At 31.7% G+C, this 144,179-nt stretch overlaps 8 protein-coding genes and 2 pseudogenes across 12 annotated transcripts in view; 3 read left to right on the forward strand and 7 right to left on the reverse strand.

Moving 5' to 3' along the window:
* LOC118032022 (aquaporin SIP1-1) overlaps window positions 1-2,176 on the forward strand; it is a 2,967-nt gene extending 791 nt beyond the window's left edge. The window contains exon 2 of the mRNA XM_073407379.1: window positions 1-2,176. This exon is cut by the window's left edge and continues 434 nt beyond it. Coding sequence (XP_073263480.1) covers window positions 1,126-1,851 — 726 coding nt within the window. The 5' untranslated portion in view covers window positions 1-1,125 and the 3' untranslated portion in view covers window positions 1,852-2,176.
* A 44,225-nt stretch (window positions 2,177-46,401) lies between these two features.
* On the forward strand, window positions 46,402-54,913 carry LOC118031989 (cellulose synthase-like protein H1). Its single transcript, XM_035036552.2, has 9 exons — window positions 46,402-46,760; window positions 46,916-47,234; window positions 47,675-47,803; window positions 48,235-48,351; window positions 49,184-49,396; window positions 50,207-50,342; window positions 50,681-50,862; window positions 53,773-54,123; window positions 54,223-54,913. The coding sequence occupies exons 1-9, from the start codon at window positions 46,501-46,503 to the stop codon at window positions 54,766-54,768; spliced, it is 2,253 nt and encodes a 750-aa protein (XP_034892443.1). The 5' UTR covers window positions 46,402-46,500; the 3' UTR covers window positions 54,769-54,913.
* Window positions 54,914-59,347: 4,434 nt separating this feature from the next.
* LOC118031959 (uncharacterized) lies at window positions 59,348-63,572 on the reverse strand. 4 transcript variants are annotated; one of them, XM_035036509.2, is made up of 4 exons: window positions 63,127-63,570; window positions 61,926-62,816; window positions 61,771-61,856; window positions 59,348-59,794 (listed from the first exon to the last, which is right to left on the reverse strand). In XM_035036509.2, the coding sequence occupies exons 1-4, from the start codon at window positions 63,451-63,453 to the stop codon at window positions 59,611-59,613; spliced, it is 1,488 nt and encodes a 495-aa protein (XP_034892400.1). In that variant the 5' UTR covers window positions 63,454-63,570; the 3' UTR covers window positions 59,348-59,610. The 4 variants fall into 4 exon arrangements, with proteins under 4 accessions (XP_034892400.1, XP_034892399.1, XP_073263867.1 ...); XM_073407766.1 differs by lacking the exon at window positions 59,348-59,794 and adding an exon at window positions 61,588-61,665 and having other exon boundaries at window positions 63,127-63,572; XM_035036508.2 differs by having other exon boundaries at window positions 61,771-62,816; window positions 63,127-63,568.
* Window positions 63,573-71,073: 7,501 nt separating this feature from the next.
* LOC118031970 (uncharacterized) lies at window positions 71,074-75,129 on the forward strand. Its single transcript, XM_035036518.2, has 3 exons — window positions 71,074-71,535; window positions 73,062-73,088; window positions 74,498-75,129. Exons 1-3 carry the CDS (start codon window positions 71,337-71,339, stop codon window positions 74,815-74,817), a joined length of 546 nt encoding a protein of 181 aa, XP_034892409.1. The 5' UTR covers window positions 71,074-71,336; the 3' UTR covers window positions 74,818-75,129.
* A 2,368-nt stretch (window positions 75,130-77,497) lies between these two features.
* LOC118032013 (glycosyltransferase BC10-like) lies at window positions 77,498-80,927 on the reverse strand (annotated as a pseudogene).
* A 2,371-nt stretch (window positions 80,928-83,298) lies between these two features.
* Window positions 83,299-86,877, reverse strand: LOC118031986 (uncharacterized). Its single transcript, XM_035036548.2, has 5 exons — window positions 86,506-86,877; window positions 86,010-86,166; window positions 84,817-84,867; window positions 84,578-84,670; window positions 83,299-83,543 (listed from the first exon to the last, which is right to left on the reverse strand). Exons 1-5 carry the CDS (start codon window positions 86,649-86,651, stop codon window positions 83,484-83,486), a joined length of 507 nt encoding a protein of 168 aa, XP_034892439.1. The 5' UTR covers window positions 86,652-86,877; the 3' UTR covers window positions 83,299-83,483.
* A 3,067-nt stretch (window positions 86,878-89,944) lies between these two features.
* Window positions 89,945-95,624, reverse strand: LOC118031974 (CSC1-like protein At3g21620). The gene is made up of 12 exons (XM_035036521.2): window positions 95,144-95,624; window positions 94,362-94,738; window positions 93,895-94,041; window positions 93,516-93,651; window positions 93,230-93,331; window positions 92,957-93,076; window positions 92,700-92,780; window positions 92,248-92,588; window positions 91,901-92,146; window positions 91,179-91,503; window positions 90,804-91,037; window positions 89,945-90,534 (listed from the first exon to the last, which is right to left on the reverse strand). The coding sequence occupies exons 2-12, from the start codon at window positions 94,673-94,675 to the stop codon at window positions 90,277-90,279; spliced, it is 2,304 nt and encodes a 767-aa protein (XP_034892412.1). The 5' UTR covers window positions 94,676-94,738; window positions 95,144-95,624; the 3' UTR covers window positions 89,945-90,276.
* A 4,849-nt stretch (window positions 95,625-100,473) lies between these two features.
* Window positions 100,474-103,070, reverse strand: LOC118031999 (uncharacterized; annotated as a pseudogene).
* Window positions 103,071-107,693: 4,623 nt separating this feature from the next.
* LOC118031994 (ribonuclease 3-like protein 3) lies at window positions 107,694-109,608 on the reverse strand. Its single transcript, XM_035036556.2, has 3 exons — window positions 108,973-109,608; window positions 108,153-108,299; window positions 107,694-108,054 (listed from the first exon to the last, which is right to left on the reverse strand). The coding sequence occupies exons 1-3, from the start codon at window positions 109,429-109,431 to the stop codon at window positions 107,749-107,751; spliced, it is 912 nt and encodes a 303-aa protein (XP_034892447.1). The 5' UTR covers window positions 109,432-109,608; the 3' UTR covers window positions 107,694-107,748.
* Window positions 109,609-125,382: 15,774 nt separating this feature from the next.
* On the reverse strand, window positions 125,383-134,621 carry LOC118031955 (lysM domain receptor-like kinase 3). 2 transcript variants are annotated; one of them, XM_073407639.1, is made up of 11 exons: window positions 133,633-134,621; window positions 133,358-133,391; window positions 132,986-133,050; window positions 132,494-132,681; window positions 131,184-131,273; window positions 127,473-127,566; window positions 127,235-127,386; window positions 127,066-127,157; window positions 126,082-126,220; window positions 125,824-125,922; window positions 125,383-125,736 (listed from the first exon to the last, which is right to left on the reverse strand). In XM_073407639.1, exons 1-11 carry the CDS (start codon window positions 134,258-134,260, stop codon window positions 125,572-125,574), a joined length of 1,746 nt encoding a protein of 581 aa, XP_073263740.1. In that variant the 5' UTR covers window positions 134,261-134,621; the 3' UTR covers window positions 125,383-125,571. The 2 variants fall into 2 exon arrangements, with proteins under 2 accessions (XP_073263740.1, XP_034892384.1); XM_035036493.2 differs by lacking the exon at window positions 132,986-133,050 and adding an exon at window positions 133,068-133,132.
* Window positions 134,622-144,179: the final 9,558 nt, after the last annotated feature.

The raw sequence follows: 144,179 nt of genomic DNA on the forward strand, positions 1-144,179 counted from the left end.
CTCAGGGAGGATTGGATTTAGGGGTTTTTTAATAAATTCTAAAGGAAGATGGTTGATGAGTTTTATAGGTTATAGAAGTTTTGGTTCTAATCTACTTCCAGGACTACTAGCAATTAAATATGATTTATTTGTGACATGTTATAGAGATTTCAGAAAAGTCATATATAACTCTAATTCTACAAATATTATTTGATTGATTCATGATAATTTTAACAAATATCATTTATTCAAAGCTGTTATTTTTTACATCAAAGAACTCCTAACATGAAATTAAAAAAATTATCTGGTTCATACTTTGAGAGAAGCTAATTTATATGCTAACTATATAGCTAAGTTTACAGCTAAAAGTAACTTCTGATATATTTATTCTAAAGAACCCTCCTCTAAAAATTTATCCTTTTGTTATTAGCTAATTATCTGGGTTTAGAATAAAGGATCCTAATTTTTCTTTTTTCCTTCCACTGTACCAGAAAAAAAAGAAGAGAAATTTTTTTTTTTTCCCCTTCCACTACCATCACTAGTCTTTCTTGGATACGGGTCAAGGAGTTTGTTTGTATAACAAATTAGTATTATGGTTAGATGAGACGGCACTAACCCAAAAAATAATAAAAAAACAACTTTTTTGGAATAGAGGCGTCAACCGTCACTCTACCACATTGGTGGTCAAATGTCCACAAGGCGCCGACCATAAAAACAAAGGAGAAATCTCATTTTAACCCACGAATTTGAGAGAAAAATAAAAATTTATTATGATTTGATGTTAAAAATATCATGTAAAATAGGTTGAGGCTTGTTTTAGCATAGCGTAGGGGTGAAATTGTTTAGTATCCAAAGGTTTGGAATATATTAGTAGCTAATTTGAGGTTTTGTAAAATAAAGTAACCTTTTTAAAAATGGTAGCAATAGCTTCTCGAATCAGGAGTCAATTATTGCTGGTTTTTTTTTCCCTCGTTGCCTGGCCTATCTTTTGTCTCCTAACTTAGACCATACAGGAGAAAGACCAAGGCAGAGAGAGAGAGAGAGAGAGAGAGAGAGAGAGAGAGAGAGAGAGAGAGAGCCTCCAGGTGTTGCTTCTGGTGCTACGGGTTAGGTAGAGAGAAAAACCAAGGAGAAAACGAAAGAGAGATGGGAGCAATCAAGGGAGCCATAGTAGATGGGATTTTGACAGCCATGTGGGTATTCAGCGTTCCTTTGCTGGGTGTTTTCTCCTCCATCGTAGCAACATATGTTGGTGTTGAGGCCATGTCAATAGCAGGTCTTTTCATAACCATTAATGTCGCCGCTCTTTTTATGCTAACTTTCAGCTTGATAGGAGCCGTCTTCGGTGGTGCCAGTTTCAACCCTGCCACGACGATAACACTCTACATAGCTGGCCTAAAGCCTGATGCATCTCTCATGTCCATGGCTTTGCGTTTTCCTGTTCAGGCAGCTGGTGGAGTTGGTGGTGCCATGGCAATTAGGGGAGTGATGCCAGAACATTACAGGCATGTGCTCAAAGGAGGTCCTTCTTTGAGGGTGGACTTGCATACAGGGGCGATTGCTGAGGGGGTGTTGACTTTTCTGATCTGTCTTACTTTACATTTTCTTTTGCTCAAGGGCCCTAAAAATGTCGTGTTGAAGGTGTGGTTGCTAGCGGTGGCTACTGTTGGATTGGTCATGGCTGGAGGTAAGTACACCGGCCCTTCAATGAATCCTGCCAACGCTTATGGCTGGGCTTATTTGGGCAATAGGCATACCACCTGGGATTTCTTCTATGTCTATTGGATTTGCCCCTTTATAGGGGCAATTTTAGCTGCTTTTGTTTCTAAATTTCTTTTCAAGGCAGCTCCGATCAAGGAGAAAAAAGCCTGAAGAGTAGGGATAGATGCAGTATTAATTAAGATTAGTATTTAGTTTCCATCTTTAATGTCGTGTTTTCGCTTGCTTATGCCTACCTTCTCTTCATGAATTGATCTCTTTAATTGGGAGGATTAGCTAAATTACAGAGAGATATTTCAGCTTGAGCTCCATAATCTGTTCTTCATGTTATCAGCTACTTGTGGCTTCGTTGGGTTTTTGCAGACCCAAAATTTGAACATAGAGTGAGGGTATTATTGGGGCTTAAATCGGTTGGCATTGATGTAAAATCTCAAAACAAGACATCGAACAATTTCTCAATTTCTCCATTTCCCCTCTTTATTTCGTGTTAAGATGAGCTTTCAGCACGCACGTTTCTTGAAGTGTAAAAGTGGTAGGGAATGCCAGTTGCTTAATTATGAGTCTGAAATACACTTGTTCATCTCCCATTCTCACCGTTTCTCTCCCTAATCAAGGTTTTCTTTGGGTAAATAGATCCTATGATATCCTCGTCCGTTTGGGTGTCGTGGAATAAATTCTGGTCATTTCCGGTGATTAAAAACCAAGGTTTTAGTTTTTGGATTCCACAGCTTCATTTTTTACATGTTGTCACCAACAAATATTGGAGACATCTCATTAACTCTATTTTCATTTTCAAAACACTATTTAATTAGTTTAAAATTCAAAATTAATTCAAATAATTTTTTTTATTTGGATTTCAATATAATTTTCCGATATAGTTAAAGGCCAAAAGAAACTTTATTAAACTCTATTGTAAATGGAAGAGAACGATAAATGAGTTTGTCTTGTGTCAAAACACTAAAGGATAAAGAACTATATAACTATAAGAAGATGTTTAAAATATTCAATTTTTATTTTTTTATTTCTCTAGTAGCTAAAAAATCTATAAGGTAACGTCTGATTATTGTCTTATAACAGAAAGAATAAAGATACTTAAAAAAGAAATGTGTTGGTTGAAAAGACATAGACAGACAAAAATAATTGTTTTTAAAATAATTTGGAGTAAAATTTTATATTTTCAAAACAAAAGTACAAAGAAAACATGTCTTTAGAAACAATATTTATTATTTTTATTCCTAAAATATAATTGTCCACTTAAGACATCTATAAATAAAAATGATTATTATATGGGCCAAGACGCAAGTCACAAGTGAAGTTAACCATTGACCTAGGTCAACTTAAAAATAAAAATTATTATAATTTTAAAGCTCTACGTGAGAGTTGACCCAAGATAAAGCCTAAACCACGTATTAGAAGAATTAACTCAAGTTGGTCCAAGTCAAGATAAAATAAAAGTTGTTATTATCAAAGTTTTAAAATCCGACTCGAGAATTAACTCAAGGTAAGGTTCAAGTCACGTGTTAGAAGGATGAAACCGAGTTGACTTAAGTCAACATAAAATAAAAGTAGTTATTATCATAGTTTTAAAACTTGATTCTAGGATCAACTCGGGACAAGACTCAGGCCCCAAACCAGGGGATTCAACCTGGGTTAACCTGAATGAGTGTAAGAATAAAATTTGTTATTATCGTAATTTTAAAACCTAGCTTAGGGGTCAACCAGGGCAAGACCTAGGCCACAAGTAGAGAGGTCAATAAGGTTTGAACCAAGTCAATGTATGAATAAAAGTAATTATTAGTATAGTTTTAAAACTTAAATGAGGAGTCAACTTAAAACAAGGTTTAGGTCATGGGTTGGGAGGATCAACTTGGCTTACCCAAAAAAATTTTAAATTTTTTATCAAAAACTTCAACATGTTTTTAACTAGTGTTTTATCCCTAGTTAACTTGGATTTTTTATAGGATCAGGTCGAATAAATTCTTTCTCTATTTTTTTTTTAAACTCGAACCAGTTTAGACCTCATATTAACATGTCAAGTCAGTTCAGGTTTTATAACTAAGATTATTATAATATTATTAATTTCAATACTAGATATAAACTAAAGTAAAAAAAAATAAAATATCATTTTTTTAATATGTAAGTTTGATAACAATACATATTAAAGGTAAAATAGATTTTTTTCATATTTTATTTTGTTTTGTCCACCATAATCAAACACTATACAAATACAATCACTTTATTTTGCACATTACTACCAAACACAATTCTATCCCAGTCTCATTTTTTGCCTTGTCTTCTCTGTCTCTATCTCCTTAGTCTTGAGACAATCACTAAATGCTATCCAATAACATTTTCTATAGAAAATATTTGATAACCCTTATAATACTTAATGGAAAAAAAACTAGAAAAAAATATTTTCTTTAGATAGAAAAAAAAAACTAGAAAAACATCATAATAAAGAATAAGAAAATAAAAATATGATGGAATAAAATTAACTAACAAAAATATTTATTTTCTTAGTAAAGCTCCAACATTAGTCTCCCAGATTGGAAGTAACTCGTCATCGAGTTTAGTCTTCAGTTAGAAACTATATTCCACCAAGAACATCCTTTTATGTGCGGGCTATTCAATCGAGAGTTTTTAACATCTTTGTTTGTTTAATTCCATCATGAGTTCTTAACATAATATCTTTATGCAAGCTGTCCCATTTGAGGTCTCATCACCAAGATTTCAAATGAAAACAACTGGCCTAGACGAATGCAACACACTATTTCCTAGATGTTCATTTTTGAAGGGGAACCTCCTTATTCCCTCCTATATAAGCGCATATTTTTTAGTAATCTCTTTCAGCTATAGTTGTTCTGTTACACACAACAAAAAATTTTAACCACCTAGAATTGTTGAGATCTGATACCAATTGACACAGAAAAAAACGAATGATAAAGGAGTTTGTTACATGTCAAACCCTTAAAGGCTAAGATCAACATGATTATGAGAAGACACCTAAAATATTTATTTTTTATTCTTTTATGTCTCCACTTGTCAAAAGACTATTACAACCCTTTATATAAAAAAACTAGAAAAATCTTAATAATACTAAATAGAAAAAAAGGAAAAGTATTCACTTCAAATAGGAAAAAAAAAATGGTGAAGCATCATAATAAAAAAAAATGAAAAAAAGAAATAAAATTAACAAAGAAATACATCTATTTTTCTAAAAAAATCTCCTCCTTCAAACTTTCTTTTCTGACATGAACCCATTTACGTTAAGACTAATCTTTTTTATGGTTGGAATATGTTGATTCAAAGCTTTCTCTCTTTCATTTTCTATTGACTTACTCGCTCATCTCTTGCTTCAAATAAACCAAAACATGAGGAAAATAAAGTTTAAAACCGAAACACAAACATCGAAAACCACTTGGACCAAATAATGAAAAATTCTAAAAATTCAAGGACCAAAATATAGCATAAAAAAGTACAGTTGTTCCTTAAACAACGACGTCCATAGTAGAATTGAGTCTTACGTTACCGTAATGAACAGTGGAACCTACTTTTGTTTCAGTTTATTACTTCAATTTAATAACAAGATGGATCAATAAGAAAAAAGAAGTAGAAGAAAAAGCTTAGTTCGAGTTGACACGACTGGAAATGTTTTAGAAGCTTGGATGCCTCTGTCAAGCAATCAAGGTTTTCTTTGTGGTGGTACAGCCATGAGAATATGCTAGTACCTTGAAGTTATTACCTGTGAGGATTTAGCATTCATGGATGTCTCTTTTCCTTCCTTGAAGAAATTAATAGAAGCAAGCAACCGCTCAAAGCCATAGTGGACGGCCCACAAAAGAGTCGATAAACAGAGCAGAATTAAATTCATATATATATATATATATATATATATATATATATATATATATTATTAACAAGAATATTTGGTTAGCTTATGCATAGCTCGACTAATCCTACGAATCCTAAAATTAATAATTATAGAAACTTTCAACGGCAATAAAATTTATAAAATTCAAATTAATAACCTCTAGAATATAAATTTAGAATGTGACTCAAGACAAGTGAGAGTAAAGGATAACCCAAGAAGTTTAAAGAAGAGTGGAGGCTCTTATCTTGTAATTGTGAACTGGAAGCAAAATAAAATTACAGGAACGTTAAATTCATTGATACATTTTGGCAAAAGTAGCGGCAATGTTAAAGAAGAAAATATTTTCAGCTACCACACTCCATCTTGGCTTTGGCTCTCCAATGTCTAACAGCGAAGTTCATTTTATGCTTTAAAAAAACTTGGTGTATGGATAGGACTGACTGCAACTCACGGTTGAATAGGAGGAAATCTGAAGTCTCAAAGGGGAACTCTTAACTCTCACCACAAACGCAAGAACACTGAATCTTTGTGAAGAATATCAACATGAAAGCAGTAAGCAGATCACTGACACTCACCTGCTCCCTGTTTTTGCTCTATGCACTCGACTCTAGTTCTTTGCAAGTGGATAAGTAACGGGTCTAAGCATGCTCTTAGGCATTGAAGCGAATTGACAAAAGCCAGCAGTGAATCAATATCCCTCTTCTCCGAGGAATATTTTACAGGCTTGGAGGCAGGGAAAATTGTGTAGTGATAATGCTCCAAAGCTGAATTTTCTGCTTTGGAAATGCCTTTTGGATACCATCGATCTACCCTGAAATTCCCAACCTTGACCTTAGCATTCACTGGCTTAGCTGCCAACTCTACATATGAATCTTCCATGGCTTATGGAGTTCAAAAATTGGAAAAGCGTTGTCCTAGTACTGATCAATGACTTGCAATAAGGTGAGGGTTATTTATGAAACAAACTTTTACCTGGAAAAAAAGACGCCAAGGTGCATCAAACACAACGAACCAAGGTTCAGTTCTGTTCTGTAACCTAGCAAAATTTTCTAACCCAGACCTGCTCAAAGAGATCAAGTTTTGGGAGTTGAAAACATAAGCAACTCGGTCTCCTCCATTTGTGAAGGGAGAAACTCCATGTATGTGCTCAATGGATAGTGCATCTTCAGATTCAATATTTCCCTTATATAGTCCACGCTCCTTCGCCTTGCCCTCCTCCCTCCAAGGCTCCCTTCCTTCTCATGCTGCCAGGGCAAGCCCGGTCTGGTGCATGGCTCTAGTACCTGGAGACTGATCTGTTCTTTGGCTGTGATCCAAGCACGATGACCCTTAAGGGCCCTTCAAAAACGTCTCTCCTCTGGTACTTGACAGCATTCTTGGTGCATGTATTCTATGTCAATGCCATAGTACTTCTCCACACCATCCAAAAGCTTGTAGGTTTCTTTCAACCTCGTTGTCTCCACCTCGAATATTGGGAGTGTCAGAAGACGCACACAGCTTCATTGCATACTTTTAAATACTGTGTTCTATTCATAATACTGACAAAGGCATTGTGATAAAATTTCCACGCCATTTTAAATACATCCACACTTGAACAATAAAGGTTCAATAATTCAACTGCCATCAATAATTCAATTGGAGAGGAGATTTTTGATGCTAAAAATATTACTTGGACAATGACACCGCGCACAATATATACAGAACTTTTCATCAATGCTGTTCTTTTTTTTTTTTTTCTTATAACGTGGGTGTCCGGGTCAGTTTACGCGCACCACGACTAATCTCACTGCCCACTGAACATCCTGCAAGCCCTAGTGAGGAGGTAAGGCACCGCGGGGGTGACAGGAATACCGCACAGGGAGGACCTAAGAGAAAGAAAAAGGGAGCAAACTCTCCAACCCCACTCCCACTGGGACTCGAACCTGAGTTCGAAGGAAGGAGAGCTGTCCCCTTCAACCACTTGAACCACGCACCTGTTGGTTTCATCAATGCTGTTCTTATTCAGAATTTGGAATCAGATCTCTCTATTAATTCATCACATTTTTCTATTCACATTATTTTATGTTAGAAGCGTAGCAATTGAGACTATTTTCACCTCTACAAAAAAAAAAAAAAAAAAAAAAAAAATTAAATTAACACTTTCCTTCTTGTTGAAATTGAAATAGAGTTTCAATTATATAACCGAATTAAGTTTTAGGGGGGTTTAGAATAGCAATAACGGTTAATTTTTAAAGTATTTTATATTTTTTAAAATTTATTTTTTATATTAAAAAAAATAAAAAAAATAATTTATTTGTTGTTTTCAAAGTTTTTTTATTAGGCATCTCCCGTGGCTGTAAATTGTGGGAGCTGAATGAAAAACCTAAAGAGAATAGAAAAGTTTCAAAAAGACAACACAGCAGCATCGTCTCTGAAGTGTTGAAAGCAAATAAAAATTCATAGCTAGATAATTTGATGATCATCATCATTACCCCTTCAAGAAAAGCTCAGGCTGCTCTTGCTCTTTTCTTTGTTTTTACTAGATTATTAACCCAAGTTGAATTTTACCTAATATTTTCTTGTCTCATTCTCAACATCTAGTAGCCATACATATTTTTAGCACTCCTGCTGCAAGGACCCACACATGTCATTGTTAGGTTTGCAGAAACTTTCGCCCCTGAGATTTTATGAATAATAGATTTTGAGAAGTTTACCTAGAACACTATGATTTTCTAATTCGTTCCTTGCGTACATGCTCATTATTGTTGCATACAAGCTACTCTTGAAGCCTTTTTTATAGTACTATGTCTACGTACGTAGTATAAAAGAGAGAGAGAGAAGACCTGTAGGTTTACAACCAAAGTCATGTTTTGATATAGAAACACAATCACATTAACAAATTAGTGTTTTTGTATATTTGTAAAGGAGGGCAAGTTTTGCCATAGAAATTAAATGAGAAAATTGTAGTGGGGAAATAATATATTTTTATTTCTAGCAAAATGAAAAAAAATATATTATAACTTTAAATGACTAAAATGACAAGCAAGAAAAAATAAAGTTTAAATCCCCCCATCTTCACCACCTAGCTTGGCCCCTGCAACAAATGCAAACCACCTTAGCCTTTGTCTAACCCTCTCCTTTATGAATACAAGTAGTTAGCTTTAAACACTCATGATATGATAAATAAACTCTTTTTGGGAAAGACATCAATATACTAAAAGCATCAATTCTTTTTTCGTTTTGTGGAATTAAAATATGTTCAACTAATTAATAAAATTAATTAATCAATCATACAAATCAGCACCCAAATTTTTTTACTTGAAAAACCTGATGTGAAAAAAAATCATGGTACCTTAATCTACTTCAAAACATCCAATATCAATAATTAATGAAATCACAAAGTATTGTTCCTTAGTTAACACTAAGCTTACAAAATATAAATGATCAAGAATAACCTATTATTAGAATACAATAAGAGTAAAGTTAAAGAGTTAAGAGAAGTCTTCACAAAATTAGCAGCTTTGTTTTATGACAAAACAACGAACCTAGGCCTCTAATCTTCAATCCAATAATACATAATGAAGAGCTATGTGTTTAGAACCTGTTGTAAGAATTTTATCTCGATTCAATGGTGAATGATATGTAAATTTGATATTAAAAATAAATTGCCCAAATTGCCCAAATTGCCTAAATACATAACAAAGTTCTCTTGGATTAAGCCAAATTCGTGTAAGAACTTGTTCATCCATAATAACTTTTTACCCCGTTTAGTAAGAGCACAATATTCAACCTTTATAGTGGATAATACAACATATTTTTGCAACCTTGTTTACCAAAGAACTTCTCCCTTTACAAAGGTCATTAGGTATCACAATAAGAACTTTGTAAAATCAACACCACCAACTATATTTGCATCTATATATCCATCTAGGACAAGTTTACCATTACCAAAACATAAACTAAAACTAAAAGTATCTTTGATATACTTGAGTATTCATTTCACTATTAACCATTGTTTTTTATTAGGATTGGAGAGAAACTAACAAACCACACCAATGACATATGTTATATCCATCCTTTTGTATACCATGACATACATCAAAATACTAATTATAGATGCATAAGAAACCTTCTTCTTCACATTTCTTTCTTTATCACTTTAAGGAAATTGTTTAGAATTTAGCTTAAAGTGACTTACTAATGGAGAACAAATAGATTTAGTTTTGCTTATGTTAAATCTCTCAAGTACCTTTTGAACATATCTCTCCTAGGATAGATAAAATTTCCTATTCCTCCTGTCACGAGTAATCTTTATGCAATAATTTGTTTTGCTGGTATTAAGTTTTTCATTACAAAACACTTTCTTTACTCTCACTTTAAACTCTAGATCTTCTTAGCATCATGACCAACCATCAATATATCATCCACATATAGCAAGAGAATAATGAAGTTACCATCTGAAAACCTTTTTTACGAACGCATAATGATCAATAGTATTTATACCATGAATGAATCAAACTTCTTATACCCCTGGATTGAAGCTTACTTCAACCCATACAAACTCCTTTTCAACTTGCAAACTAGCTGGTTTTATTTACTTCATATAGATCTCATCTAAGTTACCATGGGGGGAAATAGTTTTCACATCAATTTGTTCAACTTCAAGATTTAAACTAGCAGTTAAACCAAACACAACTCGGATTGAAGATATTTTGAATACAAGTGAAATTTTTTTTAAAAAAATAAATACCCCTTTTCTAACTGAAATTTCCTTATACTTTGGTTGTGAGTAATTTTTTTTTTTCAATTTTCAATCTAAACACCCATTTGTTATTGAGTGCTCTTTTTCTTTTAGGAAGCTTCGTTAACTTAAAAGTGTGGTCCTCGTAAAAAGCTTTTATCTCTTTTTGCATGGCTTTCAATCACTTATTTTTCTTCTCATGTGACATAGTTTCATTAAAGCATTTTTTTCTCCATTATTAGTGACTAATAAATACTCATAAAGAGAATATTTGGTGAAAGCTTGGTGAGGTTTAATGGATCTCCTTAACTATGGCTCATCTAGAGCTTTTAGAATAATTTGTTTAGAAATAACATCATCATCATCATCATTATTATCTGCTGGCTTAGGATCCTCAACTAATGACGCAAACGAGAAATCATCATTATCATCATTTTGCAAATCTCTCTTATGATTAAAAAGCATAAAAGGTAATTACGATGTAGGTTTTGAATCCAAATTAGTAGATTTTATTCTATTTTTGTTCCAAGTCTTCATTGGTTTGATCTTCAAATAAACTATATATCTACTTCTAACAATTATTTTTTTTCATTTTTGGATCTTATAACCTATAGTCAAACTCATCATCTTCAGAACCAAGAAAACACATTACTTTGTCTTACTATCAAGCTTAGACTTTTCATTTTTAGGAACATATACAAATTCCCTACAACAAAACACTATTAAGTATGCTTAAGAAACACCTTTTCCTTTTCATACTCTATCTAAAATGCCAAAGTTAAAAGGAAGTAATGGAAAAAGGTTGATTATGAAAATTGTGGTCTTCATTGCCTCATGATTAGTACTTAAAAGTGCATTTTTATCAAGGTTTGATATCATCATTTTGCACTTAAGTATCAATAACTCCTTAGCTAGAGCATGTTTTATAATAACATATCTAATAATTTAAGATACATTTAATTTATGGTAAAAGTTCATCTTAAATGCAGGTCTATCATATAAATCAAAGGATTGATTGATGAGTTTAACTATGAAAATTGAGAAGACAAAGAGAGGGTTAAGATTAGAAAAGAGATAACTCCTTAGCTAGAGCATGTTTTATAGTAACATATCTAATAATATAAGATATATTTAATTTATGGTAAAAGTTCATTAAATGCAGGCCTATCATATAAATCAAAGGATTGATTGATAAGTTTAATTACGGAAACTGAGAAGACAAAGAGAGGGTTAAGCTTAGAAAAGAGGTGTTGGTTTAGTCCAAATTGGAACACTGTTCAATCATTGGGTCATATTTGGAGTTGTAGATTTCAATGTGGTTTATATGGCTAGAAAGCTAAGACATAGGCCTAAAACATTTAAGGAGAGTGCAAGACCCAATTCTACTATTTGGAAGTACAAATCTTAGCAACAACGGAGAAGTCAAAATCTATCCTACAGCCCAGACATTGTTCAGTATTTAGCCCATATCTCAAGTTCTAGAAGTCCAAATGTATTGATTCTTTTTTTTGTTGGAAAGCTAAGACAATTTCCTAGACCTTTCATGATATAAATATGTTCAAATTATGACGCTAGCAATGATGTTTTGTTCAGACAAGAAAATAAGGATTGTCACCAAGTCAAGATGTGGCCACTCACTCAATAATTAGTCATCAAATCAATAGTTCTAAATTTTGGCCTATAAAAGGAGGCATTTGCCATGCATTTAGGCATCTTGGTTGTTCAAATCAAGATCTTGCTCTTGCTTTCTTTATTTCTATTTTGTAATGTTCAAGTTTTATTCCATGTTATATTTTCATTAATCTCTTGTTTATGCCTTTCATTTCCTTTACTATACTTATATAATTATGTTCTCCTCTTGTTTATTTATGTTTCTCTTCTTCATAATGTTTAGCTAAGTTTATTATGTGAAGGTGAAAAGGTTTCACTAATGGTGTTAGAATAAGTATAATATAAACTCAACATGAACTTCAATGTTTATATCCAAGAAAGTTTGCTATTAACATGTCTTATCTTTTTATCTTACTAATTCTTAATACCTTGCTTGTTAAATGGTTAATCTAGATTTGTGTTGTATAACACTTGGTACAACAAATGCTTGGCACTTTCATAGCCAACCGTATGGTATAACCTATACATGTGTTATGAAAGGAACTTGATTTGTTGTTAACATAAGTTAGCATCATGAATTCCTGACAATATTTAAAAGTTTGGTATTACTTAAATAAGATAATTAATATGATCATGTTAAAAATTTAGAATGAACTATTAAGGATAAATCATCATATTGGAACCTACTTTATGTGTGGTTTCTAGTTGATTAATAAAAAAGAGTTTATGTTATACTTGTTTCTAAAACTATTAGTGGATCCTTTAACCTTGATATTTATTTTTATCATTGTTGAATCCTCACATTAATCTTACATCTCAAAGTCCTCTTTAACTTATTATTATTATTATTAATTTATAATTTATATAGTTAACCTCCCTCTAGTTCGACCCCGGTTTTACCGGGTTATTTATTACTTTGACACTCTTGCACTTGGAAGAAGACATCAATCTTTTGGTTATGTCACCTCACCCAAAAAAGATTTAAACAACTTTACATGAGAGAACATACCACTAATTCTTTCACTAATGGTTTTGTTCATTCTCTTAGTCATTTAATTCTATTATAGAGTCTTTAGAATTGTCTTCTCCATCTTAATGTTATATTCCCTAACATATTTCTCAGAAGACCCTTCTCCATCTTAGAATTAAGCTTGAATATATTTAAGTTTTCTACCAGTTTTCCTTTTAACTTTGGCATGGAAATCCTTAAAGATATTAATCACTTGATCTTTGGATTTTAAACAAATAGCCTAAAATTTCCTAGAATTTTCATTACCCAATTATCTGGTTTTCCCCAAAATTATCCTTTTCTTTTAAAATTTAAAAAGAAAAAGAAAAAAAGACTACCAACGTGGCAAAAAACAGGCTAAGAATGATTACTAGATTAATCTACATAAAAAATTGAATGATTACTAGATGAATCTACATAAAAAATTAAGTCTAAAGAGTTAATTAGATTTTTCATAGGCCAATTTGATTTAATCATGGGCCAAATTAAAAAGTTTAATTAAGCTTAAGAATTAACTTTGATCAATTTACAACATTTAATTACGTGTAAGGATTTAATTATACTTTTAAAGGGTCAAACAAATTTTATCAAGGACTTAATTGGTGAAAAAATAAATTTGAAAGCCTAATTTGGGCTTAATTAAGAAGATTGAAATTTTAGAGGACCAAATTTAAGTTTTCTAAACTCAAATGGGTGAGATTAGGAACAAAATTACAAGAACATCAAAGTTAGAAGATCAATTAAGGGTCAAATTAAAGAAATTTATTACCAAAGACCTTTTTGCAAAATGCCTCAAATTCAGGGGCCAAATTGAATTGAAAACAGAGATGAAATTGAAGAAATTAAAAGTTTAAAGGTCAATTAGGAGCGAAGTTAAAAATACCCAAGACCAAGGACCAAGTTGAAAAACACACTTATATTAGTGGGTATTTTTGAAGCTTTGTAGGGGTGAGATTGAATTGATTCTTGAAATCAAAATTCAATTAAGAACTTAATTGATTAAATTAAAAGATTAGGTGTTAAAATAAAAAATGCGATTAATGACCTAATTCAAGTTAAAACATCAAAATGACACAACTTAATTTAAATAAAACAATGTGTTTTGACTACGTTTTGACCAAAATGACTTGTTTTGTTTCAAAAAAGCGTTGTTTTGGTTAATGCCAAGTTTTTTTTTTAAAAAAAGGGCCAAATGACACATTTGACTACTACTTATTATCTTCAGCCTTAAAAAAAAAATGACAGATTTGATGTCACATTTCAAGCCTTTCTTCTCTCTCATACCTTCACTATACAAGAAAAAAGATGCATCCCTCGTGACGTGCCATGGCACCTGAACCTAAGCAAAAATATTGTCCCTTAAAAGCTCTAAACGCATTGTAAGGTTAACCCAAAGAGGTTAACCTTACCAATCTTTGCAACTTGTAATGGTGACTTTTAGCTAATGGTTAGGATTCTTCCTGTTTGAATCAGGGGCCACGATTCATACCCAATAAAGACCATATATCCCTTTTTCTTCCTCTATATATAGGGGTGAATTTTATGAAATAATGGAGAAAAAATTTGATGGAAAAAGAGCAAAGAAACCAAGCCACTAACAACATCAAAGGTGCCACCATTGAACAATCAACAACCACCTCTTTCCCATGTAAGCTTCTTATTTCCCCATTTAGTTCACTGCATGATGTTTTTCATGGTTTAAAGTGAGAGTGCAACTCACTATTTTTGGCATTTTTCATGCCAAGAAAATTCTATCACCGGGCTCGGCTAGTGATAGAAGAAAGGGTTGGACCCTTATTTCAGCCAAACCCATATGGCTGGGCTAGGTATAGCCCCTTTCATAAAAAAAAAAAGAAAGAAAGAAAGAAAGAAAGAAAGAAAGAAAGTTTGTTGGTTCGTGGTTGTTGTCAAAACCACTAAAATTAATTCTGACTTCTATATGTTTTTAAAGACTTGATTTTTTTGGAGCATTGTAGTGAAAGCCAGATCAAACCCAAAGGAAATTATTTTAATTTTTCTTACAAGAAACTGAAATAAAGACTTAGGATTAATAAAAAGACTTAAAGAAAATTAAAATTCTAAAAAGAACATGAAAAGAAAATTAAGTGTTTATATGCTTGATTTATTGAGATTGTCCATTTAATAAATTAGATTGATCATCAAAGTAAAATAAGTATTCTTTTAATTCAAGCAAATACCAAAATTCCTTTAAGCAAGGAAGAAAAAAATTAAATTAATTACAAAAATTCCCTAATTAATTCCTTAACATCAATCATAACTCTATAGTAATTCCAATTCTGCTACAACTTATATTTTCTTTCTGATTTGGTTTCTTGCATTACTCGACCATCTCAGCTTTATCCTTTAATTCATGGCATTTTAGAGGCTTGATCTGCACCTTTTTTTGGATTCTAAGCCCACCATTTCTATTTTAGACTCTCGGCCTTTAGTGGCATACTCGACACCTTAAAATAGAAACATTCACGTTAATAGCAAATATTTTACGAAGTCCTTAAACTTTGTCAATTCTTCTACAATAATCTATAATATGCTTGTTTATGCTTAAAACATAATAGAAAAAACTTATCATAAAAGGAATAAAAATATATTTATTTTATGCTTATTTGGCCGCCTCAGCTCAACAAATCTAGTTGGGTTGGGATTGAGTCCAACCTATATACATAAGCTTGGGCTTCGGGCTCAACATGCACAACCATATGGCTGGGCTAAACCCAACCTACACTTAAGGGTGGGTTTAACCAGCCTTATTTTTTTTTAAGAAATAAGGTCTTGTTTGGGTCTTTAGGGCGTGTTTACAACCTAGGCCTTTTTCTTTAGTTTTAATTTGTCTTTATTTTAGAGTCTAACCAAACAGGCTCTTAAAAAAAATCAAAAAAAACATTCAGAGACTATTTTGAAATTATTTGTGGATCCCTTACATATTTTTTCAATAATTTTTTTTATAATATCGAAACTATAGACTTACACTATAAGATACAAAATTAATATTAAAAATACTTATTTTTCTCCAAATTTTTGAAAACATTTCAAAAATTCAAATTATCTCCGAAACATAAAAATATGTTTTTTTTTTTCATAAATTCAATTAATATGACTATAGAATTATACTATAAGATATAGACACAATATTAAAAATACCCAGTTTTTCTCCGATATTTCAAAAAAAATTTATAAAATTCATCATTTCAAAAACGCAAAAATAAGTTTTGTTTTCATGGATATGAGCAAAATTTGAAGGTTTTTCATGTATATTTTTCATGAAAACAAAATCGCATTTTTATCATGCAAAATTGATATTGCCCAAAAACACCTTTCAATTCCAAGAGGTAGCTCCACCATTCGATACCGTGCACATCATGACAGGATGATGACTCCACAGGGGACTTGTCTAGTCAGACTAAGCTTTGTTTGTTTGATTGTTTACTTATTAATTTTTGTTGGTCGGTGTAATTTAATTTTAAAATGTATTTTTATGTATTTTTTAACATGCTAATCATATGTAAGTACATCGGGTATGGATTAATGCCTTTTTGCATTTTAATTTTCAAATAAATCCAATTCTAGATTAGATGAGAAGTAGTGATCTGCTTCATGACTTTTAGTCGGGGTTCAGATTTGTTAAACATCCAACTATGAACTAAATGTTTACTCGGTAATGGCGGTCACACGATGCCCTAACCATTCCTTATAAACCCCTATACTACCTACATGAAAGGTGGTCACTAGGCAGATGATAAACCCTTTTGAGACTGGGTAGTAAGCCTACCCATCATTAGGTGGCTTAGAACCTACCTTTAGGATATGAACTCCTTAATAATTCATTTTACATCAAGGCAAACCTAATGAAAATCCTGAACTCTACAGAATTTAATAAGTTAAGACTATAACTTTAATGACTTTTTATGAGTACAGGCAAAAATCTAAGATGATGCAATTAGTTAAAGGGGATTGCCTAAGGACCAAAGTCAGGGAATTACTGTGCATGACAAAAGTACATTTCTCTATGGATAATATAGAGAAACTTGTATGAGTCTTGAGCTATATGGATAAGACCCTGTTCCAGGGAAGGTATGAAAGACTTTCCCATCAAGTAAGGCTTTTAATATAGATTTTTGTAGTCAAGGCCTTGATGTATTTATGGGATTCATGTTATAGATGTTTCACCTTTAAGGATGTTGACATGACCCCCACCTTTGAGAAGTATGCTCAGATCTTGAACTTTCCAAACTACCCTTATAAAGTGTACTTCAGAAAAAGGATTGGAGACATGACTAACAAGGTTACCAAATTATTGCACCTCATTGAGACGAGGGGTTCAAGTGGAAACTCATTGAGACTAAGCTAAAGGTAGATAAGGATAAGGGAAAGCTAAGAGAAAAGAGATAGTAAGCAATTGCTTTTGCTATCTATTGGTTAGTCTTGTTTCCTTCGGAAGCTGTTGAGATTATAAGTGTCAAAGTCGCCACTTCCTTTGTTGAACATAAATGTACAAGGAGTAACCCTTTTTCAGCTGTCTTGGCTGAAACTTTCTTCTTGCTAAATCACTATAGGATGCATAAAAAGAGAGTGATGTAATATTGCATTCCTTTATTGTTCATATGGATATTTAGTCATTTAAAGCTTATTTTGAGTAAAGATTGGAACAATTTAGATGAGAAGACATGGGTAGAAAAATACCAAGCACTCCTAAAGAGTAACTTTAAGTGGAAAGCCTCATGGGTAGATAATTCATCTTATCTTATGAGATGTGAAGATAAAGCATGGGTCCAATTGATTGGTTTAACTGGTTACAACAGTTACTCACCCTTATTAGTCGCCAGTCAGTTAGGAGGCATTCAACATGTGCTAATGACTTGGGGTTTAGCCTAGTATATAGGGTTATTTAAGGATTATGATTCTTTAGTTGAGTTAGAAGATATCAAAAATGACTAGGGGCAACTTGTATTAGTCTACAGAGGTGAATGGGAATGTGAATCCTTAGTTAGCCCTCATTACTTAGTATAGATAAGTGATGGATTATCCAGGGTACTTGGAAGTATGAGAATGCAAAACCAAATAATAGTTAGCAAAACGGGATCATTTGTCACTAGAGAACTCAAGAGAAAAAGGGTCAACAATGAACAATGTTGTGAGATGAGTTGGATAAGCTAAGAATTGAGCTAAGTAATAGTAGGAGTCAATATAAATTCTTAAAAAACTAGTTATTTAAAGAAGAAAAGATGAAGAACTTCTTAAACCAGTAGTTAAGAGAGAAGGATAAACAAATGGTCACACTAATATAATATTTAAAACGAGGAAAGAATGATGAAGAGATGGTTATGAAGTCTAAGGAAATTATGCATTGGATCTAAGAACAGTTGAAGAACAGGGTGGTTAGGTATGATGATCTAGTAAACAAGCATGTGATGTTAAAAAAGAAACTGGTAACTGTGAAAAGGGGTGTTAAAAACAAGATACATGTTAACAAGGGATTAATAGCTTTTTTAAAGAAAGAGAGGACTTATAACATAACAAGGTTAGAGACTAAAAAAGAGAAGAATAGATAGACTAATCTTAGTATTAAGGAAGAAAAAAGCTTAAGAGTGTAGTATAAGGCCCAAGTTGATGATGAAGCAAGAAGGGAAACCAAGTTAGACATGAAGGAGTATCAAAATAAAGCATATGCCTTAAAAGATCGAGTCTTTATATTCTAGTCTAAGCTAGAGTTTTGAGAGGAGAAGCTAAAGAAGCTGAAAGATCAATATAAAGAGTCTGAATGAGAGCTGAAGGAGTTGAGTTAGAAATTCGAGGAGTGGCAAGATCATATTATTCACTTCGATGTATAATTGATCACAAAGATAAATGAGCTCAACATTGAATGAGAAGAACTTCAAAGGGTCAGGGACCAGATTCAACATCTAGATAGGACAATTCAAATATTGAATAAGAATAAGTCGTTGGCTATAAGAAACGATGCGTTGCTTTAAGACAACACTTTATTCCTCTAAAAGATTGAGTAGAAAAACAAGTTAATTGATATGGTGGCATGAAAAGGAAAATGAGTTGCAAGTAAAGGTCTTTATGTTCTACAACAACGTTGGCAAGTATGAAGAGTATTTAAGTGAGGTTTCAACTTTTATCAGAAATGTAGCCAATAAAGGGGTGGTATTTGGGCATGAGTAGAGATGTATATGAGTCTTATTCTATAAAGTAAACTCTTTGTATAAACTAATTGATCTTTATGAATGAAAAGACCTTAAACCCACTATTTTATGATACTTTCTAATGTGTATGGAATTCAAATTCGAGGACGTGGGAAAGATCTTTTCAAATCTATTAGACCATGGATTTCGCCCGTGCTTAACAAGGAAATCATGGATTAGGTTTTCAAATATGTTAATCCATACCCAATGTGCGTATACGTGCATTTGTATTAATAAGCTTACATGCATTCATATCATAGAGTTTAGATATCATGTGTGCATTCTAGGTTAAAATATAGGTTTTTAGAAAGCCTCAATCTGCAAAGCTTACAACACTTAACTCTAATAGAGAAATATGGAAGATGAAGATGTGATTATTATGATGCCCACTTTCAAGAAGAGTCGGATTCCTTAAAGGTTAGCATGGCTTGTATCACTAGCTTACTAAAATAAACACTCATAAATACCTTTGGTGAAGGCCCATCCAATCAGCCTATCACTTCTGCTTAGACTCAAGCAATAATTTATCCTAAAGAAAGGATAGGTGAATAGGTTCAAGAACCTATTAGTATAATGCTGCATTTGAGTAGATGATAATATCGACACCAACCTGATTAGTATTTAAAAATACATCTTTATTAAGGTTTTATATCATCATTTTGCACTTGAAGTATCATTAACTCCTTAACTAAAGCATGTTTTATAATAACATATATAATAATTTATGATTCCTTTAATTTATGGTAAATATTCATCTTAAATACAGGTCTATCACATAAATCAAGGGATTAATTGATTAATGAGTCTAACTACTGAAATTGAGAAGACAAAGAGAGGCTTAGAAAAGAGATGTTGGTTTAGTCTAAACTGAAACACCATTTGGTTATTGGATCATAACTAGAGCTATAGAACTTGATTTAGATTAGCTTTATAAGGATGGAAAGCTAAGACATAGGTCTAAAACTTTCATGCGGGGTCCAAGATTTAAAAAGGCCATTTTCAAGTTCAAATTATAGCAACAACGGAGAAGTCCGAATCTGTCCTGCAGCCTAGACACTATTTAGTATTTAGCTCATATCTTGAGTTTTAGAAGTCCAAATGCACCGATTCTTTTTTGGTTGGAAATTTTAGACAATTCCTAGAACTTTCATGATAAAAATCTGTTCAAATTCTAACATTAGCAATGAGATTTTGTTCAGAAAAGAAGATAAGGATTATCACCAAGTCAAGATGTGGCCACCCACTAAACAATTAGTCATCAAATCAATAGTTTCAAATTTTGGCCTATAAAAGGAGACATTTACCATGAATTTAGGCATCTTGGTTTTTAGATCAAGATCATGCTTTTTTTTTTCTTTCTTTGTATTTCTGTAATGTTCAAGTTTTATTTCATGTTATATTTTCCTTAATCTCTTGTTTATGCTTTTCATGTCCTTTACTATACTTATATAATTATGTTCTTATCTTGTTTGTCTATATTTCTCTTCTTCATTATGTTTAACTAAGTTTATTATGTCAAAGTGAAAAGGTTTCATTAATGGTGTTAGGATAAGTATAATATAAACTCAATATGGACTTCAATGCTTATATCATAAACAACTTGTTATAAAGAAAGAAATAAAAAGCATGATCTTGATTTGAACAACCAAGATGCCTAAATGCATGGAAAATACCTCCTTTTATAGGCCAAAATTTAGAACTATTGATTTGATGACTAATTGTTCAGTGAGTAGCCACATCTTGACTTGGTGACAATCTTTATCTTCTTATCTGAACAAAACATCATTGATAACATCCGAATTTGAACCAACTATACCATGAAAGTTCTAGGAAATTGACTCATCTTTCCAGGAAAAAAAAATTAAGGTCATTTGGACTTCTAGAACTCGAGATATGGGCTAAACACTAAATAGTATCTGGGTTGCGGGATAGATTCAGACTTCTCCGTTGTTGCTATAATTTGGACTTGAAAATGGCCTTTTTAAATCTTGGACTCCACATGAAAGTTTTAGGCCTATGTTTTATCTTTCCATCCATATAAAGCACACCTAAATCCGAGATCTACAGCTCCAGATATGACCCAATTACCGAACAGTGTTCCAGTTTGGACTGAACCAACATCTCTTTTCTAAGTTTGACCCTCTCTTTGTCCTTTCAATTTCAGTACTTAAACTCATCAATCAATCATTTTATTTATGTGATATGCCTGCATTTAAGATGAACATTTACCATAAATTAAAGGTATCTTATATTATTAGATATGTTATTATAAAACATGCTTTAGTTAATGAGTTATTGATACTTCAAGTGCAAAATGATAATATAAAACCTTGATAAAAATGCACTTTTAAGTACTAATCACCTTTCATTTAAGAAAAGAGCAATAAGTTTCTAAAGTTGATAAAATACAGTGAATATAGTATTGTTGAGTAGCTTAAAAAGACTCTTCTTAGAATATCATTATTGTCATTAATTTCTACCTCCAAGCCATATATAGGAAGGCTCTATAAAATATGCTAAATGAAGCATATGTGTCTCAAGATATCAATTAGAAGACTATAAAGCACTTAATAGGGAGGATCGAGGCTTTGAATTATTTGTCTTCATTGATGACAAATTGGATCCTGATGGTATTGGGCATAACAAGCCATTATAAATCACAATGCAATGTAAAGATGTCGTGGTCTATAAAGTATTTGTTGATAATTGTTCTACATTGAATATGCTGGCCTAACATATGTTGAAAGGAATGTCCATTGATGGGTCATAAATGAAACTCAGTACCATGATGACGAAAGCATATGACAGCTCACTAAGGTAGATAATTGGAACCTTAGAAGTGGAATTGTATGTGGTGCCATAGATGTTCCTGATAACACTATAGGTGATGGATATCCATCCATTTTACAACATACTATTAGGAAGGCCATGGATTCATGTGGTCAGAGTAATAACCTTCTTATTACACCAATGCCTAAAATATAGTATGAATGAGATGATGATAACTATCAAGGTTGATAAGATAATTTCAGTAATCAAGAATGTGGTTATACCATTCATCAAGGCAGAAGATTGTAGGGACGAGAACATTCATGCTTTTGAAATAGGTTCCTCAGGGTGCAATGCTAAAAAAACTAAAACTTTTGAAAGCTGCAAGGATGGCTTCCAATTGCTTTTTGAAGCATGGGGTTCCTTTCTAGTATGATTCTAAAACCACTACCAGAAATTCGCTTAATACCAACGGAATCCCCGACGGACTATTTCTGTCGGTATTTTTCGGTCGAAATTACCGACAGAAAATTTCCGTTTGTAATTCTGTCAGTAATTACCGACGAAATTATTCTGTCGGTAATTACCGATCGAATTACGGGCAGAAATTTTCAGAATTAATGAAAAAGGGCGGGTAGCTGACGTGGAAGTTTTGGCAGGTGATTTTTGCGACAAAATCACTGACGCATTCAAAACGGGTGACCCATACGTGTGAAGGGACCGGTTCTCCATTCAACATACCGACGGAATTGAAATGGCAGATTCGTACGGCTGACGTGACCGATGCACCGTCAAAAATACCGACGGAATCACCGAGGGATTTGAAAAGTAGGTCCGTTCGGTGACGTGTCGATTTACGTTAGAATTACTGACGGATTCGCTGACGTAGTCACCGATGGTTTTATTCCTTCGGTGAGGCCGTCGGATATGGCCACTCTACAAACATGCTCCTCCCCCATATCTCCTTCTTCTTGCTAATCCTAACTCTCCTCATCTGCAAATAACCAACCCCCCCTCGCCCCCAAATAAAAATCTTGCTCATTTTAGCACAACAAGTTGTATTTCTTGAAGTTTTGTGGTCACAGCATCCATGTTCTGATTTACCAATGGATTTTATCAATTTTTATAAGTAATTCTATCTATTTAAATTTTAACATTTAAATGTCAATTTTATTGTTTTTTTAGTATATGTATTTTTGTTAGTAGATGTACGTGTTTTATTGTTATTTCTCAAACAAACTTGTAGTATATGAATGTATAATTTTATACATGTTATGGTTTGTTTTAGATTTTGTAAGATTGTATTTGTTTGTAAACGGTTAAAAACTTTGTGGAATTACCGAATTACATGTTCTGTTTTGAAATAATTAATAGCTTGCTTAATGAGTCCTTTTTAAGTTTTATCGATGGTATTGCAGAGTGGTAATTTCTACTAATTTATATATATTAATTTGTATGGAAGTTGATAAATGATAATGAATATTTAATATTTATGAGAAGTTGTGATTGGTTTGTTGGATAATCTCGAGGTAAAGTAATATTTTTGCAAGTTTATTTACCTAACTTAGTTAATTAATACATGATGTCATCATAATTTCATAGAGGTTCGATAGAAGTCATGGATGATCGTTCATGGATGTATCTAGATTCACCCCAAGGATTGCGGAGGATGGATTATTATAATGGGGTTCAAAGTTTGATTAATTTCGCAACATCTATCATCTTCTACACAAAGGGTTTATAGAGGATTACCAGTGTTGGTATGCACATGGAGAGGTATTTGTCAGTAATAGGAGAATGAGAGAAACGGTGGTTGGGTTAACTTCTATTGCTAGCAACGTGCATGAAGCAGCAAATGACAACACTAATCCTTACAGAAATATGGTTATGGATGCAATGAGAATGAATCAAGGTAATGTCAGTCAATGTCCAATCGTAGAAGAATAACCTAATGCAGAGGTAGCTAGGTTTTTTGATTTGCTGAAAGATTATGACGAACCATTATGGGATGGCTGCACAAACCACAGTAAATTGTCGGCCGTGGCACAGGTGTTCACCATCAAGTCAGATCACAGGCTGAGTGAGGCCGGGTATGACAAAATTATTGATTGGGTAAGAAGCATTTTACCTGAAGGGAACAAGCTGAAAGAGAACTTCTATGCTGTGAAGTCCATGATGAAACCCCTCGGTTTAGGATACCAAAAAATTGACATGTGCCCTAACTTCTGCATGTTATACTACCTTGAAAATGCTGAGATGACCGAGTGCATGACATGCGAGCATTCCCGTTACAAACCCAGAACTGGTAGGGGAAAGACTCTAGTGGCGTATAAAAAACATAGATATTTCCCGATCACACCTAGACTGTAGAGGTTATTTATGTCACGAAGGACTACTGAGCATATGACATGGCACCAAACACATGATGCGGTTGAGGGTGTGATGGTGCATCCTTCTGACGGTGAAGCGTGGAAACGCTTTAACAGTGTGCATCCTGACTTTTCAGCTGAATCAAGGAATGTCCGTCTTGGGTTGTGTACAGACGGATTCAACCCATTTGGGTCATTTGCTACTCCCTATTCTTGTTGGCCGGTCATACTCAAAGTTTACAACTTGCCACCGAGAATGTGTATGAGGCTGGAGTTCATGTTTTTATCTACTGTCATACCCGGTCCAAGCAGCCCGGGGCGGAATATAGATGTTTGTCTTCGACCGTTGATTGATGAGCTGACGCAGTTGTGGTCCTCCGAAGCTCTGAGTTATGATATATCAAGGAAACAAAATTTCCTTATGAAGGCGTCTTTGATGTGGACTATCAATGATTTTCCAGGTTATGGAATGCTTTCTGGTTGGAGCACACATGAGAAACTTGCATGTCCATACTGCATGGAAAATAACAAGGCATTCACGCTAGCAACCGGAGGTAAAGCTTCTTTTTTTAACTGTCACGGTCGCTTCTTGCCACTTAATCATAGGTTCAAAAATAACAAAAAAGATTTCTTTGTTGGCAGAGTTGAAAAAGATGTTGCATCCCCGTGTCTTTCTGGTGAAGAATTGCATCATGTTGTATCAGAGGACGGTGACATTATGTTTGGCCTTCAATCAGGTAAGCAAAAGTTTCCTGGTTTTGGTTTGATCCATAATTGGGTAAAGCGAAGTATCTTTTGGGAGCTTCCTTATTGGAAGACCAATCTTCTCCGCCATAACCTTGATGTCATGCACATCGAAAAGAATGTTTTTTAGAATACTTTCAACACTGTCATGGATGTGAATGGGAAGACAAAGGACAACATCAAGTCTAGATTGGATATAGCTTTATACTGTAACCGTAAAAATATGGAGTTGGTTTATGAGGAGTCACGGGTCGCAAAACCAAGGGCAAGCTTCGTGTTAGAGAAAATCGCACAGCTGCTAGTCTACAAATGGCTTAAGAGTCTGTGTTTTCCGGATGGACATGCATCGAACATATCAAGGCTTGTTAACATAGAGGACTGCAGATTGTATGGAATGAAGAGTCATGACTGCCACGTGTTTATGCAAACACTCATCCTATTAGCTTTTCGTGATTTGTTGCCAAAGGAAATATGGGATGCACTAGCGGAGATCAGTCATTTCTTCAGAGATATATGCTCTAGCAAATTGAATGTTGAGCACATTGAGAGGCTTCAAATGAATATCATCGAGACACTATGCAAACTTGAGATGATATTCCCTCCTTCATTTTTTGACTCAATGGAGCATCTCCCTATACATCTACCGTTCAAGGCAAAAGCTGGAGGACCGGTGCAGTATAGATGGATGTACCCATTCGAACGATTAGATATTACAGTTGCAATGGAATTCATATCTAAAAGTATTTTATATGTTTTTTTTAATTGGAAATACTTGAATTGTAATTCAATGCAGGTACTTGTTTAATCTCAAGAAAAAGGTTAAGAACAAGACGCATGTAGAGGCTTCGATATCTGATGCCTATATTGTTGAAGAGATCTTAACATTTATCTTGTACTATTTCGATCCTCATCTGAGAACTAGAATCAATCACGTTCCACGGCATGATGATGGCAGTGAAGTACCTTCCAGTGAGAACTTGTCAATATTCTCCAATATTGGACGACCCACACCTAAAAATGTCGTAAGAGGAAGATATTTGTCAGAAATAGAATTCAAACAAGCACACAACTATGTTCTATTTAACTGTGATGAGCTGAGACCATTTATTCAGTAAGTTTATATATGTGTAATACTAATTAAACTTTGTCAGTAATATATTGTTAATTATATATTGTGAAATCATACACTTATTATCACTTGCAGGCAACATCGATAATATTTGCTATCCAATAACTCGCAGCTGACCGACTCCCAGATTTTTCAATTACAAGATAAACAATTTGCCACATGGTTTAGAACACAAGTAAGCATTATCACAAACTCATTCTAACTTGGAAAATTATTGTACGTACCTATGCATGTCATTACGAGATTCTCGTTCATTTACCGTTTATTGATGTACATTACATGTATACAAGGTTTATCAAATGGGAAAAAATGTGTCTAAGTCATTGTCTTCACTAAGCCTCGGGCTTGAAAGAAAATTTAAGTGCTACAACGGGTATTTTATCAATTGATATGTTTTCCATACTGAAGAATACAAGCAAGGAAGAAAGACATACAACTGCGGTGTTTGTGTTAAAGGATCCACAAGTAGTGAGTTAGAAGTTGACTACTATGGTAGATTAGAAGAGGTCGTCAAACTACAATATCATAGTGAACAGAATACAGTGTTTTTATTCAAATACTATTGGTATGACACGACAGACAGAGGAATCAGAGTTGATACGCACCATGGTATGGTCGAAATCAACTCAAAAGCTAGACTTCGCAACATAAACGATGTCTTTGTTTTCGCAAAGCAATGTCAACAAGTTTATTACACATACACCCCTTCATTTATAAAGGATCGATCGAGAGTTGATTGGTTGTCCGTTTTAAAAACAAAACCACGGGGTTGTGTTGAGGTTGTTCAGGATGAGAACGAAGACACAAGTGTGTAGGATGAAGTCTTTCAAGTTAGTGAGTTGGTTGAACCATATCAAGTTGCTCCTTCGATTGAATTGGAAGAAAATTCAAATTTTCATGTTTCCGATCATAGTCTTGTTGATGTTGACGTAGAGGAGTTGAACGTTGTTTTGAGCTCTAGTGGACAAGCAAATGTTGATGAAGAAGATGATATCCATATTGAAGATTGTGATGAAGGTGATGACTATTCAATTGATGACGAAGAAGAAGATAATTCCGAGTAACTATCAAAATGAAGCCCTGTGTAAAACTCTTTTCTTCATGTAATTTACATTATGGATGATATATTTTGTAACATGAAATATATATTTATTGTTTAAGCATTGTTACTATTGTTTTGTGCGATGGACGGTTTATCATTTTTTGCAGGAAGGTAAATAGAAAATACAAACATAGCATCTCTTGTACATTGAACAATCACTGACGTCCATACTGACGAACAGGAGTCCATTGGCATCTCACAGAGAGTTTGAAAATAATTACACAAAAAGGCTACAATCATCGACGTCCATACCGATGGATAGGAGTCCGTTGGCATCTCAAAGAGAGTTCGAAAATAATTACAGCAAAATACCACAATTACTGACGTCCATACCGACGAACAGGAGTCCGTTGGCATCTCACAGAGAGTTTGAAAATAATTACAGCAAAATACCACAATCACCAACGTCCATATACCGACGGACAGGAGTCCGTCGGCATCTCACAGAGAGTTTGAAAATAATTACACCAAAATGCCACATTCACCGACGCCAATACCGACGGACTTTATCGACGTCAATACCGACGGAATATTTTTCGTCGGTTAAGTTGTCGGTGGGGCAAATTTTACCGACAAAAATACCGATGAAATATGTGCATCCCAAAGGGCGCGAATTAAATGCACCTCTGACCGTGTCAGCTTACCAACGGAATCACTGACGGACCGCGAAAAATATGGAGGGTAATTAAAAAATTCGGTGCGAAATTTAAAATTACCGACGGATTTTTGTAAGTTACTGACGGATTTAATTTAAATAATAATAATTTTATATTTCCATCGGTAAAACTGCACTATAAGTTCTTGCGTCCGCCCCTTCAGTTCATTTTTTCTTCTCCTCCGTTTCTCACCCAATATTCTTCAAGGTTTCAAATTTTTTCCTCTCAAAGCTTGAATCTTCAAGCTTTGTTGAATCTTCAAGCTTTCTTCATCACATTAAAGGGTATGTGTTTTTTTTCTATTTCATTTTATTTTATTTATAGTTATTTTTATGTTTTTTATGTTTTTTGTTTTGTTGAATTGTTTTGTAATGTAGATAAATTTTTTTGCTTCAACACATTATTAAGGTATGCATATTTCTTCCCTCAAGTCTATAGTTTTTTTAAAAAACTTTATTGAATATTTTTTATTCTTGTATTGCATAATTGTTATTAGTTAATTTATTGAATATTTGTTGTTAATGTTTGAATTTACCTTAGAATTAGTAATTGCATATGTTGGAATAATTAGTAATTTTACTCTATTATAGCATGATTTGTGTTTAATTATTTCCATTGTTTTTTAATTGTTAGTTTATAATTCTTTTTTAATTTATTGAATATATTTTATTGTTGTATTGGCATAATTATTTAATAATTTGTTGAATTTACCATAGAATTAGTAATTTAATATGTTGGAAGAATTATTAATTTTACTCTATTATTGCATGATTTGTGTTCAATTGTTTCTATTTATTTTGAATTTATTGTTTTGTTGTATTGGCATAATTATTGAATAATTTTTTGAATTGTAATTGTTAATGTTGAATTTTCCTAAGGATTAGTAATTGAATATGTTGGAATAATTAGTATAGATTGGGTCAATTGGTTGTGGCTATTGTTAATATTTGCAGGTTTGTGGATTTGGGTAGTATCCAAGTATAGGGGGGTGCTGCCGAATTTTTTTTTAACATTTTAATTTAATTATATAACTATTTATATAAAATTGGTTAGATGCACAGAATGAAAACCAGAGCTTCACGTCTGGTCGCATCAAGTTCGTCTAACGGCGAGGAAGATATTTCCTTTGGTGCCTCGGAAGAAGAGGCACCTACACCACTTGCATCGTCAGCTGCTACTGTCTCTTCCAGCGTTGTTTCACATCGTAGAAGCGGCGTGCCTTCGCAGCGGAATTCATGGACCTGCAAGTACGAGGCACAATGGAAGGACGATCTTTTAATGTAAGTTTGTTAAGGTTTAGTTTTTTTTTTTTAAAAAAAACAAATTTAAAACATAATTTATGAAGTCACTATTTAATTAATTTCATTTCTTTTTAGGTTCACAAACATTGAGGCCGCCCGAGTAATATCATCGGCGTTTAAATCGTCGATGGAGATTTCATTGTTTCAATGGAGTCAGATATTCAGGCATCCTGAATGGATGCCTCAAATCAATGCATGGTTTTCCAGATTTCAGGTTCGTGTTAATATATAATTTTCAGCTTATTTCTAATACATTCTTAATATAATTGTAAATAAATTATTAATATTTTTAAAAATTATTTTTTATACACAGAATCGATTCTGCTGGAACGAGGAACATAACACTGTTGTGAGGAGGGTGTGGGAAAATCACGCGGCAACTAGGTAACATCGAAAACAATACAACTTTTTTTTACAAAAAAATTTATGTTTCGAAATGTAATTTTTTATTGCGTGAAGTAGGTTGCGTGATTTTTGGTACGAAGCCCAAAAAAGGGCAAAACAAATTGCGAGGGATAGGGGTTCCAAGGCTGGAACGATGTTGCGGTTTGGAGGGATTTCAAACCGATATACATCCCGGAGGATATATGGTCGCACTATCTTGAGCATGTGACATCTGAGCGGTTCACACGACGCTCACAGTCCAGTGCTGGCAACCGGAATCGGCCAATTCATGGCTCGGTGACAACGCACACAAGCGGCTCCGTTCCGTTTGCTGCACATGTGAAACGGATGGTAAGATTAATTTAAATAAAATATATTATTCAATTAATTTGTTGTTAATAAATTTTTTTCATTATAGGCTACATCTCTTGGACGTGAGTCGAGCCCTACGGAGCTGTTTGTGGAGACGTACGTGCGGAGTCAAGACCGCCAAAAGGGGGTGCAACAGTTCGTTAACAGCCGTCCTCAACATTTTGTGGTATGTCTGTTCAACCATTTTATTTTGTAAGTTATTATTATGTTTATTGAATTGAATATGATGATTACTTTTTTTATTTTCAGGAGACCTATAATAATCGATTGAGGGAGACATACGGGGACGATCCTTTGACCTATCCGGAATTCGATCCGGATTTGTGGATGGAGGCTGGATTGTCAGGTGGACCTGATAAGAATCGGGTTTACGGGCTCTCCAACACTACGGCCGACAACTTGTGGATGACCCGTAGTGCTTCAACCGTCGGGAGCTCTAAATCAGTATCAAGCTCCCAATCTAAGGAGTTCGTGGCCTTGCAGCAAAAGTGTGACCACCTATCAGAGGTGTACACACAACTCAAAGAACAATACAGAACAGATTCTGAACAACAAAGAGCGGCCTATGAAGAGCTTCGTCAAATGGTCATGAACATGGCACAAGGTGGAACATGTGCACCCAATCCTTTTTAGTCGCATAACAGCCAGCCTCCTCCTCCTCCTCTATATTAATTTTTAATAAACATTATTTACATTTAAAATTTCATTTAATGTTTTTTTGAAACATTTCATTTTGTAATGAATATTATTTATCTTTTTTTTTTATGCTTAATATAAATTTTATTTGCATAATTGGTTTTTATTACCATTAATTTATATCAATTTATATTATGTATTCTAAATAATTATTAAAAAAAATTAAAAAAAAACAATTACAAAGGGATTTACCAATGGAATAAACCCGTCGGCATTAGACAGTAGCCGCGACCATCACCGACAAATTTCCAGACGGATAAATTCAGTCGGTATTTTCATGACTCGCCAATAGATTTACCGATGGAATAATTCCGTTGGTATTATAACTTACCGACAAATTTACAGACGGTATGTTCTGTCAATATTTCAACAATTCACCGACTAAGTTACCAACAGAAAGTAACCGTCGGTGACTTGTGATATCACCAACGGAATAAATCCGTCGATATTTTTGAAGCGGGAAACTTTTTTTTTTGGCGTGCAAATTTCGTCTGTAAAATCGTCGGTGAATGGGTTTTTTGTTTTTCCGACCGATATAGCGACGGAATGTGGAATCACCGATGAAAGGTAAGCCGACGGACGTATTCCGTCGGTAATTTAGTCGGTAAATAATTTACCAACGTACTATCAATCACACACCGACGGAATATTTCTTTCGGTAAAACTGTTATTTCTTGTGGTGAATTGAGATGTCTGATCAAGTCAATTTTATGAAAGTGAAATGTGCAGACTAAAAATTTGGTCTTGGGTATAAGCCTAAGAAAAATGAATACAAGCTGGTTATTGGTCGCAAAAGTGAAGCTAAAATGACGAAGATTGAAGGATGGGAGCCACAAGACGAAGGGTTTGCCATCCCGCCACTCCGAATGACCTCTCCAAGGTTTGTGGAGGAGATCAGATCTGGCATGGCAGACCTCAACATCAAAGCTTTGGGATGTCATGGTAAGGAACACATTGAGGAAGTGAAGGTCAAAACAAAGGATTAGATGTTGCCGCAACTATCAATGCACACCATTGATGACGTCCTTGTAAAAATCTTTATGAAGAAGCAAGATGAGGGAGAGGCATATTAAAATTCAAAGATAGATTCTGCTTTTATTGTATTCAAAAAAGTAAATGTTCTTGTTTGATCATATTTGCTTAATGGTCTTGTTTTGATGTTTCACCTCTCTCCGGATGTCTTGGTGTGTTATGTTTGTTGCTACATGTTTTTTAGTCGTAATGGCAATTGAGCCTATAATTCCACAACATCTTCTTTTTTAAATTATCATTTTTTATTTTAATAAAATCGTGTATTTTCTTGTGTCTTTGTTTTCTTTTGTCCTTCATGCATTACTTCTTTATCAAGTAAACTAGAAAAATAGTTTTTATTTTTTTATTTTTCTAAAGCTGTATTGAATTTAAAAAACATAAGTTCTAGATGATTTTTCAAAATGAAGAAAAAATATGAACGATAAAATTTTTTCTTTTATATACAAGTATTTTTAGCAATATAAAATATTACCATGATGATTAAAAATCATGGGTTTGATTTTCTTATGAAAAATAGTTGTATTCATGATATAAACAAAAAATCCATAAAAAATAAAAAGAAAAACTATTTTATGTTACTAAACACATATATATTATTTCTTTCTCAAAATCACACAAAGACTTGTTTTTTTTTTTTTTTTATTTAACACCATAAAAGACTAGTCAAGAGTTTAATGACCAGTTCCTCAATTTTGATTTCCGAAATTTATTTTATAATCATTGTTGCTACCCAATTTTTGACCCATGTTTTGATATATTTTCAAAAAAATCCAAAAAATTGAGAAAAGCAAAGAAAATCCAAAAATATGTTTTTTAATATATTTTCGTCATTTTTAGCATTTTCAACGTCGTCTAAAAAAAGAATTTAAATTGTTAAAAGATTTTCAAACGTGTTCGAATTTTCACGCGTCATTTTTAAATAATTGATTTTCCGCATTTGAGTCGACGTTGATATTGCTCGTTTCAAAAAATACAAAAAAATAAGAAAAATCAAAATTTACAAAAAGAAAGAAGTTGAGGGACCAAGTTGAAAAACCTAGCAACATTTTTACCTATAAATACTGGTCTTTAACTCAAACAAGGGGGGCAGTTTTGACACATTCAGAAAAAGCACCAAAAACCCTAAAACCCACTTTTTTCTTCCCACTCACAAAAAATAAAAAAAAACAGCCGGCGGCGCCCCCCACTGGTTTTGAATTTTTGTTCCCCGGGGGTCCTTGGATTTTGCTCTCCCAGAACCAGAGAGCCAAGGACCCCCACCATTTCTTTCCCAATTTACAGCCGCCGTCTCCCCTGGCTTGGACCCCGTTGGGGTTTTCCCCTTCATCACCATTTTCCTTCCTTAGCCGCCAGTCATCAACACCTGACAGCCAGCTCCCCCTCCACTGTTATCTCCCTCACCAACCTTCACCTCTCTTGGCTGCTCATTTCTTAGCCGGCCACGCAGATCCGGCCACCAGAAGTTGCTCACCCAAGGACCACCGACTTCCTCTTCATCCACCACAAACCGAACCCCCCCTCTTTTGACCCGGGGCTCTTAACGCTTTTTTTTCTTCCTTTCAAAACCGGCCAAGCAGCAGCCCCCACGTTGAATTTTTCTCTCTACACTGCAGCTCCCCCCTGATTTCTCCCTTCAGCCGGCCGTTCCTGTTTTTTTTTCCCCCTCAAACCAGCAGTGCCGATCCTCCCTTTCAGCCACCGTGAACGGACCGCCCACTCCACTGCCTTCAACCGGCCCGAACGCAGCGACCAGCACTAGACCCTCCCCCTCTCAGCAGTGTCTCCTCCTCCGGACCATCAACGCCGTCCTCCAACCGCAGCAGCTCCTCCCCACGGACCCGATCTGCTCACAACCGAGGAAACATCTCCACCGCAGCTGCTCCCCGTGCCCAGGAAACACTTCTTTCTCTTCCACACCGAAGTCTTCAAGCACTGGCAGATCCGCCAGCTGAAGAAGAAAGAAGACCGGGACAGACGCCACAAAGGAGAAAGATAACCGGAAATAATAGATCTAAGAAACAAAACCAAGTAAAATCAACTGGCTTGTGTTGTTTTCTCCTTTTGCAGGTGACGAGGGTCATCACCACCGGTAGAAAAGTGAAGAGGGGAAGGAGTCGATCCAGCCCCCGCTGTTTCTGGTTTCTTTCCGCGGCGGCGCGTGAACCCACGCGCCGCCAGTGACGGTGGCGCGTGGGAAGACGCGCCACCACTGTCCCTACTGTTCCTGAAGGGTTTCCCAGCACTGTTATGGATTGTTTAGGGACTGTTTTGTAATTTTAATGTGTTTTAATGTAATTTGTTAGTTTTGATTTTTTGTAATTGATATCTTGTAAATATGGATGTAAAAGAAAAGAAAAGAAAAGAAACAAAAATAGTGGAAGTGTATGTGTGGGTGTTTGTATTTTGTTTCATTTATTTATTTATATTTTTTAATGATAACATTGCAAATATATTAAAGAAGAATTTAATATTTTGATCGGATCTCGGTTAAGAATTATTAACTTATACGTAAGTGATATTTCTAATTTCCGATGAAAAGACAATTATTAAAACTTCTTTAACACATTAAATTCGCGAAGCAGCTTACCTCAGGTAGGGTGTGTTAGGGGTGCTAATACCTTCCCTAACCACAACCAGTCCCGTACCCGCGAATCTCTGACAAGACTAGTACATCCGGTTTCCTAGTAGCCCGAAATCAATTACTAGGTGGCGACTCCAACGAACCAAATTCAAGCAAACAACAACAACGAGATGATAAATCGCCAGCCCGATGCCGCGCGCTGATTTTTTTTTGGGTGCGACAATCATCATATTGGGATGGGGATTTGGCATATAAAATCTGCGAAGAACATTCAGCTAAAATTTGGAGTTTAATTTTCACGCAGAAATTTCAAGTTCAAACTTGGAAGCCGTCCCTCGTGAGAGGGAAAAAAGAACATAGAAATTTGGAGAATGGTCCTGCTTAATTATGGTGTCCAAGAATCATTGAAAAAAGTCCTGCTTAATTATGGTGTCCAAGAATCATTGAAAAAAAGAACATAGAAATTTGGAGAATGTCCTGCTTAATTATGGTGTCCAAGAATCATTGAAATTGAACGTTCTAGTAAGCAAGCAAAAATTCTGAAATACAAAATCCTAGACGTGAATTATTAGATTTATTTTGTCCTGGCCACTGCATGGTCAGTAAATGATTTGTGGTGTAGAAAATACAATGGTTTGCAAGGTTGTTAAAATCGCGATTTTAACACGGAACGGAAAGCCCTTCACAAACTCGGATCGTAAAAACGGATAGTAAAATCGTAAAAAAATCATAAAGAATTTTAAAATACATTAAAAAAAATTCATGTTTCAAATAAAAATTTATATATAATTCAAGCATCTTAAAAAATATGTTTCAAATAAAATTTTATACATAGTTCATTTAAGAAGTTCATTTAAGATACTTAAAAAGTAATATTTTTTTTTACCAGTTTATTGTCCACCTATGGTCGTGCTGACTCTAGCTTAGCTAATAATTTTTGTAAAGCTTATTTTTAAGGTGCTGACTCATCATGCATGCGAATTTCAGGGGGGAGCTTTGACTAGAAAGATAGGGAAAAAAAAAAAAAAAAAGGAAAAAAGAGAGAATTTTTTTATTAATTTTTAACAAGATAATTTTATCTCTTCTTTTTTATATTTATTTTTTTTATTCAAACATCATGAAATTTTTCTATATTGAACGCAAGGAGGTGAGATTTAGGTTAGAAAAACACAAGTGGAAGTGACTGGATGGACAAGTTTTGGTTTTGTTGGTGGAGAAAGATGCACGTATCCTATCTCTTGGATTTTATTGACAACCTTGACTTCTATTTTGAAGCTATCTTTTATATATATATATAACACGGTTGTTGGCTTCTTTTGAAATAAATACACAGAAGAGCCCGAAGAGGTAAGAGAGCACGTGGCCAAGCACAGAATATTAATTTATCTTGGATTATCGATAAGCTCCCCCCTGTCACAGATGCCACACTTTTACCATTTGTGCAGGAGAGTTTTGCCTCTCCCTAGATGAAAAGAGAGCTTTAAAAAGAAAAAAAGAGGAGAAGAAACACTTGGAGAATGCCCATTGCAGGAAGCAGACAACATAAGGGACACACCGACACAGGGCCCCACGCTTTCAAAGAGAAAACGTGCCCACCCCAAGACCAGACCACGGGTGTTCCCTTCTTCCTTTCAAAATCGCAAAATGGGTCCTGAAATCGCGATTTTGCGCGATTTCATCCGATTTTTACGATTTTACCTGATTTCAACCCGATTTTATTTATTTTCAATTTTTTCAAGCGATTCAACCCGTAATGCATGTTTTGACTCGTAAAATCGTACGATTTTACGAGTTAAAACGTGATTTTAACAACCATGGTTCCAGCTGCTTTCCTTGTCCTGTTTTGAAGAATATGATACGTGTACGCAGCCATTTTCTTGATCCCATCATTTGGAAAATAAATGGTTACTATAAAAAGTCCTAGTCATTGAGTAATTATAGGCATAAATATTGCTAAATCAATTTAAATCTAACTCTTTCATGTTCATGATCTCTATCCATTAGATGTGAGAATTTCTAGTTCGGTCCGATTTTTACCTAAAAAATAAACAAATCAACTTATATATTTATTTTTAAATCAAAATCAAAACCGAATCGAAACCAGTTCAAACCGATTAGGTTCACTTCGGTTTACTTAATTAAAAAAAAAAAAAACCGATTTCATCGTGGCCAGGCATATCAAGCAAGTTTTTTAAAATTGAAAATAAGAAAGCTAGAAAAAACAAGTGTCAGACGAAAATTTGAAAAAAATAATTCTCACAACATCCATTATAGTAATCGCAACATGAGCATATTATGACAAATCAGCAACTTTGTAAATCAATATGGAAAATGAATATATATCTACAAAAATCAAAAGAACAATAAAAAGGGCTCTAGAGTTGTTGTTTGGTTGTTTAATACATGGGCTTAGTCGGCTATGCTTAAAGAAATGGACAAAAAGATTGAGAGATGAAAGATAATGATGGTTTGTTAACCAGATCTACTTTGGGGGGGTTGTGCTAAAAGCTTTAAAGAAAGGTTGAGAGATGAGAGATGAGAGATGAAGGTGTGGCGGGGGGTGAAGATTGAGAAACATAGGTGGCAATTTAGGGGGAGGGGGCTCTGCTTAAAGCCTTAAAGAAAGGTTGAGAGATGAGAGATGAAGATGGGGAGAGGAGTGTGCTGAGAGATGAAGATTGAGAAACAAGGGTGGCGATTAGGGTTTAGAAAGTAGATGAGGAAAGCTGGAAAGTTAGGTATTTACAGTACCACATATTTTTTTTATTTGAACCGGTTTGGTTCGGTTTATTCGGTTTCAACATTTTAAACCAAAACCGAACAAAACCGGCTTGTTTTTTAATTTGTTTAATTGGTTTAATTGGTTTTTTTCACGATTCGATTTTATTTTATTTTCTCGGTTTAATCGGTTTTTCCACGTACATATTTAGATTTCTTACTTATCATAATGACATAAAATTATTATAAAATTCAACTCTCATCTTCTTCTTTCTCTCTTATTAAATTAATAAAATATTTATAACCTTATACAAGTCTTAAACTAAATGATTTTTCTCGAGATTTAGACTTTTCTGATAATTTAAGATGATGACTCTTCAATATATCTCACAGATAGATATTTATATATCTACACAAATTATCTATAAAATATTCATGATTCCTTGCTTGTTAATTAAATGAGTGTTTTTAATTTAAGATGGCTCTCTAATATATCTAACGGATAAATATGCATATCTCCATAATCTATCTATAAAATATTCATGATTGAATGCTTGTTAATTAAATGTATTTTAAAAATATATTTCATTTAAAAAATTTTAAATTGATATTTTTTTAATATTGTTCAATAATTTTAATATATTTTTAAATAAAAAATATTTTATACTGCAATACCTAAAACACATTAAACCGTGCGAAACACATAATCTCAAAATTTGGTGTGTCACCAAATTATAGGGACCTGACAGATGTAAATTATAGACTCATTGCATGATTGCATTATTTAGTTCAAAAATCATCTCTTATTACTTAGAACACCACTTTCGATTCTCTGAGTTGGTAAGAATTATTCCTCCAACATCATTCATGAGTAGAAGGAAAAAATTTCAATGTCTTCAGCACATGATGAGTCCAAAAACCGCAGTCCCACTCTTCACAAAGTCTACTTTAATGACTCCACAAGAAGAGGCTGCCTTTTTTCATCCCACGAACTCAACCTGTTTTTGGCCCTCTCCACCTGTAAATTTCGACACAAATTGATAATGTTAGTAGTCATTTTACTTCTTTTAACTCAAAATTAATTAGGGACGAAATCAAAATAATATGATATGAAAACAAAATCATTCACATTTAATTTATATATATAGTAGTAGTAATTTTTTGTAAAGGGTAAGATACAAGCTCCGTGTTTGAAAATGTGATTGTAGTTATTTTTTAAAGTAATTTTCACTTAGATTATATAAACAATATTTTTTATTTTTAAGAAATTATTTTTAATATTTGAAACAATATTCCAAACCACGCTTGTCGCACCCGACATCGCGGCGACCCTAAAAATAATCTTGGTTATGGAAAAAGAACAGATTTATGACATCTTGTTCTTTTAGAAAAAATGTTTTATTTGAGGAGTCGCCACCTAGTATTATAGTCACTAGGAACCCTAACTGGTCAACAGAGATTCTATGGTACGGGACTGGTTACGTAAAAGGGAAGATATTATCATCTCTTAAACGTTCTGCCTAAGACAGACTGCATTGCTGGTTTTGTCTTAAATTGCTAAACATTTATTCGCTTATGCTATGATGATTTGTTTGTAATATTTTCTAACTCTGACGCCAGTGAATATTCAATCTTGAATAATTCCAACTCTGGCATTGGTAAAAATGCGTAGCTACAAAAAAAATCAATATATTTTCTTTTTTTTATTATTCCTGATCCTGGTATCAATAAATAAATTGACAAAAATATATTTTTTCTAAGACATGCAAAAAAAAATTTCTACACTTTCTATTTTTTTTTGTTTTATTATTATTTTTTTGGCTGGGCCCAGCTCAGTCCATGGGGGATTAATTAAATCAATTTCAAGCTTAATCAAGTCTCAAAACTTATCAATTATCTAATTACACCCTTGACTTTATTAATTAAACTAGTCAAAAATTTAATTAAATCTTTAAACTTCCAATCATGTTGCCCTTAACCCAAATTTTAATTCATTCTTCATTTGTTTTATTTTTACCTGTTTTTTATCATTTTTTCAGTAAATAAAATAATTACAATAAAAGGGTCACAAATTGGGTTATGACAACGCTTAAGAAAGCATGGCATATCCATTACATGCATGGATGTCAGACATTGGAAACATAAGTAAGCAATGGGTCGTGTATTGAGAGCAGATTGTGTTCAATAATTGAAAAAGAGATATAATTGCGTTCAATTGAGGTTGGCCTCCAATCATTATATTTACTGCTCACATACCGGATAACGAGCTTTCTATCCCTATTCTTTTTTTTTAGTGCATTTTCTACCCCTTACCCATTAAATAATACGCCTTTTAAGCCTATATCTGTCTTTTTTAGTGAGCTTTCTAGCTCTTGCAAATCAGATAATACGCTTTCTAGCCCTAACTATTTTCCTTTTGAGTGCACTTTCTATATACTAGATAATGCACTTTCTAACCCTATCTATTCTTTTATGAATGCGCCTTCTAGCCCTCACTCATTAGATAATGCATTTTCTAGTCTTATATATTTTCTTCTCGTGTGCTTTGTAGCATTTACATACCAAATAATACAATATCTAGCCATATCTATTTTCTTTATGAATGCACTTTCAAACCCTCACTTCTAATGCTTTTTGAAGGATTCATCATTTCTTGATCAGGTAAATCCACAATCTCTCATATTTTCTTCTTTACAAGCTTATTATCTAAAGTATCTTACGAGATTTTTTGTCCTAAGTAATTTAAAGAGGTAGAACTTTCATAACCTAATTTTTAGATTTTTCCTAAAATCATTTTTTTTCTTTGAAAATTCAGAACAAAAGAAAATGAAAAAAAAAAAAGATTGGCAACTTGGCAAAAATAGAATGAGAAGGGTTTTAAATGCATGGAGAAACCAAGCTAGAGTTTTGGACAAAAAGCAAGAGCTCTATTGTACCCCATTATACTCAAGACTATAAAAACAAAGTAGTTTCAAGGTCCAATTGAATAATTATTGAATGAATCTACATAAAAAAATAAGTAAGAGGATTTAATGATATTTTTAATATGTCAATTCGATTTAATCATGGGCCACTTAAAGGTTTAATTAAATTTAAGAATTAATTTGGTGCAAAGACTTAATTATACTTTTTATGGGTCAAATTAATTTTATTAATGAATTAATTGGTGAAAACATACATTTGGAAGCCTAATTTGAGCTTAATTGAGAAGATTGGAATTTTAGAGGACTAGATTTAATTTTTTTTCAAACTCAGTTGGGTAAGATTTGGGACAAATTTGAAAGAAAATCAAAGTTTGGGGGGTCAATTAAGGGCCAAATTGAAAAAAAATTAAACTAAAGACCTTTTTGAAAAAGATATGTTAATTCAGGGGCCAAGATCAATTGAAAATAGGGATGAAATTGAAGAAATTAGAAGTTTGAAGATCATTAGCAATAAAATTGAAAATACCCAAGACCAAAGACCAAGTTAAAATTTTCTCTTAAATTAGGGGTGTTTTTAAAAGCTTTGCAAAGGTGAAATTGAATTGATTCTTTAAATCAAAATTCAATTAATGATCTAATTGAATAAATTACAAGATCATGGACTGAAATTAAAAAGGGAATTAATGGCCTAATTCAAGCCGAAACATCAAAACAACACCGTTTCATTTAAATGAAACAATGCATTTTGGCTATGTTTTGGTCAGCACCAAGTCAAAAAAGTAAAATTTACATGACACGTCGTCTAACCCCTACTCATTTTCTTCGACATTCAACAACAAAAAAGGCAGTTTTGATGCCACCTTTCAAGTGTCCCTTCTCTCTCATGCCTCTACCATGCAAGAAAAAAAATGTATGCAACCCTCAAGACAAGCCATTGCACCTAAACCTAAGCAAAAAAGTTGTGCCTTGGAAGCCTTGAACCCACTGCAAAGTTGACTTAAAAAACTGACTCGGGCAGCCTTTGCAACTTGTGATAGTGACTTTTAACCAACAGTTAGGGTCCTTTCATTTTGAATCAAGGGCCAAGATTCCAGCCCAGTAAATAAGGGTGATTTTTTTTTTTTTGAAAAAATATAGAAGAAAATCAAATGAAAAGGGAGCAAAAAAAACCACCATTTACATGTCTTTTTTTCAGCTACCCAACAACAACCACCATGAGCCACCAACATCCCTAAAGTCACCACCACCAGACAACCAATAACCACCCCTCACCCAAGTAAGCCTTTTTTTCCTCTTTGATTCAATACACTATGTTTTGCATCGTTTAAAGTGAGAGCGCAACTCACTATTTTTTGCAATTTTTTTTCCAAACAAATTATATTGCAAAGCTGGGCCAATGATAGAAGAAAAGGGTTGGACCCTTGTTTTATCCTAGCTCCTATCATATAAAAAAAAAAAAAAAAAGCAGAAGAATAAACCTGTTAGGCCATATGTCGACCAAACAAATCAGGCTAGGGTGGGCTCGAGCCCAACATATGTATATAGGCTTGGGCCTCATACCCAATAGACCCATCTCATGTGACTAGGCCAAGGCCAACCTAGACTTAAGGGTGTGTTTGGTCTGCCTTATATTTTCTTAATAAAATTTTATTTAGAACTTCATTTAATTTTGGAATGTAGACTTACACTTTAAGATATGAATCAAGTATTAAAAATACCCATTTTTCTCTCAAATTTTTTTAAAAAATTAAAAACAACTTATTTCAAAAACAAAAAAAATATGTTTTTTTTTTTTTTTTGCATATGGCTAATTCTATAGGTTTTGCATGCATATTTGCTAAGAAAGAAAAATCACATTTTTATGATGTAAGAAGAATATCGTAACCACTTGATGATTATTCATTAGGATTTGGTTAAAATACCAAAATTCCCATATTAATATATTTAATTAATTAATATTCAGAGTATTAAGATTTAGTTGCAGACTTTAATATTTGGGAGTATAAGATTTTACTATAAATTATACTCTCATGTATTAAAAATACAAAAATAGGAAATAAATAGTAGGGTGTACTATGGGTGATGTATCTTCCCTTTACTTAAACTCTCGTAAATATTAGGTTTTTTTAGTGACCATAATACAATATGACGACTTTTTAACCCTCTAATCATAAATTTATAATTAAACCTAAAAGCATCTTTCAATTTCACGAGGTAGCTCTGCCATTCAACATCTTGTATATCACGACAAGAATGATCATCAATAAAACTAAGATAAAAAGTAACTCTAATAAATTTATCAGGCATAAAGCAAACATCAATATAAACCAAATTAAGAACATATGATCTTTTATATAAAGGTTATCTTTGAAATGCAATTCTATGTTATTTACTAGCTAAACAATGAGTGCAAGTGTTCATGTTCATAACTTTTAAGGGAATGCATTTTTTCTTAGCAAGGATAGCGACGTCTTTCTCACTCAAGTGTCCAAGCTACTTTTTCCATACATCGGTGAAGGCATCTTCAATTGCATTTGCCTCACCTTTAATCACCTTGGTCTGTGACATGTAAGGACCTATCTTCTCTTTTTTATAACAATAAAAAAAAACTTTTAGAGAGTTTTCATTTACCATCTCCAAAGTAGTTGTGATAGCCTTCTTCATGAGGTGTACTTTTAAATATCAAGTGTAAACGTATATCAAGCACATGCCTAACATCTTTGGGTTGAAACTTGCACACGATATTGGTTTCTAGCCAATTATCTCCAATACCTATAACACTAACCATCCCTTGATTTCCTAACCTAACTTGACCAAAGTCAAGTAACATTGTGTTTGTTCTCCAATCAGGTAAGTAGAAGTTTCCTAGTTTTGGGTTGACCCATAATTAGGTAAAGCGAAGTATCTTTAGGGAGCTTCATTATTGGAAGACCAATCTCCTCCGCCATAATATTGACGTCATTCACATAGAAAATAACGTGTTTGAAAAAAAATTCAACACCGTCATGGATGTGAAGGGGAAGACAAAGGACAAACATTAAGGCCACCCGAGTAATATCATTGGTGTTTAGTTTTTTTTTTAATTATAACATAATTTATGAACAACTAATCAATATTTCATTAATTTAATTTATTTTCAGGTTCACAAACATTGAGGCCGCAAGAGTAATATCATCAGCGTTTAAATCATCGATGAAGATTCCATTGTTTTAATAGAGTCAGGTATTCAGACATCCTAAATAGATACCGAATATCAATGCATGGTTTGACAAATTTGAGGTTGGTGTTAATTTCTAATTTTCAATTTATTTTTAGTAAATTATTAATATAATTGTAAATAAATTATTTTTTTATTTTTAATAAATTACTTACATATAGTACAAATTCAAGTGGGATAGTGTGCATGACAATATTGTGAGGAGAGTGTGGGAAAATCACGCGACAACTAGGTAACATCTAAAACAATATGATATTTAAAAAAAAATCTAATTTGTCACTATAGAAGTAGGTTGCGTGATTTTTGGTATGAAGCACAAAAAAAAGGTAAAAAAAAAAAACGCGAGAGATAAAGGTGTCCAAGGCTAAAACGACGTGGCGGTTTGGAGGGATTTCAAACCGCAACACATTCTGGAAGATATTTGGCCTTAATATATTGAGCACGTGACATCTAAACGGTTCACACGACGCTTATGGTCCGGTGCGGGCAACTGAAACCGGAAAATTCATGGTTCGGTGACAACGCACACTGGTAACTCCGTTCTATTTGCTACACATGCAAAACAGATGTTAAGATTAATTTAAATGAAATATATTGTTAAATAATTTGTTGTTACTTAATTATTAAATTTTCTTACAGGTTACATCTCTTGGACGTAAGTCGAGCCTAATGGAGTTGTTTGTAAAGACACACATGCGGAGTCAAGACCGCTAAAAGGGGGTATAACAGTTCGTTGACAACCGCGCATAATACTTTGTGGTATGTTCATTCACCATTTTATTTTGTAAGTGTTATTTTTATTGAATTGAATATGATGATTTCTTTTTTCATTTTCAAGAGACCTATAATAGCCGTTTAAGGGGAAAATATAGGGACAATCCTTCGATCCATCCAGATTTCGATCAGGATTTGTAGATGGAGGTAGGATCTTTTGGTGGACCTGATAAAAATCAGGTGTATGGGCCCTCCAACACTACGACCGAGAACTTGCAAGCAACTCGTAGTGTCTCAACTATTGGGAGCTCCCAATCAGTATCAAGCACCCAATCTAAGGCATAGGTATTAAACCCGGCCCAGGGGTTGACCCGGCCAAGGGGCTGGGTCTCAAGTTTCATGGGTCAACTCGGGTCAACCCGGAAAAATTTAAAAAAAAATAAAATTTTAATATTTCATATGAAAAAATCCATGTAAATATAGATTATATATATTATAAATAATGAAGTTTAAAATAATATTTTAAAAAAAAATTTATCCCACATTAAAAAGATATTATGTTAAGCTTTTAAGTTGAAGTATTTAAATTAAAAAAGTTTTTTATCCCACATTGAAAAAACATAACTTTTTTCTTTGGAAATATATAGTATATATACTAATAGGTTTCAAATCCCACATTGAAAAAACATAACTTTTTTTCATGGGAACATAGAGTATATATATGAAAGGGCTTCAAATCCCACATTGAAAAGATATTATGTAATCCTTTTAAGTTGAAGTATTTAAACCAAAAGGTTTTTTATCCCACATTGAAGAAAACATGATTTTTTCCTTGGGAACATAGAGTATATATACTAATGGGTTTCAAATCTCACATTGAAAAAACATAACTTTTTTCATGGGAACATAGAGTATATATATGAAAGGGTTTCAAACCCCACATTGAAAAGATACTATGTTATCATTTTAAGTTGAAATATTTAAACCAAAATTTTTTTTATCCCACATTTAAAAAAAAAAAAAAAACCGGGTCTCGTCCAAGTTTGCCCGGGTTTGGCCGGGCTGTTGCCACAGCCGGTCTTTTATTAAACTTGGACCGGTCTAGCGACCGAGTCCTAGGTCGACCACCGGGCCGGGCCGGGCCGGGTTTAATAACACTGATCTAAGAAGTTTGTGACCTTGCAGCAACACACAGCTCATCTCATCGAGAAATATGAGCAACTCTTGGTGAATTATGAAGAACTTCGCCAAATGATCATGAACTTGACATCACAGAGTGGTGATACATGTGCGCCTCCTTTTTTACTGTATAATTTCGGGAACAACTAGCCTCCTCCTCCCCTTACTCTAGCTCTGCCATTGTGCTAATACCCACCAAGGGATTTACAAACGAAATGTATCTGTCAGCATTTTACATATAGTGGAAAATGCCATCATCACCGATGAATTTAGAGACGGATAACGTTTGTCGACATTTCACACAGTGTGGTGGAAATGCAACACTCACCAACGAATTTACAGACGGATAAATTCTGTCAGCATTTAATAGAGAGTGGTGGAAATGTCATACTCACCGACGAATTGACAGACAGAAACCGTCATTGGCATTTCACCAGGAGCTGAAAAATATTTGCTGGATATGTGACTATTACTGACAGAATAAATACGTCGGTATATTTGTAGCGAGATATTTTTTTTTTGGCGCACTGAGGGATTTACAAACGAAATGTATCCATTGACATTTTACGGAGAGCGAGAAATGCCACCATCACCGATGAATTTACAGACGGATAATGTTTGTTGGCATTTCACAGAGTGTGGTGGAAATGCCACACTCACCGATGAATTGACAAACAGAAACCGTCTGTCGGCATTTCACCAGGAGCTGAAAAATATTTACTGGATATGCCACTATCACCAACGGAATAAATGCATCGATATATTTCCAGCGAGAATTTTGTTTTGGCGCACATTTTCTGTCTGTGAAACCATCGGCAATAATTATTTTTTTACCAACATTGTTAACGACGAAATGCGGTATTACCAACAAAAGGGATGCCAATGAACTATTTTTGTCAGTGATGTGGTCGGTAAAAAATTACCGATGGAGTCTGAATATTACACCGAAGGATTAAATCCATCAGTAAAACTGTGAAATCTTGTAGTGTTGATAGTTGAGGAAAAGTGTTATTTTTTATGGAAAAAGAGTTATTTTTTATAAAAAAAAATTCATTCAAATTTTAAAATATGATGTTAAAATAATATGATTCTAAATATACAAGATTGATGTAGAAAGATTGGTTTTAAAATTGTTAGAAAATGAAATATAATCTCATATATAAATTGGTCGAAAAGATTCCTTATTTATCAATAAAAAATTAAAATAAATATTATAACTTCACTTTCTCCTAATAATAAAAAACAAAAAAACAAAAACTGACACCTAACAATAATGCAATCAATTACCGTTTTTGTTTTTTGTTCTTCTCCGAGTAGGAGGACGTGTTTTCATCGCCAATCATTTAAAACTCATGGTCAGAACTGCAAGACATTTATAAATAAATAAATAAAACCGTATACATCGTTATGCACTCCACATCTGTGTGGATATATTACAGTATACCGAAACGTAACAAGTCCATAATCCTAGCTCTAGCTCAAGCTCAAGGCTCTGTCTTCAATGGCCAATGCAATCTCCCCTCCTAATTTATATGACAAAGTTGCTCTTAAATACCCTATACATAGAGCCTTTGATATTACAATCTTGGTTCTTCTCATATCTCTCCTTGTTTATCGTCTCCTCTATATCAGAAACCATGGATTTGCTTGGCTTCTCGCTCTCCTTTGCGAGTCATGTTTTACCTTCACTTGGGTCGTCACTGTCAGTAGCAAATGGAATCCAGTGGAGTACAAAACATACCCAGAACGCCTTTCACAAAAGTAACACTCTTTTTCATGTAGAAACAGTACCGTGCAATTTTTAATTATAATAATATAAGAATTGATTCGTTTGAGTCACTTCCTTTCATGCATATACATTGCCTCGTGTTCTGAACTCTGTTGCTGTCAAATGTTTTTCCTTCACCAATTAACAGGATACAAGAGCTGCCTCCTGTGGATATATTTGTTACAACAGCAGACCCGGTGCTAGAACCGCCGATACTCACTGTAAACACCGTCATATCCTTATTGGCAGTCGACTATCCAGCCGATAAACTAGCCTGCTATGTATCGGATGACGGTTGCTCCCCTACCACCTACTATTCTCTTGTTGAAGCATCCAAGTTTGCCAAGCTTTGGGCTCCCTTTTGCAAGAAGCATAATATTCAGGCTAGAGCTCCTTTCAGATACTTTTCTAGTGAGGTACCTCTAAACAACTCTTCGGAATTCCAGCAAGAATACAACAAGATGAAGGTAATCTTCAACTCGGGAATTAATTATTTATCTGGAATTCGTCAACTTTGCGTCAAGGTTTTTTTCCTTTTCTTTTTTAGCTCGACTATCAACACTCTGTGCAACGTACACTTGATTATATAGATTAGATATATTTTTTTTTTAATAATGACTAGTGTTTTAATACAAAACACTTATTTTAAAAAAATAAAAAATCTGCGTTATAAATAATATAAAAGAAAATAACTACATATTATGTATATATGTACAGACTACACTAAAAATAGATATGATTTTTAGAGTTTTTTGAGTTCTACACTCTCTCTGTGTATAAAATACCTATGTATTGTGTGTGTGTGTGTGTAATGTTTTCTAAATTGATTGAGGATAAGGTAATAAAACAAACAGGACATGTATTAACTGCGAATAGTAAAAACTAGTGTTGTTTCCATGTTTGGTAGGATGAGTACGAGGAGCTTGCTTCCAAGATTAACGATGCAGTCGAGAAATCCATCGATGGGAATATTCTAAGTGGTGATTTTGCTGCCTTCTCAAACATAGAGCGCAAAAACCATCCAACTATAATCAAGGTAAAGTCACTTCTTATTCTTATTATTATATTTTTAAAACTTGACGAATCCAAAACTAAAACCAGCCTCGATAAATAAAAAAACAAGAGTGAAAAAACTCAATATGACCCAGCAACCTGGTTAATCCGGCAAGACCCAATCAAAACTTGGTTGCAAATCTTTTAACTTTTATTTTTTTATTAAAACAATGTTATTTTGATTTTTTAAAAAAAATAATAACCCAGCTGACCCGGTCAAAACTCAAAACCTAGGTCTTGGATTGGACCTGCTACCAGATCCGGTCTTAAAACTATAGTTATTATAAATATTTTTGTCTGTGCCTTCTAATTATATATGATGATGCTCTTTTACATGGTAATTTTGTTTTTTTCTACAAGATTTCACAAATATTTCGAACTTGCCGCCGGTAATTTTTGACAAACGTTTTGTAGGTTGTGTGGGAAAATAAGGCCGGCATTTCCGATGAGTTGCCGCATTTGATTTACATATCAAGAGAGAAGAGGCCAAAGCATCCACATCATTATAAAGCAGGTGCAATGAATGTGCTCGTAAGTAAAAACTGTTCTACACTATAAAGTATAGTACTTATATAGTATTGTTTTTATAAATAAAGATATAGCGACACAAACTCTTAATCCAAATTCTTCATACAGTCACGAGAATAAATCTCTCTTTTCAAGGAAGTTATATATTCGAGGTTGGATTTTATTATTTAAAAAATAAAATAATAATTTATTATTATTGTTGTTGTTGTAGTATTATTATAAATTTGACAAAATACAATAACAAGCATTGATAAAAAAAAAAAAAATCATCATTAGTTTATGGTGAATTTTTTTCGATGAACTTATTCTTTATCACTATATTATTTAGTAAACAACAACGAAAATATTCAGTCAGTAAATATCGAGAGAATTACAATAAAAAAAAATATATGATAACGTGTAATTTTAATCATTGGCTTTATTAACGGAATTAACCCAATAATAAAATTTATATATAGATATATCGATGAAAATAATTATTAATTTTTATCAAAAGAAAAAAAAAGGATAAGATATGCAATAATGAATTTACACACTTAGATTATTTTTTTAATTCAATTAAAAAAAGTTCAACACATTATTTTTCTAATTTGATTATTGTACTTATTGTTTTATTGGATTTTCATCTCTTTTTTTGGGTTAATTTTCTAATTTATATACGTAAGAAATTGGAACGTCTCAAGAGTTTGGATCACTCGAATATCGTGATCATATTTTTATTGCACTAGTTCATCATACAATATATTAAACCCCAGCATGTAATTAATATTATTAATTAACTTTATGGTTTAATACGGTTAGAATTTAATTAATTTTGTTGTTGTATGATGAACAGACTAGAGTCTCTGGAATGATGACAAATGCCCCATTCATGTTAAACCTAGACTGCGATATGTTTGTTAACAATCCAAAGATTGTTCGCCATGCAATGTGTCTGTTGCTTGGTTCCAGAGACGAAAGGGAAAGTGGGTTTGTTCAGTGCCCTCAATATTTCTACGACGGACTCAAGGATGATCCATTTGGGAACCAGTTCGAGGTTTTGCACAAAGTAAGTGCGTCCATAATCCTATATGTTAAAATTAATTACAGAACTTTTCTCTTTACTTTATTGTTAAATTAATAAATCATAGTTATATAGGTTGACCCGGGTCAACTCAAATAAACCCGGAAAATTTTTAAAAATATATTTGAAGTTTTTTAATATTTCATATAAAATAATTCAAAAATAATTCAAGTGAATATAAGCTATACATATTATAAACAATAAAATTTAAAAGGATTTTTGTTCCATATTAAAAATATACTATATTAGTATGATATTCTTTTAAGTTGAAGTATTTAAATTAAAAAGATTTTTGATCCCATATTAAAAAAACATAATTTTTTTCTTGTGAACATAGAGTATATATACTAAAAGACTTCAAATCCAACATTTAAAAAAAAAATCAGGTCTCAACTGAGTTTTGCCGGATCACCAGGGTCACGGGTTAACCCGGCAAGTCAATCGAGTTTTTACTCATCCAGGTCTTTTGTCTTACCCGAACCAATCCAGTCATCGGGTCGACCCGGTCCCGGTTCAACCCGCCGAGCCAGGCAGGTTCGGATTTAATAATTATATAATAAATTTCTCAATTTATTATTTTTTAACATTTAAATATTTGAATTCTTAAATGATCATTGCTGTGATATCATGTAAAAAAAATACTAATCTAAAAAATTTAAATCTTTAAATAAGAATTGAGCAGTAATGGTTTTATATTATTATATTTACGAAGAGAGTATTATTTAATTAAATTTCAATGTTTAAATTAGTACTAATTCATTATGCTGTTTTGGTTATATCTTAATTATTAATTAGTATATAGGGAGCGGAATAGTTGGAATTCAAGGACCTTTCTACGGCGGAACAGGATGTTTTCACAGGCGTAAAGTCATATATGGTTCATGTCCCCGTGATGTAGGAATTCAAGCAAAAAGTCTCACTTCTGTTCATGGTAATGCTGACATCGCTGGGGACGCAGTGTAAATTTTTAAAAAAATTTAAATTTTTTATTATTATTATTAAAATTTAATATAATTTATATGTTTTGCATTGTTTTGATATGTTAATATTAAAAATAATTTTTAAAAAATAAAAAAAAACATTGACATATTTTTTAACGTAAAAAGTTATTTGAAAAGTAAACACTACCATACTGCTAAAGATATATATAAATTTGTTATTTTTTTTTTTTTCCCTCCTCTTGCAACGATCACCACATCCTCTCTTCTCGTGTTTGTGTAACAAATTTTCTTTTTCTTTTTTCTTTTTTCTTTTTTCTGAATTAACAAGGTGATTTAACGGAGAAGGAGCAGCTGAAAATATTTGGCAATTCAAAGGAGTTCGTCAGATCAGCTGCTCAGGCATTACAAGGAAAGGCAAACATGAGTCCTCAAATTCTTCCAAACTTAATTGAGGCAGCACATCGAATCGCTGGCTGTGGCTACGAGTATGGTACTGGCTGGGGTAAAGAGGTAAGAGCGAACACTAATTGAGGGCTTAATTGCTAAAAAATTGTCATTCACTCTTTGGAAATTTCTCCCTTTTCATCTCATGTCCGGAATGCTGTCAAGAATATTGTGATCATGCTTGTAAAATATGCACCTCTGAATTCAGATAAATGATTAGGATTTTCATACAGTGGATTAGTTATTCTACATATTGGGTTGTCTTAAATTGGGAGCTCAAGTTTTAAAAAAATAATCATGTACTTAGTTCATACAATTAAAAACTAAAATTGTCATATTTTAGGAAAGTCTTATTTTATTAATGTTTCTATTCTCTATATTTTGGTGGCTAAAGAGAGGAGAAAACAAGTGTGTTTTGGATTACTTCAGAATTTTTTATGAGATCAATTTTGTGTAATACTTTGTAATATCTCACTTTCTCATAATGAATTTCTATGATCATCTCACCCATTGAGTAGGCCTAATAAGTTGTCGAACCACGTAAATTTTGTGTGTGCTCTTGTCTGATTGATTATGCTTTTCTTTTATATTTCTCTACTTGCCAATAAATTTGAGATTTTAAGGTTGTTTCCACTATAAACTGGTATCAGAGTTTGTCTGGTTATCAATTAACTTTTGAGATGGTGACAAGAGGAACATCGGTTGTGAAGTTTGATGTAAATAAATTTAATGGTAATAATGACTTTAATATGTGGTGTATTAACCTATGCGCTTTGTTAGTTCAACAAAGTTTTTTTAAGACACTGAAAAGTATAGATAATTTGCCTAAGGAGGTGAATGATGAAGAGAAAGAAGATCTCATGCAATGGGCACATAGTGTTATTCATCTTTGTTAGTTTGTCTGATGAGGTTATGAGAGACATTGCTAAGGATACTAGATCTTTTTGATTTACGACAAAGTCAATAACTCTTTAGATGACCAAATCTCTTATAAACAAATTGTATTTGAAGCAGTTGTGCACTCTCCGGATTAAAAAAGGTATTCCCATTACAAATCATTTTGATGAATTCAATAGAGTTAGATTTGTGAAATATTGATGTTGTGGTTGAAGATGAGGACCGAGCTTTGATTTTATTGTGTTCATTACCTTTATCTTTCTTTATCTTATAATCATTATATTGATACTTTTTTTTTGTATGAAAATGATAGTCTTAGTTTAAAAGATGTCAAAGCTTTCTTAAATTTTATAAAGTTCAAAAAAGCAAGTGTCAGAGAGTCATAATGATTATCATGTAGAGGGCTTGATTATGAGGGGTATAACAAATAATAAAGGTTTGGGTAGTAAATGCAAGTTTAAATCAAAATCGAAGTCTAGAAAAATTACATGTTTGAATGTTATAAAGTATGATACTTTAGGAAGAACTGTTATAACCAAAAACATAAGAAAAAGGAGGAGGAAACCTTTAATGCTAAAAATCTTATTAGTGAAGGGGAATTTTTTTATGATACTAAAAGTGTTCTTTTTGTGTCCGTCAGTAACTCGGGTAATTGGTGGATTTTTTATTTAGGTTACACATTTTATATTTATCATAATATAAGTTGATTTGACATTTATAAAGTTATAAATTATACTATTTTACTAGGAAACAACAAATAAATTTTTGTTGTTGATGTGATTACAATTCAAATTAGGATATATGATGGTGTTCTCTCTAATTGGGAAGCATAGTTGTTTTTTAGGAATGTTTACTATGATTGTTTTGTTTGATTTAGAGCTTGAGCAATTGGATCTTAAAACACCTTTCTACATGGTAAGCTAGAATAGATGATCTATATGCATCAATTGGAGGGTTCCATTACTTAAGGTAAGAAAGATCATATATGCTTATTGAAGAAGTCATTGTCTAACGTGAAGTAGTCACCAAGGAAATTGTATAAATAGACGATGAAATGGATACTTTGTTATAGTTTCTCATGTGAATTTTTTTTATTTTCTTGCACATGGAGTAGGTCTAAGTTGTCGAACCATGTAAATTATATGTGTGCTCTTTTATGATTGATCATGTTTGTTTTTTATATTATTCTACTTGCAAATTGGTTTCAGATTTTATGGTTGTTTCCATTACACATTCAAATATATAATGGAGGACTTAATTGATTTTAAATAATTACCTGGGGGGTCAACTCACCTTTCTTCATTGTTCATATGAACATGAAAGAATGTGGTTTTATTTTGCATTTCCCTCCTCTTTTTTATTTTTGTTATTCTTTTTTTAATTTCATCATTCAGCATTTGTTTAATTTTAAATTTGGTTTCATAACATGTTTTGGTTTGCTTTATATAAGATTATCATAGTCTCAAATAAATATCTCGCTAATTGGTTTGTGCTCGACTTTTTAAGCATTTATTTTTGTAATCATAGCATTACATAAGAAATAGTTTTTTTAAAAAAAAAAAAACCAAAGTTCTTAAACCCAAGTCCATCACTCAAATCCTGAATTTGACGGGTTAAGCCGCGAAGCCTAAATCAATCAAATATGTCATATCTTAATATTTAAAAAAAAAAAAGATTATCTTGAAATATTTTTTTAAAAGTCAAACAATGTATTTTACTGATTTGAGGTTGTTTTTGGAGTTGTTAAATTGACTATGACATATTGGAATAACTTTTACAAGATTTAATTTTAACTTTATATTGACAAAAAATAAAATCAAGAGGTTTTAAGGTTAATTCATTAGACAAGTTTAATAATAATATTAACTATTACATGAATATTTTTGCTTACATTCAATTTTTTGAATCAAGCTGCAAGTGTAACGCTGCCCTGTAAACTATTATGATGAGATATCAATTTCAAGTTGTATCCTTATATTCAATTCTTTGATATTCTACTCTAAAAAAAAATATATATATTCATTGCAAGTATGTGCGTGTATATATTTGATTGATCGATCGTGGCAAGTTTTATCCCAGGTGGGTTGGCAATATGGATCCGCAACAGAAGACATCCTCACCGGATTAAAAATCCATGCACGGGGTTGGAGGTCCGTTCTTTGCTCGCCGGATCCTCGAGCCTTTCTGGGGTGTGTTCCACGGGTTGGACCCATCTCGATGACCCAACAAAAGAGGTGGGCAACAGGTTTGCTTGAAATATTGATCAGCGATAGAAACCCCATTACTGCCACCCTCACCGCCAGGCTTCAATTTAGACAGTGTTTGGCATATCTCTGGATCCTTATTTGGGGGCTCCGCTCTATTCCTGAGATTTGCTATGCAGTGTTGCCAGCTTATTGTATCATCACCAACTCCAGTTTCCTGCCCAAGGTGAGCCACAAACCCTAGATGCTCCCCTTACGTTCTTTCCATGAACTTTTCAATTAAGCATTATTTCTTCTAAAACTTAAAAATGGCCGGTGAACGCAGCCCTACGAGCCAGCCATGTATATCCATGTGGCCCTTTTCCTGAGTTATGTCATTTACGGTCTGTTAGAGTACCTTGAAACTGGATTGTCAATCCGTGCATGGTGGAATAACCAAAGGATGGCAAGAATGAATGCAACAAATGCGTGGTTCTTCGGAGTTATAAGTGTATTCTTGAAGATTTTGGGAATTTCAGGGACAGTTTTTGAAATTACACAGAAAGACCAATCTTCAGACAATGGTGGCGATGAAGGCAGGTTCACCTTCGATGCTTCACCGATATTTGTGCCTGGGACAACCATTCTGCTGCTGCAATTGACGGCATTCGTCATGGGCTTTGGAGGCATGCAATTACCATCCGTTGACGATGCCTCAGGGCTGGGAGAGATGTTGTGTAGCGTATTGGTGGTAATTTGCTTCTGGCCATTTGTGAAGGGGCTGTTTGGCAAGGGAAAATATGGGATTCCTCTATCCACAATATGCAAGTCATCTCTTCTGTCATTATCTTTTGTGTACTTGGTCACTAGTTCTTCGATGGGTCAGCTCTAATGACTTCAGCTGATGATCTTCGAACCTGATAATCACTTGGATTTGGTTGATGTCTTTTGATACCTTTATCTGTTTGATTTTGTTGATCCCTTTACCGTTTATATAAATAAGTGAAGGAAGAGGACTCTTCTTCTTCTTCCTTTCATCTTCTTTTTCTTGTTTTTAATCTCTTCATTTAATAAACTTTTACTTATTTTAAATTTATCTTCATTAATATTTTAGTTTACTTTCTATAAAGTTATTATAATCTCAAACAAACATTTTGTCATTTAATTTATGGTTGATTTATACTCATTTTACTAGCATTTATTTTTATTATCGTATAATTAAATAAAAAGAAGTTTTTTTAAATAAAACAAAGTTCTTAAGTCCAATAAAGTTCATAATCTGGATTGTATAGTTGACAGGTTAAGCCACGAAATTTGGATTAATTTAATATGTCACAATCTCAAATCTTCTTAAAAAAATTTTAAAAGTTAAATCATGATTTTTACTGGCCGTCCAAGTTGATTCTGAATCTGTCAAGTCGATAGAGTCACGTCAAAACAACTCCCACTCAATTTAATTTTAACCATGGCCCAGGAAAGAAGTTAGGTTAAAAAGTTTTAAGGTTGACCTACTAGGCCAGATTTAGTTCTCCTATAACATTGACACCAACACCAAGTGTTATACCAAGTCGAGCATATGCTACTACCCCAAATCCTATTGTACCAAGTTATATGCTTACGACACCAAGTCCTAGTAATTGTAGTAATAAAAAAAAAATTAGAATTTATCCTGCAGCCCAGACACTGTTCAGTGTTCAGCCCATATCTCGAGTTCTAGAAGTTCAAATGAGCTCATTCTTATTTTATTGAAAAGATGAGACAAATACCCAGAACTTTTATGAAGATTGTCTGTTCAATTTCTGACGTTAGCAATGACGTTTGGTTCAAACAAGAGGATAATGGTTGTCACTAGGTCAAGAAGTTGTCACTCACTCAATAATTAGTTATCAAATCAATAGTTCTGAATTTTAGCCTATAAAAGGAGATATTTGTCATATATTTAGACATCTTGGTTTTCAAATCAAGATCTTGCTCTTGCTCTCTCTCTTTGTATTTTATAATGTTCAAGTTTTATTTTATGTTATATTAATCTCTTGTTTATGTTTTTCATCTCCTTTACTATACTTAGTTCACTTATATCATGTTTATGTTCTTATATTGTTTATTTATATTTTTCTTCTTCATAATGTTTAGCTAAGTTAATTTTGTCAAGGTGAAAAGGGTACACTAACAGTGTAAGAATAAGTATAATATAAACTCAACATGGACTTTAATATTTGATACTAACATGTTCTGTATTTGTTATCTTACTCGCTCTTAATACCTTGTTTTTAAAATATTTAATCTAGACTTGTGTTGTACAACCCTTGGTACAACAAATACTTGGCACTTTCATAACCTACTGTATAGTATAACCGACACTTGTGCTATGAAAGGAACTTGATTTGTTGTTAACATAAGTTATCACCATAAATACCTGACTACATTTACAATATTTGCATTACTCAAATAAAATAATTAATATAATCATGTTAATAATTTATAATCCGATTGGAACCTCCTTTGTGTGTAGTTTCCAGTTGAGTTATAAAAAGTGTTTATACTATAATTATTTGAAATACCATTAGTGGATCCTCTAACCTTAACAATTGATCTATCCTTGTTTAATCCTTACATCAATATCACATCTCAAAAGTTCTCTTTAACTCCTTTTTCATTTATTGTTTATAACTTTATATAGTTCACATCCCTGTGGTTTGACCCCGGTCTTGCCGAGTTATTTATTACTTTGATATTCCTGCACTTGGGATAAGACATTAATCTTTTGATCGTGTCAAGTTTTTATATGATTAGTACTTAAAAGTGCATTTTCATTAAGGTTTTAAATCATCATATTGCACTTAAAGTATCATTAAATTCCTTAAATTAAGCATGTTTTATAATACCAAGTCTTATAACATAAGATATCTTTAATTTATGGTAAATGCTCATTTTGAATGCAGGCATATCTCATAATTTAAAAAATTGATTAATGTGTTTAACTATTGAAAGTGAAAAGACAGAGATGGCTAAGCTTAAAGAAGAGATGCTGGTTTAATTCAAACTAAAACATTATTTGGTTATTGGATCGTAACTAGAACTGTAGAACATGGATTTAAGTCTAGTTTATATGGATGGAAAGCTAAGACATATGCCTAAAACGTTCATGAAGATACAAGACTTAAAATGGTTGTTTTCAAGTTCAAATTGTAGCAACAAAAGAGAAGTCAGAATCTGTTCTGCAGCCCATATAATGTTCAGTGTGCAATCCATATCTCAAGTTCTAGAAGTTCAAATGAGCTCATTCGTATTTTGTTTGAAAGCTGAGCCAAATGTGAAAAACTTTCATGAAGACTATCTGTTTAAATTCTGATGTTAGAAATGACGTTTTATTCAGACAAGAAAATAACGATTGTCACCAGGTCAAGAAGTAGTCACTCACTCAATAATTAGTCATCAAATTAATAGTTCTGAATTTTAGCCTATAAAAAGAGGTATTTGCTATATATTTATACATCTTGGTTTTCAGATTAAGACTAATTTGAAAACCTTCTCGGCTGGTTATGACTCCTTTTGTTTCTGCCGGTTGATGGCCCCAATGTCATTAACTTCTCTAGAATTTGAAGTATTTCCTTGTTGCCTATGCTGCATGGAGGTGGGGAACGAATTGTCAAAAACAATGAGTGCCTTGCCTTCGAACATTTCATACTTCAATTTAGTTGCGTCAACTGTGTTCCAACATTCTGTTGCATACTCTTGGCTTCTGGGATGTTATTGTTAGAGAATAATATAAATCATATCTTGGGGCCTCACCTAACAGCTTAAGCTTTTGGGTTGAATTGGTTCTTTGACATGGTATCAGAGCTTTAATGACCAAGCGATCACAAGTTCGAATCTCACCATCCTCACTTATTTGATAAAATTAAGCACAATGTAATGTGGGTTTGTGCAAGTTTCAAGTCTAAAGAGCTTTCACTTAAGATGGTGTATTAGAGAATAATATAAATCATATCTTGGGGCCTCACCTAACAGCTTAAGTTTTTGAGTTGAATTGGTTCTTTGACAGTTATCATCTGTGATGCTCTGATATCAATAAAACTGACATATTTGAGAAAATATTTTCCGGAAAGATGATAACAAAGAAAATTTTAGTGGAAAGACAAAGTTGCCAACTATAAACGATGCTACTGGAAAAGTTGAAAAAGAAATCGATCTCCAGCATATTGAGCACAGAAAATTCGAGTTCAAGCAAATCTCATTTCTTGCAACTTGAAATCTGCTTTAAAGTTTAGGATAAAACTGGTCAGAACGTGTGCATGCGTTGGTCTGAGTGTTGGCGAGCGTGGTGGGAAAGCTAGCTGAAGATCCCTTCAAAAGGCTTCGAAAACCCATAATTTGGTGTTATCATAGGCTCTCAGAAAGTCCAAGGTTAGCTGCATAACTATTCCCTATAAAATATTTGCGTGCACTTGCTAGTTCAGAATCATTTATGAGTTGATTTCTTCCAAATGCAGGTCATGCTATGGGTTAAGATGTTGTCTTCCTATGATTTTAATGATGCTTCCTTCGTTGACATGTTTCGCGTATGCTTCAAGACTTGATTGACTTTCGTGATTGATTGTGTTCCATGGTGACTTGGTCGTGCATGTCTTCTGCTTCCCAAGGTTAATCCTTAACTTACAGAGGTGCATGTGCTGCATCTGTCATCCCAACATCCATCTTCCATGCCCGTAGAGAGTGCAGTCAAGGCCATTTTCTTCTCCGCATCGTGATTTTTTGGGTTGCAAGTAAAAATCATGTCTGATAAGACAGGTAGAAAAACGTTTTTGTTACACCTGAAATGTCTTTGCGGCATTGTAGCTCCGAAGCTGTAAATGACATCTTCGAAGCTCAGCCTCTCCTGTCTAGTTAGCCGCTTATATCATTCAAGACCTGCAGGAATGTCGTCAGCAGACCAAAGGCTTTTGGTTGGAGGTATAACTAGTTTGAGCATAATTACGTTTGCACAGAGTCTACAAATGGCAGTAGCGCAGAGGTAATTTGCACATTCATGTGTATAAAATACATGGTGGAATTTCAATCTGTTTCCATATAAGACATGACAACATTTTCATTAAAAATTTCATCTCTTAGCAGGGCGATCCATCTGCAATGCAACGCCTGCAACAGTTATTTCACAATGTCAGCAGCAGTACCCCTAGATTACCACCGATTGAACAGCTGAATGGGCCTATAGTCGGAGGATATTTCCGGTGAGGCATTGAATGCAGTCGCTGCTGTCTGAGGAAACCAGAGAGATATCATACTATACACATTGATAGCCAAAGAAAGAAAGTTTGTTGTATAATTCAGCACTTCATTGTATGTGATAGAGATGCTCCTTCATAGTTTATATGCTAAGCTAGTGACTCTTTTATATATTTGAAAATGATTAATAGAACAACTATCTAGACAGGATAGAGTGAGCTGTAACAAGAAAAAACACAGCTTACTTGACAAAAAGTCATTTCTTCAAGAAATTGTAGGATTGATTCTCATAATAAAAAAAATTAAAGAAAAATTGCCGAAAAAGTGGCATTTCACAAAGGCCTAATGGCCTATCTGTGGTCATTATATAGACAGAATGGAGCTGTCATATAAAATGGCTTCGACCTCTTAAAAGGAAGATTACTGCAGCTGTGGACCATTCAAAACTGGAGAGCACATCAGACAACCAAATTATAGCTTGAGAATTCAAGAGACAACAGCAGGAATTTTAATCTTTTGAAGATGAACTAAATGGTTCTATCTTTTGTGGCACTGATAGATTGCTTTCCAGCATAAATGAGAGATCATGCATCTGCGACATGAGCATCTCTACTTCATCAGCCTTGGATCTCGTATTTTCACCTTTCTTAAGATCTTCAGTGTTCCCATCATCTTGATTCACACTATCAATCCTGAAACATTCAACAGAAAAATCAATAACAGTTGCTTCGTTCAGCAATTATGAACAGAAGATCCAAATAAAACCATATGAAGAAAGAAGTTGGTCGCAAGATGGAGCCAGTATCATCTAGGCTGAAGATTTTCAGGTTAGGGTAATACTATACTACCAAAAGGAAAACTACTTCAAGCAGCCAGGGGAGTCCAGACTAGTCTCTAAAGAAACCCATGAGAGATGTCTTACAAAAGTTAGTAAAAGTTCATCCATCTAGTCGACTCTGTAGAAAATCAAGACTGACAATCAGATACGATTCCATATAGAACAGAGAATGCACTCTTGCAATAAAAAATCTTTCATGGATGGTTTTAATTTACCAAAAAAAAATTAAACAACAGGAACTTCAACATAATATTCCTCATGTAGAAACACCATGTACACATCTAGGTAATTTACCTTGAACCCAACCTTTAGCAAAATCATTTGCTTTTCACATAACTTCTTCACTCTATAGGTATGCTTCTCTCCCTTACCACGAGGACCGCAACCACAGTTCTCATTTGATCAGTAGAAATGCTAACCAGATTAGAAATGACAAGAAGGGAGTGGAACACTGCTGATAAAAAAATGCTAAGAAGTCTGTCTTCTTAACAAAACAGTGTATTGTATGCCAACAGTCTCACCCCAAATATACTTTGAATGAGGAAATCACTCTATAGGTATGCTTCTCTCCCTTACCACAAGGATCACAACCACAGTTCTTGTTTGATCAGTAGAAATGCAAACCATATTAGAAATGACAAGAAGGGAGTGGAGCACCACTGATAAAAGAAAGTGCTAAGAAGTCTGCCTTCTTAACAACACACTGTATTGTATGCCAACAGTCTCACCCCAAATATATTTTGAATGAGGAAATGAAGACTCATGTCCCTCAGACACTTGTTTTACCTCACAATACCAGAAATAGCTTGATGCAAAGCTCCAATCTCCTTGTAAATATACTCTCCATGCATCTAACTCCACCTCAATAGAACATCGCATGACTACCAGTCCAAACCGATTATCTACGACCATGTCTAACCAAACCCCTCTTTTCAAAAGATTGCCTACTCCTATCCAAGTTCATATCCACAATTATTTTCCTAGAAGCAAAATAGCAACATCACTAAGCATGTTGTGCAGCAACTCTCAACCAACTAACAATAATAATAGAGATTATGGATGAAAACTTTAAAGTGACTTCCTCAAGAAATCAATTAGTTAACAATTTTACTCTCTCGAACCAACCTAATCCTAAACGATATCTTCTGTTCAGGGAATATATAGAATAGGATGTTCAGTACTAAATAGGAATAACCTAAACATAGAAAATCCCACTTGGGATCTTTCATACTATAAAGAAAATTATCCTACTGAATAGAATCCCTATTCTTCTTATTTTTCTTTTCTGCCTTCTTTGACTGATACTATAGGTAACCTCTTCATGCATAAAATTTCATATGATATCAATGTGGAAGAAGACCTCAGTAATGAGGTAAGACCAAGGGATTGAACTTTCTTTCAAACGAGGGAATGTGGACTCTTCCAAATGTATATTTCTTTTGCACTCTTCAATTATATTATTTCATCAGAAAGAAGATCACAGAAACAATGTGATACAACATGATGCGGAAAATGTAACAAGCAAAAAACAAAATCAATTGCTATACGTCTCTAACTGGGATTCACACACTATTCTCATCAGCCTTCTGATGGATAAATATAAAAATAAAATACCAAATCAGAGTCTAAAAAACCCCAACCACTTACAGTCCCACCAACTGAAGTTGGAGCTTTGAAGGGAAAATTTGGAACAGTCCCACCCTACTGAATTTTTGCATTTACTGCCTGTTTTCAAGATTCAGACATAACAGCCTAAGTTTTGGATGCCTTGACAAAAGTTATCAAGGCTTGGATGAGTTGAGTAGAGAGGAAATTGAACATTGTACTTACCTATCTGAAACAGAAGTTTCTGCCTGCATGACATTAACTTCTGAAGAGCCATTTTGATTGTTTGATGTTCCTGAAAAGAAATCCGGCTGGGAAAAGCTACCAAAATCAACATCCTGTGAAATACTACTTCCGCCAAACAAGTTTATTTCAGATACCTGATCCACAGACGGCAAACTGTGATTAGCATCTTGTTTCAAAGAATTGTTTGAAGGCACTTGTACACTAGTTGAGCCACTAAAATCATTCCAAGCATCAAATGAATCGTCATTTTCATCAATGGTTTTATTCTCATCTGACTTGCTGGTGGTGGTGGTTTGCCACTGATTGTCTTGAGCCAAATCAACATTCATCATAGAAGAATTATTTGTGGTCCCCCTTTTTCCACCACCTTCATCAATTATGTCTAGTTTAAATAGCTCATCCTGGCCAGTTACCCCAGTGCCGGGAATACTCCATAGATCATCCTTAAAAGCACTGGATGCAGAAGAAGTTGCATTCTCATTTGTTTTTCCTTCAAGTAAGTCTTTAGCAGGACCAAAGACAGAGTCCATATGGGCAGAAAGATCAACTGAGGAAGAACTCACAAAAGGATCCGATGTTTTGGATTCCCGATGTTGGGTTCCAGAACCAGCAGATTGAAACTCAGCCTCCCAACCAGAAGACCAGTCACCACTTACATCTTTGTCAGACCCTCCAATTGTCTCAGAAGGCTGAACATTCTCAAACAAGCTAAGATTTCCATGACCTTGAACTGCATTTCCTCCCGTAGCATCCATATCTTTATTCAGCGTGAGCTGTTCTTGAGATAAAGCAGGAACAGAGTCTACCTTAGGTTCACCAAAGAAGTTGTTAAGATCAACTCCACCCAAATTCAAAGTACTCAAATTTTGTGCAGGAGTCTTGTCTGTAACGCTAGTTTCTGATCTCTCGGACTCAGAAGGCCATCTTATTTCCAAATCTAAGAGATCAGACAAGGGAAAGTTGTTTTGAGAAGTGCTCTGTCTTCTGTTTAATTCCTTCGCTTCAATAATCGATTCCACAATCTCCTGCACACAGCAAGCCCACATTTACCAAAAAAATCTTTCTAAAACACAGAAAAGTTTTACTGCTGGCAAAACATCCAAAGGAAAGGCCGTAGTATCACTCAAGCTCACAAAAACACTAGCTAAAATTCATCCTCATAAACCCACGAAGTCTAAACCTTTCTGATTAAGAAAACATCGTAAAGTTGTCAGCTTGGAGCTGTTTTCTTTATCTTTCATTTCCTTTTTTTCTCCGAAAAACAAGTGAGCAATAAAGTAACTGACAAAACAAAGAAAACAAAATAAAATCAAGAAAAACAAGGAAAGGACTGACCGATCCATCTAAGTGAAGAGATTGGAGAAACCAACGGGAACCGACAGTAGACATGAACTTGATTGGGTCAGGAGGAATATCCTGATTGTGCTGTCTCCCACAGAAGACACAAATTGTGGAATTTACACCTCTGAGGAGCCTTCCTTTGCAGTTCTTGCATCGAAGGTAAGGTGGAGAGGGGTCAATGTCGGAAATTGAGGAGTCATTGAGGGAGGCCAAATCGGGAAGCCAATCATTTTCTTCTAGGTTGTAAGAAGAGAGACCCGCCTCTTTACGCAGAGAGATCTGCAGCTCCCTTATGTCATCGTCCGGAATCTCGAACGCCATTGCAGCAGCAGCGGCACTGTCTGTCTTCGTTCCTGTGGAGATCTCTGATTCTTCTTTTGCTTTGATGATGAAGAAGACGAGGTGTTTTCGTGGATCTACCGGCTTCCTTTGAACGACAACGTTTTCCCGAGCTCAGTCAAAACGCATCGTTTAAGTTGGTGTTTTGGGGTGCTCTGGCCTCAGGCCCATCATACTCGCTGTGGAAACCGAAGAGCCTCTACGGGTTGAATTTGGGTTTCTTTTAGGTGACCCAGACCCATTGCCGGTCTGGCTAGTCCACCTATTCTTATTGGTAGAAGGAGATCGTGTGGGTCCAATTTTTTTAATTGGGAATATATCCATTATTATTAATAATAATTGTAATGATAAGAATTTGAGATCAAATTGATGGCTCTCATGTAGTTTCAGGTTTGAATTATGTGATAACTAATATAATGGTTATTGAAAGTTTATATGGTTGATAATTTTAGGACCTATAAAATTAATTAAAGTGCACATAAGCTGGTTCAAATACTCATGTTCATAAAAAAAAATAATAATAATAATTATACTTATAGGTGTATTTATGTAGGGTAAATATTGTTGAGTTGACTAATTAAACCGATAAATATTCTTATCACTAATGAATTGGTTTGGTTTTTTTATATATATAAAAAAAGCGGTTTTTTTAGTATGTAGTCAAATCAAATTTTCTAATTTATTTTAGACTTTTATTTTTTATTTAGACTGTTAAAATTTACTATGAGGAGCCTAAATTATTTAATGAAATCATCCTGCAAATATTGCTATCACTAATGAAAATTTCAAGAATATTCCTTTGGTCGAGGAAAGTAGCCTCAATTTATGTCAAAAACATGCCCTGCAAATACAAAAAACAAATGGGCATAATGATTACACACATTTCTCCCAAACATCTTAGAGTTTAGGAATGGAAAATATCTTTCACATCATACAATATCAATATACAATTGTCAATATATTATTTAGAAATAAAGGCATTATTGATTCCACTCACTCAAAAAATCAAAGTTAACTATCTATAAATACCCTTAATTTTTTAGTTAATTATCACTTGTTGTCATATGCAACTTTAACCATATTCTACAAAATAGCAAATCAATCTAAAATACATTAATTATTAAATTATTAAATAAAACATGTTAGTTTATAAAACAAATTACTTGACACAAGATTTTTATGGGTTTCAATATCATTTATCAAAGTTCTAATGTCAATTGAAATTGGTCTATGATACAACCAATTTTAATAACAAACAAGTGTTTACACTGTTGTTGGAGATTAGAAAAAAAAAAAATCTTTGATATTGGTTGAGTATGTAGTCGTCAATGCTAAAACTTAATTTGAATGCTATTATCAATACAAGAATAGCTAGCACATGTTATGAGACCTTTAAAATAATATTATATTTTAAAATATTATGCTTCCACCAACTTAAAATACATAACTTATCATTATTAGAATCCTCACAACTATCAACTAAATACCTCTCAACCTCATTTCTACTCTCCACAATATTTTCCTTCTCTAAATATTTTTTGAATTGAGCCAAAGTGATTGGCATATCATCTACCTTCGTGTCATCACTAGAATTAACTTTCATTGATCTATGGTATCATCTCCACTTCATCAGCTTTCAAAAAACAATTATACAAACTTACCAAAATATCTTTCACCTTCTTTATTAGCAATTGTACTCTATTATCATCATACAAGACATTAAAATGAAATTTCACATATTTCAACTTAAAATGTGAATCTAAGACAATAGTCGCATATAATAAAAAAAAAATTGAGTTTTTATATATCTCCCTAATATTTTTCAAACTTTAACATCATATTCTTTAACATTCCACTTATAAGATTATCCCCACTTCTATAAAATATTTAGGTAAAAAAATAATTTACAATCAATAATAATTAAATATTATGACTTGTGTAGACATGTAAATAAGTATTTGCAACATCCTTTATTAAAAAAATTATTCTTATTCAAACCCTTATCTTCACAATTCAATATTGTTAATACCAATTCTTTTGGACATGCCATAAATCATTACTAGTCTAAACAAACGTTTATTCTATCACTAAATAGTTCAGATTCTCTAATTGCTTATTGATCAGGACACTAATCCTAATACTCAAGAATTCAGTTTCTTTAATCGTCCGTCAATCAAAGCACCAATTCCATTAATCATGGTATTAGTTTCTTTGATTGCTCATTAACCAGGGCAACAATTTCATTAACCATGGAATTTCTTTTTAAAATTGCCCATTAACTAGGGCATTAATCCTATTAACCAAAGATTAGTTTCTTGATCCACTTAGGAATCAAGAAACTAATCTTATTAACTAGGGATTAGTTTATACAATCTACCTTTCATGCTTCTTAGTTTAAACCAAGATATAATTAAAGAATTTTTCAAATAATACTTAAACAATTAATTAGTTTCCTTAAAGGTGTTGCACACTTAGCTGATGTTGCGCAAGCAAAATAATCTCTTGCTGCTTATTAGATCCCGCTACCTCCCTTATACCAAAATAATCAATAAATTACTTATCATTCATCTACCATAAGAATCAATCTCATTTTCCACATAGATTTAAATATCTCATTTTTTTCGTATTGAAACTTCCATATTCTTGTCATGTATCATGTATATTCCTCTCTTTTTTTCATTAAATTTCATTTTTAATCAACATGACCTAATACGATTTATGTACTACTTAATTTAACCAAGTCTAATATTCTTACATATGCTTGGCTGAATTCCTTGTCCATAAAAAGAATAAAATTCCCTTTTGAATTCGTTATGATTATTCTATTCTTAAACCATAGAACAATCCAACAAAATTATTTAAACATAGCCCTCTATATTAACAAGATCAAAATTAAACCCTTTCCTTCATTAATATTCATAAACATCCAATTTCACACAATTCTAATCAATTGTATCAAAATATCTAATTATCCTAATTTTCCTCTTTGGTCGAAACCTTTGAGTGATAACGGAGGAATTTTTGTTTTTTTCATTTTTGAAATTACTCATTACCCAACCATATTTCATTATTACAAACATTATTCAATCATAATTGTATCATTTCAATAATCAACATCATAAATCTTCATTTTCACATAACCCTAATAATTGAAATTCTTCAACAAAACACAAAAATCATTGCAATTAATCTCCTCAGATATGTCTATTACCTTAATTGGATAATGTTTCCAAAGGTAAGAAAATCCAAGTGTCCCTCTTTCTCTCCATTTCCAAACCATAACTCTGATTTTTTTTTCTTCAAAACAACCAACCTAAACACTTATCCTCTTTTGATTACCTAACTATATTTAATCACTCTAATTAAATTTTTTTTTATGGGTTTAGCAAGAAATATGAAGAAAATCAAACAAACTCTCACCCTCTATTTTGGGAAGCAAACTGTCTACCATGAAAGAATAAATTGGGTATTTATAATCCAATTTTTCTATTATTTGCACATTGATCCCTATTATTTCATATTTTTTGTTTTACCCCACCAGCTTTTCTTCTTAAATAATTTGTACCATAACATTTTTTTCTCTATTTAATTTCATCCCTCTCATATTATCTGAAACTCTTTTATTTAGTCTAACCTATATTTTATTTTCAGATTAAATAAAATATTTTTTATTTTTTTTATCGAGATAGGTTTCAAACCGAGTTTTTACAAAAGATCTCTAAGGAACTTCACCAAAGATCTAGCATTTTATTCAATCCTTAAAATTAGATGGCTCTATGTTTTTGTTATTCCCTTTTGAATCAGCCTCCATAAAGTAACTCATATATTTAGGATCGCTTTCACTTAATCTTATATATATATATATATATATAATATATATATATATATATAAAACCTCTCAAATCTCTTAACAAATCTAACATTAGATAAGTTGAATTCCATCAAGTTACTATATCCAAACACACTAATTTCTTACACCCTATCTCACAAACCTGATTGCATTTCAAATTTTAACAACTGAAACATTAATATCTTTCAAGCCCTCACACATATGAGATTTACAATGTGTGCAAAACATCTAACAAGCAAATACTTATTTGACAATATAATAATTGGCCAAACTTGTATTACATTCTTCAAATATGCAATAATCAAATTATTAGATCTTGAATTATCTTCTGTAATAGCTAAAATGTTATCAATCCACCACTCTAGTAAACAATTCTAATAACTTAACCAATTGTCTCATCTTTATGGTTGAAAACTTGACATAATTTTAGAATTTTTTTATGCAAATTTCACTCATTATCAATTCAATAAGTTGTCAAGCGTATATAGTTAATGTTTTGGCTTGATGCCTAAGTATTAGTTGTTAAGCATACATGTTAACCCCTAAGAGTTTTCCTTAATTTTTTCTTTATTTTTCATATTAACTTTCAAACAATCTCTCATAATAGTTAAACAAGAAGGAACATTAAATCTAGATTGTACATTCTTAAGAATAATCCAAATCCTAAGCCTCTATAAAATTAAAATGCAACTCATCAAATATAATTATTTTTGCTAATGCATGTCTACACTCATCATAACTATAACATATTACCATAAGATTTCCCACATTTTAATCTCCTATTTCACCCTCTTATCTTTAAGTTCTAATACCAAATTATTTTGCTTCCTATCAACCAAAAAAGGAAATTTTTTGCATACTTTTAAATAACTCCACATATTACTTGTGTTATAAAAAAACAATATAACAAGCATAATTTTTTTCACAATAACTATATGTAACTTTAAGGGTTTCAAAATCACCATCAAGTTTCGTAAAATAATCCCAAATTTATGATTTTTTTTTCTATCAACAACATTTTTTCCTTAATGTAAGGAGTTGAAATTGTTTACATTTAATATTCATAGTGGATGCTTTACTGGCTGATATTGGGGTAATGTTTGAAGTTAGGGACAATGATTGATATTTGGTTAGTGGATGATGTATTTGTATTTTCAAGGTTTTTCATTTGTAATTAATATAAAAAACAATATCAATAATTATAATTGATAATGAATTAATAGAAGCTCATCATATTCACAATAACTGGAGCTATTCATTTCAACAAAAAAAGATGATATGCAAGAAGAAAGATAATTCCATATAAATGTAGTTTTGTAACCTAAATATTTTTCCAATAACTTAAAAATAAAAAGAAAATGAGTCATGTGCAGGGGGGAAAATAGAAAAAAAAAGGTTTTGCTTTTTCTTGTAAAGCCTTTTACTATGACACAACTTTTTAACTCAAATATTTTTTACTTTTTGAAAAATTATTTATATGTGATTTCTGAAGACAAAAACAAACATAATGTATAAATAGACAAAACATCTGACAATATTGATTCAAATATAAGATCATGCAAAACATGAGTTAATTTAAATATATTCAAATGTCTATGGATTATCCATTCAAGTAATACAACTAGCTAATATCTTGATCAAAACAAGCAAAAACACATGCAATGATCAAAACACAAGTAAATTATTGAGAAAAACAACAGTACATCAATGATCAAATAGTAAATAACATTAAGATAAGTCAAATTCATTACATGAAAGGAAAACATAAGGGAAAAGACTATAATAAAAAAACCTAAATGCAATTGAAATCTTAGTCTTTATTATTTTTTTGGTTTGATTGGTTTTTTATTTTTTTTTTCTCGTCCCTATGTTTATGGTATACTTAGAGATTGGATTTTGCTTCACTAAAGTCTATCATTTGATTTCATCTCTAACATGGTCGGATAAGGTTAGGTAAAGAACTTTCTATACTCGAGTATAATATTTTATTTTTTTAAAAATAAAATTAAAAATTAAAAAACAAACTATATTTTTGTTCATGAATCATAAAATTCTATATTTAAACTACAAATTCATATATACAATCATACTTTTTTTTTTCCACAAGTAATATGATAGAAACCCATATATTTTATTGAAAAATAAATTACAACTTTATAATAAAAAAAAAGGTTAAAAAACAAGTTGGTGCCTATTCAGGTGGATTTTTCTTGCATCCATTTCTACATCCAACTTTAGTTAAACTAAATCAAATTTTATCTATCTCTAATTTAACTAAAGTCAAATTTAATAATAAAAAAAATAATCAATACAACCAAATTAAATAATATTGGATAGCCGATGAATCATGTAAAACTGCTCATCTTTAGTCTAGTTCACTTATAAAAACTCGTTTAGCTCATACAATAAAAAAAAGACTAAGTTTTACTATCAAGTTCAAGCTCTTTTATTTTAGGGAAAATATATTTATATTCTAAAATTTGATAAGCTTAGAAATTAGCTCATTGATAACTATTTAGTTAAAATAACAGTTAGTTTGATCGAACTGCTTCTTCTTTTTTCTATGGCACATGTCTCATTTCAAGATTAATCTATCCACTAAGTTATCAAAATAAAATTATAAATGTTGAAATCAAATCAATGTTTTGGTTATTTGACAAAGTTTATTCAAAGTCTCAATGACCAAGTGTTCATGAGTTTAAATTTTACTATTATGTTATCACTAATCAAATTAATAAAATTAAACACAAGGTAATAATGGACTTGGATTTATGCAAGTTTAATTCTAGAATTTGTTTGATGGTTAAGGAGTTATGATATATATATATATATATATATATATATATATATATATATATATATATATTGACTTTCTAGGTTCAAATATTAGAATTAGCATGAGGATAATTTATTAACTTTTTTTTTAATACACCAAATCAATGTGAATAGGTGTCTTTAAAATCATTTGAAAAAAAAAAAAAATTAGTTGATATCCAAGCTAGTCTAAGCACACCTATCTAATGAGTTTTTTTTTTTTTTCAAAGTAGCAAAGTAGAAGAAGAAAAAAAATAATACAATTCAAAATTTAATTAGAAAAATATTATAATTTACCAGATGTAATTTTATTAAAAGAATTTAAAATCTTGAATTTTAAAAAAATAAATAAATATTATCTTTATTGCTATAAAGATAATATTTATTTATTTTGAAAAGATAATTTATTTAAGATATTAAAAATCCTTAAAATTAATTAATGATGGCCATTCAAAGTTTGTTTACCCTATATTTTGATATTATCATTAAAAGATATCCAAACTAAGATATCCTATTCCTAATTATTAAATCATTATCCCAAATTATACCGATAATTTTAGGAGCCGGAGAGATGACAATACTTGAAGTTTTGTCATTCATCACCATTAAGTCAATTTAATTAATTTGAAGGAGTTCTAAATTATCTTTTAAAAATAAATAAGTAAATATTATTTTTATGATCATTATAATAAATATAATATTTATTTAACTTTAAATATTTTTTTTTAAATCGAATAAAATTGTATCTATCATTTTTTTAAAGAGTTACAAATATCATTTATCACTTATTAAATTGTATTAGTTTTTTAATTAAATTTTAAACAGTGTTATTTTATCTTTATTTACTTTCTACTTTAAATTTTAAACGCCGACAAACGTCATGCTAACTGTTGAAATGATGAAAGACAGAAATGGTGGAAAAGAAATGGACATTTTTTTAAGGGCGGTAACACACCGACTACTAGTAATAGAGTCGACTCAAGAAAAGATTTTTTTGAGAGAGAGACATAAAGTCAATCAGATTCAATGACTCAATACCAGTTGTCATTTTTTTTCCTTCTCCAAATAAATTAACTAAACAGTGTTATTTAGATTTCAAGAAAATCTTGCTCGAGTAGTAGCAGAAGAAAGCACAAGTAATTGTGATTTCTTGAGCAGGAAATCTTATTAGTAGTAGATACTACATACAGATAGATAAGGAATGGCAACGAAGCAGCAGCAAGCGGCAGCGGTGAAGGTGGGGTTGGGGTTAATGGCAGTGTGTATAGCAGGATACATTCTGGGGCCGCCTCTTTACTGGCACTTGAAAGAAGGGTTTGTTGCTGTTGCTCGATCTTCTCCAATTTGCTCTCCTTGCGACTGTGATTGCTCTTCTCAGCCTCTCCTCTCCATCCCTCAAGGTTAATAGATCTATCGCTACCTCTATCTTTATATCATTTCTTTCTTTACTCCCCTCCATCACTTTTATTGTCATTCTCAAATAAAATGGCAAATCAGACAACTTCTTACAGAAATCTCAGGTACGCACTTTTTATCATGTTCAGACAATTCTGGGTTTTAGTTGTACTAGTTGGAAACCTAGTCTTAGTTAGATTCAGATCCATGCCAGACAGATATCTTCAAGTGTTTTAATTTGAAATCCAACCTTCATGTTCATGTGGATGCCTGTGCTATGTTTTGGATTCTCGAACTAAACAGTGTCTCGGTAGTGTCAAGCATCAATCCTTATAATTTCATAACCTAGTATGTGTATTTTTTTTGTATCCAAGGAGATACAGCATTTAATCATGTTTTAAATGCTTGTTTTAGGATATGCAATTATTTGAATGCTAAAAAATGGTGCTAGAGAGTAATGGAAAACCATTCTTGGACTGAACGGCTTTAATTTTCAGATTAAGATGTGCTTTTTATCATAGTATTAGAACCTTAATGACGGAGCACAAGGTGCAGATGGACTTGTGTAAGTTTTCACACTAAAGACTTTTCACTTGAGGGGTGGGTGTGATAGATAAAACAATTTGTAGAGCCTCATTCAATAGCTTAATTTTTTGGGTTGAGATGGTTCTTTTCAGATTTTTATTAGGTGAAGACCATGGTTGAATTTGCTGCACTAAGTTATGTAGAGACATTTTAGTGAAGCCATTTAGATGATTTTCTGTTGAGAAACACATTTGGCTATGGTTCCCGTCTTGGTTATCTGTGGTACTTGCTCTTCCTGTGATTTTTTCCATGCTTGGATATGCCGAGTGCCTTTTGATGGTCTGAAAGCATTGGTTAGTACAATTGCTTAAATGGATATGATAACGTGAAAATATAATTCTTGGCAGTTCAAAACGCTAATCAACAATATTTTGCCCGTGCTTTGTTATTCAATTGAAACTATTTCTTGTTCTTCTTTGAATACCTCAAAACTTCTGGTTTTCTTAACTTGGATCAAAACCCTTATATAGTCCTGCTCAAGAAAAGGTTGCCCCATGCGGCATTTTCTTGAACAAATTAATGTATTCTCCAATAGCTCATGTGAGACATTTATCTGATAGTTTAGATATAAATGCGATAATCATACATACTGTTATAGCTTGTAAAGCCCCAAACTTTCTGAATCATCTATGTTGGGATGCTTTGGCTATGGTTTTGTAACAGGGATGAAACATTTTTGAGACAAGTTACACCTTTAGTTTGTGTTTGTTCATTTGTGTGCTTGTTCATTGTGTTTTGACCTGGCTTTTGATGCAGAATACAAAATTGTATTCCTGTAGCTTCATACATAATCTGCTTGCTGAATGTCACTCCCACTGAATTATTTGCATGAGTATATTGGTTTCTAGGTCAATTATGTCAGTTTGAATTTTGTGCTGGTGTATTTGATAAGTTACATAATTCGTCATGTTTATACTTACTTCAATTCTTTGTCCATTTTCTGCAGGATTGAGCAATGCATCATCCTTCACAGGTTAGTTTATCTGTCTTGAATTAACTTTATTTGAATGGGAGATCATTTGTAATTTCAAAACCGAACAGCTTAAGCACTTTCCTTTTCTTGGTTCTATATGCATGTGCATGAGAAGGGAAATAGAAGAAATGTTGCTACAGTCTACCTGCATTTAATAGCTTGTTTTCTGTTGAAGTATGATTTATATTTTTAAGTTACGGGAAAATTTTACTAAACTCCTTCAGACTTTGGCAAAAATGTAGAGGCTGTCCCATGAATTCTGAAATTACCCAGAAATTAACTTATCACAGTTGTTAACTATATATATGATGTTATCAAAGGATGATTTCTGAAATATTTCCCTCATTCATTGGGGAAATGGATAAACATTACTAAGCCACAGTTAACACCTTTTCTATTTTATTTTCTCTCTGCAATCATTTCATCAGGTTCTCTTTCCCCCCAAAATCTGGTTAGAATATATAAATTTTTGTCTAGTTCAGTGAATGTGATTTTTCCAATTATTGTGACAATTTAAGTTGTTTTCCACTACATATTTTCTTATTTGCTGACCCAATTTCAGAAATCAATTTGCTTTTTAGATGGCACATATTGCAAATGATAATATTGCTTCATATGACGAAATTTTACTCATATTTTTTCACTGTTTCTATAAAGCTGTCTTATGCTATAACTGGGAGGTATTTGCGTTTCTCTTTTTTCTTTTCTTTAAACTTTATTGGTAGTCACATGAAGAAGGCTGAGAAGTGTGTTAAGTTAAAATATTTAAGCTTCTGCACGGATGTTTCTTTTCCTAAGTGACATTTATTGTTATTACAAATAACTGTCTTGCTCTCAGAGGCTGTTAAACCTAACAGGCTTTTTCTTTTGATTGGTTGCTTGTCTTTTTCCTTGAGCTATGCCAGCTTGTTTGTAGAGGCATGACCATCTGTGATCCTTAAACAATCCCCAAGTCATGCAACATTATTGAGGAAATTCAGAATTTATCATCTATGCTGTTCCTTTCAAACATTCATGCATCCTCTAATGCTTATGCTTTGTTCTTTTATTTGCATGCGTTTTATGGAAACTGGAAAGTGTTGAGGGTATTATAGCTATGCTAAGAAAAACAATAACAAAACTCCTGTTATCTGTCATTACTTACAATGACCATCTGACTCTTATGTTGTTTAATTTTATCTGCGTACTTGAAAGAAACTTCAAAACTATTAACGGAGCATGGTTTTCTGGTTTAACTTAGGGTGCAGTGCACATATGTATATGTATTTCAAAATAACTCTCTTATCAAACTTCATTTCATTATGTGCTTTATGTTTGGTATTCAGTAATAAACCATAAAATGTTATGTGAATGATATGATTGAACCATGGTGTCATGGTATCTCATTCTGCCTGGCATATATTATGCAGACTGTGCGAAGCATGATCCAGAGGTGAATGAAGATACTGAGAAGAATTTTGCAGAGCTACTGAAAGAGGAATTGCAGCTGCGGGAAATTGAAGCACTAGAGAATCAGCGGCGGGCTGATATAGCTCTGCTTGAGGCTAAGAAGATTGCATCGCAGTACCAAAAGGAAGCTGACAAATGCAATTCAGGGATGGAAACCTGTGAAGGAGCAAGGGAGAAAGCAGAAGCCACATTAGCAGCACAAAAGAAATTAACATCAATCTGGGAGCTAAGGGCGCGTCAAAGAGGATGGAAAGATGGGGCTGCCAAGTCCCACACCTAATCTCAGGGAAATGTCCAGTCTCTGTAAAAGATCCGCCATGGCCTCGTGAAACCTGCTCCTCTTCTTGGTACTATGGTATTATATTCACAGCCAAGTCAGCATGATACGAATATGATTTATATTTGAGATTGTAACAGTCAAGTATACCGATATCAAGAAGCCTTTTGAAACTATTAAACTGTTGAAAAAGCCCCAAAGTGCAGTCCTGCTGTTACCTTTAGTAAAATGTTTTGCTTGTCAAATTCTAGAAGTAGAGATTGATTCATTTATTTTAATGAAAAAAACAGCAGATAATATGTCTGCAAGTGTCTAGCTTGCTACCGCTGTGATTTTTCAATTAAATATATTATGTGCTGCTCGGATACATTAGCATTTCCACCATTAACTGCAGTTGGTGATGTACGGATGAGCTACAGGACCAGTGAAATCCTTTTCAGCTAGCCCGAGCAATCACCCGCCCTAAAAGCGTTATCGAGGGGTCTTACAATCTGCATGGCGGAAGGGTAATTGGCAACGTAACGTGGCGAGATTAGTGTAGCCTTTTTGTTCTATATATATATATATATATATATATATATATATAGACACATGTAGATAAAACCTATAATTTTACTTGAAAAAGAAAAAATGATGGACAATAGACCACTTAAATGGTTTTGATCTTGGTTGAAGGAAGTAAAATACTGCTAAGAAGTGTGGTTGTAATTATTTTTTAAAGTGTTTTTTACTTAGAAAAGTATGTTAATAATATATATTTTTTTATTTTTTAAATTTTTTTTTTTAAATTAGTATATTAAAATGATTTGAAAACATCTAAAACATATTAATTTAAAATAAAAAAAAATTAAATTTTTTTTAAAAGCACTTTTAAAATCAGCGTATATATCAAACAAACTTTATGTGTTGTCGAACAATTTTTTCAAAAAAACTAACAGTATTTGGGAGTTCAAATATGAAACATAAATGAAAAACAACTATTTTTATTCCTTTGATCTATAGAAGCATTATTGTCTACAAAAATATATGGTCACTCATATGTTGGGTTCCTGAATATTATACACGCATCGGAAAAAAATAAAACAAAATTATTCAAGAGTTTCTAGGATTTCGTTGAATAAATCTAGAGTTATTTAGAGATTTATTACCTGAAAATATAATCTTCTTCAGTTTTGAATAGTTTTTTAAAGGCTGGGTTGTTCAGGTTATTTACTTGTCCCGCCTCCAATATTAGTCCACATGAACCACTAATGAGAAATTTTTCAAATTTCTATTTAGGAGAGGTAATGTTATGCCTAGAATGCTAGCTTTATATTCAGTAACTTACCTAGTTTTTCAGTCTAACAAACAACCACTCAAATTCCTTATTATTTATAGAGATAATGTCTAATTATCCCTCGAATGAATTCATATATTAATTCATGATGATTTTATAAATTAACTTCACCAAGTAATTACTTGATTTTTCTAAATCTATAAATATAATCATGTATTAATTATATTACTTAATTTCTAAAATATATTATAATTAAGTCATACTTAATTAGATTTTTTCAGTTTAATTTCTAACTAATGGTTCTTAATGTGTATGACCTCATTAGATTTCTAATATGTTGACCCAAATATAAATTATAATTCTAATTAAATAAATTAAAATTTTAATTTATTATCAATTCAATAATTAATTAATTTATATTTAAACATCAGGTGTATCATGTAGCAACATGTTATGATCTCTAAATATTAAAAAATTATTAGTAGTTTGACTTAATTTTACATTGATCAGTTTTTTTAGTGTAATTAATATTTTTTTATTAATAATATTATAATTTAAAATTAAAATATAAAGAATATTTGTCATATTAAATTATATTTGTTATTTATGTAATAGTCATTATTTAATAATAGGATTTGATTACAGTAATCAAAGAGTAAGCCCAAATTTGTTTGACATATAATGTGACCCCCAAATTTATAGTAAGCCAGTACGATTCTCGTCTACGGAGTCACCACAAGTTAGCCTTGCCCAGTACTGAAGGAATAAAGATGCACAAAGAATTTTTATTTATTTTTATGTTTTAAAAATATATTTAATAAAAATTTAAAAAAAATTTATTTGAAATTAATTTTTTTTTTTATATTTTAAAATTATTTTGATATATTGATGTTAAAAACAATTTTTAAAAATTAAAAAAATATATTATTTTAATATATTTATAAATTAAAAATATTTTAAAAAACAATCATAGCCCGTTTTCTCAAAAGGTAGAAATCGATCATATAGCTTATCCATTTTCCCGTAGACGAGAATCATACCGGGAATTTGGAATATAAGTTATTTTTATGGATCAAGCGGGTCTTACGGACAATTTATATATATGCCTAACTCATAAAGCACACAATAACCCAAAACTATATGGTATAATATGATGGTATAACTTTTACACTGCAATTCATTTGGTTTTATTGATAAAAAATTTCTGTTGATAATTACTAATTACTAATAAATACATGAATATAAAATTTTATCGATAAAAATCATTGTAATATACTAATAAAATTAAGAATTTCATCCATATTTATATTTGTATTTGTTAATTTTCAGCAGTGTCATAAGAAATTACGGTAACTCAATTAAAAGATTTATTACGTGGACAACCATGTATGAAGCTACTTTAAAAAAAGAGTTCATAAATCAATACAAATAGAACCCACTTTAGTATTGAAAGCTTAGTAGTGCAAGAACAAACAAAATCTCTACAGTAACACATACTATTTCTATAGACAGACTAGCACTAGTAGTGGAGTTATGTTTTATGATGCAGTATAATTATACGAACCAACCAAGTCTTGGGCCAAGAGGCGTAAAGCCGCTCTATATGTGAATTTTCTTGCGAACAAAAAACAAGGCGTATGTCTGTTGTTGACATGACACATCTCACTTTGATTTCCTTGTTTACGGGATATAGAGTTGATAACCTGTGATTATATTAAAAAAAAAAAAAAAAAAAAAAAAAACAGAAGAAGAAGAAGAAGAAGAAGAAGAAGAATTAGATGATGGCTCTTGGCAAGTGGAAACTTAAATAACAGGAAGGTCATAATCTGATCTTGAATATACATGTAAAGTTAATTTGTCTCTATATATATTTAGAGAAATTCAATGTATATATATATAAAAGAGTGAATATGAAGTCAAAAAACATGCCATGAAGCTAAAACTATTTCTGCACAAACCTAACTACTTCAAATTTTTCGATTGGTGAGATCATTTTTTAATATAATATCAGAATTTTAGTTAAATTTTGAAAATTAAATAGTCGAGTTCAAATCTTAATAAAAAATCGGTGGCAATGAGATTGGATGATATCAAGCCATGCTTTTGAGTGAGTGAAGCTGTCAAATACTAGCTGCAATGTGTGTCACAGTGTGTTTATGTAGCTAAAAACGAAACTTACTTTTATTTCTTTGATTTTCTTAGCACTGGCATCATCGTAATCGAAAGTTACAGGGTGCCATGACGTTTGCGCCTTAGTGACAGAGTGATTCCACATGGTAAAGGTCAGTGTTCTTCTTTCAAGTTCATCTTCAAGCCCATTCATCTTAATGCAGATCATAAATTAAAAAGATAAACTGAATCCATATTGTAAAGATCATAATTAGACAAGAACAAGAGACATGATGGCTGGCTGCTTACAGCAAGTAATGTCTGCACATAATGTTCGTCTGGAATACAGTTGCGATGCTGTTTGAAGATCCGCAGCAAGGTTTGCAGAGAATACTGTGCTATGTCCTATGCATGCATGAACTGAGACAATCAATCGGTTATTTAAACAAGCAAAAACAACATCGTCATGTTTTTTTTTTTTTTCTTTTCTGATATGAAACTATAAAAAGCAGTCACTTACAAGTATTTGATGAATCTCCTTTCGATTATCCACATCCTTGGGAGGCCATCGCTGGAAGAAGTTAAACATTACAATATGGATTGCTGATAGAAATCCCACGAGCAAAAAATGATATGGATTGCAATCATCATAGCTTTCTTCATAAGAATAAATAAAAACTTCAAGGCCCTTAATTATATATATATATATATATATATATATATATATACCTTGCAAAATTCCTTGAATATAGGGAAAACAAAATAATCTTCAGCCAACTATCTTTGCATGTCTTCTAACCAGAGAGATCCACTGCAATCAGTGCATCGAATGAATAATTAAGTTACAAGATTAACAGTGCGAATATTTGAAAAAAAAAAAAAAAAAAAACATGGGTTTCCTTTCTCCAATACTTGATTCTTTTTTTTTTTTTTTAAATCCTAAATGCAGATCATGAATCACAAATTTTAGAGTTCACAAAATGAAGCTGATAAAATAGATAAAGGGCTCATATTCAGTTGTTATTCAAGGGACATTTAGTAATTTGCATGAACCATTACATTTTAGCCAAGAAAATAATAATAAATCATATGTTTATTATTTTTATTATTATTATTATTATTATTATTAATATGGGTGTCAGACTAGCTTATGCATGCACCTCTTGATTAATTCCTACGGCCTGAAATTAACGACCATATAAGTCAATAATTATCATATTAGCAACTATAAGACTCGTACTTGAAACCACAAGGAAAACAAACTCTTTAATTCCAAGCTCTTAAGGTCATATATCTAAAATGATAGTTCCAAATCTCTTGGATCACCAAATGTTTTAACCAAAATAAATTAGTCTTTTATTACCATTAGCACCACCTGCTTTTACAACTAGATTGTATGTATCTAAAATGATTGTTCTAAATCTCTTATAGGATTACAAAATGTTTTACCAAAATAAATTAATCAACTCCAATATGGTGATTAAATGTAATTAAGCATTTTAAAAGTATAGAATTAAGAACCTGAGATCCTTTTCGCCATTTGTCCCTTCGTATAACAGGTGACATCTTGGGACTATAACGATCTTCTTCAACGTCAATGAAGCTAGAAAAACATATATTAGAAACTCCACTCCACTAACTCTGTGTTAGAAATTAAAACTACGTACCAAATATAAGAGCAAATTAACAATTTTTACGTATCGGATGTTTTTTCAACACACCTATCGACAAAGCTTTTTGAAGAAGACATTAAATAGCTATATAAATAGCTGAAGCTGTACAAAGGAACACAGCTGCAAAGCAAACAACTATGAAGTGAAAAGAAGTGACAAAGGTAAACGAGAAGCATGTTCTTGTTAAATTTATGTAAAATATGCGCAAGAAATCCATTTCGAGTGCATCAAAATGCACCTGTCTGAAAGAAGAACAAATCTTTGATTGGCAGGATCATGGAGAGCTGCTAAAAGTAGTAGCTTCTCTGCTTCTATCATACTTGATTCTCCCCATATCACCTGCAGCAAAAACATTATGGGATGCATAAATTCGAATCTACTTTTATTTGAAAATCTCAAGGAGGAAACATGATATGTTGGAAATGAAACCAAGATAATTAGTGAAAAAAGAGTAAAAATGAACAAAAAAAACTGAGTACAATAGATTGAATTGAATGAGTACCTGAATACTACAGTTTAGTTGCTGACCATAAAAAAATGCAGACCTTGTTGTTGTTCCATTGAAGACAAAACCAGGTGTGGAATGAACATAAATTGAGAATTTCGCTGCATCAACATTCTGAAACACTCATCAAAATTATTTCCAAAATTAAACACTTCCATTTCATCCTTTTTTATGAACACATGCAATTTCTTTATATATATATATATATATATATATATATATATCCTTGATTTTTAACACTGCCATCCATTTTTTCCTTTTGAACCATCATGGTAAACAAGAAAGAAATACAAACCTTGAAGAAGGAATCCCACAGAAAATCAAGGGGGAGATCACGACGAGCAAGAAACAGAAAAGCAATTTTCGGTGTGCCTTCAAAAAGATGATACCTTGAAGAGGGAGATGTATGAAAAGCAGGAGGATGCAGGGAAGGAAGCTTGACATGAGAGTGAAGCTTGAGATAAGCAAAAAGACAGTATGACAGGGAAAAGAGGGCAATCACTATCTTGAAGCCAAACCAGAGGAGATGGCGTGGCTTTGATGATCTCATTTTTTTCATCATGTCATGGCTTACGCTGTGAAACTCCTTATAATACATTGTGTGAGTTTAGAGAAACAGATCGTAAAGAGATATATTAAAAGAGTGCTTTAAGTGTGAGCTTTGAATATGAGAGAGAATATTTATTTAATAGCAAGAAAGCTGAAACTCCATGGAAGACATATTGGAAGTTCATCTTCTAACGTTTTTCCTAGAAGAAACCATTGGAAAATTAATGGCAACAAATTATTACAAGCTTGGAGCCGTTTGGCACACCTAAAACAAACCATAAAATGGGATTTCATTACTTTCTCATGACTCATGATCACAAAAATAAAAATAAATAAATAAATAAATTGAAAAGGAAAAGATGGTGAGCATGTTATACATGATTCATATCCTAAATGTTTATCCCACCAAGATAATTACACAGCCATTAAAGAAGATATGAGGATTCTATTGTATAAAAAATGAAAATTGAAACATTAATATAATTAAAATAAATTATAAAAAAAAATAAAAAATAAATAGTCGCAAAGAATTCTTGCTAATATGTTCTATTAAACTCAAAATTCATTATTTGAAAGAATACAAGATTTTCTCTCTCTCTCTCTCTATATATATATATATATATTTGGGAAGTTGAGAAATTAAACATTAATTGTGGGATTTTCAGGCGTAAGCTATATTTGCTCGCTCGGCTCAACTTGGTCTCAGGCCTTCAACCACAAGCCCCGAGTCCTTGATTTGGGTTTTGATTTGGTTGTAAAATATTTTTTTAATTTTTTAAAAAATATATTTTTTAGGTCATTTTATTTAATCCGTCTATAAACAAATAGTCTAAATAATAAGCTTCCAATTCCTAAACAATTTTATTTTTTAAGTAAAAACATATAGTTTTCAAGAAAGAAATTGTCAGGTTTTTATCTAATTATAGTGGGTAATTAAAATAAAATGAAGGGAATTAATTATGTTAATTGCTAGAATTAATTCTACAGTAGTTTGGATTTAAAATCCGTATAAAATGAGATTGAAGGGGAGATGTTCTTATACTTTGTATCAACCTTTTTTCCTTCTTTACTATTTTCCTTCCTTTGCCTCTAGTTTTTCTTAGTTTTTGTATTTTTTTTTTATTATTCTAGAGCTTAAATTCTAGACTCTTTGGGCATCAAAGCTTTGCTTGGCAAGATATGAGCTTGGTTTTAGAACTCAATCCTAACTAGATATTGAGTCTCTGCTTCAGCATGACTTTGCTGTGAAATAATTTTTTTAGTTTAAAAAATTTATTTTTGCTAGTATTTTTTGAGTTTGGATTTGCTATAAAAGATTTTTTGCCTATAAAAAAATTATTTTTCACTAGTCTATTTTGTTTTACCATGAAATGAATGAACAATTTGATTAGTAACTTTCTATTTCCTAAAAAAAATTATTTTCTAAGTAAAAGCGTCTGAATTTTAAGACAAAAAACTATTAGAGTTTTTATTGTTTATGATGGATAATTAAGACAACAACTAAAATTAATTTTAGTAATTATCAAAATTTGTTCTCTCCCAGTTTTAGTTAAAAAAATTCAGTATAAAAAAGGGTTAAGAAGATGCTCAGTACTTTGCAATAACTCATTTGCCTTCTTCTCCATAGTTTTTTCAACTTCTTTTGCCTCTAGTTATGGTTAGTTTTTGCCTCTTTTTCTTTTGTTCTAGAGCTTGGGTTCTCGTCCCTTGTAAAGAGACATTTTGTTCAATTGTTTCTTTGGAGATTACTAGGATTTTGTTTCAACTTTATTAAAAAGATTGTGTACTTTTACCTTGTTTTATAATATTGCATGCGAACAAAACTAAACAATTGCAACCTCTATAATATCACCAGTAGTTTCTGTCTGTTGCTTGGTTCAAAATCCAAGTCAGAAACAATCGAAGAAGCATTTAAGCTGGACAATGCAGGAACCTTTTGGCTCAGATTTTTCTTCAGGTGATGTCCAGAATGGCTCTGTTGTTACGCGAGCAGATGTGCTTACAGAGCTTTGACACCGTTTAGAAACGCGGTGTAAACTATATTTTAAAAATATTTTAATTTTTTTTTTTAAAATTTAATATGATTTATATATTTTAAATTGTTTTGAATGTACTAATATCAAAAATAATTTTAAAAACAATGAAAAAATATTATTAACATATATTTCAGCACAAAAAATTATTTGAAAAATAACCGTTACTATCCCGTAAAAATACTAGCACTTCCCTGTTTGCCAGTATGCTCAAGAGAAAAGCAAAACTATTATCAGTAGACTGTCACTAACCTGCCTTACTGCGACGCAAATAAATCACCAGGTCGCCATGGAATCTAGCAGATAAATGTGCAGAAAAGCTCAACGCAGAGATGCCAGTTTCATCCAGGAAGCATTGTTTATATTCATGAACGTACTTTTACATATATTACAAAATCCATAAAATCCCAATAATACAGGCATCACTCCCAACAACTGGAACTACAATATACAACAGCTCTTCCACTCTTCTTTGTTGGAATTGCTGCGGGCCGCTGAATAATAAATGAAGGAAACACAATCTGCTAATTAGTATTTCTCATCAGGTAACCTACAATGAATCCCAGGATAGCTCCGGCTACAACCTGTCCAGAACAGTAAGCTGGTTATAAAACAAAATTGTATTTGAACATAAAAAAATTGTATTCAAAGAAAAATTTTGAATAGTAGGTCTATAGTTAAATGAGAGGGTGAGCAATGGCATGTGCACAATGAAAAAGCCATGCCTTTTAGATTTTTATTTGTTAACTAGGCACATGCTTTGTTGCGGGTTGTACCAAAATATTTTTGAATGTAAAAAAAAAAGTGCAAATGATAGCCAAAATAATTGAAGAAATCAAGGAAAAGAATTAAGATGACTTGGTTTTAGAAAAATAATTAAAGGAAACAACCGTGAGAGAATTACTATTATAATCCACAGTTAACTTACCTGTGCTCCGCGAAGGGTCAAATCAAAAATTATTTTTTTGTCGTAAAAAAAAGAGTATTTACAGGCACTATTACTGTTTTGATAAACTTAAGTAAACTGGGTTAGAGTTGACTTTTATATCACCCAATCAACTTAATAAAAACTCAATTTGACTTAAAAGTTCAAGGCAATTGCATTTTAACATTTTTTGAACTGTCTTCAACTTTCAAGAAAGTTTCTTCCCTCAGCACTTAATGATAATGTATACGCCAAAACTTGGCTATCTCTTTATCAATAAAGCCTTCAAATAACAAAATTTGGTTTATAGACAGTTCTATCTACTTTCTGTCCTTGGGATACAAGGAAAACGCTCTTACTATATTTATGACCTTTCTTAAGTCTCCATCTCTCAATTCTCCTTTTCTTTCTCCTATATTTATTGTTCTTAATCTTGCTATTATAAGGCATTTCATATTCTCTTTTTTTCCAGACATTTCCAACTTGCTTTGTCTACAGTGTGAATAAAGAGGTACAGCAACAAGCCTTGCAATACCTAGTCAACTACAACAAGCATCTCATCCAGGTGATAATCATTTGACCATGGATTGAGTGAGTTTGAATTGCATAATACATGAACCTCGAAAGAGAAAATGCAAGCACAAAGGAGAGAACTTGCTTGTTGAAACAAAATGCAGTAATCATGCAACAAACCTGAAGGTGAGTATGCCCAAGTAATTCACGCAGAGGTCTAGCACTGGATAACGGGTGTTCTGGAGGAAACTCACAGACAATTTGGTTCAGCAACTGTAAAGGCACAAAAACACAACCATGTAAAGCAATACAAGCAAGAAGACAACTATGAATGTGTCAAAATTCACTTGCAAGTTGCAATATTAGAAGCAAACAAAAAATGCAGTCTAGGTTTACACATTTGTGTCAAGATGACTTACTTCAGCTTGCCGACCAGCATGAAGTCTGACCCCTGAAGCATCATACATCACCTGCAGAAAATATAAAAGTCAATCATGCCAAAACAGAAAAGGTAGCAGTTCCCAGCAATATATTTGGGTGAATCAAACTTCATGATTAATGAGAGATTAACAGAAAACAAAAGAGCACAAATGGCATTTCTGCCCTATGAATTCTATAGTTAGTGTGAAATCATCCAGATCAAAAGCTGAATAACCCAGTTTAGATCATAAACTTCAGAACTCTTGATGCAGCCCAGCTAAACCAGCTTTTAAGGCAGCCCAGTAACAATCCACTAAAACCTAGATATTAGAATAGGAAATTATATATGGAATCTCGCTACATATTTTGGCCTATAGCATCTTGGGATTGCAAAACTCTCTTGATTAACAGAAATGAGAAGGGAAATCAATAAATATCTTCACTTGGAGAGTTAGCAGTGTCTGTCAATGAACTTTCCAAAACAATTATTCTTAGGATCTTCCATTACATCATTTCAGATGCATATTGATCACTTTTTGAATACCTGAGACTACTTCCTCACATACCATTTTCATATTCCTTTGGTTCAAACAAGGAAACATACTAATCTAACCCTAGATTTTATATCAAAGGAGACTCCAGGTCAAGAAATAAAATTTCAACCAAGTAATTCCTCACAGAGCCCGGATTTTTTTACCCTCCTTTTTGGTTGGAAGCTATTGAAGTAAGTCATCATGGCAGCCACAATAAAATAAGTTTATAGCATTTTACGTCAGTAGTGCCAACTATAAACCTTTTAGCAAAACATACACATAGTTTGATCCCTGAATGAAGCACAAAACAAGTTCAAGCAGAAATGCATCCATTTCATCACCAAAAATGCATTTCAAGCACAAAGAAAAGGAATGAATTCGTTTCACACCACTAAAATTTCCTATAAACCTCCAGAAAGTTAAGATTATTTTACTGAGAATTTTACAGAAGCTTCAAACCAACCCACCGTAGTAATTCTATTCAAATCAGTACAACGAGAGGGGGGAAGCATTTTAAACTAATCAAGTTCTGAAGAAGGTTGAACGACAATGTTGGTAAAATTTATCCAAAACAGCAAACAATCAGGCCACACCACCACAGCGGGAAGAGGTATAATACATGCGAGCGAACACCAAGGGGTGAATAAAAAGAGACTCACAACACAGGCCAAGACAACAACAATGGCAAAAGCAGGCGATCCCGTCCCTTCTTGCAAACCTATAGCCACTGCTAGAGCTGTGACAGTTGCAGAATGTGAAGATGGCATTCCACCAGAATCAAGCATTCTTTTAGAATCCCATCTCTTTTCTTTATACCTGAGGCATCTAGGACAAAAATATTGAAAATTTGAGCTACATGATAGAATCTTAAACTCAACAAATTAATTACAGCCATAATACAAAGTCATATTTATTCAAGTTCATATCCTTTTATCTCTGCCGTTGCAGAAATGGATGGTACAATCCCTATGATGGGTGGCATGGGGTGAAAAATAAAACCCACTTAAAAGGAGAGAGATATTGAAAAGGGAAATCTTTAGATTAACAATTTTTTATCCTTTAATCTTCAATAAAACAAAATTGAAAAAAAATCAAATGAAATTGGGATGGGTCCTTTTGATAAAAAGAAAAGAAGGGGAAGGGAAAGAGAATGACCAGGTGGTGAAGAGCTTGAGGAGTTGAGCGATAGCGAAGGAGAGCAAGGCAGAGAGGAGAGGAAGGTTGTACGGTAGCATTGCGGACGATGATGAAGAAGAAGACGCCGTCGTCGTTTGAGGCCCAGCTCTTCCTCCAATCTCCATTCTTTGCCTAGTGTTTTTTATTCAATTATTTAGACGATCTATCCCGATAGCCTGTCTTTCTATCTCTTCGTATTTGCAGAACCCTCCTCCTTTCTCTCTCTAGACTTGGGGAGGAAGGGAAGGATGAGAAATGGGGAAGAAAGAGGGGGGAAGAAGAAGGTTGGATGTTGATGCGAGAAACTGGACGGTTTTTTTTATTTTTTTATTATTTTATTTTCTGTTTAGGACAAGGAAAGAAAGAGAGAATATTAATTTGTTGGCATGTCATGCTAAATCCACCTAATAGAAAATTATAATAATTGGTTTGGTCGAATTCATAGCAAATTTTATGATTATTTTTTCATTAAATTAATTTGATTGTAACTTTAACTTTCTTTGACTATATATTAAAAAGATGATGTTCCAAGGTACAAACATTTTTCTTTGTCGTCTCCATTTCTTATAGCCAATTTTTTCTTTTCAAGTCTTCAAAATTTTTAGTTTTATATTTTTGCACTTCCAACATTCAACTTTATTTCCTTTCAATTTCATCCCTTTTAATTATGTTAAAATGGTTTTATGTATAGGGATTTATTTCTATTTACATGTTATTGAATATTCAATATGTAATAAAATATTTCGATGTCCAATTCGATTCTACATAATAAAATTTTAGATTATAGTTAACCAAAAACTTGAAAAAACAATGACCAAATTAAAAAAAAAAAGGAAAACTTTAATTTAGCCCCTAAAGTTTCAAATTATATATAGTTGATCCCTATTGTTTTAGGTTTTTATGTTTGAGTTTAAAATTTTATTTTTACATTTGTTTTGGTACCTCGATATTGAGAAAGAAAAGAAGCCACTAAAAATAGAAAAAGAGACATAGAGTATTTGAACGGCCGTAAAACATGTTGAATTTGGTGTCATTGAGTTTGTTTTAGAAATGAGAGTTCAATAAAGATGGTTTTTTCCTTTAACATGCTAGAAAAAGTAAATTGAGACATGCGATTTTTTTTATTTGATTTAATTTTATAATTTTTTTTTAGTTTAACGTGGGTGTCCGGGCCAGCTTGCGCGCATTTAATTTTATATTTTAAAATGGATTAGAGGATGTTTTAGGATCAAAAATATTTTTATTAAGGTTTATAATATTTTTTGCATAAATAAAAGATTTTGCATCTAAGTCTTTTCCTTCAACATCATCCTCATTGAATTTTAACGTTGATTTCAATTGGCAAAGAAACTAGAATTATCAAAACTTTCAGTTTCAAAATCATATACATCTTGATCAAGAAGTTGCTTCCTCTACTCATGTCTTTAAAATGGGTTCTCAAAATTAGTCATGGATCTATAATTACTCTTCTTACGATTCTTTAGGCTCCTTACCTTCACCAACTGACGAGTTAGTTTTGCAATTTGTCTCCACATGTCTTTTATCACTAGTACCGAACACCTCTTTTCAATTTTACAATCTATATTTACATATCTTTTATCACTATTTCTTGAACATCTTTGCTTCAAAATTAAAAATAAATTTACTTTGTTAACTTCAAGAAAATGGGTATAGATTTATATAAATAAAAAAGAGTACGTAGAATTGAAGTTGACAAATTGGGCTTAATTACTAAGTTAACATGATGGTGAATTAATTGTTTCCTTTGTATTTTTAAAATATTACTCATTTATATATTTTTTTATGAGATTAAATAAGGAAGTATGGTTATGACATTTTCACTGTGGACATCTTAATTTGAGCAGATTGAGAATTCTACATCAAAAAAATATGGTGACATGTATTTCTAAAATTTCAACTCCTTAGGTTTTTGAAGAATTTATTCTTAATAAACATTAGAGCTTGTTCATTCCGATATTTGTGGGCTAATAACTTCATTTTCTAATAGAGATAAAAGATATATAATCACTTTTTTGATGATTATAGTAAGGAAATTTAGGTTTATTTTTGCAAGAAAAATCTAAAGCTTTTGAAGTCTTTTAAGAGGTATAAAGCACTTGTTAAAAATGAAGCTAGCCAACCAAAAAAAGTTTTTTGAACATATCGTGGTGGAGAGTATAACTCACAAGAATTTGCAAATTCTTGTAAAACCTATGGAATCAAAAGGCAACTTATCATAGTCAATACTCCGTAACAAAATAGTGTTTATGCAAGGAAGAATTACACTATTATGGATATGATGCCAAATATTTTAACAAAGAGTGGCCTACCAAAATCTTATTGGCTTGAAGTAGTAAATCAAAGCATTCATGTTTTGAATAGAAGTTTCAAACTTGTCGTTCAAGATAAGACACTAGAGGAAATTTGGAGTAGATGAAGATCGACGATTGATAATCTTAGGAGTTTTGGGTGCATTGCTCATATTCCGGATCGAAAGAGGAAAAAGCTTGATGACAAGAGAGAAAATGCATTTTTATTGCTATTAGTGATTATTCAAAAGTTTATAAACTATATAATCCTAACACCAATAAAAATATTATTAGTTGTAATGTTATATTTTATGAGGCTAATTTTGAACTTGGAGCAATGATTACATTAAACAAAATATTCTAAAGAATTTAAATGGTGAGAATGATGGAGAGAAAAAAAAAAGAAGCCTATGGATAAAGCACTATAACAAGTAAATGATTAAATCACATTTCATAATCAAATATCATAACAAGTTAGAAAAAGGCCTACATGATTGAGTAATAATAGACTGATTCACTTACTCATTTCGCTTTATGTTTAGAATATGGTTTTATAACTTTCAAAAATATTGTTAAAGAAACAAAATAGTAAAATGCTATAAATGATGAAATTGATGTTCATTAAGAAAAATAATATTTGAGAGTTGATGTAGTTTATAAAAGAACAAAAGATCATTGGTGTAAATTCGGTCTACAAGACAAAATTAAAAAAGAGCAATGAAGTTGACAAATATAAAATATGCTTGGTAGCTGAAAGATTATGAGCAAAAATACAACAAGAGTACAATGTCTATTGCAAAAAGTTTTTGCTCCAAGTGCCAGGGATGATACAATAAGATTGTTCATTGTTTGATGGCTCAAAATTCATTGTCTATTTTAGATGTAAAACCATCATTTCTACATGAAAACCCTGGATAGAGGATAGCCCCTCATTGCTAAACTAAATGTTTAAAAACTTTTAATTTAAGATATGAATTGTTAAATATTAATTAAGATTTTAGTGTAAATAAAAAAAGATTTACGTTGGACTAGTTAATTCGAATATTTATTAAATTATAATAGTTATAGGTGTAATCTCATATAGATAATTTAATGTAGAATTAAGAGTGTTGAATAGGAAACTGAGTGTACTTTAGTAGTGTTTTCAACTATTGTTCAACAAATATTCCTACTAGGAATAAGCAAAATAATGAAAAATGCATGAACAAATTATTCTGCTCAACCTTTTAGCTGTTTTTTCCATCAAACTAAAGCCAACCTAATATAAACCAGACGTAGAAACTAAAATTTTCTCAACATCTCTCTCTCTCTAGTTGTTCCTATTTCCCAGTTGTGTTCTTCTGCACGGCTCACTCTGTCTTCTTAGCCTACTATCCCATGTACAATCTCTTCTGAGCTCAGCCGGTTTAATTTTCCAAGGACTCGCATTTACACACGAGTTTCAAAGTAGTGGATAATCCTGAGCTTCAGGCTGGGAGGATGCAGCGGAGCCATGTTTACTTGGCAATGGTGTATTCCTTCGAGACTGGCGCTTTGTTGGGACCAGATCAGGTTCTTTCTCAAACTCTTCAGGCGCTTCATCGCTGTCACTATCGTCTTCGCCTTTGAAAACTGGGTGGATGTAAGCGTTTTGAAGGAAGCTTTTCAAGTTCAGGTTGGGCTCTCTGGCGCGTTCCAATGTATCTTTCATCATTGCTTCCTGCAAAACAATGGTAATGGCAGAAAAGGTGAAGATGAGATTATTCAAGCCGGGGAAATTAACACCAAACGATGACGATACAAGAACACTGAAATAAAGATGGTAAGTGCTCACACAGAGAAAATTCTCTTGGCAGATTGCAAAACATGCCAAGAGAATTTTTGAGATTTATACAACAGAAACTGGTTGTATTATTCTGTTTCAGGAAATCTGGAAAGGAGAAAAAGGAAAAACAAAAGAGAGAAGATGAACCAAGCATGCTATATTACCTCCAATGGATATCTAACAAAAGCAGGTTCATAACGTCCTTTGCAGAACAAATGGAACCATATTGTCAATACTGGGAGTGTAATGAGCAACGGTGTTGACTGAGCCGCTTCTTTTGTGCTCAACAATCCCATTAGCAGCAGCTGTGAGACAATTACTGCAACTATGATGCGTCCATGGACATCAGGCCAGAATGCTGCAGCACTCTCATACTCCTGATTGTAAACATTTATAATCTACAATTTCACACAGCAATCTATTTTCAGTGAGGATCCCCACAATCCAATAATGTAGTTCTTGAAATGCATACTGCAGAAACACAACACTTGCATAACTGTAGTTTGAATGACAATTCTGGATGTGATTTAGGTTTTTACCTGATGACGATACACAACAAATGCGAGGGCAAAGAATACTATAATGAAAGGAAGTAGGATGGGCGACACCACTGCATAAACGAGGCCAAGTAAGAAATAAAGTTGTATTTGTGGTTCCCCTGTGTTGAAACCAAGAGTTCCTGGATCCATCGCCTCTTCCATATCCTTTTCGGTCTTCACCAAGAAAAACATTTTCAGGTGATAGATTATCAAGGGTTTCAATCTTAAAATCTCCCCAGCAACGCCAGCCCACCCATCAACCATGATGTAAGTTATGAAGAAAGTTGCTTTCATAGGTATGGATACTCCGATTGTCTTTGGTATTCTGCAAACATTGGATTAAAGTGTTGAGTAGAAATAAAACTCGTAGGTAATTATGGACTGATTGAATTGCAAGAAATGTATGAAGCAAAAGTTTTAAGCATCTTCTAAAAGCTCACCACATACACTTCAGAAGGTCCAATTTCTACTTACACAACATGGGATTACATAAAATCCTCTTGCATGCATGGCTAAAACAATCAAACACAAAACAAACAGCAGAACTAAAAATTTAACGCGAAAAAGGTAGTGAATCAAGCTTTATAAGTGATCTTTTGTAACACCAGCAGCTAATGCACAAAGCACTCACAAACAGATGTCGAGCTGCATCGAAAGAACAATTTCGAGAGTGCTGCATAGGCTAATAAATTGGAAACATTGAGAATATGAGAACAACATACTCAGTTGCAGACTGGTGGATAAAATTATCCAGTTGTTGAAATGCAGTTCCGGTGATTATGCTTCCGAGAAATACATTAATGAACTGGAAGATGTAATATCTAGCCGCGGATCTCCTCTCTAGGCCTGATAGGCTAATGAATCCCTCAAATTTAGACATTAGCATCAATATGGAGGGTAGAAAAATAAGAAAAATCTTCAAAGCAATTCCAGGAAGGAAACCTTGAATGAATGACTTTATCACTTTCCTGCACGAAATAATAAAATGTCATGCAGCTGTGAGCAAACAAATGATGAACACAGGTATATCTAATAAGAATAAGGTCAACCCTGAGAAGAAGACACTCACATTTCAATTATAGGTTTCAGGAACGGGAGTGCTTTCTCAATTCCTTCAATGTTTGCAAGGGACTGTACAAATGCAATGGGAACCATAAAGAAGAAAGTAAGGAAGAAAAACGCGACAGCGATAACGAGCCTTCTTAGCGCCAGTGAAACAAATGGAATTGCGAGGTTGTCCCAGTATACATCACGGGGTTCAGGAGCCCACTCAGTCAACCACATAGCTGGATTTCTGGTTTGTTGTGTTTGTGCACAAACAGCAGCTCCCCATCGGGTTTTGAAGGATACAAATGCTGCTGGCATGATTGCCTTGGGATTGTTTACAATCTCGTCTCTCTCCAAGGAGATCTAGCCATTATTAATTTTGAAAGAACATATGGTTAATTGCTTGCATCAAGGCTGACTACCTCAACTAAGTTCATATTATTTACATGAAGTTAATTGTGAAGTACCACTTACTTCTCTGGACAGTCTCTCAATCTCAGATGTATAGTGATCAATTGCATCCACCCTCGTCCCGAAAAGGCCAAGAAAACCAGTCTGCTCAATGAAAAATAAATTTGGCACTACATGTTAGTGATTAGAATCTGAAGAACATTTTCTTATACATAGTCCTGTAAATTGAGTGTAGAAGCACTACATCTGGAAAGGCATAAAAACCAGGTAAAAAAACCAAAAACTGATGACTTCAATAGGATGTCATCAGCAATGAATACCTTGCGGGAGGGCATTCTGGATTTGTTTCTTGAATATTTGATTTGATAATAGTCAAGCCAGTTCTTCATCTTTTTCTTCTCGTGGACTAGGTGAGAAAGTTGATTAGCATTGTAGACAACCTGCAAGAAAATGTTAAAAACAAGGGGAAAGAATCATAACATGATTTACCTACCCAGAACAGCTTTTTGGGCCAAAATAGGTGACAGAAGAGATTGAAGAAAGATATTTCATGAAAATGTTTTTCCCGTTTGGTATCAAATAAGAGATCAAACCTGGTAAGTGAGATAATCATTAGGATGGTTGACTAGGAAAAAGTGCTCCACGAGTTCACTAACCGATTCGTCAGCATCTGGTGGCACATTTCTAACCAGTACCTGTACCAAAGTACATTACTTCACCAATGAGGAACTGGAAGAAAAGAGTTACTAAGAGTGCTCAAAGGAGATCATTAATTTATCTTTTCTGGAAGAATATGCATCCATGTGTCAATCAAAGCATGGTTGCGGCATGCATCTATGTAGTGCTTTAAAGAAATAGCATTAGCAGAATTGCTCTTACTGTAAATTGATCAGGACGTCGTTTTTCTGATGCAAGAAAATGCAACCTCATTTTAGCCACTATCTCATACTCCTTTTTTAGCACATAGCATGTCCAAAAGGTAGAGGCATAGGCCATCACCAAATGGGTCCAGAATCTGCAACCAAAATTTTACGTTGAGAAGTCAAACCTACTCTGCGAGCAAGAAATTCTATTGAAGAAACAAATACAGTAAATTTCATTATTGAAAGTTAAGTGAAAAATCGGACTAGCTCTCATATATATTGCAGACAGTTCGCAATTGTTAAAGAACTGCTCAACATTAGACTAAAAATATTTTAAAAACTTGATTTAAAAGCAGAAAAGATAACAAAACGAATTGGCAAGAGGTGCTGCATACCTGTTTGATCCTGTGGGTATATTTGAAATAGAGAGCTTATCTAAATCACTGTAAGTCAAATTAGAACGCTCCAAAGTGCTATTTGTCCAGTTAACTGGCACCAGGATAGTGAAGGTCAGGAATGCAATAGGAACAAAAATCTTAAGCCTGCATTTAAGAGGAAATAAAAAGGAAGAGTGATTCTTTGAGAATAAAGGCTATACAAGTCAACAATATGTGAAAGGGTGGACTAACAGTTCGTGATTGGGGCAGCATCATTCATAAAATCAGAGTAAACCTACCAAACCTCCTAAGAGCACTCTGGCTTTGACTGATGAACAGTGACACATGAGTATATGTGAACATTTTCAAGGTTAGGTGAAGCGACTTGAGAGAGACATTTCAAGACATCAAAATACCAATTTCAATCGAAATTAGACCACATAAACGCATAACAAAAATTGAATAAAATAACAATCAGATCATACCCTATCAGGTAAATCCTCAAGTAAACAGCAGAGTCCAATCCAGCATGGTCAATGAGCTCAGGTTCCGGCATATGTAACGCCGCAGGCATCCAGTTGAGAAACCTCACATATGACCTGAAGTCCAAATTGACAACCTTGCCAACAAAGGCACCGGTGCCGAAAGGACTGCTCCTTAACCCCTTGATATACCATTTGGGAAAGTAGACCCTATCATTGACTGGTTGAATCCGGAGAATTGCAAATGCGAAGAAGAAAGCAAACGCAGTGAGAATGTTGATAGCTGCTGCTACTCCTATATCACTCAGTGTCGCCATTTGTTTTCTGTCTGTCTCTCTATCCACTTCACGTGAAACAGCCTATAGTTTATCTTCCGATCCCTGCATCAAAGGACAACCTTTTTAGTGTTCAAATTCATTGCGGCAAATCAATGTACAAATTAAAATCGGAGTAAAAGGGAGGAAACAAGGTCTTCAGTCACATGAAAATCAAGCCACCGACAATTATCTGGAATCTCAAAATCAAGGGGCTTACAAAGTCCTGAATTTTCAGAATTTTCATCCCCCATATGCCAGACAATAGCAAACACTAACACGAAATTTCCAGTAAAAACTCCTATCTCTCCTTCTTCCATCCCTACTTAATTTCTCAGCAACCAAACACACACCCCTAAAATTAAATATATAAAAAATCACACTGCAGTACAGAAGCTTACCAGCAGCACAGTAAAGAAATCAAAGCAAACTAGTGTATGTTTCTAAGGATCCAAACTTGTGGTTGGTTACCTTTGAAACACTGCAGCGCTGTGGAAACGAGAAAACGTTCGCGTTTGAGTGAGCAATGCAAGAGGGAAACAGAAGAAACGTACGTACTTTACAAAGTCTTGAACCAGTAATAGTATTAGTGGTTCCTTCTCTCTCCCAGTTTTGTGTATATCATCATCTGGTTGCCTACTTGTCTTGATCGTCCAAAAAGCTAATGTAAGAGTATTATCACTGTCATTGCACTTTCTTCTCCTTCTCTTTTCGTTTTCCTTATATATATATGTGGAAGAAACAGACGCGCGCTCAATGTCTGTGCCTGTGTCTGTGCCTGTGTGGGAGATGGTATAAAAGAGAGGGAGGAACAGAGGAGGAGGAGCCGAGGAGGTGTCTTGTCTTAAACTCTCTTTTTGACGTTACAAAATACAAAAAGTGTCGTCTAGGCTAATTTTCTACTGCTTTTTTCTTTCTTTTTTTGAAGGTGGAACAGGATGGGAAAAGTGGGGGTGGCACTGCCGTTGCCGACTGGGCTTTTGGAGGTTAGGTGATTAAAGATTAGGCAGGTGATAGCGATGGATGTATAACGGCTACTCCTTCCTAGCCATGCATGGTATGTTTGTTTTTCAAAGTTAATAATAAATTATCCATTAATTAATTGATACCGAAATTATTTACTGGTATTTATGGTTTTGAACACATTTATAGCATATAGTGCCTTTGTTGTTTTTATGTTAATGGACCGTTGAGATTACTCATTTTAATTGTTTTTTTTTAAATCTTTTTTTGCTATTCAAATTTAAATATCTTACATGAGAAATATTAGAACAACAGTATAGAAATTTCAAATAAAAAATGAACCCACCAAACATCATTTCAATCAATCAATGAAAGCCATGTTTAAAAATATAATAATTATTATTTAAAAAAAATAGAATTATATTAAAATTATATTTTTTTTTATTTTTTTATTTCATCAAAACTATCTAAAAATATATTAAAATTTGAATTTTATGTAAATAAAAATCTATTTGAAAACCCAATTCTACAATAACTTCATTACACCACAGGGATAAAATCGTAATGAACTTTTTTCTTTGTGTCCGTAATTTAGATGATATAATTAATTCCTTTTGTTTTCTGTCCGTAATTTGAAAAAGGTGAGAAATAGAAAGAAAATTGGTGGGTAAAGAGTCAAAATGATATCATTTCTTTTCTTTTCTTTAATCGTAAGGTCACATGCCAAGACAAGACAATGCAAATCATGTTTTAAACGGCCTTTCAAGTTCAGACCTTAAATTTGCGGGCACTCATGATAAATTATATTTTTATCATCTCTCTCTCATGTTCAAAACCTACTAATTTAATATTTTTTAAAATAAAAATAATTTAAAAAATAAATTAAAACACATTACCAAATAGACTCTAAGCTTATAAAGAATATGTTTGAAAACATGGTAATAATTATTTTTTAAAATATTTTTTATTTTTTTAATTTTATTTTTAATATTAGCATATTAAAATTATCAAAAATTAATAATTTAAAATAATAAAAAATAAACTTTTAAAAACTTCCATTGAAACTCCGTCGAAGTGTTTCTTTTTATAAGATTTTATTTGCTTGGTTCTATCCTAACAATAACTTTTTTTTTCCTGGTTATCAATTTAAGAAAATAATAGTAAATTTATATGTCGGTGGTGTGAGAGTTATGGAAACAATATCAAAGTCATACTCTAATTTAATATATGATTTTTATGTATAAGGAAACATTATATATATATATATATAAAAAAAACTGATTTGGTATGGAATATCTACTTTATTGATAGAATATTTTATTTACCTTTTTTTTTTCTTTGATTTAGTATTTTTATTTGTATGATATTGGGTTTAAGATTCTCACGAATTACTAAAATGTTCGAATAAATTGTTCAAGAAATCTTTCATGGAATTTCAGTGTAATTAATCAATAGTTAGCCATATTATTATGGAACCTTTGACTGCATACAGAATAATTCCTTCCGGTAAGACGAGTTCTTCACCATAAAATAACGCTTCTTGAATACTAGAAACCATTGATGATGGTATTTCCTGAAATGTAGGGGTCCGGTTTTTTTTTTTAGTAGGGATAAGTAAAAAAATAAAAAAAAATTATTAAATTAAAAAAATAAAAAAAAAATAACTAAACAAACTAAATTATATAAAAAAAACCAATTAAAATATTAAAATATATATTAAAAAAAACAAAAAAAAATTAAACCAAGCCTATTAAAAAGTCCAAAAAAAAAAACCTCTCAAAAATATTATAGTTTTTTATTTTTAATATAAAGTAACCAAATTGAACCAAAACTAAACTGTTTGATGAGTTGGGTTTTGGTTTTTAATATAAAATAACTAAACCGAATCAAAATAGGTCGGTTTGAACTGGTTTTGGTTCGATTTCAAGTTTTTTTATATTTTATAAAATTTTAATTTAGTTATTTTTATAGGTAAAAACTAAACCAAACTAAAAATAATCATCCTGAACTTTTAGCTCCTAGCAAATTTGTTTAGGAGTCGGGAGTGGGTCATTAAAGCACTCTACTTCCATGGATAGATGATGGGTCTTATTGGATTTTAATTTCCCATTGTGCCTGAAAAAAACTCTTGAAAAAATTAAATTGCTTTGCAAGAAAAGGAGAAAAAGGTTTGATATTATGTGGATCTCTTGTGTCAAGTTCTAAAGAAATAGCTTTGTAATCATATCTATAGTGTTTCCTTTGATAACATATAAATGATTGTATAACTATTGTTTTGTAAAGCAGCGTCTGGCAGTTTAATCCATCATCAACTGGATTCCTTTCCAAGAAAAGAAAATCTCGAAAGATTGCTCTTTTTTCCATCACATGCCCAAGGTTTTTTTTTTTTTTTAGTCCTTAAAAAGTTTTGAGGATTTTTATTTTAAAATTTCAAACTCAGGTTTCTTATTAAAAAAAAAAATACATCATCTAACATTGGTTTTACTAGGTATTCAACTTCATATTTATTTTATAGAGTTATCTTGGTCTCATAATCCAAATCGTGAGTTTTAAAAGTTAATCGTATTGATTTGTGTTATTTTTTTGTTATCTATTTAGTTCATTTTTTTCTCGACCTCATTATTCAACATCAGATTAATTAATAATTGAGCTTCATAATTTTATTTTTATTTTATTTCTATATAGTTATTATAATCTTATGATTTAGGTCGATAGTTTTGTAAGCTAGTCATGTTGAATCGAGTTTTTTTTATTAAATATTTATTTTTTTAATTTTATCCTTCAATATTAAATTATTTTGAATTGGACTTTATAACTTTTTTTTATTTGTTTTCTATAAAGTTATTATGATCTCTTGACCTGGATTTGGTGGGTTGACTCGGGTTGATCCAAGTCATTTTTTTTATCCTTCTTCTATTTGATTATTTATTCAATTTAATCCTTCAATATTGGGTTGATTAAAAATTGAGTTTTATATAAAAAAAATAAATATTAACTTTCTATAAGGTATCACAATCTTATAGCCAAGTTGCGAGTTAGACTAGTTGCCTCGGGCATTTTTTGTCTTGTTTTTAGTTGAATCGCTTTTTTATTTATTTATTTTCATCATTCAATATTTGATTGATTGATTGAAAATTTAACTTTATAATTTATTTCAGTTTATGTTCTATGAGGTTATTTTGATCTTATAATTCAAGTCAACGATTTGTTCGGTTGACTCGGGTGATTTTTTATATTCATTTTTAATTAATTTCTTTTTAATTTCATTATTCAATAACCCAATTAAATCATATAAAGCAAACACCTTCCTTTTTTATTTATATTTTATATTTATTCAAACACATTAACTTCCAACTAACTAAATAATAATGAAAAAATTATTGTAAAATACAGAAAACTCCCTCCACACCAGTTTTAAAACTTTTGTTTCTACTGCATTTTAATCGTTTCACTTGTTAAAATATAAAAAAACTTATTTATCATAATAATTTATAAGCATTGTGAAGACTCAATGCAATGTTCCATTTTAAGCACAATTAGGTTTTGTTAACTAAAAAATTAGAAGAAGAAGAAGAATAGTCTAGTCTTGGTATTTTATAATATAATTTTTAATAGAAGAAAAAGGCGTAATAACCCTATGAATTGTAGGTGCATGGTGTAAAGTTTTCAAAACCCAAGATGCAAGGTGCAATCGCACCTAAAACACAGAATTGTGAGGCTAATTAAATCTAAGTATCGGATGCCCGATCAGGGACCAAGGTTTCATGTGCGTGCTAGGCAAGTTATCTAGGATATCGCATCATATTGTGTGCACGGCTTTTCAAGAATACTAGTTACATGACCGTGCGATGCCGCAAGTTATTTTTTTATATAAAAAATATTAAAAAAACTTAAAATTTAAAAGTGTCAAGTTTTTCTACAAAGCTGTACCTAAGAGTTTTGGATTTGGCTATAACGTCTAACCTAAAAGTAATATTTATAATATTAATAATAATATTAAACTTGTATGACCTAAGTTTAAGTGAGCCTGACTACAATACCGAACTCAAGAATATTGGATATGAGTCTGACTATAAGGTCGTGTCATAAAAGTATGATAATTAAATAGATTAATTAAAAAAACAAAGAAAAAAAACTAATAGGAAGAAAAAAAACTAATGAAGAAAAAAAAATTGAGTTAATTGGGTTAACTCTTAAAACCTAAGATTCGTGTCATGAAAGTTTGATAACTAAATAAAAAAAAAATTGACGGGTTTACCCAGAATTAACTGGGTTAACTCGTCAAGCCCGAGATACATATATGAAAGTCTAATAATTAAATAGAAAGAAATTTAACATTAACAAACTAAACTAAATGAAAAAAAATTAATTAAAAAGAAAAACAATTCCGGGTTAACTAATCAAACCAGGTTAAGCCATCAAATCTGGGATCCGCGTCATGAAAGTTTGATAACTAAATAGAAAAAAAAAATTGACGAGTTTACCCAGAATTAACTGGGTTAACCCATCAAACCAAGTTAACCCCGTCAAGCCCAGGATACGTATCATGAAAGTCTAATAATTAAATAGAAAGAAATGTAATATTAACGAACTACACTAAATGAAAAAAATTAATTAAATAGAAAAAAACAATTTCAGGTTAATCCGCCAAACCAATTTAAGCCATTAAACTTGAGATCAATATCATGAAAATCTAATACCTAAATAAAAAAAATATTAAAAATAAAAAAAAATTATTTAAAAAAAAAAGAAAACAGTTAGTATATGTTATAATATAATATAATATAATATTATAATTATAATTATAATATAATATATTAATAATAGAAAAAGTTAAAAGGAGTTAAAAAGTGTGGAAAGCTACTGTATTTTCTCCACGTTTTTTAAACGTATTATTTAATTTAATTAGAATTGAGAGGTCAGGCCACTTTAGATGCCAAATTTCAAAGATGCAAACTGTACATACAGACAAATTCTGTGTCAAAAAGACAGCTCCACGTGAACATTTACGAAAAACAAATATATGGTGTGGACAGCCCCTTGCACAGATGACTTGTGTAGCAGTGTAGGGCATCAACTTCTTTGACGAACAGCAATTTGGTGAATGTCCATCTCCTTCATCATCACAGACCGCCAGCAGGAGCGTCGCGTGGGGCGGTTTTAGATCCACAAACACCCTCATTCTCAGTTAATCCACTCAATCGATAACACACATCCGTAGCCAAAGTCCCAGATTGAACCATGTCACCACAAAACCAGCATGTAATAAGAAGACGGTGAGGAGAGATTGAAGCCTGGTGTTGTACCTGACATGGCCAAATGACCTAATGAATACGACATTGCTAAGAAATGTAGAAGTAAATAAGTAATCATGCTCATGATTTCATGCTGGAGAGATACAACCCTTTAAAAGCTTCCTTGGTTTCTTGAGGAACCTTGGGAAAATAGTCACAAATCATCCAAGCATGGGTTCATGTTTTATTTTATCTTTGACAACCAATCAGCTGTTTTATGTGCCTTTGGTAACCAACTGGCTATGATACCCCCTTGATTGATGATGCGAATTTACATAAAATCGGACAGTCAAATAAGCCAATGAAGTATCTTAAGAAGGGAAGAACAAGCAAGATTTGTATAGCTTACCATCTGTTCCTTTTCAAGAACCACTCCACACGGGCATTGAAGTGACTTGTGGAACACTTTCATGTGCTGCTGGAGGCTTGTTTCAAGGACAGCCTTGTGATTGGGTAAGTTAGAAAACCCAAAGACATCTGGTTCAAGCTTTGCATAAGTTCCTTTAGGCAGCCATACATACCGAACCTCAATCAAAGGAGCCTTTGGAGAATCTAGGGGAAAGAGGTTACTCCATACATGAGGGAGCCCTCCTGAACCTTCCTCTTCTGTAAATTCAAGAACACTTGAGTGGGTCGTCAACTGCTTTGAGTCAGCGTTAATCATCTCTGAAGATCCTTCTTGATGAATCACTGATAATTGGAAATACAATGTTCCTTTATCAAATGCACCTTGATCAGACAATTCTGTGAAGCAAGAAGGTGGTATTTTAATCTTATCTCCACTACCCTGAAAAGAGACAGCTTCTAGGATGCTAGGAAATACTATTCCTCTCCCTCCAAGCAAATTTTCTAGCATTTGCTCATCAACCTGCAGAGAAATCCAACTTATTGTAAGCATCAAAAAGGCCATCAACATTCTAATCTGGAAAAAAATAATAAATTAGGAAACAGAAAAAAAAGACACGGGAATCTCCTCCAGCACTTCCATACATATGTAATTAGTAACAATATCATGCGACTCATGTCCATCAATTATGTCAAGCAAGATTCCATAATTATGTTAAAAAAAAATTCGTTTCATTTTGAGACCAAATGCAGAAACTGGTGACCACTAAGCAGTCAAGAACTTTCTGTTTCTATAATTGATGATGAAACGTTGGAAGTTCCTTGCAACATTGAGGCGAATTGGGTTAGAGAGTAGCTTTTTAGTTAATTCGATTATGATGATGTTTGAAAGAAACTTTTCAACAACAGATAAGTAATGCTAAGCGCATTCAAATCCTCAACAAACTGCCGATACCGTCATACGAGTGCAAACTAGATGGATAATTGTTGCAGAAATAGAAGAAAACAGGTAGGTAACTGAGATATCTCCAATACAAACGTTGCCATAATGTCAGTCAAATTCAATTCCTGCTATAAAATCAAGACACTAACGTTTCATTTTCCCACTTTTGATCATCTATAGTTCCCTCCGGACCGCAACGAAACAGATATAGCATTTGACAGCAGCACAGATGCAATTCACATGCCACAAAAGTTCAAGGCCAGACAATGCATGTTGCTGCTCACATAGGCTCAAAGGTCAAAAGAAACAAGAAAATAATCAATCTTAATTAACATAACAAAATCCCAGAAAGTTGATCAATTTGTTAATCTTGTTTGAAATTAATTTCACGAAAAACAGGGAGCAGGGAGAGATTAAACAAGAATATCAAGAAAGAGAGCATGATAATAATTTCAATAGAAGGGGTCTAAAAAAAATCAAGCAAGAACCTTGAGATGGGCATGAATGGCATCGAGACTACGACATCGATGAACAGCTTCAATTGCTTCTCTTTGTTTTATGGCCTCTTCTTTCGCATTCCTTTCTCTTTCAAGTTTAAGTTTGGCCCTTTCTTTCCTCTCTGTTCTTTCTCTAACGCCTCTCTCGCTCTTCTCAGTTCAAAATCCATCTTCTTCTTTCTCTCTCTCTACAAGAAAGACAACCTTGTATCTGTATGTGTTGGAGTGATTTTAAGGATCAATTGCAAGTTTGGTTGCTCTGTCTTTTCTTCTTGAATTGATGGTCGGTATGGAATAGGGATGAAAACCAATGTAGACTTTGATGATGACGAGATTTATGATGATTTCTATCACTTCATTTGGAACTAAATTAAATTGAACTCAATTTATAATTAAATTTAAATTTAAATGATAATCTATTTAAAATATATAATTCAATTATACTGTGAAAATAAATTAAATTATTAATATTTTATTATTTTATTTTTAATTTAAAAATCTTTTTATACAGAAATCATTTTTTATTATAAAAATATTTATTTATTTAAAATGATATAAAATATAGGTATTTTAAAGAAAATATAAATAGATATATCTCTTATTAATTATTTGTTAAATGTTTTTCAGAATATATATATATATATATATATATATATATATATATATTAAAAAAAACTTTTCAAATTAAAATTTTGGAATGATTAAAGAAAGAAAAAAAAAAGAAATGAAAGATTAATAACTTACCTAAACGAGGAACACAAGGATTAATGCAAAATATTTGAAATAGAGTTTTATAATATTAATTTTTACTTTTATATTTTTCATAAACAAGTTTTATTTAAAATTCAAATAAATATTCCAAAAGAATTTCAAATATAAAAATTTATTTAATGAATTAACAAGGATTAATTAAAGAGGAAAAATCATTATACCAAAAAATTATTATTCCTCTCCTCACATGTTACTTATCATCTGAACAATAAAATGTTTTTATTTTTTATTTTTTAAAAAATAAAAACTTATTTTAATATTGAATTTATTAAAAATTAGATTTTATTATTTATTTTGATTTTCTTTAGATATTATTATCATGATTTAAAAATATATTATGGTATTGAGTTAGTGTTTAGTTTTGGGATCATTTTTTTTTCTATCATATTATTAAATAAAATATAATTAAAAAAATAAATAATTATAAATTAAGCTTCACGGTTCATTTCAATTTACTTTTTATATAATTATTGTAATTAAAAAAAAATAACATATCAACAATGAGTTAATGTTTGGTTTTTTAAGCATTTTTTTAATCATATTATTAAATAAAAATAATTCCAGAAAAAACATAGTTATTAAGAATTAGGTTTCATGATTTATTTCAATTTATTTTTTATAGGAATAATTGTGGTCTTAGAAAAAATCTCAATATTAAGTTGGTGCTTGGTTTTGCAAGTATTTATTATATTTTATCATATAATCAAGTAAAAATAATTTAAAATAACAAAGTTATTGAACTCAATAGAGTTCATGACCCAGATCATTTGTTTGATAAATTAACCTGGGTTAACCTAAGTTAATTCAATGTATTGCTATTTTAGTTTTTTTTTTTTTTTAAAGATATCATTTTGAAAATAATTTTAAAATCGAACCATATTTTTACTAATCTGATTTTTTCTTAACTCGTCAAATTAATCAAGATAGAGTAGAACAACTCTTATATAAATTTATTTTAAATTTAATTTAGATAAAAAAAAATATAAACGGGAGGTTTTAGATTTAACCGGGGTCTAGTTTAAGAAAACCATCAAAGAATTTACTTTGATTTTAACATTATTTTTATACAGGTAATGTTCTTTCAATCCCGCCATGACGTGGCTCCAGGAATTCTAATCCCAAAGCCGTCTTCTTGTTTTCAAAGCTCCAAAAGGATATGGTTCAAGGTTGTTAAAATCATGATTTTAATACGACATGAAAAATACAAAACAAATTCGAATCGTAAAAACGAATCGTAAAATTATAAAATCATAAAGAATTTTAAAATACATTAACAAAAAATTCATGCTTTAAATAAAAATTCATACATATACTATACAATTAAATTTTTCATAAAATCATTCCATCATTCCATTAATAAAATCAATTCCATCATTCCATCATATACTGACATCCTAAAACCATTCCATCATTCCACAATCCATACCATATAGACACAAAGCAACAGGCAAGAATAATTCAATTCAATTCAATCCAAAGTTTGCAATAACAGTTTCTTCTAAGGAGAAGAATCTGATAGCCTTTGTCACAAAGACATTTGCAATTCATCATCAAGCATTCCCGGTTCTCTTGTTGTCACAGATTCTTCACAACTTGTCACTGCATCACTCTCCATCAAATCAACAATCAACGCATCAAAATTTTGAATACATCCTAGGAAACAAAATTCATCCCAAAGTTAAGGTCAATACAATAGCTAGGCAGAATGGAACACGTTACAATCTAACTTTGATTTTGATCAAAATTTTCATGGAAGTGAATAGAGTGGAAAATTAAAGATAAATGGTTGTACCTTGATTGCATTAGTGCTCTTTAGTTCAATGATTTTACCATCTTCTTCATGATTTTCATGCAGTGGCTCTTCATCTGTAGGCATTATAATTTCATCCCACCACTGGTTAATCTCCATCATGTTGTTCTTTATTTTCTTCAGCCACTATTATTAAACACCAATTCCAAAATTTTCATTATAATTAGACCTAATTATCTTAAAGAACAATTAAAATTAACCCAAGAATCCAAAAAAAAAAAAAAAAAACCACATATCTACTTCTCTATAAGTATTTCAGAAACCCATTTTAATACTTCAGTGTGAGCTTACAAGTTACAACCATCAAGCCTTTGACTGTTGAAGCAGTAAATGGAGGGACAATGATTTGTTCTTCTCCACGTAAGGATTTCAGGTGGACGATGCAGGGAGTAAAAACCAGACAGAAAAAACCGAAGGCGAGAAAGAAAAAACAAAGCTTAGGAATAAATTCATACCTTATTCTCGATACCAAGCAAAACCAGAGGCACTGAGAGAGTGGAGATTGGAGATAATTAGATTCAGAATTTCAAATCTTAAATATTTGGCAAAGAATTAGTAAAAGTGAAGAGTAGAGAGTGGGAACAGAGAAAGGGGGGACTGTGAAAAGGGAAGGGAAAGGGAAAGGGTGGAGGCGCTACAGCTGCTTTATATTTCACGTGAAATCGTGAAATCTGTCCGTGTTTAACGTTTTTTCCGATTTCAACCGATTTTATACGAGTTTGACCGATTTTATAGGTTTTCGAGTTTTAAACCCGATTTGGCATGTTTTATATGTTTTGACTCGTAAAATCGTACGATTTTACGAGTCAAAACGCGATTTTGATAACCTTGATCTGGGTCTATCTTGCCCCCTGTTTTTTTACCTTCGTTTTCAAGGGAAGGACGGTGGCACCCTGTTTTCTTTCCATGTCCATTTTATTACAAGTTATGAAGCCCAGAAAGAGCTATCCTGTTTCACATCACGCCCAAAAATGTATCATCATAAATATTTCTGAATCAATTTCTATAAAAGAAGTTTTGAATCAATTTATAAGTTATGAAGCCCAGCAAAAGCTAGCCTAATTTACCTCTTATAGTACTAGTTAGTGTGTGTTTTTTCAGAAGAGCATGCATGCAAGAAAGAAATTTGAGCATGGCGAAAATCACTAAAAGTTCTTCAGCTTTATAAGAAAATATTGTCCTTCCAACCTGGTTTACGAGCTTCGCTACCACTATCGAGAAACTAATGTTTACATGCACCGGCATCATTCGAGACTGCGCTTCTTCATTTATCAGTTCAGTAAGAGTTCATGAGAATTCCTTGCCACTGTTCTAGTAAGCACTTGAAGCTTGAAGAGTTGCTCTAGGCACCATTCCTTATGCGAACCTGGTCATGCAATCCATAATTAAAATTGAGATCTGATCCTGAAAAGCTGAAATAAGTCTGATAGTAATGTGATACAATAAAAACCTACTCCAAGACACCAATACTACTTGAATGAATAGAATGATGTCACGAAACCAGTTAATTTTCGATAAGTCAAATTCAATTTGTTCAAAAACTGAAAAATACAAGAATCACTCTTACACGTTAAAACTAAAAATCCAGAAGTAATAATCATTAAAGTTGCTGAAATTTAGATTACATGTGTTTAAATAGTTCTTAAAAGTAACCCTAATGGATCTACCCTTGTGGACTGAACTGATCCCATACAAAACTGACCCAAAAACTCTAAACTGAAAAGCCCATAACCTTATCCAAACAAGCCTTGGACCCTATCTCAAAACAAAATTTTAATTAAGCCCAAACATGAAAGAAAATAATAAAAATAACTAATTTGTCATTAAATACCACTAGCCCTTCTTTCTTTGTGTAGCTAGGATGAATAAGAAATCCTTATAAGAAAAGGATTCTGAAACATTAATGAATCGTTATCACACTTGTAGATTATATTGTAGCTCATTAAAGATCCTTATAGAACTAGAAAATTCCCAAAATCAATTGTCACATCCTTGTAGGAAAAAAATCATAACCAATAGAAAGTTCACAAGTCAAATGAAAGTAAATAACAAAATTTGTACAGTCTCTGTTAACCAGTATTGCGATGCCTTTCCAAACTCCGATTAACCTGAAATTTTAACTCAAGGTAGGAAAACATATCTGGAAAGTCCACATAAAATATTAGCCCGATCCAGCGGTTGGATTGAGAATTATAATTGCTATCATAAACCTGGACCGTTACGCTTTTTACGTTAAAATCCAAATCTGACCTTACTTGGATCATATCACAAAGCTGAACCATATCAATTCCTCATGAAAAATACAAACTTATCTTCCCTAAACATTCCCTGATCATTTGTATGCATGGCAATTCTTCTCATGTTCCAAAGATATCTTCAAGCAGAAACTCTAGACAAAACTAAGGTGATACTACTGTTTTTCAACAGTGCAAATGAGTCTACGTGATCTTTATTCAATTTTCTACACGATAAATATTATGTTCATCAACATCAGAGCAATCTTTCTCGCTCAATATTTTTCTAATATTGTTCAATGCATTCTCCGCTGCTCTATTATGCGCAATTTCTTTCTTAAGACCATAGATGCCTCTGCCCACAAACTGGTCATCAATGAAAACATCAAAAGCCATGTTTTCTTTCCACAAATCTACAAATTTTACTTTAAGATTCCGCTTCTGGCACACTTCATACAACTCTGTCACGGGATGAACTTTCAGTGTTTCTTGACTAATTATGGGCTCCAGCAAATCCTTAAAAATCTAACCAAACACAAACAGTTAGCAGATGAACTCTGTAATTCTTTTCTTCTTGTTAATCATGATTTTCTTTCTAGAACTGTGGTAAATAAGGTACGTACCTTCCAGACAACATCAATGGATAAATTGCTGTCGATGAAAACGGCTCCTATTGCTGCTTCAACAATGTCAGCTAGTGCTTTTGGTGTATCAACAAGACCGTTAGAGTGCAAGGGATAGTCCAAGATTGCTTGCGAGAATTCCCGAATCTGTTTTGTGAGTCTTCGTCAAAACAAGTGAAAAATCTATTGATTTTAATCATTATCATATGCTCCACCCAAAATTAAAGTCGGTTGCCAAACATGCCCCAAATTCTTTTCAGAAATGACAACTGATGAATCCAAAAGTATTACTTTAGTGGGTTAAGATTAAAACGAAGGTGATTTAGCAATATATTCCATAAAAAATAAAAATCAAGGGATTTCTTGGGATCTACAGCATCTAGGAGAAAAATTTTAGGAAAAAAATTAAAAAATATTACAAGATTGGTTAGGTGTTACATTTTCAATCATGCATACATACATACATACATACATACATACATATACATATATATATATATATATATAATTTTAAATGATTTTTTTAGGTATCGTAACAAAGTTTGAGAGCACTTCCAACTTGTCTTTTTATTTTCTAAACATGATTACCTGCTAAGAAAAATTAAAATAGATACTTGCCAATCTCGAAGACTTTTGAAATTAGATTAAATATTCATCAAGTGCTACGAAAGATTTTATATTAAATCATGGAGAGCCACGCAACTAGGGTGAAACTTCTAGCGTATTTGACATATTCAAAGTCGGTCTCAGTAAACAAACTGAAAAACACGTTGTAAGAAATTAATAGATGAGAAGACTTTATCGTGCGCTATACACTTACTTGTTCCTCAAGGAGAGGCATCTTGTGCCGTAAATACCGATGCAATTTGTGTTTGATGGCAACACGAGCTAGCTTCTCTGTGTTTACGTTGGCTGATCTGAGTCGGGTTAAAGCCCCCGGTGGCAAATCCGGGTACAACAAGTACTGTTCTTTTGTGAACAGCAGGTTTAGCACCGAATCACCAACGTACTCTAAACGCTCGTAAGAAAAGCCCTGATCGGAGAATGAGGCATGTGTAAGAGCCTCCTCTAACAACTTCTTGTTCTTGAACTTGTAGTGGAGAATCTCCTCCACCTCGTCAAGATCCGTCAACCAATCCGTCGTCTGTTTCCCAGAAGCAACCTCTGACCGATCATCAGAACTTTCCTTCGTCCCCTTGTGACCTTCTGATGTTATCTCAAGCACTTTTATCATGTCAAGTGCTGCTGCTACTGCTGATTCTTCTTGTTGGGACTCCATATTGCCAGCTTAAGAGATCTATGTAAGAGTGCAGAGAACTCTTAAGAGATTGGGACTCTGTATATATATATATATATGCCAAAAACCTCTGATGGGAATTTGTCAACAAGAAAGTTAAAAAAGAGATAGTTCTTTTGACAGGCCAAGTCGTTAATTATTATTTGGTGGGAATGGTTAGGGTTTTTCCAGTTTTTGGATAGGGAATATATAGGAAAAGAAAAGTTGGAAATATTGACTTTTATGGTGAAAGGGAAACGACTGGCACGTCATAGGGTGAGTTTTTAGGATGCTTGTGCGCCTTCAGAGTCTCAGACCACCAGATTGTGCTTCGGTCAAAACAAAGGCGGCGGCAGCATTTTTTTTTAACTTATTATAAATTAATGTTCATTAAAAAAAAAAAAGTCAACAAGGAAAAAAGTTATTTTCCTAGTAATATAAAAAGACATGTACATTAACGGTTTAAAGTATATTTTATTTAAAAATATATTAAAATAATTTTTTTTATTTTTAAAAAATTATTTTTAATATCAGCATATTAAAATAATTTAAAAATATATAAAAAAATATTTTAAACAAGAAATAGTAAAACTTTTAAAAATATAATTTACACCCTGTCCAGACATGCTTCTAATAATATATTGGCGGTTAGTAGCTTCTAACCATAAAAATAATTTAAAATATGTAAAAAGTCCAAATATTATCTGTACAAGAGAGTAAGGTTGGTTTAACTATTAAAATGAATAGTAAACCAAATAAATACATTTTTTAGTAATTTTGATAATAATTATGTGGAGTAGATAAGTTGATGAGAGTGTTGGGTCGATTGTTGGAGATTATGCATTCAATTCCACCAGGAAGCAATATTTTCTTTCAAAATACAGATGATATGGAGTTTCTTTTTGGTATTTTTTTTTAGTTTCATTCTTTAATATTAATTTTTTATTGAGTTTTATTATTTATTGTTAGGTTGATTATAAATTAATTTTTATATTTTTTATCATAAAAAATAATAATAATTCAACTTAATTAGTGGACATTACTATAAAATTGACAAATATAAACAAAGACATCAACAAAATATTGTTGTTGGTAAATTACGATAAATTTTTTCAACTAAATATGTCATCACAATATCTCTCAGTAAACACCGACATAAATTTTCTCTTGGTATATACCAAGGAAATTACAATTGAAAAGGAAGATATGAGAAAAAAAAAATTCAAAAGATACGATGACATATTATTTTTACATACATAATTACTGATGAATTTCAATTTATCGATTAAATTTATCGGTAAATCCGTCTATAATATTTAATTTATGACCTGACAAATGACCCTCCTTTCTCTCTCCCTTATTTCTTCTTCTTCCTTCATTTTTCTCTACTACAAATAACATAACCCCCCTCCAACTTCATCACAAATCAACCTCTAACTATAAATTCAACCACAACAACACTTTGATTTGTCATCATCCCAGTTCTAATTCAATTTTTAATCCTTTTATTCACGCTACAATTAGATAACATTGAAATCAAGATAAAAAAAAAATTAATCTTTTTTTTCAATTTGATTATTCATTTATTAATTATATAATTCATTTTTAACTAACAACAATTTTCTCTTGAAGGTTACAGTTCTTGGACACAAGCCGAGCTCGAATGAGGTTTTTTGTGGAAACAAACATGCAGATTGAAGATAGCCAAAATTAAAAGGGTGCGACAACTTATGGATAGTCGAGCTCAACATTTTTTATTGGTTTTAAACTATTTTTTCTTAAGTTATTATTTTTTTGAATTTGCTGATTTTTTTTTCCAGGATACATATAATACCTGGTTAAAAAAAGAGATATAATGATGATCCTATAACCCATCCAGATCTCAATCTGGATTTGTGGTTAGAGATAACATCGTCTAATGAACCCGATAAAAATCAGGTTTATGTACGACCTCTCTAGCACTATGACTGAGAACAAATGGACAAGTTGTAGTGTTTCAACAGAGGGATGCTCATAATTGGTTCCGAGCACTCAAACTCTGGAGTTTGAGGTGATTTTAAATCAAAAGTTCAAGCTCGAATACCCATCATGTTGCTGATTATAAACAACTTAGTACTAAGACAACCAAACTTCGTCAATTAGGAATAAAGATGAGATCACATATGAGTGGTATATCTACTCCTTCTTATTCACCTTACGATACCAGTAAAGAGCCGCCTCCTCCCCCTTTTCCTTTTTTAGTGCCTCTATTTTAGATTAAATGTATTTGAACTTATAAGTTTTAATTTTTTAATAAATATATGGTTTTTATATTCATTTAATTTATTTTAATTATTTTCTATTTTTATATATATATTTTTTTAAAAAATCTATTTTAAAATTGTTACTAGTGAGGCTACCGACGAACTTAGTTTGTCGATATATTCTAGAGAGTTAAAAAAAATTTACTATAAATTAATGTCATTGTCATTGTTTAATTACCGACAGAACAATAAATGGTATGTTTGACAGTTATATGTTAAATTTACTGAAGAAAATACTGATGGACAACAAAAAAATCATCAATGGAATGACATACAATTTTTCTGTCGGTGATATGTTATATTTATCAAAGGAGAAACTAACGGAATGAAGAAGATAATTTTTTCTTGCACACTTTTATGTTAGTAAATCCATCAATAAATTAATTATTGGCGGATGCATCAACATATCACAAATCACCGATGATATTTTTCTTGACAGATTATTTTTTTCATAAGCCTGTTGGGAAAATTCATGCCGACGAACTATGAGTATAAATATTGAAAAAACATTTCGTCGATAAATCTAAAAATTCTGGTGGTGGGAGTCCTTTAATTGCACCAGGAAACAATATTTTCTTTCAAAATAAAGATAATATGGAGTTTCCTTTTGGTATTTTTTCTAGTGCAATAATTTAATATTGAATTTTATTTTTTAGTATTAGGTTGATTGTGAATTGGCTTTTGTATTTTTTTTTTTTTTATCATAACCTAGGTTAAAGGTTTTGCAACTAGGGTGAAACTTGACTCTTTTTTTTTTTATTATTTATTTGGATTTATCATACCAACTAGGTTACTTTAACTTTTACATGATTTAATTTAAAACGCGAGCTAAGAAAAGAGTCAAGTAAGAATTTTTCAAGTTTAAGCTGTTGTACTGAATTTAATAACAATACTAAAAAAAAATTTGACAATTTAAATATTATTTTTTTATATTCCTAATAAATTTGATTTGCAGTCAATAAATTAAGTATATAACTATAGCGTTATCATTATCATATGAACTCATAGAAATAATAATAAAAAAAAAACCTCTTTAATTTTACAAAAATCCGAGCTGAAAAATAAAGTTTAATTATTTGTATTGTTATCATTTTAGTTCACCATGATGAGATAATTTATTCACACTTATATATATTGTTACACAAATTGTACCATAGTACTAGTAATCAAGTTAAAAGAAAAGGAAAATGATGTCATGTATCCTTGAAATATCAAGCTATTTGCAATAAAACCTTCTTCATTTATTTATTTATTGTATCTTTTGAACTAATTAAAGCGTTCTTTCAAAATGCGTGGCCATATTTTTTTTTATCTTCAAAATAATTAAAGATGTATATAAGTTGCAGGCTCATATTCTTTAATTAATTATTATGGGATAAAATGCATGCGTGGTTTTGTGATTTCTCGGTAACTGCCACTCTAAAGATATATTTTATTCTCTTTTATTATAATTATTACAGAAAAAGCTAAATAGCATGACGTTTTTGCTTTTACTGTTCCATAAGCACCCTTCATCATTTTATATATTACTCTAGATTGAGATATTGTTTTTTTTTTTTTAATTTAATTTTTTAATTTTTTTTTAATGATTGCACCCTTATTATTTCAAATTAGCATGCAATTGTAATTTTTAAAAAAATGATTGAATTAGAAGACAAAGAGTTAAAGTAAAAAAATAGATAAAATAGATAGTGCCTTTCAATTTTATTTGAAAAGTATATTTGAATCCCTTATTTTTTTTTTTAGGTATTAGATGACCAGTTCTTTAAATTCTAGAAAAGTAATTTCGTACTAAACTTTATTTTCATCATTTTTAATCTTTATTGGGTGAGAGTAAAGAGAGAGAGAATTTCTGGATTCTTGGCTAAAGAGATAAATATGTTATTTTTACTATTCTAGCCACCAATGTTAGAATTTTACTTATATAGGATTTTTTTTATTATTTATCCATTTTAAAATACTGATTATTTCTTAATTATATTGGATATGTTTGATTTTTGAAGAGATTAATATAATTTATTTGTTATTTCTTATATTTTATATATATTAAAAAAGATTAGAAATAAAAATATTTATTTTTTATAATATTTTTAATAAATGTAAGCTTGCATAATATGTTTTTTCTTTTTATTTTATTCAATAAATCTTATATGTGTGACAATTTCTATTTCAAATTGATTTTAATAACTAAATTCATTAAACACACTAGGTAAATGACCTTTATTATAATAAGAAATATCTTAATCTACTTTTGTCTCTCAGTTTTTCTAATATTATTTTGGTTTAATAAAAAAATAATTTGAAGCCAAAATGGGTTTGTTGGGGTGTTTTTTCTTCTTCTCATATTGTAAAAATAATAGTTTCAGATAAAATCCATTTATTAAACTTTATAAAATCCATGAATATGTTCACAACCTGGTACGCAGATCTAGTAAGTTGAACTTTTTTTTCTTTTTAATTTAATTTTTTCAACATCTCAGTATTGGGTTGGTGTTTGATTTTGTGATCATTATTTTTTGTTTTTATATAGTTAAATAAAAAATAATTTTTGAAAAACAAAAATTATAATCTCATTGAAGTCCATAACTCTATTCATAGGTTGGCATGCTAGCCCGAGTTACCTAGTTCATATGTTTGACTAGTTCCCCTTCTGGCTGGATATGTTTTTTTTTTTTGTCATTAATTGTTTTTAATTTCTTTTCTCGATTTTATTCTTCAATATTGAATTGATTGTGAAATAAATTGCATGATTTATTTTTGTTTGTTTTGTATAGGGTTATCACTGTTAAATAAGTTTTTATTTTTAGATTAGTGCTGAATTTTATGACCATATATTTTTTATCAAATAATTAAAAAAAAAAGTTATTAAACTCAATGAAATCCATGACACAGGTCATTGAGGGACTTCAATCGATTCAATCTATCATTGTCTAAAAAAATATTCTTAAAAAAGTTATCATCTTTTTTTAAAAAAAAAAGTCATGTTTTTACCAGTCATCAATATTATACTTAGACCGATGAAATCAATCAATTTAATTTGGGCTACATCCCGTCTAATTTAGTTAGAGAGTTAGGCAAATAGGTTGCGAGGTTTCAAGATTTATTTATTAAGTCAGGTTTAATAATATAGTAAAAATATTATTGGTGCTCTTAATATATTTTTTGCATTTTAAACTATTAGTCTGACTTCGCGGTGGAATTTGAGTCAATAAACTAGCATACACTACTCCTCGTGTATAACAAGTCACTATATTGAACACCTCCTTCTGCAAAGTCCAATCACTGTTTTGGTAGAGCAATTTTTATTACCCTTGATTATATTTTAATCTAACCATGGAATCTTATTTGTTCACAGCTTAATTTCTTTGATTTTGTTCCTTTATTTACTCATTTAAATTATAATAAAAGTTCTACGTGGTTTCAATGTTTGTGTTTCAATTTGGATTGTCATTTGAAAGAACATCTTAATCGGATGAGGAATAAGAATTAAAAGGCCGTTTGTTTATGCGGTAAAGATTGTGTTTAAAGCAAAATGCAGGAGCCAAGCATTTGATAAAGAAAATACCATTAATTACTGTTCATGGGCCCCATTATTTTCTGTGTTTGCAATGCAAGATTGGAAGAAGCAGCTGTCACATGCTTTTCTTGCTCTCTTTATGTTAATTGCATTGTTCAATGAACATTGCAATTAACATGAACATTGTACATTGATACATTGTTCATGTGAACAGTGCAAAAGAATTGCACTGTTCACTTAAAAAATAGTGAATAGTGCAATTCACTTGCACTGCGTGAACTTTTCTTTTTTAGTGTATTAATTTTTTAACATTTTTTTTAAAAATTAGTTTAGAGTGAATTTTATACCTGATAATATTTTATCTAATTTTATTACATACTAAAAAAATTATGAAAACTGTAATTCTTGTCGAATGTATTTCGTACGTAATGGAATTGTAGATGGTTTCATAGAATAATAAAAAATATTTTATATTAAGTATGATTTATTTCATGATGTAAGAGCAATAGTTAAATCCACAATATTTAAATTAAAAATCATCAATATTAATATATATTTTTTAAAATTATTTTATAACCTCAATTTTAAAAGCATTTTTAACCAAACGCATTAAACTACTTTTTCTTCAACCTCAATTTCAACCACAGTTTTAACCAAACACCTATTTTTTTCAATCAACCTCAGCTAAAAATACTTTTTATAAAACAACTTTTTTTCAAACCACAACAACAACCACAACAGCTACCGCAATACCAAACACACTCTAAGAAAGTATTTGTTTCTTTGACTACTTCTGCATTTGAAGCAGACCATAAAAAAAAATTGTTTGGTTAATTACTAAACATGATTTACTGTTTGTGGAACCCAATATAATTTATGTTCAAAATGCAGGTTTACTGAAAGCAACTTCAAGATGCTTCTCCTTCTCCTATCATCTTCACATAGCTGGACCGGGTCCGACCAGTAAAAAAAACCCAATTTTTTTTAATTGTGTTTAACTCGAAAAACTAGTGTTTAACATTATTCAATGGCATTACATGAAGTAGAAAGAGATTACATGATGACATAACATTTGCAGAATTTGATCGCAATCCCAATTTTGTTTATAATAATATTTTACTTGTTTAAATTGCACGCCCAAGAAACCATGAAAACTATAGCCCTTGTTGGATGGATTTCATATGTGATAGAATTGTAAATAGTTTAATAAAACAATAAAAAATATTTTATATAAAAGTATTATTTATTTCATGATGTAATAACATTAGTTAAATTTACAATATTAAATTAAAAACCATCAATACTAATATATATCTTTTTAGTTATTTTATAACTTCAATTTAAAAAAGCATTATTTTAATCAAACATATTAAACTATTTTTTGTTCAATCTCAATTTCAATCACAATTTAAACCAAATATATATAAATACCAACCTATCTCAACAAAAAATACTTTTTATAAAACAATGTTTTTCAAACCATAACCACAAAAAGTTACCTCAATACCCAACTCAATTTAAGAAGTCACCTCAGTACCCAACACACTCTAAGAAATCACTTCTCTCCTCCATGCAAGTTTTGGAATAAAAAAATGAAAATTGTTAAAATAAAAAAGATATATAGTTTTTTATTTCTTAGAAAATAAGAATTCACTGCATCGCCATCTTTATATATATATGTATGTATTTTTTTTTCTATCTTGAAACATTTGCCTTTACAGAACTGAAAAGTCATTGACCAAATCTCTACCTTGGTGGCCAAGAGTTTGACATGTCCATTTCAGTGCTTCACATAAATCAAGGTTTGGCAAATCCTTTTTCTTAGTACCTTGAATCGGGACAGTCTGTGTTGGACTTTCGACTGTAGAAAAGTTTATTTATGCTTTTATGAATTTTTTTTTAATGCATTTTTAAATAAAAATAATAATTCAAAAAGGACTTGCAAAAGTATTGTTGGTAAACGTGAGCAAAAAAACCGATAAACTGATTAAACTGAGAAAATAAAAAAAAAAAAAAACAAAAAAAACCGAACCGAAAAAAAACCGAATTTACCGATTAAAAAATCACAAAACAATTCCGGTTCGGTTCGGTTTTGGTTTTTAAAGTTTGAAACCGATTGAACCAAACCGGTTCACCGGCACTTAAAAAAAAACAACTATAAATAGGATGCTTTTTCTAACTCTAAACCTAAAGCTTAAACTTTGCTCTCTACATTCTCTAAACACAAAAGCAACCGCCCCTCCCCTTCTTCTCTCTACATCTCTCCCCTCCCTTTCTCTTTGCATTTCTCCTCTTTGATTGGAGAATGAGACTGAGTTGGTGCAACAAAGTTGGATCAGTCGTCATTGAGAGCAAGTTTAGTGTTTTTTCTTTGTGGGTGTGTGGTAGCGGCTCCAAAACAAAGTGGAGGGAAGATTAATGGAGAGGAAAAAAAGGGAATTTTTTTAACTAGCGCGGAAGGGTTTGGCCCTTCCTCTTTGATATGTTTCCTCTTGTTCAAATAATATTGTTATGATGATTTTATATTTTAATAACAGATATCTTTTGATCTTTTCTTTGTCTTTTTTTTTCTCCAGTCAAATGATTTTTGCTCTTTCCTTTTGTTTTGTGTATCTTTTTGCAAAGTTTAATTCTTGGGTAAAGATCTAACAAAAAGAAAATCAGGAATGAATTTCTGGATATTATGCATGCCCAACCAGTTAAAAAAAGTGTCATACTTGTTGAGAAAACCAAGATTTCTCAAAAAATAAGCATAGAAAGCACAAATCTGTGAAATTAGAAATAAAATAAAAATAGAATCCCTGAAAAAATATGATTAGTGAAAAAACCCAGAAATAATTTTCAGTTTAAATTGGTTTGGAAGGAAAAAAAACCAAATCGAATTGAACATGGTCGGTTCAAACCGATTTTCAATTCGATTCGGTTCAAAAAATTTAAAAAAATAATTTTAATTTAATTATTTATTTTAATTCAAAACTAGACGGAACTAAAAATATTCACCTCTAGTCGTTGGCTCGACTTTCTAGCCACCAGAGGCGCCTGGCAGTCTAACCACATATATTTTTCACGGGATACATTTACTTTGACAGAGTTGAATGAGGGCACAGTGAAGAAAATATCATCAAAAGTTGAATTTTACTAACTATAAGGGCAGAGGCGCATGCAGTTTTTATTCTTATTGCTACTAAGGTGTCATTTTAATCAAATAATCTATAGCTAAAATTAAGGGTTTTTTTTATCTTTTAATTATGTTTTTTTTCCTTAATATTGTATAAGTCAGGAGTATTTTGGTATTTTTATAAATTAAAAAGAAAATTATTGGCGTATGGGAAGCGTCTATACCCTTTAAATGGCATGTGCGGTGCCTTCCTATAGACGCACACCATATTTTAGGGCCGCATTCAATGCGTCTCTCCACCCTTTTCATGGTGGTGAGACACTTGCAGAGCTGCTCCATGCACAGTGGAGCTTTGATAATATTTTTTTTTCCCTTTATTTTCTTTCTTCAACCTTGAAAAATGTGTTGTCCTTGTAAAAAAAATTAGAAGATTGTGTTATTTGTTAATTCTATTACATTTGGTTTCATTCTTTTAATTGTATCAAATTTCATTATTTTTTTTTCAATTTCATCCTTTGACATTTTATTTTTATATCATATTTTTCCTCTTATTGTATGATGTTTCAGGTTTAACTATCAATATTTTTATTTATAATTTAGATTCTTGGCTCCTTTATTAAATTTTAATTTCTTTTCAATTTCATCATTTGATCTCTAATCTCTTTTTTTTTTTATATTTGATCCCCATTCTTTTGATTTTAATTTCTATTTTAGATTCTTTTATTAATTTAATTTTTCTTTTTAATGTTGCCCTTTAATTTAAAATTTGATGATATTTAAGGTTTGGCCCTCAATGTTTTGATTTCTATCCTTTTATCAAATTTTAATTTTTTTTCAATTTCATCTTTATATCCATGATCTTGATTTTTTTAAATTTGGTTTTCATTCTCTTAATTTTTATTTTGGATTCATTTGTTAATTTTGTTTTTCAATTTTTCACTTGAATTCAAATTTTTAGGTTGTCCTCTTTGTTTTTTTTGTTCTCCTTCCTATGAAGTTCTTATTCTCTTAATTGCATTTTTTTTTTTTAATCCTTGATTTTTTTTTATCATTCCATATTTGATTTATTAGGACTTTTCTTGGTTTTTCTCATTATTTTAGGCCTACCCGAGAATCAATCTGGGAGAGTACCGAGTTATAGGTCAAATGAATTGACTTGAGTTAACGCAAGTCAATTATATCCTTTTGTTTTATAAAAAAAAAAAAAAATAGTCAACAGATCTTGACCTTGTCTTTATTAGATGTGCCTCAGGTTAACCGAGATATTAATAAACCCAAGTTTTTGACCGTCTTAGACTAGATCAATTTCACTGGTCACCTAAGACCTCTCGCTAGTCACTTAAGGCCTTTCAGTCGAGCCAAGATTTAAAATAGTGACTTTCTATGCCAGTCGTATTTCAATTCTCTTTATCAGAGAAGCACATGACAACTATCTATTATACAAACAACTAAATGGTGTGGAGAAATCACTATTTCCCCACACCCAAATACATCGTGGTTACAACAGTAATCCACAGTGTATTCCCCTCATTTTTTTCATGTTTTTTTTGCACTTTTTTTTTCGAACTTTCCCTTTTTTTCTTTCTTTTTTTCATTTATTTTTTCTTTTTGTTTCCAAAATCACTTTCCTTTTTTTTTTTTTTTTTCAACTTTTCTCTTTTTCCTTTTTTTTGTTCATCTATTTTTTCTTTTTTTTTTTTAAATTATCTTTAAATATTGAGCTAGTTAAAAATTTTGCTTTGTAATTTTTTTTCTTTAAAATGTTGTTGATTGATACATAGTTTTTCTATTTTAGTTTTTTATTTTTTCAAAATTATATTTGTTGATTTTTTTTATATTAAGCTAATTTAGAATTTAGTTTTATAATTTTTTTTTCTTAAAACATTGTTGATTGTTACAATGTTACTCCACATGTTTTTTTTTTTTGTTTTTTTTTTATGATTTTCTTTGAAATTATCTTTTATTTTATTTTATTTTTTAATATTGATCTGGTTAAAAATTACAGTTACAATATGTAAGGAAAGAACTGTAACTTTCCTCGTAAATTACTGTAGATTGCTACAGTGTTTTTACATGATTTTTTTTTCAGTTTTGTTACGTTTTTCCCTAAAATTGTCTTTTTCAATTTTATTTTTTAAATATTAAGCTGGTTAAGAATTGCAATTATAAGTAAATACAAGTTTTTCCTCACAAAACACTATGAATTGATACAGTTTTTCCTCATATTGTTTTTTTTTCCAATTTCTATTGTGTTTTCTATTTTTGTAATATTTTTTTTCAAAATTATCTTCGTCGATTTTATTTTTTATATATATTAAGTTGGTTAGAATTTAACTTTGTAATAAAGCTTAATTATGTTAGGAAAGTACTGTAGCTTTCCTCACAAAACATTGTTGAGAATTACAATTACAAGTCATCACAAATAAAGTTAAATAATGTGGGGAAGTACTGTAACTTTCATCACAAAACATTATAAATTGCTGCAGTGTTTCCAACATGATTTCCCCTCTTTTTTGGTGTTTTTTTTTGTTAATTTTTTTTTTAAATTGTCTTCGCCAATTTGATTTTTTTAATATTGAGTTGATTAAGAATTTAGCTTTGTAAATTTGTTTTTCTTTAAAACACTGTGAATTGTTGCAGGTGTTTTCCCATATAATTTTTTTTAAAATTATCTTTGTCGATTTTTTTTTTAATATTGAGTTGATTAAGAATTATAATTACAATAAAACTAAATCATAATAGGAAAGCGTTGTAGTTTTTCTCACAAAACACTATGTATTGCTACAATATTTCTCCAAATGGTTTTTTTATCTTATTTTATTGGGGAAAACACTGCAGTTTTCCTCACAAAACATTGTCAATTGCTACAATGTTTTTCTTCATAGATTTTTTTCCTTCCAAAATTATCTTTGTTAGTTTTTTTTTTTTTTAATATTAAGTTGGTAGAGAATTTAGCTTTGTAATTTTTTTTTTTGCTTTGTATCAACAAAAAACCTAAATCATGTAGCGAAAAACACTATATCTTTCCTCCCAAAACACTATAGATTACTATAAATTATTTTATTCAGTCTTTAAATTTTTGATCATCAACACAACTTTTTTTTTCTGTCATAAAATATTAACTCAATTTTAAAAATTTTTTATTTTTATTCCTTATCTAATATTGATTTTATTAAATATATTTATTTTATAAACTTACGGTAGCTCGGGAAAATTCTCAATAGCCTTCCATTAGAATATTTTTAGAGCCACCTACCGCGCCATTTACTGACCCTAATTCAAAAATCTATCAGATGTTCGTAACAGTGACATCCACAAATTATGCAGGTAAGAAAAAGGTAAAATCACACAGCTCATAAACACTTCTTTTGCTCTGACACAGAGTTTGGGCTCTTTGTCCAAACAGTTATAGACAAGAAAAAGATGCTAAGAAATTGAGACCAGAGTTGTTAAGCTAAACAGGATCCTATCTGAAACCCATTCCAAAGCTCTTATCTTCTTATAGAATTGTAAGAAAAGAAAATGTCTTACTCTGGCGGCATGTATCCAAATGTCCCCACAAGACGTGTAGGGAGTGATGCACCTCCAACCTCAGTTAGTTTTGTTAATCCAAAATCTGCAACCTGTATCAGAAAGTTTAATACAAATATGCGAAAAATATTCTTTATACTCTTAATATATTTTAAAATATTAGTTTGACTCGTGGCGGAGTGTCAATTAATATACCGGTATACACTACTACCTGTGTATAACAAGTCAATATATTTAACATCTCCTTCTGCAAAGTCCAAATAATGTCACTGTTTACACCGAGGCTTGTAGCCCAGCGGTGGTAAAGGTTTTCTTGCCTCTGCATCCTAGGTTCAAGCCTTAGCATGTACACCTGTCACCCTCGCGGTGTCTTACCTGTCTATTGGGCTTGCAGGATGTTCAGTAAGTCCAGGGATTAGTCGTGGTGCGCATAAGCTGGTCTGGACACCTCAAGTTAAAAAAAAATAATAACAATAATTATGTCACTGTTTGGTAGAGCAATTTTTATTACCATTGATTATATTCTAATCTGAACCATAGAATCGTATTTGTTCGCAGCTTAATTTATTTGATTTTGTTCCTTATTTACCCATTTAAATTATAATAAAAGTTCTATGTGGTTTAAAATCGGACCAATTCTAGCTTGTAACCAACTTGTCTAGAAATCGAGAATGATAACATAACTTTTCTATGATTTTTTTATTCCTCTCAACTTATTTTTTATTTTGGATGAAAAAGATTGATAGAAAGATGTAAAAAAAAGTTCAATTTAGTTTGATTTTAATTTAAAAATTTTAAAACTAATCAAATTAAACCTAAACCGAACTAGAGAAAAAAAAAACTTCATACATACAAAATATAATATAAAAACTAAAATAAAATAAAAACCCTAATCACCTAACCTCATAAACAAGCAAATACATGTAGGATTCATGTCCTTTCTTTCTTTCTCCTCTTTCTTTGGAAATGGAAGCAATGATTTTCTTTCATTTTATTCCAATAACCAGGTGGAAGCCCATGCTTGCAATGTTTGTGTTTCAATTTGGATTATCATTTCGAAGAGCACCTCAATCGGATGAGGAATTAGAATTAAGAAGTCAACTCTCCCTTTGCGTAATTATTGTTTTGGAATAAAAAAAATTAAAATTGTAAAAATTAAAAAGATATATATTTTTTTATTTCTTAGAAAATAAGAGTTCACTGCATCGCCATCTTTATATATATATTCTAACTCGAAAAATTTGCCCTCACAGAACTGAAAAGTCATTGACCAAATCTCTAGCTTGGTGGCCAAGAGTTTGACATGTCCATAAGGGTGCCTTGTTGCCATAAATGTGTGAAGTCACTTTCCCATGGACGGCCTGAATTCTGTATTTTGCTGCTACATTTTGTTGAATCACCTTGACAAGATGGAAATTATAACAAAACCTAAAATATATCCAGACACTTGTATTTCACTCATCATTTTACCCTTAATAATTTAAGTTTCATAGCATGTGTTCAAGGGTAATTCAATATTTTTCACGGGATACATTTAATTTTACAAAATTGAATGGGGGCACAGTGCAAAAAATATCATCAAAAGTTGAATTTTACTAACTATAAGGGCAGAGGCGCATGCAGTTTTTTATTCTTATTGGCACAGTATAGTTACTAAGGTGTCATTTTAATCAAATAATCTATAGTTAAAATTGAGGGTTTTTTTTTCTTTTAATTATTTTTTTTGTTAATATTATGTAGGTCAGGAGTATTTTGATATTTTTATAAATTAAAAAAAAAATTGTTAGTATGCAGGAGGCGTCTGTATCCTTTGGATGAAATGTGTGGCGCCTTCCAGTGGACAAACAATATATTTTAGGGTTGCATTCATGTGTCTCTTCACCCTTTTCACGGTGGTGAGATACCTGCAGCTGCTCCATGCACAATAGAGCTTTGATAATAATTTTTCTTTTCCTTTTATTTTCTTTCTTCAACCTTAAAAAATATGTTACCCTTGCAAAAAAATTAGAAAATTGTGTTATTTGTTAATTTTATCACATTTGGTCTCATTTTTTTTATTGTATCAATTTTTTTTTTTAATTTCATCATTTAATATTTTATTTTTATATTATATTTGTCCTCTTATTATATGATGTTTCAGGTTTAACCATCAATGTTTTAATTTCTAATTTAGATTCTTAGCTCCTTTATCAAATTTTAATTTCTTTTCAATTTCATCATTTGATCCCTGATCTTATTTTTTTTCCTCATATTTAATCCACATTCTTTTGATTTTGATTTCTATTTTAGATTCTTTTATTAATTTAATTTTTCTTTTTAATTTTGCCCTTCAATTTAAAATTTGATGATATTTAAGGTTTGACCCTCAATGTTTTGATTTTTAGTCCTTTATCAAATTTTAAATTGTTTTCAATTTCATTCTTAGATCCATGATCATATATATATATATATATATATATTTAATTTGGTTCTTATTCTCTTGATTTTTATTTTGGATTCATTTGTTAATTTTTTTTTTAATTTTTCCCTTGAATTCAAATTCTCATATTGTCCTCTCCGTTTTTTTTTCCCCTTCAAATGAGGTTTTTATTCTCTTAATTGTATTTTTTTTATCCTTAATGTTTTTTTATTATTCCATATTTGATTTATTAGGACTTGAACTTCTTGGTTCTTCTCATTATTTTTATGCCTACCGGAGAATCAATCTGGGAGAGTACCGGGCTATGGGTCGAGTGGATGGACCCGAGTCCACCCAAGTCAACTATATCCTTTTGTTTTATAAAAAAAAAAAAAAATATTATTTTGAAAAAAAAAATATTCAACAAATCTTGATCCCATCTTTACTAGATTTACCTCGGGTTAACCAGGATATTAGTAAACTCGAGTTTTTTTTGGTAACCCGAGGTGTCCGAGCCAACTTGTGCGCACCACAACTAATCCCCAGGATCCACTGAACATCCTGCAAGCCCAATGAGCATGCAAGGCACTGCAGAAGTGACAAACATGCACAATAAGATTCAAATCCATGTACAATGAAAGAAAACAAGTCTCTTTCATCACTGAATCACATCCCTCAACACGGTAAACTCGAGTTTTTGATCATATTAGACGAGATGAATTTCACCGGTCGCCTAAAACCTTTCAGAAGAACCGAGATTTAAAACAGTGACTTTCTATGGCAATCGTATTTCAATTCTCATTATTTTTTCAATTCTCTTTCACGGAGAAGCACGTGACAACTATCTATTTCATACTAAAATCTTAACTTTGACATCCTTGCCTTCTGTCCTTCTCCGTAGATCCTTCGATTCTAGCGATTGTTAACGCTGAAAGATTTTCTAATTGCAGCAGATACCAATAAAGCAGAAGCTAAGCCAATTCAGTGGCTGATTGGATAGCAAAGCAAGCCGAGGCTTCCTTTGCTTTTTCTTAACTGGGTGATTAACCCTAAACCCTCAAGTTGATGAACGAGCAGGTCTTTCAGATTTCAACCAAAAAAAATATATTATTCGGAATTTTATGCATTCATCAAATGATTAATGCTACAATTTATATTCCCTCCAGATCAATTTCCAACTATCAAATTTACAGATTAACGATATATGTATACATCTACACGAAAAGATTTTGGTGTATTCGCATAATCATTTCATAATATGTGATGACCTTGCCTTCTATCTTCCTGACATTAGATTGACAAGAGCTTGATTTTCATAGAAGGCGCCAACATCCCAATCCTCCGTGGCGGATGAAAGAGTCATTAAAGCAACCACAATGGATCTCATACTCGGCCGCAGCTGAGGATTCTCTTGGGTGCATGCCTTGCCAAGCTGGGCCATCTGGAACCAAAACAGGCACACAGCTCAGATTTAGACTGCAAAAACAGGATCTTTATGTGTATTTCCAAAAGAAGTTTGTTTGTTTACCTTGCGAACTGAATCGAGTGGATAGTCTTCTCCGAGCCTTGGATCAACTACTTTGCGAAGGTCTTCCCTAGGATCAGGCTGATTAAGAACATCCTCAAACTGTAGAATGGAGTAAAACACAAAAGGTCAGCTTGTGGGTGCTTTCTGGATGGTTCAGCACTGAGTCAAGCTTCAGCAGAGCTCGAACTACAGTAAATTAAGTACATGTATTAGCATCCAGAAATTACTAGATATAAAGAGGAATGGCAGAAAATTAACCAAAGCAACAAGGCCCCTTGATTCAGCACTAGAATCATTTGTCTTGATGATAGCTTCTTTAGCAGAAATAAGTTCATAGAGGACAACCCCGAGTGCGTAAACATCTACTTTCGGAGAAACATCACCATATTGAGCATATCTGCACAGAATCATGGGAAATGTCAATCCATGTTTCATAAAAAATAAAGAAATGCTCTCATTTAAGTTTTTGTCCCTTGTCCTGCTAGATGCATAAAATACACTCACATCTATTCTCAGAAACTAAACATGACATTAAATTTTCATTTTCAAACTTTAGGGACTTCATCAGATATACTTCTAAAATCCTTAGATTTATAATTATGATCATGCAACCCAAAAATCTTACCTAGCTGCAGCAGTGCTACACAAACGTGTCTTCCCACAACAAAAACAACTATTTTGCATCATAGTCAGAGTCCGACATACAACTCACTCATTTTTTGCTGCACTGATTTCATGCCTGACATCCTTTCTTTTTTTTATATTCTCTTTTTTTCCTCGTTCTGGGTCATGAATTTATAAACTGGGAGATCAACCTCCCATCCCAAACCCCTCCCTGCCTGGTAACAAAGGATTTGGAAAACTTTGGATTTCACAGGGAGGTTTATGCCATCAATGTAGATGGGTAATAGAAGCAACACAAAATTCTCAATAGCCTTCCATTAGAATATTTTTAGAGCCACCTACCGCGCCATTTACTGACCCTAATTCAAAAATCTATCAGATGTTCCTAACAATGACATCCACAATTATGCAGGTAAGAAAAGGGTAAAATCACACAGCTCATAAACACTTCTTTTGCTCTGACACAGAGTTTGGGCTCTTTGTCCAAACAGTTATAGACAAGAAAAAGATGCTAAGAAATTGAGACCAGCCAGTTGTTAGGCTAAACAGGATCCTATCTGAAACCCATTCCAAAGTTCTTATCTTCTTATAGAATTGTTAGAAAAGAAAATGTCTTACTCTGGCGGCATGTATCCAAATGTACCCACAAGACGTGTAGGGAGTGATGCACCTCCAACCTCAGTTAGTTTTGTTAATCCAAAATCTGCAACCTGTATCAGAAAGTTTAATACAAATATGCGAAAAAAAGCTTGAAATGGAACACCATCATGACAAAAATCAATCCAACCTTTCCCCGGAAGTTCTTGTCGATCAGTATGTTTGCCGATTTAATATCACGATGAATATAAACAGGGACAGTATGCTCATGGATGTATTCAAGGCCTCTAGCTGAATCAAGGGCAATTTGCACTCTTGTAGACCATGGCAATGGATCCTTCTCTGCAAACAAGCAACACTTTTATCACTGCCATTCAATGTGTCTGTTACCACCAGAAACAATGTTCAAAATGGACATGCAGTCTCACCAGAGCCACGCAAATGTTGGCTTAAGTTTCCATTTTCAATAAATTCGTAGACAAGGAAAAGAGAACCCTCAACACAATATCCTATCAATCGGACCTGTATTAAATGTAGATAGTACTATTTAGTGCATAGAATACATGCAAACATTATTTAGTGCATCACAATTTATATATAAGAGAAAAACTTCAAAATTTTACAAAGCCATCAACTCGAGTGTCCAGATACACTTTCAAGTGCAAATGCATGATGTGATCCTGGCTCCTGACTACCACATCAAAGGATCCATTAGGAATGTCTATTGGATTTATTTTAAGGCCTAAAACAAAATGGATTCAAGAGAATTTTAATGAGTTAAGTCAAGAGGCTTGGGTTAAAAATGTTCAAATCTGTAAGGCTGGACCTTTGTCTACTCTTCAGGTCATATCTAAAGCTACAGGAGAAGTTTGAATGCGATTCCAATTAGGTTAAGAACTTGACATTTGTACCTTTCCAACAATATATGGTAGGTCTTCTGATTCATCGAGATGAAAGAGAACAACATGTTTAAAGTTGGGTCTAGAATCTGCCAACAAAGTGTGAAAATAAAAAATACATTGTTTCCTTAAGAGTTATGGATTCCATTCACTACAAGGAATCCTTAATGCTATTGAGAATTTATGTGGCAGCTTTTCGGTTGCTTATTTTAGAGGGATTCCATAGCAAACAAGAATTAATTGGTTAGAAATTAATTCTTATTTTACAAGGCATCATGCTTTTGTTCAACAATGATTCTTCAACAATTATTTCTATTGGATATTTTTTACTATCATATGTGGCAAAATGGTGAAAAATAATCTTAAGACTTTTTTTTAATTTTTTTTATTTTAAACTTAATTTTAATTAGTTCGGGTTTTATTTAAATTAAGTGCATGTCTGACCCATTAGTTTTAGGGTTTACATAGAAATACTCTTATGTAAAGATTTTTATTAAGATGATGAATTTTTATCTAAAATTGCCGTAAATTGTGTGATTTTTTCTCTCTGTGTGATTGAGTGATTCTCACACTAAGTTCTTAATTGAAATTGTAAACTCTTCAAAGGATTGATCAACTTCATTGTGATTTATACTTCTCATTCGTACCTCATTTATAGGCGTAGGGTGGGGGTGATCAACTACATATAAATTTGGTTTTTCAAGGGAAGGTACTTGTTGGGTCAAGTTGCAAACTTTTTTTCAAACCTCAAATTAACAATCTAAAGGACAATTCCATATCAATTTGGTATCAGATTGTTATAAGTAATTCTAGGGTTTTCTTTAGATCTTACTATATCTAGGGTTTGTTTCTTGTTTTTTTTTTTTTGTTTCTTTCTCTCTAGGGTTTCAGCTATTACCAAAAAAAAGAAAGATTGAGTGTTGATTAATCTTTGTGGTGTTTCGATGGAATCTTGATTAAAAAAATAAGGAAGAAGAGAATCGGTTTTTGATAGGAAAAGATAAAAAAGTCTTGAAGATGCCGGAAAAAAATTGCATACAAACAACAAATTGTGTTTATCTTTGGACTTGAAAAACTCGACACCTATTAAAATAAAAAAGAATCAAAATCACAAATCTTGAAAGGACTTTTAGAGAAGCAATTCAGAATTTTTTATCTTGCATGAACTAGGGTTTAGCCAAAACTTGTCTTGGAAATTCTTGGTGATCTTGATTGATTTCTTGCAAATTTGAGTAGTATAAAATTATCTTGTATCAATTTCTTTAGTTTCTTGATTTCTTGCATCGATTTCTTTATTTTCTTGAATTTCATAGTTTTCGTTGTTTCTTAATAATAATTCTTGCTTGTATTTCATGTTTCATCATTATATTCGCACAAATTTACATTGTTACTCGTAAATTTGTCCTCAAATTTTGTTTTGAAAGTTTGAATAATTATTGAAAATTAAGTGGTTAAATATAAAATAAATCATTGCATAGTTCGGTTAATTGTTTAATAAGTTATTAAGTTACTTTTAAGAACCAAAATACGAGAATAGTGTGGTAAAAGACGTAGCAAGTCCATTAGAGTGAAAAACCTAATAAATTATCTAAAAGACGAGAGAAGTGAATTTTATTGTGAGCATAAACAAGAGGTTTGTGTGAGAAAAAATAATTATTTTTTTTATTTGCTACTACCCTGTATTTCCAATATATACAATGTCTTAAATAAGTATTGAACAAAAAAAAGATGAGAACTGTGGAAGAAATATAGGATAGAATGAAAGCTATGATGGAGGTGTTAATGATTAAGTTTGGTGAGATGATTGGTAGATAAAGAATTCCTAGTTGTAAGGAAAAGGAAGTTGAAATGCCTAGTATTAAAGCTACAATGAATGATGATAGTGTGGACAATAATTTTGAAGATAAAGAAATGAAGTTTTCAAAGGCTGATGATCAAAAAGTTGCTGTGAAATTAGTAAAGGAACAACAAAAAGAGATCTTCCATACAAGATGTCACATTAGTAACAAAGTGTCTAGCATGATTATTGATGATTAAAGTTGTGCTAATGTTGTTAGTACTATACTTGCTAAGAAATTGATTCTAAACACTGTTAAGCATGATACACCTTATAAGCTTCAATGGTTGAATGAATGTGGTAAAGTTATAATGAGTAAATAGGTTTTGATTTCTTTTTTGATTGGAAAGTATAAGGATGAGGTTTTGTGTGATGCGGTTCCTATGCATGCTACTCATTTATTGTTAGGGAGACCTTGACAATTTGATAGGAAGACCAAATATAATGGATTTAAAAATAGATATTCTCTTGAGAAGGATGAAAGGGCATGCAAACTTGCATCATTGTCACCTAGACAGGTTTATGAAGATGAATTGAAATTAAAAAGGAAAAGTAAAGCTGAAATGATAACACAACAATGTGAGGCCATGGTTACCATGCAAAAATATTCCTTGAAGAAGTCAATGCCTACAAAGTGAGTCTACAAGGTGAGTATAATGTTAGTGCTTTATTCAAAGTTTCTAATCTTTCTTTGTTTGATGTAGGTGATGATTCGAGGTTGAATTCTTTTGAGGAGATAGGGGATGATGCGATCTTGGCTACGACATCAAATGATCCATTAAGAGTGTCAATTGGATCTATTCTAAGGCCTAAAACAAAGTGGATTCAAGAGGAGTTCAATGGGCTCAGTCAAAAGGCAGCCTTTGAGTTAGTTATTTTATAAGGATTCCATATAAAACAAGAAGAATTAATGATTCAGAAATTAATTCTTATTTTACAAGGCATCAGGTATTATTTCTCTTAGTAACTTTCACTATCATATGTGGCAAATGGTGAAAAATAATCTTAGACTATTGTTTTATTTATTTTTAATATTTTAAACTTTATTTTAATTAGTTTGAGTTTTATTTAAATTGGGTACATGTCTAACCTGTTAGTTGATGAGTTTTTATCTAAGGTTGCTGCAGATTGTGTGCTTTTTTCTGTGTGGTTGATTGATTCTCACATTAAGTTCTTGATTGAACTTATAAACTCTTCGAATGATTAATCAACTTTGTTATGATTTATACTTATCGTTCATGTCTCTTTATAAACATAAGGTGGGGGTGATCAATTGCATATAACTTTGGTTCTTCAAGTCAAAGTTCAAACCTTCTCTCAAGTAAAGCAAAGATGCTATCATCTATTTTTGTCTATAAGCACAATCTATATTTCTTGTTATTGCAAAAAGATGAGCACATTACCAGGTTTAGGTGGTGAACATGTGTTAAAACCTTGAGCTCAGCAAAGAATTCTTTTGATGCTTGCATGTCCATCTTCTTAATGGCAGCTTTCTGCATAATAACAAGTCACAAATATAAATTTTAGAATAGAAATACACACATGGAAAATATATAAAACATTTGCAGGCACCGCAGTTTTGGTCAGTTCAGTTGGAAAATGTCTTATCTTTTTTCATTAAAAAATTTCCAAATGCTAGAAAGCTGAATGCAAATTGAATTGAATCAATTCCATCCAGTCAAATTTTGAAAAATAGACATCGATTAAAAAATGCATGACACATTGATTAAGGTTCTTTAGTAGAGGTACATCACTTTAAGGCTCTTTAGATTTTCCAACCCATTTTTATGTTATATATGAACTATAAACTGACTAAAAATAAATAAATTTCAATTGATATCACTAAGTTTGTTTGGTCATTTTAGTTCTTCACCAAAGGCAACAGAACAGCAGCATTTGAGACTATATATTTTCCTTCCAAATTAAACCAAAACTGAAACAAATGATCTGAAAGTTTTCACTTTAGTCAGTTCAGATATTCATTTTTGACAAAATTCCGCTCACTCTTTATGCTGACATAATTCAAGAAAAGATAAGGTATGGACCTCAATCCTTAAAAACACAAAGGTTGCTAAAAAATGTAGGTGCAGCAACCACTATTTCAATTCAACCTAAGCAGATGCTACCAGTTAATGTAGTTGCTCACCCACCTGTCCCATTCACTCAGTAGAATACTTTTCATTCATTTCTATAACTTGGATTCCCAGTTCTAATTAACTAATGACTAGGCTTCACAGAGCTTATTTGAAGGTGGCTCTAGAACTGCTATGCTCTACTAACATAAATCTATCTAGAGCAGGTAAAAGCATATGATATGACGTGTTCAAATTAACAAATCAAAGTGTTATCAGTTCACATCATGCGTTTAATATAAAAGCGGCAAAGTAACATTATCCTAAACTCAAAATATGCTGAATAATCTTGTCCTCAATAACAAAACTATAAATGGCCTTCTACTATAGATGGATCTGCATGGCTGTTTTATGTGAGATCCATTGCTATGTAGTAGGATGCTAGATTACAACTACCTTCCAATATAAAACAGGAAAAAAAGATCAGGCACCTGCTCTTATCTTTAAAAGCTCAGCAAAGGTGCCAAACTAACTCAAACTCAATAACTAACATTCAATACCTCACAGGAAAATGCATGATGTTTTACGATTACTTTAACAATGGGGATCATAAATAATTAAAGATTACAGTAATTACAGACCTCGCCTCTCAGTTCTGCATAGTATACAGCCCCAAAGCCTCCTTGACCAATCTTATTTGCCAGACTAAAGTCATCAGTGGCCTTAGCAAGTTCTTCATAAGAGAACTCCACAGACTTGTCCACGGTTATACCTGTAAGACCTTGGGACCCAGTCGCATCCACAGGTTTATTGGAGTCACTTCCAGGTACTGAACCAAGACAGAGGAACATTTAACATGTTTAGTCATCTACATGATTTCACTTTCTCCAGAAGTAGAAGAGAATCTAGAGGTGGTAAGATGAGATGATTACATTTCAATGCGTTCACTCAATGAAAAAGAATTAACCATGAATTGGACCATGATGGTCATGGTCCTCAGAAAAAGAAACATTGAAAAAGAACCATCCTAGTGTTCTCTATGGAAGAAATAGTGCAAGAGAAATCTGTTCAAACCAGTGATCATTGAGAACTCTTCAATCATAAATAGAGGACAGGGATAGTGATAGAAAAACCTTGAACAATTTGTGGAGAGAGTGACAGCATTATTGCCTCCTTCACCTTCTTCTTTCGGTAAAATCTCGCATATATAAAAACTGCCAACAACAGTGCCACGGCTACTGCTGCTATGCATATGCCAGCAACAACGCCACCTGCTATTCCTGGTTATAGGAAAGTACAACATCAGTTCAAAATAGCAAGAAGTTTGCATGATAGCATATTACATCCACGCCCAAATATCAAAAAATCGACACGCAAAGAAGCCCAAAGCACCTGTGCTGCAAAAGGGGAAAATGAAAAGGGAAGGAAATTACAAACATTTAGTAATTGTAACATCCAAAAATGAACAAAAAAATTTAGAATACAGTCTAAGTACAGAAAGTTACCTCGAGTTCAAGGGCCGGTAGCTACCATTTGTATCTGTAAATAAAGAAAAAGATATGGTAAGGCAAGTTCATAGCTTCAAACAGCTAAAAACAAATATCTTTAGAATTTAACAAACGGGGCAATCCCTACCATAACATCACGAATTCTCTAACATAATTCTCCAAACAAATATCCCAATAATTAGTGTGTATTTTCTGAACTAATTAAATCACTCCAACTAATTATCAAAACAAAAACATTATCTATCAAACTCTTTCTAAAAATAACAAAATACCTTTGGCCGGAATATAAACCACACCACTCCCTTGATTAAAATCGAAACCAACATTATAACGCTGCAGCAGCGACTGCGTGAGATTGGTCTGATTGGCAATCGACGCCAAAGTATCTTCGGGTCGGAGCGGGTATGTCATAAACAAGCCGTAATCCTTAGAAACCGAGCTATCCCCACACGAACAGTTGACACTCACATTAAGCTTTCCGTTATCGGGTATATTAACCTCAGGGTAGCTATTAAAGTTTTTCAACGACTGAGTCGTGGTCAAATTGGCATAGTATGGATCGGCGACCTTGTCATAAGTGTCTTGACTTCTGACGGTGTAGGTGAAGAAGTGGCCGAGGAATTCACCGTTGATGCAGTCGCAGGGGAAAGGGATGCTGATCCTGATGAAAGATGGGAGGCTGTCTTTGCTTAGTACTTGAGGATTGTAGCTGAGGATGGTGTCGAAATCTGTTAGTCTTAAGATGCTTGATTGCATAACTTCGGCGATGAATGAAAGGTTAGATCCTTGCCAAACGTAGTAGGATGCTAGAGCCAAATCGCATCCTTTGCTGCATTTTGAGTCGATTGAGTAGCAGAGTAACAGTAGAAGAAGAAACCCAAATCCTAATTTGGGATTCATTGATTCGAGAACTTCCTGTTCAGAGCAGGAGGAGGAAGATGAACCGGAGAAACTGATTCAGATTTGTTGACGGTTGACTTGAGGGGGGTTAGTTGTCGATGATAATGGTGATAAGGTAGTTAAGCAATTAATTAATGGATTATTAAAAAGAGATAATTAGTGGCTGATGCTCGACGTTGTCGTGTTCAGTAAACCCGGTCTTGCGTTGAGCTTCCAGAAAGAGCTGGAGAGCGAAGAACGCGATGGCTGCTTTGCTCTCTCACCTCTTCTGTGTAATTGGACACGCAACGCAGCCCAAGCCTGCGAGTTTACCATTTCTTCATGTTCCAAGACTCTCTCTCTCGAAGTCAATTGTCAAATCTTTGCCTAAATGTTTTCTTCTTTTCATTTAAGTGTCAAATCTGGCCATCTAAACCTTTTTTTTTTTTTAAATAAAATAAAATAAAACAACGGGTTCGTTCCACTCTCCTTTTTCTTTTCTTTTTTTCCTGTCGAAGAGACGTGCCATTATACACTTGTTTATTTTGTTTTTTATGTTTACGAGGAAAGAAAGTTTGCTGAAAAACACGAGAGAAGATTAATCAGCATTTGAGTTGTCTTTATGGATCCTCAGGTTATTTAAATAATTGGTTTATCTTTAAAAAAATTTAAAATGATATGTTTTTTATATTAAAATAATGATATATTAAATTAACTTGATTTTATAGCTTAATATGTTAAATATGCAATTTAAATCATGAGTTTCATTAAGTTTAACAATTTCGGTTTTTTAAAATTATTTTACTTAATAATATAATAATAATAATAATAAACACTCGTAAAATTAAATAAAAAATAAATATCATGATATTTATTTAAGATTATGATAACTTTATTGGAAAAAAACCTAAATAAATTATAAAAAACAATTTAAAATTAATTAAATATTAAAGAATAAAATTAAAAAATAAAATAAAAAGAATTCAACTAAAAAAATTAGAAGATGGAATTAAAAAAATAACTATTTAACATTATTATTAAACTAAACTTAGCAGATCAACCTTAAAACCTCTTAACTTGACTCTTTAATTAGCTCAAGCCATTTAAAGCAACCCACATTAGTAGTTATTTCAATTGAAAAACAAATATATTTATCATTTTTTTTATTTAAAAGCAAAGTTCGTTTACTTATATAATAAGAATACAAATAATTAAATATAAAATTAAAATATAATAAATCATAATATAAAATCATTTTTAATTTTAATCACTTATATCTAGTAGTATATATAAAATAAAACTCTTGAAAAAATCCAAATGATATAAAACTTAATAAAGCATTGGACCTCATATATTAATATTATTAAATTAATCCAGATTAACACAAACAAAATATAAACATAAAAGAGAAAAGGATTGGAATTCTCGTTAATCTGTTTATTCTAAAGTGCTTGAATTAACCTAAATACAAAGAGATTATATGTAGGTTAAACTAAAAATACTATTATACCCTTAATAAATAAACAAAAATAAATATATTATTTAACAAATATTAATATTTCAATATTATAAAATTGGAATTTTTTATCTTATCAGAATTACTATTATATTATATATTTGTGATCATTTTATTTAAAGGAGTATTTTTAATATTAGGAACAATTATACAGAATAAAAAATATTATAATTCGTAATTTATTAGTTTTAATTTAATTTTTTTTATTCATAATAAGTAAAATATGTAATTGTAAACTCTTTAAAAAAAACTCCAGAGAAATATAAATCTATAAAAAAGTTGCATGTCATATACTAATATTTATATTTTAATATTATAGAATTAAGATGTCTTCTTCTACTATAATTGCTATTACATTGCAAGTTCAAAAGAATAACCAAGGCAAGAGCCACAGGTTACTCTATGGCTGCCTTCACGTCGGTCAAAATCAACCGGAAGCCTCACTTTCCTTCTGTTTTTAGCCCAAGGCAAGAGCCATGTTTTATAAATTATTTTGTTTAAAGGAATCTTCATATAATATTAGTTTTATAAATTATTTTGTTTAAAGGAATCTTCATATAATATTATAAAAACGAGTAAAAAAATAACATAAAAATAATGATTTAAGTATTTAATAAAATTTTATGTAAATTTATTGCTCTTAACTTTTAATTATGGCTAAAGTGTCAATGGAATATTATATAGGTTAGGGGTAATTTAAGAAGCTTATTTTATATTATTTATAGTATGTGATGTAGAAATATATAGTCATATATTGGGAAAATAAGATTAATTAATTTTAAAAGAATTATATTGGTGTTTTAGTCTCTTTTCTTATTTAGAGATAGATATTTTAATTTACATATTAGTATTGACATATATTTTATGTTATAATAAATACCAAAACATATTTTTCTTGTATGAAATTTAGTCTATCTTCTTAATTTTAGTAGGTAGAATTCGTTTAAAGTAAGATAATAATATGCTTAGAAATTACTAATAAAGTACTTTCAATATATGCGTGTGATGATTAAAGAAGTATAAGGATATTTTTTGTTGAATTAAGTATTTTGACTTTATATATAATCATGGATGAAATTAAATTATATAATCTTTATTTTTATGATTTTTTGTTTTACCTTCATAAACCCTAAAAAACATAGTTTTGAAGTTCGGCCCGACTCGGTAGGTTAACCCGAGGCCTGGTACGACCCGATTAAGTTGGCAGGTTGAGCTGATTTAAAATCATGTTGTAACCTGTTGATTTTTTTTTTAGTAAAATAATATTGTTTTGATTTTAAAAAAAAATTAATACAAGTAATCCAGTTAAAATATAAAATTGAGGCTTTGAACGGGACTTGATCTACAAACTATATTAAAAAATAAACAAAACAAAAAAAGGCACCTGCGCGACGGCCGAGACAGGCTGGGACGGTGTTGGACTTGGGAAGGTGCAGCATGTTCTCTAGCCAGGTATTGGTGCATATAATTTTTGTAGGTTATTTATTTGGTAGGGAGGGGACCGAGTCAAACAAATTCTTAAATAAACAATTTACCATCCTTTTATTATATTATGTATTGTGTCATTTTATCGTCGTCCTTTTTTGAAGGGTTTTTTTATAATATTTTTTATTACAAATATTATATTTGTATTTAATTGAAAATAAAAAGTTTTCTATGGTTGGTTCATGTTTGAAAATCTAGGAAGGATTTAAATATATTTGTTGTTATATTCATAAAAAGACTTAAAGTATTTAACTTGATTGTTTGATATTTGTCTTATTTTTTTTCTTAATACAATCACTGCAGCCAAATTTATTATGCTTTGTCTCATAATTTATTATGGATTATAACAGTGAATTTAATTTTTAGTCATTAAACTTTTTTTTATCCTTTAATTACAAAATTAATAGTCGATATGAAATAATAAAATTTAAAGAAAATAATCAAAGTGAAAAAAACATAATAACTAATGGGCTCTTTAGAAATTAGCGTAAAAAATTTATTTTTATTCTATAAACATATTTTTATCTTTCTAGTTTTTGAAAGTTAATATTTTTTTAAAAAATACTTTATTTTCATTGTTTTCCATAATTAAGTTTAAGAAAGAGAGTTGATGCATTTGAATTAAGGAGAGAAAAAATATCAGCTAGCACTGATTTCAGCCAATAAAATAATTAATTTTAATTTTAATGTTAATAAATTCCTTTAATGAGAAGATTTTTAATTAGGTGTCACTGACCTTCATCTGGCTTAAAAAGTGTTTTTAGATTCAAATAAATTCTTGGTTTATAAAATGATTAGTTGCTAATTTGAGCCATGGAAGAGTTTATTTAGGCTTCTATGATTTCTTTTTATGTGTATTTTTGAATAAAAAATAATTCAAAAAGGACCTGCAAAAGTTTCGTTGGTTTGACTTTCTAGCCACCCGAGGTGCCTGACAGTCGAACCACATGTGATGTATTGTTTGCTAGTGTAGATAATGTGTTGTCTAACAGTTTAAACAATATATATATATATATATATATATATATATATATATATATATATATATATATATATATATATATATATATATGCTCAGCGAAGCCAAGCAAAAAAGAACAGTTTGAATAGTTTAATGGGCATCATCTTTAGGTTGAGGAGCAGGTTTTAAAAAGCATTATACACAAATAAAATTATTATTTTTTAATTACAATGGGGCTCTTCTTTCTTTCTTTCTTTCTTTTTATCTCTAAACTTAAATAAAAATACATAATTTTTTTCGGTTTAATTTTTATATAATTATCTCGATTTTATAACTTAAATTACAAATTTAGCTTATTAACTTAGCTTTTTTAAAAAAATAATTTAATTTTTTTTAATTTTATACTTTGATATTAAACTAGTTAAAAACTAATTTTTTTTTATTTTTTATTAAATAATTTTGTTCTCATAAATCACGTCAGGTTCAGTATATTTACTTAAGTTATTCAAATTATATTTTAGAATTTTTATTTTTATTTTTGCACTTCATTATTTTATTGGTTGGAATCGGGATTCTTGACTTGTGTCAATCTATAATTGGCTTGAATTTCTAGTCACTCGAGGTGCCTAACTGTCAAACCACAGGTGATGTATCATTTGTGAGTACAGATAACATGTCGGCTGATAGTTTAAACAAAAAAAAAATATTGGCTAAGTGGAGTCAAGAAAAAAAAAAAAACAATTTAATAGGCATCATTTGAGGTTAAGGAGCTGGTTGATTAGCCCAAATTCTTGGGTCCTTTTTAAAAGTCGTTGCTCTATTTATTTTTAAATTTAATTTAAATAAAATCAAAGAATTTATTTTTTAAAATAACTTTTTTTTTCAGTTTATTTTTTTTTGTAATTATCTCAATCTCATTACTTAAATAACAAGTTTAATTTAATGAGTTAGTTAAGAATTAGCCTTTATATTTTTTTATTTGTTTTTTATTAAGTAATCTCGTCAATTCGATATGTTTATCTAGATATACTCGAATTATTTTTTAAAAATTTATTTTTTAAATTATATATATATATATATATATATATTACAACATCAATATTTTTAAAATGTGTTGTCTAGTCTACATCTAGTTTTGGAGTCATGATCAATTATTATTTCTCGTTTTTTTTTTTTACAAAACACAAGTTAACAACATTGTTTTACAATTAAAAATAATAATTGGACCTGTGATAAAACACGGAAAAAGAATCTAGTGTGTTCTAAATTTTAACCTTATTTTTTTGAAATTATATTTTTTAAAATTAAATACCTTATTTATTTATTTTTATATTTCACAATTTCATTGGTTGGAATTGGAATTCCTAAATTATTTCAATATGATGTTATCATAATTTTATTACCAAAGTTAAAAATTTTTAGGTTAACAAAAGCTAGCACTCTCTCTCTCTCTCTCTATATATATATATATATATATATTACAATATCAATATTTTTAAAGTGTGTTAACTAGTCTACATCTAGTTTTTGGAGTCATGATTAATTATTACTTCTTTCTTTTTTCTTTTTTTTTACAGTAAACAAGTTAACAACATTTTTTTACAATTAAAAATAATAATTTGACCCGTGCTTGGAAAAAGAATATAGTGTGTTCTAAGTTCTAACCTTTGTTTAAAAGTAATATATTTAATGTAATGTATAAACATTGTTTGTTGTATGTAGGATCGACATTTAGTACCAATCAAGATCATTTTTATTTTTAAATTAAAAGCGGTATACTTTATTATTTAACCAATTTTGATGCTATTGGTAATAAATTTTACTATATTTAGATTATATTAAATTAAAGTTTTTTTTCAACATTTTAGCTATAATTTTAAGATTTATCAAATCTTGATTTCTCTTTTCCCTATATGTTGCGTCAAGATCCAATCAGCTCTTTTTTTAAAAGTTCAGCTAGTTTCTTAGCGAAGTTAGAAGAGCCATCCTCGAACCAATTAACCAATTCATGAAGGCATCGTTTATGTTCAGTAAAGGCTCCGAACATGTTGAAGCCTTGAACTCGTGAAGACCAACTTGCTTGAACGATGGAGCTGGCTGGGGAATCATTAACCCATCGAGAATCGATTTTGAAAGTTCTTCGAGTTCTAAGGCACCAGTTCTGCAACTGCAACTCTCATGAAGAATTAGCGAGAAATCAACGATGCTCATTAAAAGCCCTGTAATGTTCTGAAGCGAGGAAGACGGTGAGAAATTCTATCTGGGTCTGTCATCACTAGCATGGATGTTGAAAAAAGTCCAGGAAAAATCAAGCTCTGGATCAGATAATTGACGCCAAATACAGAAATCATCAAATTGAATAGCCTTCACTGAGATATCATTGGACCAACACAATCCCGCTTGCATTGCTCGATTAACCATGAGGATTAAGAGTAAAATAAGTTAGAAACAACATCAGTATAATTTACCAATACGAGAAATTTTAGAATTCTCTTAGGAGTGCTATTCTCATTATCCCAGCAGCATTTCATGGTGCCGTCTTCTATGAAAGATGAGTTCTCAGCAGAAGTAACGGTAGAAAAAAAACCCTATCCTCCTTATACACGAACATTGGGCTGAGGCTTTCCATTCAATGGGCTCAGAATGGGAGTCCCAAAAATTTTAAAATTTTTTTATTTTTAAAAAAAATAATTTTTTTTATATTTTAAATTATTTTGATGTGCTGATGTCAAAAATAATTTTTTAAAAATAAAAAATTTTATTTTAATGTATTTTTAAGTAAAAATTACTACAATCCCAAATAGATTCTCAACACTCTTTGCTTGTCCTGATAAAGATCGCACATGGACCCCTTTTAAAGGAGAGCTCATTCAGCCTTTCTTGCATGGTTTTCTAGATTATTACGGTTACATTGGTCCGTGCCCTTTGAAATTTTTTTAATTGTGTTATAAAATCAGAGCAAATAAGTTAATTTTAAAATTTGTTAGGCTATTTACTTAACTCAAGTTTTTAATTAAACTGTTTGGAAGCTAGCTTAATTTAAATTAATTGATTTTATAAGTTTAAACACAAATTTGATGATCTTTAAAAACATGATTTAGCTTTTAAAAAAACTTCAAGGTAATTTTTTTTTTAAAATATTAAGACCATGACAGATTGGATTGACATCAGTTGCCCCGTAACCCGGTTCATAAACTCTATTAAGTTTAATAACTTTTTTTATAATTTTTTTATTTAATTATATAATAAAAATAAACACTTATAAAATTAAGCGACAACCTAAAAATAGATATTTATTTGAGACAATTACACGTATAGAAAGCTAAACAAAATCCATAATGCAGTCTATTTTCCAACCAATCCAATATTAAAAGATAAAATAAAAAATAATAAATTAAAAACAATTATATATAAAAAAAAACATATCATATCAGTGAGTAAACTCGTTAAACCCATGAAATAGGTAAGTCAGGCTATTACGCCAAACTTGTGAACTAAGTTATGGAATCAATTGAGATTATAATTTGTTTTTTTAAACTATTTTTTTATTTAACTATATGATAACAAAAATAGACGATTGGGAAATCAAACACTAACCCAATATCGATATGTTTATTTTAGATCACGACAACCTCATAAAAGGTGAAACGAAACCAATTATAAAACTAAATTTTCAATTAACCCATTATCTTAGGATGAAATAAAAGAAACTAATTAAAAAAAGTTAAACTTGTTAGACTCGTGAACCAAGTCAACTAGCCAAACCTATGAATAGGTCCATGGACTATATAAAGTTTAATAATATAACTTTTTTTTGAAACTATTTTTTCAACTATATAAGAAAAAATAGATGATAAAAAAGTCAAGTTCAATTAAAAAAAAAAAAAAAAGATACCCCATCAAACTCATAAACCAAAGTAACCTAGGTCATCCTAGCAAACTTGCAAACCATGTTCATCTTATAGGTAAAATAAAAAGAAACAAATTATGAAGTCAAATTCTCAGTCATCCCATTATTAAAAGATGAAAAAGAATTTTGTTTTTAAAAAAAGCATAACAAAAATTTAAAACAAAAACAAAAAAGCAAACCATCGTGGATCACTATTGTCATACATAATGCAATGAGTGTGGGTGAAGAGTGGTTTCCTCACACCCTGTAATTTTTGTTACTTTATAAGGTTTAATAACATGATTTTTCTCTAAAACTATTTTTTTTAACTATATGAGAAAAAAATAGACTATAAAAAGTCAAGTTTAATTAAAAAAAGAAAAAAAAAGACCCTTCAAACTTGTTAACCGAGGCAACCTAGGTTACTTTGGCAAACTCGTAAACTATGCTAACCTCATATAATGACAAAATAAAAAGAAGCAAATTATGAAGCTAAATTCACAACAATCTTAATTTTAAAAGATAAAATTGACAAAAACAAATTTGAAAAAAAAATCATAACAAAAATTCAAAAAAAAAAAAAAGAAAGCAAAATATTGTGGATTACTATTGTAATCCATAGTGCAATAGGTGTTGGGCAAACAATGGTTTTCTCACATTTTTATTACTTTATATAATTTAATAATATGATTTTTCTCTAAAACTATATATTTTTAACTATATGAGAAAAAAAATAGACTATTAAAAGCCATGTTTAATTAAAAAAGAAAAGAGAAAAAAAACCTCACCAAACCTATAAACTGAAGCAACTTGAGTTATATTAACAAACCTACAAACCATGTTAACCTCATAAAAATAAAAGAAAAAAATAAAAAAATTTGAAAAAAACAATTAAAAAAAATCATAACAAAAAAAAAGGGAAAAGAAAAAAAAAGCCATGTGTTCAAGCAAAAAAAAAAAAAAAACAATGAAGGGAGACATTATAGCAATTTACGGTGTTTTGTAAGTAAAGCTACGTTGCTTTCTCACATGCTTTAATTTATTTTAATTCCTAGTCCAATCCACTGTAAGAGCTGGGCTCTAGACTTCCACATCCGAACTCCATATACTATCTTGCCTAAAAACATCAACCCTATACATGGTTGTCATTTAGTGTCATGAAATCATCAAAATAGGCTTGATTTAACATAGTCATTGTACGACTTGCCCATACATAGCCCATCTAGTTACACTTCTCCATACAAAATGGCATAACATTTCTCAATAATGTCAATTATATCAAATGATTATCCCTAAAATAGGACACTGAGTCTTTTCTTGTATATTGTTCATCCTATGCAACGAGAAAAAAATGAATGAGTACATGAACTTTAAGAAAAGAATCTTAAAGATAACACAAGAAGAACAATAATAATTATAACCTTAAAAAGTCCATTTTCAAGTCCAAATTATAACAATAACGGAGAAGTCAAAATCTGTCTTGCAGCCCAAACACTATTTAGTGTTCAGCCCATATCTCGAGTTCTAGAATTCCAAATGACCTAAATGTTTTTTCCTGGAAAGATAATACAGTTTTCTATAACTTTCATGAGTATAGTTGGTTCCATTTCTGATGTTAGCAATGACGTTTTGTTCAGACAAGAAGATAAGGATATTCACCAAGTCAAGAGTTGGCCACCCACTCAACAATTAGTCATCAAATCAATAGTTTCAAATTTTGACCTATAAAAGGAGGCATTTGCCATGTATTTAGGGGCTTGGTTGTTCAGATCAAGAACTTGCTATTGCTCTCTTTTTTTATGTTTTTTGTAATTTTTTAAGTTTTGCTTTCATTAATATCTTATTTATGCTTTTCATTTCCTTTCCTTTACTTAGTTAACTTGTATCTTATTTATATTCTTATTTTGTTTATTTATGTTTCTCTTTTTCATTATGTTTAGCTAAGTTTATTGTGTCAAAGTGAAAAGGTTACACTAATAGTGTAAGAATAAGTATAGTGTAAACTCAACAAGGACCTTAATGTTTAATATTAATGTCTTATCTTTTTATCTTACTAATTCTTAATTTAAATGGTTAATCTAGATTTGTG

The sequence above is a fragment of the Populus alba genome, chromosome 2, assembly GCF_005239225.2.
Source record: "Populus alba chromosome 2, ASM523922v2, whole genome shotgun sequence".
NCBI lineage: Eukaryota > Viridiplantae > Streptophyta > Magnoliopsida > Malpighiales > Salicaceae > Populus > Populus alba.

What these genes read in the sequence shown, in the direction of transcription:
- LOC118031986 (XM_035036548.2), bottom strand. Translation starts at nt 86,651, where the DNA reads ATGGAGATTGGAGGAAGAGCTGGGCCTCAAACGACGACGGCGTCTTCT. An exon ending in CTCAAGCTCTTCACCACCTG is followed by an intron (nt 86,167 to 86,505) that starts GTCATTCTCTTT and finishes TAGATGCCTCAG; the next exon opens with GTATAAAGAAAAGAGATGGG. An exon ending in TTGGGCATACTCACCTTCAG is followed by an intron (nt 83,544 to 84,577) that starts GTTTGTTGCATG and finishes TGTTCTGGACAG; the next exon opens with GTTGTAGCCGGAGCTATCCT.
- LOC118031974 (XM_035036521.2), bottom strand. Translation starts at nt 94,675, where the DNA reads ATGGCGACACTGAGTGATATAGGAGTAGCAGCAGCTATCAACATTCTC. An exon ending in TTGAGGATTTACCTGATAGG is followed by an intron (nt 94,042 to 94,361) that starts GTATGATCTGAT and finishes TCTTAAATGCAG; the next exon opens with GCTTAAGATTTTTGTTCCTA. An exon ending in ATCCACCAGTCTGCAACTGA is followed by an intron (nt 91,504 to 91,900) that starts GTATGTTGTTCT and finishes CAATGTTTGCAG; the next exon opens with AATACCAAAGACAATCGGAG.
- LOC118031970 (XM_035036518.2), top strand. Translation starts at nt 71,337, where the DNA reads ATGGCAACGAAGCAGCAGCAAGCGGCAGCGGTGAAGGTGGGGTTGGGG. An exon ending in TCTCCTCTCCATCCCTCAAG is followed by an intron (nt 71,536 to 73,061) that starts GTTAATAGATCT and finishes CATTTTCTGCAG; the next exon opens with GATTGAGCAATGCATCATCC. An exon ending in CAATGCATCATCCTTCACAG is followed by an intron (nt 73,089 to 74,497) that starts GTTAGTTTATCT and finishes TATATTATGCAG; the next exon opens with ACTGTGCGAAGCATGATCCA.
- LOC118031959 (XM_035036508.2), bottom strand. Translation starts at nt 63,453, where the DNA reads ATGGCGTTCGAGATTCCGGACGATGACATAAGGGAGCTGCAGATCTCT. An exon ending in CTCTTCACTTAGATGGATCG is followed by an intron (nt 62,817 to 63,126) that starts GTCAGTCCTTTC and finishes TGCTGTGTGCAG; the next exon opens with GAGATTGTGGAATCGATTAT. An exon ending in GAAACTTCTGTTTCAGATAG is followed by an intron (nt 59,795 to 61,770) that starts GTAAGTACAATG and finishes TGAATGTTTCAG; the next exon opens with GATTGATAGTGTGAATCAAG.
- LOC118031955 (XM_073407639.1), bottom strand. Translation starts at nt 134,260, where the DNA reads ATGAATCCCAAATTAGGATTTGGGTTTCTTCTTCTACTGTTACTCTGC. An exon ending in ATGCAGAACTGAGAGGCGAG is followed by an intron (nt 131,274 to 132,493) that starts GTCTGTAATTAC and finishes GTTATTATGCAG; the next exon opens with AAAGCTGCCATTAAGAAGAT. An exon ending in ACAAGAACTTCCGGGGAAAG is followed by an intron (nt 127,158 to 127,234) that starts GTTGGATTGATT and finishes TTTCTGATACAG; the next exon opens with GTTGCAGATTTTGGATTAAC.
- LOC118031994 (XM_035036556.2), bottom strand. Translation starts at nt 109,431, where the DNA reads ATGGAGTCCCAACAAGAAGAATCAGCAGTAGCAGCAGCACTTGACATG. An exon ending in TGCCTCTCCTTGAGGAACAA is followed by an intron (nt 108,300 to 108,972) that starts GTAAGTGTATAG and finishes CTCACAAAACAG; the next exon opens with ATTCGGGAATTCTCGCAAGC. An exon ending in CCATTGATGTTGTCTGGAAG is followed by an intron (nt 108,055 to 108,152) that starts GTACGTACCTTA and finishes GTGTTTGGTTAG; the next exon opens with ATTTTTAAGGATTTGCTGGA.
- LOC118031989 (XM_035036552.2), top strand. Translation starts at nt 46,501, where the DNA reads ATGGCCAATGCAATCTCCCCTCCTAATTTATATGACAAAGTTGCTCTT. An exon ending in ACCATCCAACTATAATCAAG is followed by an intron (nt 47,804 to 48,234) that starts GTAAAGTCACTT and finishes AACGTTTTGTAG; the next exon opens with GTTGTGTGGGAAAATAAGGC. An exon ending in GTACTGGCTGGGGTAAAGAG is followed by an intron (nt 50,863 to 53,772) that starts GTAAGAGCGAAC and finishes GTTTTATCCCAG; the next exon opens with GTGGGTTGGCAATATGGATC.